This window comes from Python bivittatus, unplaced genomic scaffold, assembly GCF_059951505.1.
Source record: "Python bivittatus isolate LINGU-HERP-01145 unplaced genomic scaffold, Pbiv_v1 ctg000590_np1212, whole genome shotgun sequence".
NCBI classification, from domain to species: domain Eukaryota; kingdom Metazoa; phylum Chordata; class Lepidosauria; order Squamata; family Pythonidae; genus Python; species Python bivittatus.
Window position 1 is genome coordinate 9,680,804 of NW_028277086.1, and position 144,179 is coordinate 9,824,982.

Sequence of the window (144,179 nt, forward strand, 5' to 3'; positions counted from 1 at the left end):
TACATTTGAAGGGTAGCCCTTGATATGCTGAAGACAATGTCCAGAGTTGATGGAAATTGTATCTCTACAGGTAGTCCTTGTTTAACAACCACAATTTGGACTGGCAACTTGGTTGTTAAGTAAAGTGGTCACTAACTGAAACCATGTCTGTGCTTACGATCTTACTTCAGCTTTCTTTAGCTTCACAGATCTGTGAAAGTCGTAAATGCAAGGATTGGTTGCAAAGTTATTTTTCATCACCGTCGTAACTGCGAATGGTCGCAAAACAAGGCAGCTGCTAAATGAGGACTACCTGTATTGCTTAAAACTTTGTGACCCTGATTATTGTGTTAACTTCTGTTCACGGGCACATATCTGGGAGTGTGAATGAATTGTCATATATTTCATTATTAGCCAGCTTGAATGCCATTTTCTTCAGTGCAAAAACAGGAGCAAAATCTAATAAAGAACGAAAGAGTTAAGGATGTCTATCATGTAGCTTTCGTGAGGCAGAAAGCAGCCCGTCCATTGCATACGCTTTCACAATTGCTCTGCTGGTTTTTATTTTATTTTTTGGGTGAGGAAGGAGGGCGATTTGGAATGATTTGGAAAGCAATTTACCAGAAAAAAAGTTTTATGAAAAGCAAAAATGCTCAATCTGGCACTGGAGAAGTCCTGCTGCTATTAATCAGTACCTCACTCTTATTCCAGGATCTTATTCTGTGCATCTATTATTCACCCACTGGAAATCTTAATGATGCCACTTCCCACTTGTACATTTCAGCTCACCTCCTACATCCCAGCATGAAATGCCATGGCCAGAATGAAATATGGCTACTTTCTGTCAAAGTCTGAAGCTTGTTGGATGCACCGGGGAGCTATCCTGAGCAAATGATTGTTTTAAATGGGTTAATCAGCACAATCAGCAAGTTCATTTGGAGTTAACTCTCAAGACGGGCCAAAGATGTTTCTCCTGTGCATAACGGCCACAGAGCTGGAGGCAAACCTCCTCGGAAGGCCTGCTTTCTAATCCCTGGCAGTAAAAAGGACATGAATAATAATAAATATCGTCTCCAAATTTGGAGATGAAATGGGTATCCTTTTTACTCAGTGATGGAGCTGGTTGTTCTGAGATAACAAACTCGTGTCTGGTGTAAATTTCAGGTGGGGGCCCATTAGGTTGAATGTTCAGGCATGAGGACAGGGAAGGCTGAATTTGGCAGACTGATGGATAGATAAACTTTGCATTATCCAAGCAGAACCTCCACGTGGAGGGGCAGTACAGAACATCACAGAATAACAGCTGCGGGGAACATACAATGGGGAAAACATCTCACGAGGTGGGTTTCCTGGAGGCATCAGGGGCTGTCATCCCTGCCAGCATCCTGGCCGAGACATTCATCCTTACAGATCAGAGTTTGTATTGTGTCACTGTTGCTTAACAACTGTCAGAGTCGGTTCCAAATATGAATCCCAAACAGGGTTGTGGCAAAGCAGCTTCTCTGAAATTCTGCCATTCTGGTAAGTGAAGAATGAACAACTCTCATCTGAACAATCTGTCATAGCGACCAAACAGAAATAATTATGATTCACCACAAAAATCACACAACTAGAAATACGACATCCAAGTCAAAAATGTTAATATGGAAAAAAGATGTTCTGCTTCCTTCCTCCCCTTTCTAATTTTCATCCTTACACGCACGCACACACACACACACACTAAAAGCATGCAGCATTGGAAAGCCTTACCCAGTTTTTCTCTCCGAGTCTCAGATTCAGAAACAACGGGGTAAATTCGTCTCAGCAAACTTTTGTACATAGGGTAACAGTGATTTAATCGCTCCAAATATATTCTCTGTTGCTCTGGGACTGCAGAGGTAGCTGTCATGCAACGTTTAGCCCGATACAGGTAAAAACAATGGTTGATTCTCAGCTGACAGCTTGCTTTCCCCCCCTTTTATCAGTCTGTTTAAAAACAAATGCAGAAACGGTGTGCCAACAGAACAAATGCCTGAACCGAGAATTTAACGGGAATGATCAGCTCAAGGAGGAGAACTCATATTTTGCAACTCTGTGTGTGTGTGTGCGCGCGCGCGCAGGGCAACCCTCCCCCCCCCCCCCGAAAGAAACAAAGAAAATTCAGCAAAGTAGCCAGTGAATGCTGGATTCTTAGTTTGTGTCTTCATTGTGTACGCCGTCCAGAATCACATGCAAGTGAGATGGGTGGCCATATAAATTTAATGGCTAAATAAATAAACCACGGGTTGCAAAAGAAGCAAGGCGGTCAGAAGAAAAGAGAGCCCACCTTGTGGATTTCTTTCCGAGCCTTTAGTAGTCATTCTCCTGGGTCACGTGACCAAGAGAGAATAAAGTTGCTTACAATGAAAGGGTCAGCAACATTCTGAGCGGCTGCCCACCTCTCTCGTCCGCATGGATACTTTGGGGAATATTTCTAGTTTTTTTTTTACTGCAGCCCACAGTCAGATCTGGTCCCTTGTCAAACACCGTCTTCCCATGGTGGGCTTCTCCCCTCACACCAAATTTGCTCTTGTTCTCTTCAGTGTTTAGAAGGTTTCCCTACGGACAGATGCTTTTTCCCAAACCCTCTTCTATAACTGCTTTCCAACATTCCTTTGGGCTGGAAAGAATAAAAAGATAAGGGAAACCTGCAGAGCGTGGCTTCTCCCGTTCTTTAGCAGCGGTGCCCTAAGAGATGCTTGTGTTAAAAAGTCATCTCTTGCCTCTGCATGTGCTTCTGCTTGCCCTTGTGTTACATCGGACTGTTTCTGAACACGTGTGCTGTGGGATGCTCAGATGGGGCTGCATAAACGCTGCCCTGGGTCACACAACCAGGAGATCGGGAGGTTACGAATGGAGCAGCCAGCAGCAATCTGAGCCACTATCCATTTGCCTCTCCCAACAGGAAACCCTGAGGGTATTTTTCTCCACAACCCTTAGCCAGATCCATTCATTTGGAAACTCAAATCTTTCCTGGCCAGCTTTTGCAGACAGACAGAATTCTTTGCAACATTTAAAGGGGTTGGAAAGAGTAAAAAGGAATTCCAAGCCAGAGGAGAAGGGAAGGGAATAGTGTAGAGAAGGTCATGGCCGCCTGGCAGGCTGTAAAGCTGAACCGAAGAATGCCTGTTAGAAGGTGAGGGTTAGATGTGTTTGTTGTATCAGAAGACTCCAATTAATAATTTGGAAGGGCCTTTCAGTTTTTTGGTGGGTGCGGCACCACTGGGAGACTTGAAAGAACAGGTTGGAGATAGATCGTCATGGAGAAAATCTATCTACGTCAGTGTTGTCCAAACTTGGCCACTTTAAGATGAGTGGACTTCAACTCCCAGAATTCCCCAGCCAGCATGGCTGGCTGGGGAATTCTGGGAGTTGAAGTCCACTCATCTTAAAGTGGCCAAGTTTGGACAACACTGATCTATGTGGTCCTTAGGGGTTGAAAATGACTTGATGGCACATAATCAATCAATCAATCAATCAATCAGTCAACATCCATGTAAAAACATTTCATGGTAGCAATTCAATCGTTTTATTTCACAGATCGAGCTACACAAGTCCAAGCAAATTGGTGTCTCGTGTCTTGTCTAGTGCATAGGATGATGCAAATCTTCGTTTTCTGGACAGATCTATTTTAACTTAATGCAACAGGCAACCTATCCCTGTTACATGCATAGAAATACTTCCTTTTGTCTGCCGTGAATCTTCCCCACCCCCTAATCCAGCTTCACGTAATGATTCCTGTTTTATGAGACGGAAAAAAAAATTGTGTATATATTTTCTCCACAAGCATTCCAGAATCAGCTTTTTGCACATATTTGTAAATTTTATAAACATCTATTACGTCTTCTTTTGTTGTTCATAACATTCAAAGTGATACATATCTCTGTTTCTACCTCTATTTATGTCTTGGTCTATTTATCATATTGATTCAGTTTGAGAAATCAATCCAATTCAATTCAGACATCCAAACTGAATTATCAAATTGATCTGAACTGGTCTTCTGAATTGGTTTTTGTTAAAAGTTCCTGCACCTGCCTGTAAGTCAGAAATCTTTTGGAAGCATCTTGTTCAATTCAGCAATTGAAATTGATTTCCCAATTTGACTCAGAGATTTGATCAAACCTCCTTCAAATTGGAGGTCCAAATCAAATATCTGCACACTCCTAATATCTGCATTTTGGTGATATGGCTGTTAAAAAAAAAAAAAATGCAATTTTAGGCTGCATCACCAGAAGCGTAATTTCCAAATGATGGGAAAAAATAATTTCAATTGATCAGATCCCATGGTCCCATCTTAAATCTCTTGTCCAGATTAGACACCCTACTTTGACAAAGATACAGAGTAACTGGAAGAGATGCAGAGACAGGCAACTCTCACGATGGCCATATCCATCCAACAGTAAGAGCGGTTCAACAGTAGAACCAGTTATCCAGAGAGGTGATGGGTAGACTCCCTTTTGCTGGGCATATTCAAGTAGAAACTAGACTGCTATCTTGTGTAAATGCTGTATTTGGGTTCTTCTGCTAAGCAGCACGTTGCAGGCAAGGGTCTAAATAGTGCCTTGATCAGCTATCCTTGATCAACTCAGGACAACAGGGTGGAAAGCTTCTTCCACCTAAATAGATAGGGTTCAGAGTTCATTTGGGAAGGGGGGAGAATGTTATCTTGCAATGTCCCCCCTTTTCTTTGGGCCAGATTCATGGCTTAGTAGCAGAGATGTGCCTTCTGTACAGTTGTGAAGGGTAAGCTGCGTCCCCTAATCCTAGGGGGAACCTTTGTCTTGTCGCGCTTTGAAGGATGTCACTGCTCATATGTTGGCCAAGAGGACAAGCTCAGGCCAAAGTGATCCTCTGCTCCAAGCAGCAGAATAAAATTGGGTATGCTTTTAACATACTGTCATTGATTCTATCGCTCTGCTTTGTTTTTAATCTGTAATATGCGCACTTCGTTTGCAGAGTTTACATTTGCGCCCACCGTCTTTCTGAAACAGCTCTGTTAATGGTAGAACATAATTTTGGAATTGCTGGAGATCCACAGTTTCTGGTGGCACTTTCACAAATGACAACCAAATGAAGCTGCTGCTTTAATGCTGGAGATATATTGCTTGTGAATATGCAGGTTAGAAGCAGGAGAGAGCCATGGCTAAGTCACTTCCGATCCATGGGTTTTATTTGCACATTATGCAGAGGGCTAATGCTCTTTAAGCACCGTTTGTGGAAAACCAATCCTTGCCTCACTTGAAAAGGTGGGTATGAAGCTAAAAGAAGCGGCTTATTCTGAAATGAGATATCTGAAGGAAGTATTTTTACTCTGCCAAGCCAATAGCAACCTGGGAGCTGAGACCAGCTTCGCTTTAGCTAAAATTCTTTATATTGGAGGGAGTAGAGAGGGAGTTAATCTGGTCTGATGTTTTTAAAGAGATTCTGGTGGTCAACATTGGCTATAATCAGTTTGTAAATCATTTTGCTAAGCAACTTTGTCTGATCTCAGAAGGCAAAGCAGAGTCAGACCTGGTTAATACTGGGAAGAGAAACCACCATGATATCCCAAGGCTGTAGTATATTCTAGGAAGAGAGCAGCAGCAGACCCTTTCCATTCTGTTGGCTATAAACCTACACGGCCGGATGAGACTACTTAAAACCATTTTGGAAAAGTCTGAAGCTGGAAAACTAAATTAACTCCTAAACAAACAGCCCCATCTCTCTCTCTCTGAACCAATCTCTCCCCACCCCTCATGAAAGTCAAAGGCAAGGAGGGGCAGAGGAGAGGCAGGGCTTGATCTAGAACCTGCTGGGTTTTACCTTGGTGAGCAGAACTTCTGCCAGCTGAACTCTTCCTTCTCCAGTGGGGAGAAGCACAGCCGATGGTTGTCCCCGTGTTAAGCAACTGCCAAGCTACTTCCCTGGGGGCAATCATCATTCTACTTCACTTTCCAACCTGAGAGAGGACAACTGAGGAGAGATTTGCAGAGGGAGAGTCTGGAACTCTGTAATTAGAATCCCCAATGACTCCTACTCCCAATCGGTATTCACCCAGCTCTCTCTAGGGTTTTCTTCTTTTCTTTTGGTGCCTTCAAGTCAGTGTTGACTCCTGGCGTCTGCCTGGACTAGTCAAATTTTGCAGTTTTCTTGGCAAAATCTAGGAAGTGGTTTGCCATTGCTCTCTTCCTAGGGCTGAAAGAGAGCGACTGACCGAAGGTCACCCAGCTGGCTTTGTGCCTAAGGTGGGACTAGAACTCATGGTTTCTAGCCTGACGCCTTAACCATTACATCGAAGTTGCTCTCTCTCCAGAGTTACTCGTTAGATTTATATCCCTCCTTTATTTTGTATTGCTCACATAATATTCCCCACCTCCTCTTTTCCCCCAACAACAACCCTGTGAGGTGGGTTGGAGTGAGAGACAGTGACTGGCCCAGGGTCAGCCAGCTTTCATGGCGAAGGGAGGACCAGAACTCACAGTGACTTAGCCACTACACCAAACTGGCTCTCAATTAGGGGACTGAAGGCCATCTGTTGGGGGACTAGAGGGCTTCCTTGTGTAGTTGAGTGGCCAGTGAAGAACAGACTGCTGGACTAGATGGGCCACGGGTCCAGTCCAGCAGGGCATGGCTTGTGTTCTTGTGATCTAAGGCCCGCCATCGAGAAGAAAATGAGCCCACTCATTGGCTACCTTTATGGTTCTCCCAAAGCCACCCACTTTACTTGCTTGCATCTTAGAAGACTGGATTATGGCTTAGGTGCCTTGCAAACGCAAGCAAATGTGCCTCAATCAGCACGATAAACCAAACTTGGTTTATCGAAATGTATTCTTCATTGTTCGTGTCTGCATTTTCAAAACAGCTATAAAATTCTCCTGGCTGTTGCTTTGGGGGTGTGCACTGGCCATAAAGATGGAAACTCTAAAAACCCAGTTTCCTAGAGCTCTGAGGGGCATTTAGGCCATAAAGTCCAAGACCTGCTCAGTGCAAGGCGGCAAATTAAAGCATCCTGGACCGGTGGCCAGCCAGCCAGCCTGAACCCAACCCAGGAAGGAGAGCCCACCATCTCTCGGAAACTGGTCCCAGTGTCAAACTGCGCTTCCTGTTGGGAAGAATCTTCTAACCCTCACCCAGAACTGGCTTCCCTGTCATTTAGGCCCCGATTCTGCATCCTCTGGGGTGACTGAGGTCTTGGCTGTCTTTTGTGTGAACGCACCTTCGGGTACCAGAAAAATTGCGGCCTTGGTCACCTTTACTCAGGGCTAAACCTACCCGGTTCCTCACTCTCTGTCCGGAGCGCATCGTTTCCAGGCTTTCGGCCGTCTTGATCGGAACCGGTTCCAGCTCATGCTCGACTTTTCTTTTCCCCCCCTCGCTGTAGTTCCGCCAGCCGTTCGCTTCTGCAGCCTCTAAAATCCGAAGGACGAAGTTTGCGCGCCTGCGCGTTTGGCAGCCTCCTCGCGGGCAGAGCCTCCGAGCGAGTTTCGGCCAGCAGCAGGTGTGAGGCGCGGCGAACGGAATCCCGCAGGCGCCGCTGGGCTCGGGCAAGCCCGGCTTCTTTGCCGGGGGGCGGGGTGGGGGGAAGGAGGCTGGTACTTCTTTAAGTGGGCGCCCGGGGGAGCCGAGCCGAGAGCCTGACGTCACCGGGCCATCAGCTGACCGCGCTGGGTTCTGCCCTTCCCAGGCGAAGCCCGGCCGAATCGCCCTCGCGCCGGCTCGGATTCGCCAGCGAGGGAGCGCCGCCCGGAAGGGGCTGCAGGGGCTGCGGGCGCGGGCGCGGCCGGCCGGCGAGCGGACGCGGCCGGCGGACGGAGCGGCGAGGACGGAGCGCGCAGCAACTTTGGGGAGCGGGGGAATTGGCGGCGGCAGCGGCGAAGTCCTGCCTTAGCGAGGCAAGTGTTCCGGGGGCGAGCCTGGCTCGGCCGTCCCGCCCGCCTTGCCCGGCGCTCCCTCGGCTTCCCTCCAGCCCTCGGCAGAGCAGCAGCCCGGCGCCGAGGCTCCCCGGCGTCTCGGGAGGCGTGCGTGGCGGCGTGTGACGGGGGAGCCCGCTCGCCGGCGGCGCGGGGCGCGCAGGGAGGACGGCCGTCGGAGCGCCGGGCGGCGGGCTGCCGCAGCCGGCGAGGCACCCCCCCGCCGGCGGCTCCCCGGCTGCGGAGAAGGCGGCCAAGTAGCCCGGAGCGGATCCGCTCCCCTCGCCCGGCTCTGCCCGTCCCCGGCCATGTCTCGCTTCAAGTCCCCGCTCTCCCGCGAGGGAAGGGAAACTCCGGCTCGCTTTCTGCCCGCCTCGTGGAGCGGTTGCCTTGCGGGGCGTGCGCGGCAGGGCGGTCGCGGCGCGCGTCCAGAGAGGATGCTCCGGGCCCGGGAGAGTCAGCCCTGGAGCCGCCTTCCTTGAGCGGCTGGCCTTCGCCCTCCTTCTCCTCCTCCTCCTCCTCCTCCTCCTCCTCCTCCTCCGTGGCGGGAAGGCGCCCAGCTCCGCGAGCCTCGCTTGGGCTTCTTGCCTCCGGTTCCCGCGGCCGTTTCTCTCGCCCGTGGTCCCCAGCGCCGCCCCTCCAGTGCCCACTCCGTTCTCCCGGCTGGAGCGATGCGCCGCTCGAGGAGTGACAGAGAGCCAGCGGCAGCCGCCCGCAGCCTTTCCAGCTGCGCCTGCAGCGATCCGGAGGTATCTCCTCTGCCCACCTCTCTCCTAACCCAGTAACTTCCTGCTCTGGAGAAGTTGCATGTGCTTCCTGTAACCGTTCTCTCTCCGCGTGTGCTTACAGAATACTCTCCATCGCATATATATGGGATTGCACTTTCTCTTCTCTTCAAGGGGCCACTTGTCTTGGATCCCGTCGCCTCAGTCGAAGCACCTCCGGCTTCAAGGGACTTAAGGGACTGGACATCCTTCTGCCTGAGACCTGGAGAGCTGCCAAGAAAACCGTAGACCTGAGGTGGTTCAGAATGTAGGATGGGAACTGCCAAGCTGTCCTCCTCTGGGATTTTTGCCCCCCAACAACCCCAAGGGTGCCCAGGTGGCTGTGGCCTCCTTTTACGTTGCATGTAGACTCCATGGAGGCTATCAGTGAGGACCTGGGGGCACGTGGCTTTGATTCCACCTAACCAGACTTCCAACCATTTGCAAGACGCCTCCCTGCTCCCTCTTCATCCTGCCCCGCTGACCTGGAAGCCGACGGGGATGCAGCAAATGAAGCCCCGCATTGCTGCCAAGGTATATCCAGGGCCAAAGGAGGCATGGGGAGACCCTTGTCTTCTGCCATCACTGACTGACCTTTGATCCCCCTGCCAAGGAGGTGGGGGGGAACAGCTGCCTTTCAATGTGACCTGACCGTCCTCCTCCTGCCCCAACCCCCGCAATGGAGCTGTCCGAGGTACGTTGCTTGAGTGACAGCGATGAGTTGTACACCATCAACCAGACGCCCCCTAGTGGCGGTGCGCGCTCCCAACGCCTGCTGTGGCAGACCGCCGTGCGCCACATCACGGAGCAGCGCTTCATCCAAGAGCACGGCAGTGGCAAAGCCCTGAGCTCAGAAGAGTCCTGCTGCCCCAACCACACCCATCCTTCCCGGCGCCAGTCGGCAGGCAAGAGCCTCGGTGGCCACAACAATGGGGGCACCAAAGTCTTCCCCGAGCGCAGCAGCAGCAGTGGAGATCTGGGCTTCCTGCACCTGGATTGCGCTCCCAGCAACTCCGATTTCTTCCTTAACTGGGGCTACACTTACCGGGGTGTGATCTTCCCCACCTTACGCAACTCCTTCAAGTCTCGGGACTTGGAGCGCCTCTACCAGCGCTACTTCCTGGGCCAGAGGCGGAAGTCAGAGGTGGTGGTGAACATCTTGGATGTGCTCACCAAGCTGACTCTCCTGCTGCTCCACCTCACCCTGGCCTCGGCCCCCATGGACCCCATCAAGGGCATTCTCTTGGGCTTCTTCACAGGCATTGAAGTGGTCATCTGTGCCTTAGTGGTGGTCAGGAAGGACACAACCTCTTACACCTACTTGCAGTACAGCGGTGTGGTCACCTGGGTGGCCATGGCCACCCAAATCTTGGCTGCAGGCTTGGGTTGTGGTCTCCTGGGCGATGGCATTGGCTACGTGCTCTTCACTCTCTTTGCCACCTACAGCATGCTGCCTCTGCCCCTCACCTGGGCTATTCTGGCTGGCTTAGTTACCTCCCTCTTGCAGCTCGTCATGCAGACATTCATCCCCAGGCAGGCGGTGACCTCCATCAACCAGGTATTTCTTGTGGGTTCATTCTCCCCCCCCCCCACCACCACCTTGGGCAAAGTTACCAGTAGTTTGTTCATCTCCTACTCGGGGTTAGTCAGGGTTAGTCGGAAGCAGTAGCAGTTCATTGCTAGGGCAGAACTAACCAGGACCCACTGCTGCGTGTCCTGCCCAAGATAGGCAGGGCTCTGAGATCTTTATCTGTGGTTATGGTGGGGAGAGGAAGAGATCTTTTTGCAGAACACGACAGAAACATGGTCTTTCCCCTATGGCATGGGTGGTTACTCCTGAAAACAACGTCCTTTATAAAAACAAGTGTGGTTGGTAGCACTAGTTAAGCCGGGAGGAAGAGGTCATTTGGGATAGCATTCCTCATGGTCTCATTTTTCCTAGCTTTGTGCTCTCCAGCTATGATGGGAGTTGAAGTCCGGGACTGCCACAAAATACATTGCTATCCCATTCTTCTTTTACAAATGTCCGAGAAAATATATACAAGGTCACCCCATTTTGTGCCTGCTGCTTCTGTATGGGCAGATCTTTGGGGAGAGAATCCCTCTAGTTTCCTTGCTGAGCACAGTATTCCTAGCTTCTTGAATCTGTGGCCCCAGATGTCGTGGGTATCCAAATCTCCCTATACTTTCCCTCTCCAACTATTCTTCAATGCAGCCGTGGCCAGGAGGGATCTGTAATTGCATCTGAACATGTACAAATCCAGACTTCTAGAAAGGAGGGAGGTTATTTCAGCATCCCTGGATAATGTCACATAATTCCCTCTCCTCTAAGTTCTCACCCAGTGCTGCATTTGGTCCCTGAAGCTATTTGATCAATTATTCAGCAAAGTTCATCAAGTAGAAGAACTGTTTGAAGGGTAGCTTTATAGTACATTATACTTTTATATGACAAGTACAGTCATCCCCGTTCAATTGATAGGACTTTTCCCCATGTGTTCGCCTGCTGTGTTGTACTTCATCCCCCATGTTCTCTTGCCAGGGCTGGAGTTAGGCGTTATGGGGCTTGAACACATTTAGAATCTCCCAGGCTGGGAGAAGTTGGCGTATAGGACTGCTACCTTTGTAACATTCTCCTTATACTTCCTAATTTTTGTTGGTTGGCTATTGTGTTTGGTTAGTTGGGATCACTGGCCAGTTATTTTTTGTAGTGAGAGGTCATGAAAGTTCAAACACGCATATATTTACCTGTGGGATCCATAGGACTTTCCAATCTGTACCCCAGCCCTTGAGTGAGGTTCTGATGTTTATAAAATGACAAATTGAATGTGGTTAGGTGGCCAAAGACATCTGCTAAATCTGTGGCTGAGTGTCCCAGGATTATATGGATTCATCTGTCCATTAAACCAGGCTAGCTGAATTCAGTGTTGTTCTGCTATTATTCATGTTGTTGTTCTCAATGTCCTGAAACATTATTTAATACAAATGAAATAGAGTTTGACACAATCGTTTTGGCTGGTGGTCTGGTTCTCCCTGTTGTGATTAACTATGGGGAAACAGGAAGAGATCATAGCTCAGTCATTTATTTGGCAAATTGGTGACCCATGGATTGATTATGCTGACTGCTTTGTGTTTTGGTGGTTTGAAGCTGAAAAAAATACTGGGGACTGAAACAATACAATACAATACAATACAATACAATACAATACAATCATTAATTTTGATTTCCAGAAGGTATGGAGTATTTGTTTATTGATATAGTCATTTATTTTATGTGAATACTTATTCTGGGAAAGAAATAATACCTAGATTAAAAACTTCCTACGGATTATCATCTTGTGACAGAATTAAATAGAATCAGTTACAACAATGTCAGGTCCAAAAATGGGAAGGCTCTAATCCAGTTTAGAAATTGTTTTTGCCAGGAGGGTTAAAGGTTAGATTGACATGTATTAGTTGCATCCACGCAAAATCCTTAAACAGGTCAGTAAATGTCTTAGCAGCTGCATTTTACAGGGAAGGGAAAAGCCACCATTCTAGATCTATTTCCTGTTCCAAAACATTTACTTCCAGAAAAGGAAATTCTCCCAGGGGGACCAGAGCAGGAAGAAAACAGAATGTTCTGTCCTTGGAACTATGAGATTTGCACACACCTATTGCATAATAGGGTAAGCTTGGTTAGTTTAAAGCTTGAATATTTTATTTTATTGTGGTTTTAGTATGTTATGCAAGCCCAGATGACTTATTTAGTTTATGGCTTAACATATGTTGTTACAAACCCAGAAGAGATGAATTGGGTAACCCAGCTAGCAGGTCATTAAACACAGTCATAGCGTGCTTGACAGTGAGGTGGAACGATCCCTCACGTGTATAGACTTTGTTGCTTGTTAAATGCATTGGATTCTTTTAGGAACAAAGTTCTCAACTCTTCAGCTGATTCATTAACCATCTAGAAGGTTGTGATCTGAAAAATTGCTGCAGATACCGATCAGGTCTGAAGTCTTTAGCTGAGGTCTTCAACTGAATGCCTTCTTCAATGGGTGACATCCAGTGTTGCATGGTGAGCATGGACCTGCTTTGGGAAGGCATCCAACCCTCTGGAGCAGATTTTGAAGCCACACACAGACAACTGTCCCTTCTCTGCCAATGGGAGGGATGAAGGCAGCCAAATCGAGCTACAAGGGAAGTTCTGCTAGAAAGTGCCTTCTAACACTGCAAGATGTGACATGCCTTCTCTGAATAATGTTCTCCCTTGGGTCTTCTGCTCCCCTTCCCAAGCTTTTTAAAATGCTTTCTAAAACTGGCTTAAAGTTTTGAAACATTTTAATCTTCATAGCTTATTGGAGCCACATCCTGTCCTGAGTCCAGTGAAGGTACAGCTCCCAGTCATTTTGCTTTTGGTTGAATGAGTTTATCTCTGCTCTGTTCTGCTGCAGGATTTTAGAGTGATGCTGTGATCTGATTGCTGTTTTACTGGATTCCTGTATTTTTGAACTACTTTAATTTGTTTGTCACTCAGTGAAACTTGGTTATGGGGTAGGGAATAAGTAGAAGAAGGAAATCAGTAATCTCTAATAGGAATTGACTAGGAAACCTATTTCCAGGCTGGAGAGAACAGTTAATATTCACAAACTCTGCATGTGCAAGGATTCTGTGAAAAGTAAGCATTTCTGTCATTGAAAAGTAAAGGAAATAAAAAGAAATCAGGCAGAATGAGAAAGACCACACAACATTCTTTCCCTTCTTGGTAGGGATGGCATCTTCTGAATATTCTCCAGGGCAGGCCTGCACAGCCTGTAGAGGGAAAGAGGCCACATTAAGGAATTAATAATCCTTTTGGGCTGCAGATTAATACTGGGCACACCGATCACTTGTCTGATGGCTAGCAGAGCAGCAACGAAGCTGGTGGTGGCAGTGAGGCCTGGAGGCATTGGAGGTGCTTGGCAGCACGTCTTTTGGGGTGGCAGTGGTGGCAGTGAATTTATTGACTTCTTGAAAAATGCCTCCAAGGCTGATTGGCGGGCCACATGTTGTACAGGCCTGGTTTAGGGCAGTAGGGGATTCTTCAACAATTTTGGGGATGAAGCAAGAAGAGTCTCTTCTAGGAAGTATGGGGTAGTCAGTGTAACTAGGCCACCAATGGATAAAAAGAAGAAGTGGCTAAATTTACAAATGAAGCCACACTTTTTCAAGTTTCCACAGTGCGGCCTCTACATCTCCTTTCTCACTATGTATGAGCAATCCATATTTACTTTATCTTCCCTTGCTGGCCGTAAAAGCGGTCAGTGGTGGGCGGTTGTCAAATGACCAGTTACAAGAGCAGATAAGCTAATGGGGATCAATCAGACCTCCTCAATCTGATGCTTGGAAGGTCATTGGCTTAGACCCTCCCTCTTCCACAGGCTACATAGCCATTTGTCATGGTGCAATGTGCAAAGGAGGTTATTGTTTGATATCTGCACAGAGCACATGATTGGGGAACGATTATCCTCCTGCCTTACCTTGGTTTGGTAAAGAGTAGCTGGGCTCACACATAACATGCTAGTCTAGATTGAAGTGGGATTGGGGAGTTTGTGTTCGGCATATTATATGAACCTAGCCATTGCAGTAAGCCATCATATGTACCCAACAATTGTGTTTTGTAAGGTGTTGGGTGAATCAGTGATTCCCAGCTTTTGTGCCATGGCTCTCCTTTATTAGAAATAGTGTATATATTTTATTGTGTGTGTGTGTGTGTTTTATTTATATATATATTTATTTCATGGAGAAAATCTATGTTGTTGATAAAAGTCGAAAATGACTTGATAGCTATATATGTAGCTATCAAGTTGTTTTTGACTCCTAGTGACCAATATATACCTTGCTATTCGCAAGATTTGTAGATGGAGCCAGAGAATTCAGCTTGGTGACCTCAGAGCGTCCTCCCAACTGAATTTCCATGAGGCTGAAGTTTCAGAAGATTTAGGGCAGAGCATTGTAACCCAAAGACATCATCTCTTTGGAATCATTTATGTATTAACTTGCACACTTTGTGCCCTAACTTTCTGCCCAGCTGCTATCGCCATTAGGGGTACTGGGAGAAAATGACTGAGTTGTCATCCAAAGCATCTGGATTGCCCTGCATTAAATTAGACCCAGAAACCAATTGGAAGCCAGTGCAGATGGCATAGACGGTACAGAGCAGAGTTATCTCTGCCGAGGGGCCTGCCCCCATCAATCAGTGTCCATTCTGAACCAGTTAAAATGTTCAAATGATCATCAAAGGCAGCCTCGCATAGAGCACATTTTGCAATAAATCTAACTGAGGTGTCTCCAGATCATGAGTAATGAATTCAGAGTAGGAACAGACTTCTTGGTTACTGCATGTGTAACAAGCACAAGCATTTTCTGTCTTCTGATGCTAAATGGAACGAGGGAGCTTCTGTTTGGCATAGGAGTAGGGAGACTGTTTGAAGAAGTTACAGGGGTAAAAGAAAAAAAAATCTCGCAGTAATTTGGATTGGCAGGTAGATTTCCCTGAGCAGAGGTCTCCATTCATTTGGAGAAAAGTCTCTTCTGCTAATGGAAGATCGATGAATAGGGGGTTTTTTGCTGATTCCTTCTGGAAGTCCTGAGCTATTTTGGAACAAAGGCAAATACAACAGAAAACTGTTTATTTGGCCTCAGTGCCCCCTCCCCTTTAAGGAAGAACTTGAATATTAATCCAAAATATACTATTATTTCTATTTAATTTAACACAGGGCACGGCTCACTCACAGAGCTATACAATTTGCCTAAATATAGATTACGCTATTCAAGGATAGTAGGATTAAGGAATGTTCACTGCAATTGTGTCTGTGGGAACAGCTCCTTATTTGCATAAGGGTTTCATGGGATATAAGATCTTACTAGCTCATGGAGTCCCATTTTCCATCCTCTCTCTTATACAGACACACAAGAATACAATCAATACCTTTAATATTTTTCACTCCCCCCCCCCATTGCTACACTTGATGCTGCTGCTAAAGTCACACTTAAGTCTTTTTCAAGTCAAAGTTGATTCTGTTAAATGTTCGTGTGTGTGTCATTTTTCAGCAGGATGCTTTTCAATCTCTTACTCTAGCCTACGGCTCTGGGATTCCCAAGTGGACTCCCATCCAAGTACTAACCAGGCTGGATCCTTCTTAGCTTCCAAAGACAGATAAGGTCAGTGAGATGCTGCCACTGGATAAGCCATGAAAATAAATTCGATTGAATACAGTAGGAGTTTCATTTGAGGAAGGGCTGTACTGTTTATATTTCATCTCTCTTTTATGAAAAGATTCAAAGTGCTATTCATAAATTTCTCAAGCAGCGCCACTTTGAACTGACTAGACCGGCCTTCTTAAGATTTCCAAGGCTAACCTTTCACTTTCCTTCAGTTCTGAACTGTGCTGTTGAAGCATGGAACCCAGTCAGGGAGTAATAAATAGGATGTTGGTAACATAGGGTGACTTTGAATTTTGAAAAAATGCTGATTGAATTTCATAGCCCGGTTTGAATTAATGGACAGTTCAACAAATTCAGACAAATTCAAATTCAAACAAAAATAGCAGACAGAAAGATTGGAATACAGGTTTTGGTCCTGAGAGTTCCCAGCCAATATTCTAATATGGCAAATTCAGTCTTAATTTCTAAAATAATATGGCCAAGAATAGATGATGAAAACTTTATATTCAGTGAAAGAAAGATAAGAAGTGTCAGTATTTGCCTACTGTCAAGTACTCATAATTGTGCTTGTAACTCATGGTTGACCACAGACTCTGGAGCTGTCCCCCACTTTGGGTGCTGAAATTTTATCTGCTCTAGTTAAGTTATGTTAGAATCGCAGCATTTTCATCTGGCTCCCCCTAGTGGTTTGTAGTTTTATTATTTTATTTTTTAAAAATACCACTTAAGAGTACCGTTTTTAAATTGTTTAGCTTTGGTACAATCTTTTGTCGGTTAATCCAAAGATGCCTCCCAGAAGGTTAATTTCATTTCAAGTCAAACCTCTCCAGGAACAAGCCTGATTTTCAAATTTCACAGGAGAGACCAACATGAGAATTATTTGCGGGGGGGGGGGGGTGTTGCTGCTTCTCAGAATATTACTAAAGAAAAGAATGAACAATATTTACTATATGCATGAAGTTCTTGTTTGGATGATTTTCTCCAATGCAATAATACATACACTTTCTATGCATAAAATAAACACTAATGTTGTATCTATTACAAGTGTTCTAATCAACCAAAATTAGGTTTTCCAGCAATTGCTTAAAACTGTATCACTATTGGGATTGAAAATTTTATATTCTGATTTTATATTACCTCTACTTCTTTCCAACCAGGAAAACAGAAATATGAGATATTGATGAGAGACGTATCAGGAACAGTGTTTGGAAAACATTGGTGAATAGAGTTGTTTTTCAAAAAAGAGAACTCCTTCTAATAATATTTTGTGAACCGTTTTTCAAAAACAAAACAAAACACACCTACCCACCCACCCAAAAAAGTACATCAACCCTTCTGCAGCTCCTCTTAAAAGTTTTCTAGGTCAAAGCTACGGACTTCCCTACACAAATCTAGACAAGTAAGTGAGAGCGCCTGGAGGCCAGAATGCAGCAGGAAAAAGAGTAGAGAATTAGGAAGAGCTGCAGTTCATTGATCCAACTAATCCTTCATATGCAGAAAGTCCCCATGGTCTGACTTGTAGAAACCTTGGCTGCTCTGTATTCTCTGTTGACCAGCAAGTTGGGCAATTTGAGCTTCTACAATTTATGTGGTGGTGTACTGCATACCTCTCACAGGGGTCAACGTTACATAGCTCCATTCTTAGATATGCTGTGTGGTTTGAGTGGATGTAGTCCCAAGATATTCACTAAACCATCAGATTTTTTATTCATTAGGGCAGCTTTTGGAAGACCAAGTTTAGTAGGCTTTCAATTACAGAAGCTAAACAAAGCTGAGTTTTTTGTTCTATCCTCCATTGTTTCCAATTAAACACATTATAAGAAAGATAGAAGGCAATTGCTCTTGCTAATGAGAAGCCACGCTTCTCAAAAAACGCTCAGGGAATTTCTCCTCTCCTACAGCAACTCAGTGAAAAGGTTCACCTCAAATTCTCTACCCACAAATAGGATGGACAATTCTGCAGGGTTATTGGTATCCACTTCTAACAAGTTGCCTAAAGGTTTAAGAATTTGTTCCCTCCCCTTTATGGGTAGATTCCCATATTTCATGAAGGCATGCATTGTTCATTCCTCTTTCTGACAAACTTGATGGACTTCATCAAGAGAATGGTATTTATATCAGGGACCTCTAGATCAAAATTAGCTCACATTTGTATGTGTTGACTTGTGACTTCAGCATTAACTGAAGATTTTCCTTTAGGAAAAACAAAATGCAGGGCTGTGTTTCAGGGACAGCTGGTTGTGCTTTATCATCCAAGGACTACAAAGCCTAAAATCATAGCAAGCCTTTCAGTTACATTTTTCTTAGTATTGCACTGATAAGAAGAAAATTGCAATAAATTGCAACCAAACTGTACTTCTTAATGCTGTAGGAAGAGAAGAATGGTAAACAGATGGGACCAATTACAGTCATCAAATTACATTAATTTGATTTTAACTTTAATTGAAATAAAAATGACAGTGAGTTTGGTGTAGTGATTAAAGGCACCAGGCTAGAAACTAGAAGACGGTGAGTTCTAGTCCCACCTTAGGCACAAAGCCAGCTGGGTGACCTTGGGCCAGTCACTTTCTCTCAGCCTTTCAGAAACTACTTCAGAAAATGCCGCTAAGGAAATTCCTTGAAATTGTCCATGTAATCATCAGGAGTCAGAAATGATTCAAAGTCAGCGCATTTTTTTTTCAGGAGGGGGGGTGGGGGAAATATACCTCTCAGCTTGCCATCTAAAGGGTAACTAAGACCTTTGAATCAAGAAAAGTTGTACAAATCTTGTTTACTGTTTATTTGAAGGAGTCCCATTTTAGTGTCATTTTGGCCAACAAAGATTGCCTCTGGCTTCTTTAGAGTTCTAGTATTCACTCTTATTCATCCTGAAGAATCCCAGATGTGTATAGATTCCACAAGATAGGAATAATGATCCAAAGAGAAATAGGACAATTCACTAGGTATGCATTTTATTTGTTTCTTTATTAAATTTTGATGCCGCCCAACACAATCCATCTCTGGGTGGCTCACAGAAGAATGATAAAAACAAAGAAACACAAATAAATTAAACCAGAACAAATAACAAAATAACTACAAAATAATCATAAAATGATTATACAACGGCAATCCATACAGCATATCAAAAAAAAAAAATCACAAATCCAGGAGACTCATCCGGCCTATCCCAAGCCCTGGGAGATCAGCCAGGTTTTCAAGGCCTTCCAGAGCATTATAAGGGTGGGACCCATCTGGATCTCAAGGGGGACCTCATTGCAGAGGGCAGGTGCCACTTCAGAAAAGGACACTTCTCAAGTCCAGAAAGAGCACACTGCTTAATCAAGGGGATCTGGAGTGCATCTGTTCTGCTGGATTGTACTGGCCAAGCAGAAACTCTGGTCCTTCAGATATTTGGGCTACATGCCATGTAGGGCTTTACAGCTCATAACCAGCATCTTGAATGACTTCCTGCAGCACACTGGGAGCCAGTGGAGCTTGTGAAGTAGAGGAGTCACATGGGCGTGCTGAAGAAAGCCCATCACTGCTCACAGTACTGCATTCTGGACAAGGTTCCAAGTGGTCTTCAAGGGGAGCCCATGTAAAATGTGTTACAGTAGTTGAGTTGTGAGGTGACAAAGGCGTAAGTGACTGCCTGGAGGGCTGTCCAGTCCAGGAAAGAGTGCAACTGATGCAGCAGATGGAGCTGTGCAAAGGCCCTCTTGGCCACAGCTGCTACTTGCTCTTTGAGTTTGTGATTCAGGAACTATGAGGTTAAGAGAACTACCAAGTTGCACCCAAGTGCAGCCCTATCCAGGAGTAAAGATGGAAAATCCCCAGAGCTAGGTGGTCCCAACAGCCACAGACACTCAGTCTTGGTAGGATTGAGCTAGAGTCAGTTTCTCAATAGATAAAATTGGGTATCATCAGCATACTGATTATACTGGGCCCCAACTGGTGGATGACCTCACCCAGTGATTTCATATACATGTTAAAAATGAGAGGAGAGAGAGTAGAACCTTGTGGCACTCCACACAAGAGAGGCCTAGGGAGCCATCTCTCTCCCCACCACCAACACCAACTGGAACCGGCCCTGGAGAAAGGAAGAGAACCACCATAAAATGGTGCCCCCAATCTCCAACCTATGGAGCTGGATCAGAGGGATACCATAGTTGATGGTATCAAAAGCCACTGAGAGATCAAGGAGCACAAGGATGGATACACCACCTCCATCCCGCCTCCCCCATAGGTCATCAACAAGTGCAACTGGTCCTGCCTCTGTACTGAATCACAGATTGAACCCCAACTGAAATCGGTCTAGATGATCTACTTCCTCAAAAGGGAAGATTGGCGACAGGATGATAGTTTTCTAAAATAGTTATGTCCAGGGTGGCCTCTTGAAAAGTGGGTGTGCCACAGCCTCCTTCACCCACCACAGCCTCCAGCAGCACCACCACTCCCTCAAAGAGGTCCGCAACTCTTTGCATTTTACATGAGAACAATTGCCATTCACTAGCATTTTAATGAAAAGGACTGAAGTTATAGTTAACGAAAGAGACTCTTCTCTTGGCAAGATGATGCCAGCCAGCAGAGATGATGCTGCCCTGATGGTTAATTAGTCTAATGTGGTATAAAACAGCTTCTTACATTCCTATAGATTTCCAAGAAAATATTCATTTGAAATAGCTGAGTTTCTGGAACATCACTACTACTTTTTATCCATTATGAAGGGAAATAAAAGTTTCTTTTGGTGCCATTATGGATGGGAGTTAATCCTGATTTAAAAACACCAATTATCCTTTGCTTCCATTAATATTGGTGAAGATGTGAAGTTGAATTTTCTTTTGGATTATGCTTTTTAAATTTGCTAGAAAATTAGACTTTTACAGAATAGGAATTGAAATGGCTAGAAGATTGGTTTTGCATCTGAGAAGATATTAGGAGTTAAAACTAAGTTCACTGCTGAATAATTCACACACTGGGAGCCTCAAGATCTAGGACTTTGTCATCTTTGGTTCTTGACGGGGTTGCACTGCCCCAGACAGACCCGGTGCGTAATATGGGGGTTCTCCTGGACTCACGACTCCTGCTCAAAGAGCAGGTGGCAGTCGTGGCCAGGAGGGCCTTTGCACGACTTTGTGTTGTGCGGCAGTTACGCCCCTTCCTGGATCAGGGGGACCTCCGCACGGTCACTCATGCCCTGGTCACCTCTGGGTTAGACTACTGTAATGCGCTCTACATGGGGCTACCCTTGAAGAGTATCCAGAAGCTACAGCTGGTGCAGAATGCGGCGGCGCGGACAGTTCTTAATGCCCCTACGAGGGCACATATAACACCACTGTTGCGCAAGCTGCATTGGTTGCCAGTCTGCTTCTGGGTCCAATTCAAGGTGTTGGTCATCACCTTTAAAGCCCTTCATGGCACGGGACCAGGTTATCTGAGGAACCGGCTCACCCTGATCACTTCAGCCCATCCCACTTGGTCCAGCAGAAGGGGCAGGTTGCAGACCCCACCCGTCAAGGAATTTCGATTGGTGGAGTCTAGGCAGAGAGCCTTTTCTGCTGCAGCGCCCGCCCTATGGAACATCCTGCCTCCTGAGGTCCGGTGTGCCCCCTCCCTCATGGCCTTCAGGAAAGGGATTAAATCCTGGCTCTGCCAGAAGGCCTGGGGGCAGGAGGGGGGCCCGCACCTGTGGAGATGGCTGGTGGGATGATGGGTTGCGCCCCCCCCAGCATCTTACAGATTTTTATAGGGCCAAAATTAGAGGAGGTTTTTTAGGGTATTTTTAATATGTTTTTTAATTATTTATAGTTTTTAGCCATCTTGGAGAGAATTGTATTTCTTCTTTTTTATTGTGAGCCGCCCAGAGTCACCCGTGGGGGAGATGGGTGGCATACAAGCCGAATAAATAAATAAATAAAATAAATAAATAAACTAAAGGCCTATGTTTGAGACTATTTCTAGCCTATATTAGCTTACACATATTTCAGTTTTAAGTCTCTGTGGCCCAATTTCTGAATCTCTCTGTTAAACAATACATCTGAACCTTAAGATTTATTTTTATATGTAACTTTCCGTGAGATGTGTATTTTTGAATGCAACCTTTTGAACCAAGAGCTGCATTTCAAAATTTGGAGATCCCTACGGTCCAAATGAGGCTGTATTTAGTGATCCTTGTTATTGTGTTGGATATTCAATTAAGATTGATTCAGTTTAAAAAAGTAAAACAAAAGAAAGTTGATATTATCTCTTTGATTGACTGATTGACTATGTGCCATCAACTCACTGTGAACTCCTAGCAACCACATAGATAGATTTTCCCCATGATGATCTGTTCCTAATCTGCTCTTTCAGGTCTTCCGATGGTACGTTCACAGCCACTGTAAATTTGCCCATCCATCTTGTTGTTGGCCATCCTCTTCTTCTCTTTCCTTCCAATATCTTGGAAGATATTCTCCCAGTTATCTCTTTGGGGAGACATAAATTGCTATATCTTAAATCAGATAATTCATTTCTCTAACAGCAACTTTCCAAGTGTTTCCCCAGAGGCCTTCCTGAAGATATCAGAAATTCAGTTTTTTTGCATGCAAGGCTGGTGCCATTAAAAATTAAAAGCACACACACTAGCTATAGCAGAACCTGAAATCACAACAATTTGGGTTCAAAGCAGAGCTTATTAATTCTCAGTTGGACATAGCTATCATATTGTAACCAGCAGACATTGTTTCTGCTGGTTACAATAAGATAGGCAATGACCATTAACAACATATTTTTAAGGTCTTACATTCCATTGCTAGAATAAAGCCTTTTACCAGTTACATTTTCAGACTGCACCAACTGAATACTAGATAAAATAAAATGCCAGTAGATTTATTTATGAACTGATGCAACGATAAGGAAATTGAATTCATTGCAATTCATTATATTCTGTTGCAGTACATGTTATTCTATATCCTTTTTTTGTAAAAAGAAAAAGAAAACAGAGTGGAATTCCAGTGAAGTTTTACTGTGGTTTACTGTGTCCTTACATAAAGCCTGTTAAGAATTATTTCTGGCTGGCCAATTAAAGATAAACATGTAACTCATAAAATAGAGTAGGTTGCTGTTATGGCTGAACAAATTAGAAGCAAAAATGTATGATCAACTGTATCATTTCCTCACAGCGATCATCTATTTGCAACTGACAGCTACTTAAATGGATTCCTTCATCCTTGTTGCAACTTATCTTGCTTGGCCATTTGACGTTTCCTTTATTTCTTGGTAGTCGAACGGTGTTTCCATATGGCTTTTCATAATTGCCAAGGTCCATTGTAAATTGCCATGGCTCTTGTTTTGTAACACCTTCAGTTTACAGCTGAATGCAACAAATTACTTCCTGATACGTCGTTCAGTTGATGCAATTAATTTCAGAAGCAACAAGAAATGTAGAACTGGTCATGATAAATGGCTTTTCTCAATATAAACACCAAGAGATGTGTGTGCACGTGCACACGCAGGGGAAGAAAAGCTACCATGTTAAGAAAGTTTCCTAACACATAACACCTTTGTACAGACCAAGGGTATCCACATAGTATGATAAGAAAAGTCATTATGGCGGCCATGATAGTGTGATTGAAGTCCTACCTATTCTTTATGTGTGTTGCATGCACAACACTTACAAAGTATGATTACATCATTACAGCCGCCACCTTGACTTTTTTGACCCTAGCCTCTGCACAGTGCTGGTGTAGGCTGAGGTTTTAAAACAGGGTCCCAACACTCAAGTATATGCAAACTAGTAATTATTTTCCTCTCTTATTATCTGGAAGAAAATCCAATGCCGGCAACTAGAAAAATCTCCTAAAATATCCAACAAGAACAATTAACATCAGATATCATGGAAAAAATATGAAAAGCAAAAGGACCCATAGCTTGCTTTGGAGTAGAACCATTAACCTCCCTCCATCCCTTCCTTTTCCTCCCTCCCTCCCTCCCTCCTTCCCTTCCTTCCTTCCTTTTCCTCCTTCCCTCCCTCCCTCCCTTCTGTCCTTCCTTTTCCTCCTTCCCTCCCCCTCTTTCATCCTCCTTTCTCTCCCCCTCCCTCCCTTCCTCCTTCCCTTCCTTCCTTCTTTTTCCTCCTTCCCTCCCTCCCTCCCTCCCTCCCTTCTGTCCTTCCTTTTCCTCCTTTCCTCCCTCTCTTTCATCCTTCCTTCTCTCCCCTCCCCTCCCCTTCCTCTTTCCCTTCCTTCCTTCCTTTTCCTCCTTCCCTCCCTCCCTCTGGTAGGTCCCATGCGCTATGGGAAAGTAAAGTGACAGCTCAATGAGGCCACTATTGTTGCCATTAAAAGGGTGTGTAGCAGGGCTGGTTTGGTGAAAATAAGAGATAGGAGTCCTTCTTGCATATGGACATCTTCTCAAGTTTCTATTTAAACCTGGATCCAATCTTGAATTGATCAGTGAAGTATTGTTCCAGTCAATAGGGACTGCCAAACTATGTTGACAAATCTATCTTACCAAGAATTATTGATTGGAAATCACTTTTTAAAAATGTATAGAAATAGCCAGTGGACATTGAAAACAGATAAGCATTTCATTTACAGGACGTGGGCATTTCTGGCTTAACGTCAAGATGACTAATGGCATGTAAATGCCTCCTTAGGTTATGGAGACACGGTAAGGCAGTTATGAATAGTTTGTAACAGAGTATGTAAGAGTGATAGCACAGTATATTATGGCAGAAAATGGATCCAGGTAATGATGAAATAAATTCCATCCCCAGCCAAGCAAGGACTCATGTGTACATAGAAGTAAGTAGCTGTATTTCTCAAGAGGCTACAACTCTTCTTATGGTTGGAAGAGCAACCTTCATTTGGACAAGGATTTCACACAGTTGGGGTCCTATGGCCCTTTCAATGTGGCTGAAGTACAACTTTCATCATCCCTGAGCACCATCTGGAATTTGGAAACATCTGGAACACCACAGGATCTGTATCCTTTCTTTGAATACAAACCCAATGTTTGTAAAATTGTGGATCCTGATCATTTAATGGGGAAGATATTTTTTTTTTGCACTGCCCCCCAAAAGAAGCAATGCATCCTCAAAAGTGTAGCCAAAAGAGGACACAGATTTGACTGAAATGTGTATGTTTATGGATAGATGCAAATTTGGAAATAACTGCTTTCGGTTAAATGAAAATATAACCCATCTTGGCACGGTGAAAGAAAGCTGCTACTGGTAGGTAGATGAGTCAAAACTCTATCCTTCTTTCTTTTTCCTTTTCATCCATCATTCATGGATTGGACCAAGTGCCTTCAAATAAAGGATTGTCCTCTGTAAAGCAAGCTTCGTGGCCATCCTAGCAGAGGGTTTCTTCAGCCCATCCTTGGTGACAATAGATCATGCTTCTTGGAGGCATGGCAAGAAATCCTTTGAATTTCTCTAACAGAAGGAGGAATTCTTCCACAGTTGCTCAAAACAGGGTTTCCACCCACCAGCCTTGCCCCCACCAGGACCAGCAGCACTGAAAAAGACTAATGGGTAAGAATTCTTGTGAGGTCTTCTGTTCAGATTTAAGGGAAACTTGGAAGCTTGTGCAATACTGGAGAGAGTCATTGTAAAGACAGGTGTTTGTACACATAACCCTTTGCAAAATAAATAAGCCTAAAGCAAATAAATAAGCTATTTTTAACTTGCTCAGATTATTTAAAAATATTTAATATACTGTGCAAGTTTAGCCTGTTAAGTTGGTTTAGTTGGTCCCCTGTATTGTATGAACCCAGAAACTGGGTCAATTCAGAAGCCACATTAAGAGACTTAATGGCCATTGGCTGGCCCATAGCTTTCTAGTAATAGCTGAATGGGGTTTTGAACTCATATGTCCAAGTTTCATGTCTGTTAAATTCTGTATAGAGGTTAAACAGTAAGCAAGGAATCTGGGTGATGTATATATTCATAAGCACTGTCTGCTATTTCAGTGATCTCATTGTTTTGGACATCTATCTTAACCCCCCCCCCCTTTTTTTTTTTATGATAAGCTATCAGGCCAGTGGTTTCTATGTAATTATATTGCTCTTTGTCTGATAATAAGCAATAGGTTTCATTGTGAGAGCCAGTTTGGCATAGAGGTTAAGGCACCAGGCTAGAAAATGGGACGCTGAGTTCTAGTCCTGCCTTGGGCACGAAGCCAGCTGGGTGACCTTGGGCCAGTCACTCTCTCTCAGCCCTAGGAAGAAGGAGGCAATGTTGCATACCACTTCTGAAAACCTTGCCAAGAAAACTGCAGGGACTAGTTCAGGCAGTCTTCAGGAGTCTTCCCCCCCCGCCCCCAAAACCCCCCACAATTCATTGTGCTCCTCTAAGTACTCATGTTAATAATATCTGTACAGCCAAGTACAAGAAGAAATGAGTGAAACGATCCCCTGATCTCCAGGATTTCAGACAAAAGGTAGAGGTGCCCATCTGTAATGACTGTATTCCCACACCAAACCAGGGTTGGGCTAAGACATTTTGAGGCAAAGGATACAACAGCACCCTTCTACTCTGTGTAGAAAAAAAAACATATGGACTGGCAGTTGTATCATTTTCAACATCCTGCACCATTCCTGGTCAGCCTAGAGGGGACGTAGTCTATCTCAGACACCTAATTCTCTTCCAGTACATTCTGGTCACTTCCTAGTATCTACTACCTGAGACACAGGATTCATTTAAGAACGGCAGGGATGGCCCTGTATTAATGGTCACTTCCTTGACCTGCATCCATCTCTCATCATGCCTGGTTTAAGATGTTCTTTCTGAAGTAGTACAGCCCTTCCAGTAGCCTCTCCTGCGTAACATCTTCCATTCATCCTGCAGCAGTCGGTCCAGTCTTCTCTGTCTGCCCAGCCAATAAGGAGGGGTTCTCTCCCTGCTTTTTGGCTAAAGATATACTGGAATAATAAAATTTGTCCTATAGGCTGTTCCCCAGAGTTGACCATAAAGCTCACCACCATTCAGAAAAGCAAGCTTGGCATTCATCATACATCAGCGTTGGCCTTCTTGTGTGGTACACATGTCAGACAAACCCCACTCAAATCAGTAGCTAAAATAAAGTCCCTTTAATTTGAATGAATTACACTAACTATGATTTTGCTTAGATATGCTAGACCACCACTTCATCCATATAATATTGTGGAACGACTTTTTTTTCTTCACTTTATTCCAGTACATACAAAGTAAAGGCAAAAAGTGTAGCCAGCCACATCCATGTGCACGCATGCACACCCACACAAAAATACAAATTGAATAGTGAAATATTAATGGATACAAATTTTGAATCTATATAATAAGTTGCTTCCACTCTGAGAATTTAGAAACATTATACCAGTTCCAGATAGTCGAAGGAGATTTAGGGAAGGTACCTCCACGCTTAGAATAATCTACTGATTCTGTTAGGAAGCATTTAAGTTTGCTGGTTTACCTTCTCTTTTCAGCCAAGGTCCATAATTTGATTGAAGATTTTTGGGCAGCAATGAATCACAAATGCCCAGACTTAAATGGAGAGGTTTCTCTTGCAAACACCTCATTTAGCCTATGAACATTTGGATTCTGACATCTGAATATTTTTCCTCTCTCTTAATGGCTGACGTACGAGAGGAAAATTGCTGTCTATTATTTAATGCAATGTGGATGTCTCTCATCCACCGACACATTCCACATCAGGAGGAAACTTTTTGAACTATGCAAGTTGTTCTGAGGAAGGAAGGGAGTTAAGTTTAATTTAACAAAACTTCACGGTCTCAGTTCTCTGAGCTTTTTTTCAATGTTTCTGAAATAGCAGTGGGTGCGCGGAAGGCTAAATATAAATGTTTATTTCTGTTATATTACAGACACCTCTGCATTTCATTTGAGAGAGATCATCTCTGCTGGATGTTCTAGCCCCATTCTGATGCTGAAAACTCTGATTTTGCACCTGTGATCATACTGAAACAAATTTCTGTAAATCCAGCTGCAAAAGCATTAGCTTCCAAACTAGCCTGAAACCCGTGCTCACATGGAAACCAAGGAGCATTAAATGTTCGATTTGGTCTATATTCATTCAGCATCCGTTTAATTTGGATTCTCTCCTTGTTGTACTGTCTATATTTCTTAAGTAACACACTCCCGATATAGTTTTGTTTCTGCTGACATACCTATTTCTAATTGTCGTATACAAAACGGGCAAAAGAATGTACCTCCACGTTTGCTTCTTTCAACAAACACGGAGTCCTCAGAACACTCCTTACTCCTTTCCTGTAGCACTTGCTCAGTGTAACATTTCTCCATCCATCCCCCCATTTTTAGTAAACATTCCACCAAGTAACCTAAATTCAGCCCCTTGCTCTCAGTTTTCACCATTTATATGTAACTTGCAATTGTTCACTCCATTTTCCCTGCTGTTGGCCTTTGATACACTAATTTTCAAGTCTATCTGTCTAATATCCATTGCCCTACGAGGAACAATTCAAGTATCTGGGTATATTTAGCCTACAGAAGAGACAACTTAGGGCAGTATAATAGCAATCTTTAGATATCTGAAGGGTTGTCACACAAGAGGCAGTTAATTTATTCTCTATTGTCCCAGAGGGCAGAATTAGACCCAATAAGTTAAAACTATAAGGAAGGAGAAAGCTAAACATCAGAAGAAACTTTTCAACTGGCAGAGTTGTCAGACAATGAAACATACTGGCCTTTGAAGTGGTGAGTTCTCCTTTATTGGACATCTTCAATCAGAGTTTGGATGTCATCTGTTAGGGACCTACTAGCAGATCCAGTGTTAAGCATCTAAGGCCCTTTCCAACTCCATGATTCTATTATTATTCTGAACTAAAAATACAGCGTTATCTGCATATAAAAGTATATATATGCCCACTTTCCTAATAATATACCTCTAATATCACCATTAGCATTTCTTATGCATTTACCTATACATCTGAGCGATTTGATAATATTCCAGAAGATGCTCCGGATCTAACTGTTGATATTTATTTTTCTCCAGCTCCTCATACCTTATGAGAAGCTAGACATTTATATTTTGCTTAACATTAAGGATTTACAGCTCTACCCTATGATCAAAAAAGACTTATAGCTATACCATGTTTTCATTATTAACCCGTATAAGTAGAGTAACGTCTGATTAGATGAATTATGAGCTAAGCATAGCTTGCATTGTTGTTAAAGGAATAGCCTAAGCGAAGCATTCATTTTTCCCCAAATCTAATGGAAAACAAAAACAGTATTTGCTGGACTGTTCACTAAATAAAATACCTGCTATTTTAACTGAGGTGTTAATGGGCAGCACGTCTTGAATATGTTGCAAAGAGAAAAAAACACAACTTCCCAAGACTCCCCACTTTGAACCAAAGCCTGTTGCAAAAACAGAAGAAATAAAGACCAAGGAGAATCAGCATAGTGAAAGAAAATTAGTTCTAAATCTTCTCTGCTTTGGCACTGGGGAAAAAGTGTTCCTGGCTCCTTTTCCTTACTAAATGAATTATCTTCTGTTACATTCCACTTGTAATCTTATTTAAAGAGTATATAGTTCTGATTTTTTTTTTAAAAAAAAGCTTTTTATTTTCCTATTGGTGTATACAGTAAGAAAGGAGAGTTAGGGATCCTGCCTGCATGCCAGCCATCCTGTTACCCAGCAACATCTCTAACCCAGCTCCTAAGTGTAATCTTGGGGATGGTCTTGGAATCCCCTCACCTGTTGGTATTGATGGACTTCAGCCTTCATACTTGTGAGGCTGGGAGGGCTCAGGAGTTCCTGGCCTCTATGAGAGCCATGGGCTTGTCCCATATACTCTGTCCCAACGTGTAAAGGGTGGAATACCCTAGATCTCATCTTCATCTCGGAGCAGATGATTAATGATCTGGATATGCAGGGCATTAAGTTGAGGCATTTGCCATGGTCAGATCATTTCCTTGTCCAGAGACTGATTGTCACCTGTGACCCTTATGGGCCTATTAGAATGATCTGCCCCAGGCACCTTATAGATCTGGGGTAATGGTAGCGGATACTTGGGGAGCTTCGCAGCAATCTGGCAAGACTTTCCATGGATTGCCTAATGAACTGCTGACAACATGATTTGACCCAGGCTCTTGATGTGATTGTTCCTGATCTGCCTTTTTCTGTTTATCCTGGTTGAACTGCAGAAGATAAAGCAGCAGAAGAAATGTCTAGAGTACTTGGTAGAGGAAAACCAGAAGTAAGTCTAACTGACCAAGGGTATGAACTCAAGGTTGAGCCTACACTGTGATGATAACAGTTGCAAAGCCAAGCAAGGCAGAGTTGCTGGTTATTTATCACAGCTTTCTGATCGATTGCATAGATTCATCTTGTGTGCCAGGTGCACCCATTCCTGGAATGGGAGTCCCTGTTCAACTATCGCTCATGGCTTATGCACTTCCCAACTGTATGACTGTTCTATACGGGGCTGCCTTTGAAGAACACTCAGAAACTTCAGTTGGTCCAGAATGCAGCAATGCATGTATTTTGGGGCACACCAAAGTTTGCCCGGCCGACACCACTGCTGCATGAACTGTACTGCTTTCAATATGCTTCTGGGTGCAATTCAAGATGTTGGTTATCACCTTTAAGGCTCTACATGGCAAGGGCCAGGTTACTTATAGGACTGCCAATCTCCAAAGGTTTCTGCCTGTCCTACCATATCCAACAGGGTGGGCATGTCCAGGTCCTCTCTAATAATCAGTGCCATCTCATGGGACCAGGGAGACATGCTTTCTCTGTCTTGAAACCTGCCCTATGGTACAGCGTCCCCCCTGAGATTTGGAGGACCCCAATCCTCTTGGCTGTGAAGACCTGGCTTTCCCCCCCAGGCGTTATGTTAGATGGATGTTGAACAGCCCAGCATACATGTTGGTGCTGTGCGTTTGTTAGATGGTGTCTTGTTTTCCTATTGTATTGGATTAACTCCTGTATATCTTTGCTTATAGGTTTTTAATTTTTTTTTTTTTTTTGTGAACTGTTTTTTAGCTGCCCAGAATCATGTATTTAAGATGGGTGTCTATAATATCTTCTAAATAAATAAATACATAAATACAGCTGTTTTTATTTTCTAAAAAAACTGATGGTGCTTACGTGGCCCTCAGATACTAGTTGATGGCACTTGCTTTGTAGCCTCCCAGCTTCTTGATTTTTTAAAATTAATTGAAAGCACTTTTAAAAAGTCAGATGGGATAAGAATACTGGCAGATGCCAAGTAAGATGTCTGCAGATAATACGGTGGGGACTCCAGCTGGAGACAATTGCCTACTGAATGTCTGATTGACTTATGCCTTGTAATAGTGCTGCTTAATTTAGCTTCCCAGATAGAGATATATCATCTTACATTCACCCTGTAAGCTGCTCTGGCTTAGACAAATCATTGTGCATTTTGATTTCAGTTGTGCAGTGGAGGCCGTGATCTTTTTAATGGATAAGTAGTGCGTAGCCAATATTGTGTCACAATATCCAGCAAATTACATTAACATACTACTAAAATCAGTGATGAGAGAGATCTCAGACTACTTCATTCACTTTGATAGAGGGGGCATAAACAGCAGTATCTCCATTTAGTTCAATAAGAATGATTTCACAGAAGAGAGGTATTTTGCATCGAGTACTAAGTATTCAGTATTCCACTATGATATATTTTAAGGGAGTTGGTGGGATTTAACAAGTACGAACAATCCTTCCTTCCTTCCTTCCTTCCTTCCTTCCTTCCTTCCTTCCTTCCTTCCTTCCTTCCTTCCTTCCTTCCTTCCTTCCGAGAAAGGCCAGAAGGAAGTATTGTGCCTGTCTGATATGGGTTGTTGCTTTTCAGCTGGGAGAAGTATTGTTGAAAGAAATGTTTAAAACAGTAGCTGCTTTGTTCTGTTAATGAATGGGCTCAATGCTTTAGGGCTTATTAAATAACTGAAAAAATATTTCGTTTAAGTAAGAAGAGGTAGTCTCTGGGAATATTGCAATTTAAACTAATGGATTTTTCAGTGATTGAGACCATAGCTCTGTTCCCCTAATTTCCATCTGGAGTTTAGTTTTCAAAAATATTTTTTAAATCATCCCATTGGCAAATTTTTCTGCAACTTGGTAGGGGAGGAGCAATCGGTATGGACTACAACTCTCTTGTGATCCGCAGCTGAAAAATGAGCGAGCAAGGCACTTGTTCTGAATTCCCATTGTTTTCAGTGGGACCACCCCAAGCATTTCCAGTTTTGTCTTATCCAGACCAAGGAGCACACATGCTATTTTTAAATATTTTCAAATCAAAATGCACAATGAATTGGCTAAGCCAAACATACTATTTTCAAATATTGTTCTGTTGGAATGCAACCATGGAACATTTTGATGGATTACTTTGAACTGGGGCTGTTTTGTTCCAAGCTTGAAACAATGCATGTGTTCTATTACATGTATATTCTTAATTGGCTGTCATATTTTTCTGTCCAGAGGACTATCACAAAAAAGCTGCTTTGAGTGATGGTAAATCTTTAAATGAATAATGAAAATAAAAACAATACAATTTCACCCACATTGCATCACACACATACACACACAAAATACTAGTTCAGGTTTATATTTTCAACAACAGATAGCTGAGTGTCCTTAGAAGGGAAAAAAAGGGGGGGGGGCTAGAGACCTACATGTTTATTTGATTTTTTTATTCGGAATATTCCTATAAAACGGGTTTGCTTGGCATTATTTTAAAATAAAACAATAATACATTTTGAAATATGACAAAATACAGTTTGAAAAAGGCAATTAAACTATAGGTGCAAAAGAAAAAGAAAATCCAGTATATAACCATCCATAGTGATGGAATAAAGTAAAATGTTGAGGACATAAAACCAGCAAGAAACAAACAAGAGTGAAAAATCATAAGTATCTCATAGGAATTATAATAGACAAAACAATAATAAAAAAAATAAGGGTTTGGGAGGAATAACGAAGGCTTAAAACTGATGACTGGGGAGGCAGGGAAACCAGCAATATTTGGTGCAAAAATTGTACCACACACACAACTTAACAACTGAAGACCACCTGTCTGCATTTGCACAATATGCTAAGGCTTGGTTAGCTTTAACTTTATTTAGATGTTGTGTCTCTGTGTGTGGCAAACTCAGTCTCAATAAACGTGATTCAGTTTATTGTGTAACCACCACAACCACCCCTTCAATGGGTTAATTTGGCAACATAGTCAATATTCTGCTCTGAGTAATTTTGCATATTGCAAGGAAGCCATCCCATACAGAACCATGAATGGTGGCTGGCAGTGTTAGCTCCTTGTTATGAAAGCCAAGCAAGACTGATGAGATGTTCAGCTTTCATAGGCCATGCCTCAATTCCCCTTCATCAGAGACATCAAGTATTAGAATCTATTGGCAGAAAGATAGATTAGGTTGGTAGCTTGGTAGATAGATAGATGGTTGGTTGGTAGGTAGGTAGGTAGATGATATAAATAGATAGATGATAATGATAGATAGATAGATAGATAGATAGATAGATAGATAGATAGATAGATAGATAGATAGATAGACAGACAGACAGACAGACAGACAGACAGACAGACAGATGATAATGATAGATAGATAGATAGATAGATAGATAGATAGATAGATAGATAGACAGACAGACAGACAGACAGACAGACAGACAGACAGACAGACAGACAGACAGATGATAATGATAGATAGATAGATAGATAGATAGATAGATAGATAGATAGATAGATAGATAGATGGATGGATGGATGGATGGATGGATGGATGGATGGATGGATGGATGGATGGATGGATCATAGATAGACACACACATACATACATACACATTAACACATACATACATGCACATACATAGATGACACAGGATAAAAAAGAAATTCAGTGAACTGGGAAATTTACTGTAACTTTGAGTTTACTTGGCACCCAGCATACTTCCAATATCCAGATCACAGCAAGCGCACACAGCACTCGTTCAGCTAGCAAAAAATATGGTGTATTTATGAAAATCAGCAAACATCAAACACAGTTAACTGGCAAAAATGGGATAGCAAGCAGGCAGACACAAGGAGAAAAGAATAACAGGCAAAAGGTAAAGGGGGAGAGGATTTTATAACAAAAATCTGCATTCTGAATCTCTATCTAGCATCTATCTATCTATCTATCTATCTATCTATCTATCTATCTATCTATCTATCTATCTATCTAAAGGACGAAGACTTTTCCAGGGCCACTATGGAGTAATTAGCATGGACTATTCCAAAGGCTGTGCCCATGGCTTATTTCAGCTTTAACTCTTTTATGTACAGAGCAGGAGCTAAGGAAAGGAGGACACCAGGTGATCCCTCTATTCTGTACTGCTCTATTTTGTACGCTCTATTCTGAATGAAACAATTTGGTGAATGGGGATGATGGATCCAACAGTAAGGAAATACAGATTACATATACACATGCTACTTGGGGAGGGATCATGGATTTTCCTCTAATGAATGTGTACATCTGATGACATTACAGAAAACCTGTTGGTATATTTTATGATACCAACAGGTTTTCTGCAAAGTCATCAGATGTACAAATTCATAAAATACTTAGTTGTCGAAAATGTTTGCAGAAAATGATAATAGATGTATTTGAGCTATGTCAGCTCGATAATTTTTGTTTTGGTTTTTGTGGGTCTTCAAGTCAGTCTTCACTCCTGGCAATTTTGGGGATAGCATTTTCACAGGTGATTTACCATTGCCACCTTCTTCCTGGGGCTGAGAAAGAGTGACTGACCCAAAGTCACTCACCTGGCTTCATGGCTAAGGTAGGACTAGAACTCATGGTCTCCTGGTTTCTAGCTGGTGCCTTTACAGCAATCATTGCAGCAAACTAGCTCTTAACAATGTTACTTTGGTGCAATTAGTGAGATTTCTACATCAGTAACTGAAATAATATGATGGGGCACTCATATCATCTCAGATGAAGGTCTTCATATCCTCCTTCACTGATCCCTGAATTTTAGCATGAAATTCCTCGTTTAACAACACTTGGCTTAACACCTTAGGACATGTGGGCATTGCACATTTGAATGATAGGATCAGAAAGACAGCAGAAGTACATTTTACAATGCTGTGATGTATAATAAGAACTAAAAATTGGCACTCAGAATGTTTTTTTTTAATAAATTGAAATCTTAGAATTATTGAACACAATGGAAACACTATGGAGATATCCTGTTTGTATTATTAATCAAGGTTGTGGAACTCTCTATTCTGGACATGAAATGTTCCCTGGAACAGTCTGTCTTCTTCACTGGTCTCCTCCACTGCTCCAGGGGTGGTTTGTCATTTCTGGAAGTAAATCTTTTAAAGAAAAAAGTGGCTTACAGTGTTCCAGAGAAAAAGAATATCTTATCAGGATCATCAAAATTTTCCATACTCCCAAGTTTTGTATACAACTATTCTCAGAGGAGGAGGAGGAAGGGGAGGAGGAGGAGGAGGAAGAGGAGGAGGGGAAGAGGAAGAAGAGGAAGAAGAAATAATTTATCACGAGATCCTATATCACTTACATTAGCTTCCAGATAATTTCCAAGACTGGTTCAGAATTTTGGTCTTACAAAAATGACCAAGTTTTTTCTAAAACTTCAAGAAATACCAGGATACCTTACATTAGATAGGGCTCCATGAATACCAGTCGAATAAAACATAGTAGATACAACTTCCAGTACTGTCTAAAGCATTAGGTATGAAATTATAGCTCATTGCTGGAAGTCTGTTGCTTATGCAAACTCTCATTCGTGTTTCTTGAACGCTGGTTGCCTGATAAACCTTCCTTGATCTTCACTTTCTTCCTTTGCCCTTCTAGAACCTTGATAGGATGGACTGTTCTAGCTTTGGCTTCTGATTGACTCCTCTTCTATCTATCTTTCTCACTGTGCATACTCCTTTTTTACAATTTAACCTTGTGATGTGCAACTATGCCATTACCTCCCTCTACACCTAATCCTGATCCAGAATGGATCATATATTCCCTCAGAAATAATTTACATGTGTCCATATGATAGGTATAACCAGAGCCAAAAAATGGGTGAAGCTAACACCCCCTTCCTCCCCCACTTTCAGACATCCCATTTCTTTCCTTCTCTTTCCCAAACAACAGTATGCAGGGAAGGGGCAAATATTGTTTATCCCTTGAAATCTGTTACTTCTGTTTTGTACTTGCTTTTGAAATTAGGCCAAGGATGTACAAAGCCACATTTTTCCACTTCTTGTGCCTCTTGTGGCTTATAAAGACTTCCTCAACCTTTCTTGACTCCACCTTGCATGGAGATGTTTAGTCTCCCACTCAGATTTGGCTCAGTCACTTCCTTCCTCTTTCTTCTTCCATGTAGGGAAAAGGCACTTTAGAGAATAAATATAACTCAGGGTTGAACTCTTGGGTTCTTCTTAGCAGCTTGTTTTGCAAGATAGAGGTTGGATAGTCCTCTGTCAGGTATGCAGTAGAAGTGGATTCTTGCACTGGGCAGGACTGTCAGGGCAAGCTACCATATATAAACAAACAGCAAACTCTACTCTCCCATGTACTGATGATATGACCTATCCTGGTAATAAAACATCTGCAGGAAGACAACCAGGCTCAAAGGATACCAAGAACCCAAGGGCATTTGAACTTGCTGCTGTCCATTGACAGGACTAATGCTGAGTTTTTCATCTGTGCTGATGGTGAGAGTCAAGAGGGGAGTGCTCTTTTATTTCTGTGTCTCAGTGATTATAATCCAAGTTTGAAATTACTTCCTCTGCAATATGAACATCTCTAGCTTGAAGTGTCAATCAATTAACAGCCACTCCCAGCCAAGAAAGCTAGATTTTCAGAGACTTATTAACTGGATTTATTGAAGGGGAGTGGGGGGAAGAATGAAGTTATAGAAATCTTGGCCACTAGATCATTTGCTTTAGCACCCCATTTATCTCTAAGATTATTAGAAGCAGAATTTTCTTGATCTAGTTGGTAATCAGTGTTGATGCACTGGGGAGGTGGCTACCCATTTTCTTAATAAAGGAAGAGTAATTCTGGCCCTGCAATACTTTGTAAATTGCCATCTCCTTTCGTAGACTCTGAGAACTCCATTACATGAAGTTGTCAACAGCATTACAAACCTGAGTGCTCTGTTTCTAAGGAAATCTGCAGCCTGAAAAATCAACCAAGTTTCTGCTTCATAAGAAGCCTTGAGAAATGTACCAAGACTGTTCCTGGATATGCTATCCTAGCTAACCTTAAGAATGGAGTCTTGAAGTTTCAAGAGAACCAAACATGGAAAAAGCTCTATCAGGGAAGGCAGGCTGTGGCATTCCAGATGTTCTTCAGCTGCAATGTTGTTCAGCATCCCTCACTATTGGCTTCTCAAGAAGGCAGGGAGTAACAGTTCAGCACAAGCTGGAGGGTCATAGGTTGCTCATAAGAGAATGGGAAGAATTATACCAACAAAATGTAGAGGATGGAGAGGTAGTGAGTAGCAAGTGGAAACTGAGAAAACAACAGGTGGCTTTTAGAACTGAGGGAGATTTTCAGGCTTGTTGGGGTAACCAAGAATATAGGAGAGCTTATCTAGGCTCAAGAAAGGAAGGCTAATTTCATGGCACATACATACATACATACATACATACATATATACAGATTATATCCATCATGTTGTTCTCTTTGGGAGTCAGCAACATTATACAGAATGCAGAAAGGGAATAAGAAAGAGTAAGGCAAGAGAGAGAGAGATTAAAGGCATGAGATTAATAAAAGGAAAAATAGCTAAGACTAATTTACACCAAAACCATTTAGTAGATCTCTAGACCTTTCTATGCTTGCAAACCATTCTCATTTCCACCATGACCGAGGGGATGTGCAGGGGACACTCAGAGGCCAAGATGGTGGCCACAGCTGTGCAATTGAAGCCCTGCTCTGCTTCAATCACATGGTCATGGCCCCATCTTGACTTCTTTCACTCCTCCTGCAGATGCGCTGAATGTCCATGCACAGCATTATACATTGCCATTTGTTCTTTCAACTTCTTACCCCTCTCTTTTGAGGATCTCATCAATCCATCTACTCTCAAGGTTTTTTTCTTGCCCTATTTCTTTCTTTCTTTTCATAGGTGTTTTGCATATGGATTTTTATTCATTCTTTCTCTACGACTAACCATCTCAACATACCTCTTTTGTACTGCTCACTCAGTTTAGTTCATTCATTCTTGACCCTTTGTTTTCTTGGTTCACCACACCCACTTCTTAAGTATCCCATTCCCACTGCATTTATATTACTTTTATGTTTCTCCCAACATACCCAACTTTCACTTCTGTATAACAAAGTGGCAGAAGTGTGCTCCCATACACACTATTTTGGCTTCTTCTAGACCAGGGTTCCCCAAAGTGGTCAGTATTGACCCACAAGGGTCGATGGGTCTATCCGAGGGGCCGATAAATAGCTGGAGGTCAAAAGGGGGTCAGTAAATGTCTGGGGGTCAATAGGTGGTTGATAAATGGTGGAAGGTTGATTGGGGTCAATTAATCTTTTGGGGTTTCTGTACAGCTCCATGCCAGTCCTGAAGGTAAGGTGGATAGTGATGAGACAGTGTTGCCCAGGGTTGGATGGTCAGCTGCCAGTGAGAGCAGCCTTGAGGTGTCACCGTCATCATCATCATCATCATCATCATCATCATCATCATCATTATTTAAAATAGTATTTATTAAAGTATTTTTATATCGTAAATGTTTGAGGCTCATGAACAATCTGAAACTTCATATAGGGGTTGATAAGCTGAAGAGTTTTGGGACCCCTGGTTTAGGCCAATGTTCGTTCTTCATATAACAGATCCCGTGCCACCTGTTACCTTTCTACGAGGGTTGAACCTGTCAAGGAAACCCAGAGCCTAAGGCCACCCAGGCATGCTATCAAATCACAGCTGATATGCCACCCACATGTAAAACTGAGAAAGAAAAGCAAAAATAATTAAGATTTAAATACAAGGGCTATTATAAAGGAGGGAGGGAGTTGCTTGCTTGAGTCTACAGTCGTTGATTTTCTTTATCAGAGTGTCTTATATCAGCAGTAAAATCCCTAATAAAGAAGATCAGTATTGCTCCAAGACTTATCCTTGATTCTGCTAACAGTGCTGAGTGCTGGCTGAGTTGTGAGAAAAATTACTGCTGTCCCCTGGGTGAAGCTCTGATAGTTTCCACCAGCATGTCCTAAAATTTCTCCATCCATTTCCTCCTCTTTAATAATAAACGATCTACAAGTTTTGTTCCAGCTTTTTACCATTTTATATAACTTGCAATCGTTCACTCCATTTTCTCTGTCAAGCAAAACTGCCTTGATTATCTGGACTCGCTACAGGGGGTTGGGAGTAGAAGGGACTGTTTTTCGGTTGTTCTCCTCTGAGCCCTCCTTTGTGCAGTTGGTGTTGTTGGGGCTTGGGGGGTGGGGGGAGAGGTCCAGCCCTAGGGCCCAGCTTTGCGGGGTGCCACAAGGCTCAGCTCTCTTCCCCTCCAGTTTAACATGAAACTGCAGGGTGAGGTCATCTGTTGGCACTTGCTTAAGTACCATCCATATGCTGATGGTACTCAGCTGTACTTCTCTGCCCCAGGGTGCTGAGATGATGCTGTCAGGGTGCTTTCTCAGTGTCTGGAGCCTGTACAGGCCTGGATGGGGAAGAATCAGCTTCGGATCAACCCTGGCAAAACTGAGTGGCTGCGGGCTTTAGAGTCCCCTGTATCTACTGATTTGTCATCTTTAACTCTGGCTGGGGTGACACTCCCCCAGGCAGAGCTGGTGAGCAATATGGGAGTTCTCCTGGAGTCCTGTCTCCTGCTCAAAGAGCTGGTGGCAGCCGTGGCCAGGAGGGCCTTTGCACAATACATCTGGGGTGCCAATTGTTTCTTTTTCTAGTCACCATCCAAGTGGATTGCTGCAATGTGCTCTACATGGGGCTGCCCTTGAAGAGCTTTTGGAAACTGTAGCTGGTCCAGAATGCAGTGGTATGGGCAGTAATGGATGCCCCTTGGGGGGCCCATGTAATACCACTGCTATGTGAACTGCACTGGTTCCCAGTAGGCTTCCTGGTGCAAGTCACGGTGCTGGTTGTCACCTTTCAGGCCCTTCATGGCATGAGGCCAGGTTACTTCTGGGCACACCTATTCCTGATGGTTTCTGCCCATCTTACTAGTTCTGGTAAGGTAGGCATGATTCAGGTCCCCTTGGTGACGCAGTATGGCCTGGCGGGGCCTCAGAAACATGCCTTCTCTGTCATGGCACCTGCCTTGTTGAACAGCCTTCCCTCAGAGACACAGATGATCCCAATCCTGTTGAGCGTTAGGAAAGCAGTGAAGACCTGGCTTTTCCTTCAGGCACTGGGGCCAGGATGTTAATAGAGTTGTCATGGGGTTGTTGGTAGATGGGTGTGAGTCTTTTTCAGGGCCTCAACGTAGCTTGTTGTTTTAAATGGCTGTTGTATTGTGTGGTGTTTTGTTCACCACCCAAGGTTCCTTTTGGTAGATGGGTAGTTACATAAATTTGCTTAATAAAATAAATACATATATAAAAAACACCTCTGGTACATTATTTTTAAGGTCCATATTCCTTGTTCGTTGCATCGTATAATGTACCTAACATTTGCTGTGAATCATGCATGTCCTCAGCCAACGGTACGATAATATCCGCGTACAAAAGGACGTGTATGTTCACATCCTCAGTCAGCGCACCTCTAACATCACAAGTATTTCTTATACATTTATCCAAAATACATTAAATAACCAAAGGGACACCATATATCCTTCTCTTCCTCCATGCATAGTGGTGAACCCATTTGCTAAATACTCCATTTGTTCTCATGGATGTTCTTGTTCCACCATTTATTATTTTATCCACTCAGAAACCACGATTCAATTCCACATTTGCTCAAAACCTGCATAAGTCAAGCCTATTCCCTTGATCAAATGTTTTCTTTCAATCAGGAAAGACTTTCTTTTTCACATTCTTAAGTTTGTTGGTGACCTACTGAAAAGGAAAAATCTTTGTTTCGGGGGGGGGGGGGAAGGGGCTGTGAAAGAAAGTTCTCACATCCCTGTTTTTAATCTTGTTCTTTTTGTGAATAGCATATGAATAGCCTATCTCCCTTTTGCCAGAAACTTACTGCTTTCTGACTGATTAAAATACATATTGTAATGCCATCTAGCAAAACTCTTGCCATATACTGCATGACAGGTTGCAGATAAAAAATGAATTACACTGAATTAAATTCCATTTCCAAATATGAAATTATCTTACCCCATTTGACTTTGGTTTTTTGTGTTGACTACTTTTTGTAGTCAACACAAAAAGACTTTGTAGTCTTTTTGTGTTGACTACAATGGTGGTGGATTTTGTTTAATATTGACTTTGTTAAGTGCTTCAAGGTCCCCATATGAAGGATATCTTGTAAATATAAATTTGATTGACTCCGTCATTGAGTTTCTTTGTGGATTCAAAACAGATAAGTGCTCTTAGCCTCTAGAAAATTGATAATGTGACTTAATGTAATCGATCTGTTTAGTTTCTGTTGGTTCTCTGTAGAGAGGAAGACAAGTGTTCGCAAACTGATTACATCTCCTCAAGATTATGATAAAATATGATTAGGTATCTGGATTTAGCTAAAAGGGGTTAAATTGGTCAGAGAGACCTTGAGCGAATATGACATGTGTTGTGTTGAGATGACTTGGTGAACAAGACACAAAGAAACACAAAACCTGGCTGGTCAGCATCTCAGAACTGCAAATAACAAGAATATAATGTTTTGAGTGATTAATATTCAAGCAATCTTTAAATGTTTTTTTAGAGAGCCAGTTGGTATAGTGGTTGGGCACTGGGTTAGAACACCAGGAGACCATGAGTTCTCATCCTACCTTGGGCACAAAGCCAGCTGGGTGATTTGGGCCAGTTCCTTTCTCTCCACCCTAGCAAGGAGACAATGGCAAACAACTTCCAAAAATGCTACCCCAAAAATTTCTCCAGTAGAAAGGGGTAGTACATAAAACCATTAATAGATAGATAAATACCCATGGTCGAGACTGTGGAGGCAGTATGAGGAATGCAGACAAACAGAATTCAGAATCTCCCTTGAGGAAAAGCTAGCTTTATGGGTTTTTCAATCTGCTTTGTCTCTTTCTGCCTTTCTTCTCTTCCCATTATGTGTGCAGAGCAGAATCTCAGACATGTTGTAATAAAGAACTATTTATAACTTCTGTATCTCCATACATGTGTCAGAGCACTAAATTAGGGGGAAAGGAACAAGTTAATATTTATTTGAACAGTTTAGTGGTGGGGGTGGCAGAAGAAGCATTCAGCAAAGATGTCAGAGAGATTACAGTTGATGAACCCATTTTAGATTTAACAAGGAGTGCATAAACCTGGAACATGATAAAACAGAATAACCCCAAGAGTGGAAAAGCTGATGCCACACTTTCAACCTGTTCTACCCAATCTATTAAAGTTTTTTTTTTTTCAGTGTGTGTTTTTCAGTCTCCCAAATCTCTAAAGCACTTCACCAAATTATTTCATACTCTCATCTGGAATTATGGATTTCTATACATATGGGAGCAAATCCCACATGGGAAACATTAAGCTAATGAATTTGGTGCTTGCTAAACTTGGGAAAATGGAGAAAGCCCCTGTGAAGGCAAAAGCAGGACAGGATTGGGTAGGCTTGCTATAATAAAATGGGAATGAATTCAAATTGAAATTGCTTGCAGGCATGTAATGGGAATGCATTTTTGTACACCAGCCTGTCCTAGCCTGGGGTTCCACAGATGTGTTGGGATTGCAATTCCCTAAATTCAGGGTCTACGGCCGTACAGTACTGGTTACAAATTCTCAATGTGATTGTCTTCAAATCTGTAAGGAACAACAGGTTAGGCATGGCTGATAACATCCATCTGACATCCTCCTTTGGCTGGACTGTCCCAGTTTTCATTCTTTTCAGTTGATGTGTAAATAACAAATCAAAAACCAAATATCCATTGCCAAAATTGTGGCAGGGATAAGGGGTACCAGCTGTGTAGTACAGAAAAATTTGGGGTATATTTATACTTGGTGGGAACCATGTAAGATGCTGTTGTGAGAGCTCAGATTGAGCAGACAAAATATAGCATGCGAAGGGTAAAAAGAGCTTAGAGCCTACACTAACTTCATCAATCAATCAAGGGTAAAAGGCATCAGTTGCTTTGAAAGCCTGGCTTTTCCTGTCAGATACCTAAGCAAGTGAGATTCAGCTAATGCATATAAATAAACTCACAGTTCTCCCCTCTTACTTGGCATCTGGCTTCAAAGGAGATTGGAATGTAGAAAATTACTTTATGACCTAACAGCTCTACAATTCAGAGACTAATTATCGGTCAACAGTTATACTGCTTCTGCTAAACTGACGGAGTGCCTATCCTGAAATGTAATTGCTATTAAATTCCCATAGGAGTTAATCAAGGACACCATTTAAAACTTGGCTGGCAACTTTTTGAGGCTAGCAAAACCTAGATTTTCTTTCTTCTGTCTTTGAATCGTTTTCTGTCTCTGGGTATCCTGCACAGAGTAGATAGTTTCCACACTGTGTTGTTCTCCTTGCTGACTCTTTTTTGGTGATCTTGAGTCACCTTGAAGCCTGCATCGGTTCAGAATCCAAGAGAGCTTAATTCTCATGTTGCTTGCTAGCTAGCCATCTTCATTTTTCCTCCCCTCTCCAACATCCACACCTCTCCAACTTTCTGCCAGGTTTTCACCCATTTTCATGTCTTCCCCTGCTATGAGAGACTGTTGCTACCTGAAGGTGCTTATCTGTTCTTCTCTCAGCTCTTTCCCAAACTCAGGTTATCATGCACAAGTAATTTGTATGTCTAGTGCTTACTTGACAGAATGGCAGACAGTGTTTACCTTCTGTATTCTGCCATAGATACATTATTAATTGTGACTGTGAAGTTTGTCCCCAAAGAACACTGGGGGGAGGTGTGCTTTTTTTTTTAATTTGCTCAATCATATCTGATTCTCAGAGACTGTGTGGACAGGATTTCTTGGCAAGGTTTTCTTGACAAGGTTTTTTTTGGCAAGGTTTTTCAGAAGTGGTTTTCCATTGCCTCCTTCCTAGGGCTGAGAGAAAGTGACTGGACCAAGGTCACCCAGCTGGCTTTGTGCCTAGGTGGGACTAGAACTCACGCTCTCCTGGCTTCTAGCCTGATGCCTTCACCACTACACCAAACTGGCTCTGGAGGTGTGCTATACAATATTAAATTTGATAAGTGAGTACTGTATGCTTATTTTGCTTCACTGGAGTCAGCAGTGTGGTATACCTGAACACCAGCACCACTATTTGAACTTCAAATGGTATCCTGAATGCTCCAAAAGGGTCAAATGTCTGCCAAAAATCTCACACAACCTTGAGTGAGAAGACCAATGTTTGTAAGATGTGGTGGTCTTGCATGTGGCATTGTTATAGTTTGGCCATTTCTGCTGAGATGGTGAATGTGTGCAGGCAACAATATGAGGGGGCTCAGTGCTAGGAAAGATTGCTAACTTATGCAGGTCTCCAGTCATTTTTGCATTCCGGGACCCCCCTTTATATTTTTGCTTCATCTTCCAATGAAGATAGTAAAGGAACTGGGAGTAAAGAACTGCATTCCAGTCTCTGCATACCACAATTTGACAGCTTAATGAGATCAGTGATCTGAGTAGCCATAAGAGCACGGTGCTCTTTGATAATTGCTCCTTTCAGGATGAGGGGTGTCCTCCATGACAGAGGATGTCAAAAAAAGTCACGATGGCAGCTGTGCAGCCAAAGCCCTGTCCCTTTTTAAGGCATGTTGTGCATTTTACATACGTAAAAGAGGGGTGGGACTTTGTATGGTCATCATTGTACCTTTTTTGGACTTCTGAAGACACCCTTCTTTAAGACAATTCTTTAGGGCAATTTATCCATCAGAGAATTTGTTTCATGTTTTCATTTGGCTTCCTGGCTCTAGAGGTTTTAGTTTTAGTTTTTAGTCATCCTCTAAAAGCAGGATGTGACTGCATTCAGAGCCAGTTTGGTGTAGTGGTTAGAAAGCAGGAGGCCATGAGTTCTACTCCTGCCTTAGGCCCAAAGCCAGTCACTCTCTCTCAGCCCTAGGAAGCAGGCAATGGCAAACCACTTCCGAGATCTTGCCAAGAAAACTGCAAGGACTTCTCCAGTCAGTTGCCAGGAGTCAGCAAGGACTTCACGGCACAAAATAGGCCTGCTTTCAGAGTTTCCGTTGCTGATTTTTTAAATTCATTCTTGTTTTGGATGACATCACTCTTCCGGGAAAGAAATTATACTTTATAATTTTATTTGATCTCTGAGCATTGGGAATCATGATATCCATGAAAGGGGAAATGTGCTTCAATGTCTGTTGTGACATTCCGATGCAAACTCTGCCTGTTGAGTGCTGGCATGTACCCCAGTTACAAAACAGAAGAGTTTGCAATCTGCTACCATGATCTCGTTGCCATATCCTGCAAAATCCCCTTCCTCTTGTATTTACAGTTCTGAGAAGACCTCAGTCCATGTACTTTAAAGCATACCTTTGCAACAATGCTGTTTAGAAACTGGCATTATTTTACAAAGCAAAAGGCAAAATGTCCAAAAATGCTAAATCCGGTGGCCAAGATCTACTGCTACGACTCTGGGGCACTTTTGTGTAACCAAGGAGAACCCAACCCTTATTACGTCCTACCCCCCCAAAAAAAAAGACTACTGAAAAGAACCCCATAAGAGAGGTGGTTTGAACAACAAAACCTAAGTATGAACTAGCCCAATGATTTCATTCTGTGTTCATTATTCCCCAAAATAAACTGACAGCAATAACAACAGTGGCATGCTGAGCGTGATGTATGTTTTCCCTGATCCCTCTTCTCTTATATTACACCAAACTGCAAAACGAGTCACAAGATGTTCTGTGAAAATAAATAAAATAAAAATATATTAAAAATGGCTAATTATGTTTGCAATCAGTCCTGACTCTGACACGGTGACTCATCCCTTGCAAACATCGTTTGTGGTTCAGTGAGAGTTTAATGCTCCCCAGTGCTGCATATCTTTTTTTTTGGCCTCCGCGCAGAGTCAGCACCCTATGTTTTAGTGGCTTTCATCAAAATCCAGCAGATGATTTGCTTTCATTTCAACTGCTGCTCTTTCCAGCCAGTCCTAATTCTTTGTAGCCCAAATGTTGACTTGGTTTTTGATTTTGCCCCATCGTGGAAGGGGAGGGATCAAAGCACAGCAATTTTAGAGTGGAGAGAGAATCTGGGATTTGAGGTCAAGGGGACTGGATTGATTATCTTGCTCACCAATGATTTTTTTCTATATATTTTAAACACTTTAAACTAGTCCGTATCAGTTGCAGCAAAGCAATTCTTCCTCCAACTTCCTTATGTGGACAACGCCTGCCTTGCCACCAGGCTCAAAGCTCTCCATACCATTCAGGGGACAGTTGGCCAAATAAGGAAGATGGAGGAAAGGGGTATTTAATTTTTTTTTTTTAAATAAGACTACCACCCAGCCAGCAACTAAGGGAGAGAAGCTGTCATTCTCTTTTCCTTCCTAATTTTAAAAAGGCCTCACTCATGCCTGAACAGCAAGAAGAAACTCCTTCCTTTATCCATATTCTGACATTCATCAACTGTTTGTGTAATATTACACAGTTGCCTGATGGTTGCAGGGTTATCTGATCATTGTAGGGGGGAAAAAGGATTGAAACAAGGGGAGCAATCTCACCACTGTGCTGTATGGGGGACATTTTAAAGATTAAAGAAAGAAACAAAAAAAAAGTGATTGGTTATCTCCTGACAGAGTTGGGGTGATCTCTCTTCCCCCTTAAATTATCCTTGGAATTTTACTTTCTCGTGGAGTTAGGAATCCTGCAAATATCTGGCCCAGCATTAGTTTCCTGACTAAATATCTGTGGGATATCCGTGAACAAGTAGCTATAGCTACTAGGGTTCAGGATATGGAGGTGTCATAACTAGGTTATGCAGCACTATTGAAGGCAAACAGTGCTTTAGACCAGTGTTTCTCATCCTCAGCAACTTTAAGAGGTGTGGACTTCAACTCCCAGAATTCCCCAGAATTCCATGCCAGCTGGGGATTTCTGGGAGTTGAAGTCCACACCTCTTAAAGCTGCTGAGGTAGAAACACTGCTTTAGACTGTGTGTGGATCTATAAGCAGCAGCTCTCGGCAGCTACCTCTTTTCCCGTCCTCATGTGAGTATCCTCTCCTGCTGCAGCATGATGCAAGAAAATGTGCATTTGATTTAAGGAGTTGCAGGTCTTAAGGAGGGTATGATCCCACACACTCGGTCTTCTTCCCTGTGAAAGAGAGCTCTGTTTTATTATGCTATTAATTACTATGTTTTATTACTTCACTGTTGGGCTGCTGGAGAATTTATTTCAAGTTTCTTTATGAGGTTACTTCAATGTGGCAAAATCATGGCGGTTCCAATGGTTGATCATTGTTGCTCCCCTCTCCATCCTCCAGCCTCCCTGGCTGCCCCTCCTTCCTTCTCTGAAAAAGCTTCACAGGAGGAGTTTTTTTATGGTCTCTCCCCTAATGATTGGGCTGAAGGGTAGAAGCAATGGAGGTGGCAGATTGTGGCAAGAATGATTGTGCTGTGAAAAGCAGTCTCTTCACATCCACTCTACTGCCAGTCACCTCCTAAGGAAATAATTGCAAGAACCTTGCACCCCGCCAATGAGGACCTCACCATTTCTTTGCCATCAGATTGAATGAGGTGAAAAGATAGGCAGAAGCAGAGAGGTCCAGAAGGGGAGACTGCAAAGGAAAAAATGCCAGAAGCTTCACCCGCCTCTGGACATCCCCCTTTTCTGCCTGCGCCACGATGTCCCATGGGTGCACAAAAGAGGTAGAACTTGCATTGCCACAGGGTGACCCTGGCATCGCCTCTGAGCAGAAAAACTGCTACGAGAAGAGCACTAATAATAACTTTCCTTTCAAGCTTGAGATGGTTATTGCATCTTATCTTGTTCTGTTCCATGTTTTCAGGCCCTACACAAGCGAACCATTTTTAACAGAGAGACAGATATAGGGCCTGGGTTCAAATTTATTCAGGAACCTCACTGGCTAGGTCCACCCAACATGCTTACTAAACATGGTTAATGAATTAATTCTGCTTCTCGACGTACATGATTGACTGAGCTGTAATTAACCAAATCGTCTAGGTTCAAATAGCATGCTAAGCCACAAAGCAAAACGAGCTTAGCAATTTTGGTGAATAGAGCTGCAGTGGGCACCTTTGCAATGCAAGCCTCTAGAGATTTGTGTTAGGTCAGAATGCACCCACGATTGACCATCGACCAATGCCTTCTATATCTAGAAGGGTAAGTCTATGGAGGCTAGTTGGCCAGATCCATGAGCAAGGATAGCTCCCGATTCCTTGAGTTTAAATAGCAAAGAAAGAGTTTTGCTGGACGTACATTTTCTCATTACAGTACAACTTTACCTACGAGCAGTAGCTAGCTAAGGGGAAGAAAAAAAATTAATCTAAGCCCAGCCCTTTGTTGTGGGCTGAAATCTTCCAGGGTGCAGAAAGAAATCTAATTTGTCTGGACTTCTAAATGCAAAGAGTAACTAGATAGAGTTGTATTAGGGTCTGTTTTATTTTGAATGTGCTCAAGTCATGGCAGCTGGGTTTATGTTAAAAGCTAGCATTTCCTTGAGACCTAATCATCATCTTAGTTGGACCTATTCATTGTTTCGTTGATCATACTCTCTCTTTGAAGACCTAATCCTTTTCTTCTGGCTGAACACATCGGCTGCGCTGTATTCTTTTCTTGGAGGATTTGCAATCTGGTCACACACTTCAGAATGCCTAGATTTCTCCTGATTGACTACCAGACCCTGAGCTTACATACATGTGTTTCTCTATTAGCAGAAAGGGGAAGGCATTTTCCTTCTTTTGGCCTTGCTCCTATGAACCTTGCTGAAAGGAGGGAAACAAGGTGATGGCAGCAAATACCGGCTGAAGGCAGTCACTGCTGAATCACCCTGGGCTTTCCTGCTTGGATGGGGAAGACTTGGCAGTAGAAAGAGCTTTACAAAAACTATATGGACTTTAACTGACCTAATTAAGTATAATTTGCCAGGTCTATGACTTTGATTCATCACTGCCTCATATTCAGACCTGACAATGATCCAAAGAGAGTTGGTATGTTCATATCTCATTTACGGAAGGCTTCTTCAAGTCACTCCATTGATTGCCAGTTTTGATAACAGCAAGCAGTTGTCCCCTTCCTTCCCCATCCCTCCATCTGTATCCCTCCTGAAGTTGCATGCCGGGTAGAAGAGGATGACCATCTCAAATAGGAGGAGCATATTCAAAGTCAAAGTCCTCTGCTAGAACTTCCAGACAAACATAGATTAATATGCAAGATGTATTTCTTAAGTAGATTAATTAACTCCATCCTCAGTTGATTCATCTGTGGGTGTTAGTGGAATCAATTAAAAGCATGTGTGTCTGCAATTCCTTAATTATTTGGGATTCTGGTATGTAAGCATGAAATGAGTGGAAACTAATTACTCGAACTGTGAGGGGTAGTTTTCATTTATGGAAGTGCTACATCTTACACTTCAATATCTCAAAAAGATGCCCATAGTGTAGTTTGGGGAATGTCCAAATTGATTTCAGTTCATTGGTTAAAAGACAGATGGTTGATCCCCTGAGTATTATTTTAGATATCCATAGCCTGAATTTATAGATGATGGAGAATGTTTGTGCTGAAGTTTAACACAGGCATCTCATTTATGATCACTTCCTTTGCCTCCTACAGACAGCAGCTCAGGCGGTTTTATTTATGTGCATGAATACCGCTGGGATCTTCATTAGCTACCTATCCGATCGAGCTCAACGCCAAGCCTTCTTAGAGACCCGAAGGTGCGTAGAAGCTCGACTGCGGCTGGAAACCGAAAACCAGCGGCAGGTAAGGCAAGAGAGCACACCTGGAGAACTTTCCCTATGCGCCCCCCACCCTGCCCTTGACTTTGCAACATCTGAAGACTTCTGGTGGTGTATTGGTTCTGGCAGAAAATTATGGAGGCCTAGTCTATGTTCCATTAGGATGCAAAGCTTTCCATCAGATCCCCAGGTCTAGGATTATCCCTTCAGTTCTTAGTGAAAAGCACTTGTTAGAATCTTAGTTTTTCTTGCCCTAAGGTAAGTTCCATGCCTTATAAGAACCTAGCAATAACACATAATATTCATTTGGACTGAAGACAAAAAGTGTTATTACTGCTGTGATAAATGACTTTTTTTAAAAAGGAACAAACTCTTGAACACAAAGCGTTTTGAGAAGATAGGTGCTTTCTCTTGAATATCCTTTTATGAGCTTATCCGTGGCCACAGCCATTCACTCAGCTGAAGACCTCCAGATGCAAAGGTATGATTCATATTGCTTTAAGCTAAAAATGCAGGACCATATATAACTATTTATATTCTAACATTCAGGCACAGAACAGGAAGATTCCCTCAATGGAATGAGATATATAATAAGCACTGGTCCAAAGGAACAGCAAAAACTGAGTCTGTACTACCCCAGGCAAAGTTTTGTGATGAGAGAATGGATCTTGATATAATGTCTTTGATGTGTGAAGTGACTTCTCTCTCTGGAGCCTCTCCTCCAAAGTGATGTGTACTTCAGCTTTTTTAAGCCAGAAGGCAAGGCAGTACAAATACGAAAGAGCAGAGGAAAATCTGCTAAAATGCACTGATCATACTCATTTATCTATTATTAATATCCCACTGTTCCTATTAAGAGCTCAACTTCAGAAAAGCAATCCTTCTACGCTGCATTAAGAGAAATACAGTTTTCTAATTATAGCAAGTAAAAGGTGTACGCAATTCTGCATTCATCAACTACTGAGTCCAGTTCTGAGTGCTACGTGAGGATTCAGACAGTCTGAAACAGGGTTATGAAAGGCTGTTATGAAGAGAGACTGTGGAAATACAGCACCAAAACTAGAGTTCAAAGTGGGTCTGGTACACTGAAACCAACATATCTTTTCACTAATAATTGGCCTGCAGACCAAGCAGTGCTTGTGGCTAAGTATCAGACTCAAACAGGAGGAGCTCAAAATGGTGGACTTCTCCCATTCAAGAGTCTAGCACAATGTTTCTCAACCTCGGCAACTTGAAGAGGTGTGGACTTCAATGCCCAGAATTCTGGGAGTTGAAGTCCACACATCTTCAAGTTGCCGAGGTTGAGAAACACTGGTCTAGCACCATTTTGAGTCATATCAGTTAGGTCTGATGAATATGGAGATCCGTAACTGCCTCAACCATTCCCCATTTCTCTTTGCCAGGCTTTCCTTTCTCCAACCCAAAAGCAACAAAGAAAACCTTACTTTGAAGAAAAAGATGGAGGAACAGACAACGAAGAGGGCTCACAGCTTTGGAGAGCCTCTACTTAAATTCTTAGAAATCTACTGAGATTCCACTTAGATTCTACCTGTATTTTTCAGATTAAAAGCTCATGATCCCTTACAGGAAATGATTACTCAAGTCTAGAGTAGCATATTGTGGAACACGCCTACAAAACTGTTGGCATGTTAGGTTGGATAATTATCAAACGTCCACTTACTAGAAGGTTTAAGGATAAAATTGATCCCTATCAGCTATTCTGGACCACAGTGATACCATGTGCATCAGTAAAATGCTTTCCATAATCTGTTTCCTGACTTTTGAACACACTTCCAAGCATAGCAGCCAACCCCATTTTTATTTTCTAGAATATCTGCAAAGTCTGGAAGCATTCTTGAAAATAAAAGTAATGCTGGTCCTTCATCTTGCAATCATCACCTTCCTCTTCCATTTATTTTCATAACAAGAATGTTTCTAACAACAGAGTGGTAATGTTAGTTTCAGACAAGGAGAAATTCTGCAAGACTTCATGGCTCTCTTTCCCAATCATTTTACCTCTTTCACTTCTCCAAAGGAAAGGGTGAAGGGCAGGATGGGTTCGAGAGGGTCAGTGCATATTGGGCCCCAGAAAAGGGAAGGGGATTGGCAAAATGTCTGGCTGAAATCGGCTATGGGTTTGAAGCAAGAGAAGAGGCTATAGATTCCATCGCCCTACCTGTTCCTAAGGCGGGTAGATGCTCCTAGATGCTAACGTAGCTAATGGAGTCATTTTAATAAGCAGTTTTAATTCACAATGATGTTTCTACCCAATATGTTTTTTCTGGAGACATATTTAATTTTTAGTTCAGATTCTGTGGTTACTCCATTTTAAATACAAAGTATTAACATCTTGTTTTGCAGAAATCCATCTGCAAGGTTAATCGGTGGTCCAATCTGGTGGACCCCCAGAAATAGGGACCCAGAAATCCAACATGGAAGGAAACATGCTGGAATGTGAAAAGCTATGTTTCATCCATTAATATTTTTCAGGAGTCCCTGGCAAAAGTTTTAAGTGCATCTTGAGGGATCATAACTTCATGCCTTTCTCTAAAATGCTTGAAGAATCCAAATTGTTTTCTGGGCTAATCTGACATGAAGGAGGGATTTTATATTTCTTTCCACTGCAAGTTGATCTGGAAAATCCAAAGTCTTCCATATCTCCTTTTAAACGATGTTCCATGCACATTGTTTTTAGAAAAAAAAAAGAGAAAATAATCCAACACATTTCAAAAGAATAAACAAACTGCATTACAAATGGAAGATTCAATTATTGTATCATTATTTTCCACCTTAATCAACAGATAGGCTTTCCCCAGCCTTAAAACATCTGGTGAGGGTTGGTTTTTGCTTTTGATTTGGTTTGTTGCAAATTTTATTGGTTCATTAAATCCAGAGACCATTCATTGCTCTCTCTGTTCTTGTTTGTTGTTTCAGGAACGGCTGGTTCTGTCTGTGTTACCTCGATTTGTTGTGCTGGAAATGATTAATGACATGAGCAACGTGGAGGATGAGCATTTACAACACCAGTTCCATAAGATCTATATTCACCGTTACGAAAATGTCAGGTGCTTCTCTTTTTTCAGCATTAACCATCTCTTCTTCTGCCGAATACCATTTGGGGTCTTGCATGCTCATCTTTCATGATTGATTTGGAAGGTTGGGAGATGTTCCTGGGTTGTTGGGTTTCTCTTCTCATCGTTGTTTTTCTCTCATTCTTCCTTTCTGAAAACTGAGATGTTCCTGTCTCATTTCTCAGAATATCTCAGCTCTCTTTTGCTCACCTCACATTCTGATACAAATGAGAGGATTTTATTTTGTTTTGTTTAATTTTTATTTGATTTCATTTTATATGTCTTATATTTTATTTATTTTAAGTGCTCCAGTTTTCCATTGCAGTCCACTGAGCCTGCCATCTCAAGCATGATAACTTCAAAGGATGTATTACCAGAATTGATGGGACTTGCTTCCCTGTAAACACGATTAAGCTTCAGCTGTAATCTTTTCAGTTACTCCTGTACACGCAGGCAGTTGCACCAATCACACAGGAGTGCACAATTCAGGAGGTGGAAGGCTGATTTATCCCTCGCTGGGCAGCTGCCAGGAAACTGGGAGAAAAGCAGGGAGAGAAGACCATGGATGGGGAAGGAACAATCCTCTTGAGTACAGCAGGGTATCCTGAAACCCAGTTTAGCCTGTCCTGCTAGCTAGAAATCCTGCCAGTTGAAATCATGCCTTTTTAACTATTCAGTTAAAATAACTATTCAGGCCTGCATAGTTTATTAAACATAAACACAATTCTCCAGTTATCTGGGCCATCCCGTTACAGGCTTAGTAAATCAATCCCTCTCGCTCTCTCTCCTTCCCCCTCCCTCTCCCTGGTTAGTAAAGGGCCATTGAGTTAGGTTGACTTTGGGTGATTGCAAAGTCAAATGCTTGCCAGCTGAACTATCCCCAGTATTAACTCCTGTTCATCCACCTTATCTGCTCTCTTTTCCCTCTTCTGTTTCCCTCAACCTTGCCTCCGCCAAGGTTTCTGGTCTACATCGTTGGAAAACTGAAGGATCAGGTTGGGGACCGATCCTTCTGGAGAAAATCTATGTAGTCACTAAGACTTGATGTCACGATCAATCAACCATGAATGTCCCTGTATGCAGCATTGCTCCTTCACTTACTTGCTCTGAAAAGCCATCCTGTAGCCATACTAATCTGATTGTTCATCTCCTTTCTGTGTTCAGCATTCTTTTTGCAGATGTAAAAGGATTCACCAATCTCTCTACAACGTTATCAGCTCAAGAGCTGGTTCGGATGCTGAATGAACTCTTTGCCAGATTCGATCGCTTAGCCCACGTGAGTCCAGCTGCTGATTCCTTTTTTCTGAACTTTAATAGAGAAGCATGATAGAGAAACACATACACGCACACACAACACAACACACACACACACAATCTTTTTTTGTCTTGAATCAGATTTGCACAATTGGCAACTCACTATGCCAAATGCAAAAATGTTGGTTTGTTTAGCTCCTTGACTTTACAGTCTTGGGGAGGCAAAACTAACATGTGCTTGGCAGGCTGTTGCATAGTTTTGAAATATACCTGATTTAATCTTGCTGTATTAATCATTTCTTCCACTTGTTTGCCCAGCCAAATTGCCTTTTTGTTCTTCTTAAGCAAATGTTTCATTCCCATTCCATATTTCATGAAATGAGCTAATGATCCTTAAGAAACCTACTCATTTTCTCAGGGAAGGTGGCAAGTTGTATTTTCCATTCCTGCTGATGCACCCAAATCTCTGGAATCATTAGTAGGAAATAAATGCTCTTAAAGTTGCTGTCTATTTGCATAGTCTTTAAAAAAGGAACTGAGTTTGATTGGAGGAAAGTCTTTCCCGCAATCAGGACAACTAGATGTGAGGGTTGAATCTGGTGAAGAGGTTGAGACTAGACAGGTTGTTATCAACAGATGGTGCAGGAAACCTCCATGTCTAAGGTGGAGAAATGAGCAACAGGAAATCTGTTACTACTAAAGGGCAGAAGAAGGAGTCACAATGTTTAAGCCCTGGGACTATTAGAGGACTTGATTGCTTGATTCTGCTGTAGCTGATGTTCATTATTAGGGCTTCTTGCATATGTTAGCCCCTCTTGCTGGTTGGGTTTCTGGAGGAAGCAATATTACCTTGCCCTGGGTAAAGCTTTGACAGTATCGTTAGCTTCATAGGAGGAGGACACAGCCCCAAGACTCCAGGATTAAACATGGCTACTAATCCCTTAACCATGGATCAGGTCACCAGCATCTTACTCCAGAATTAAAACTGCATGGCAGTTCAGATGGATGAGTTAACTCAGATGATGAATCAATTAGCCTAGTAAATGGAGCAGAATCTATCCCCACTAGTGGCTTCTGCATACACATCCCCCCACCCACCCACCACACCAGGAACCAGCTTCTGGAGCAGCAGCAGTGCTGAGTGACACTTTGACACTAAATCTTGATATATCTTTTCCAAATTCTGACATTTTTTCTTGCTAAATAAGAAGCTGGTAGGAGTCAGAAAAGTTGGGTTCTCTTCTGTTTGGGTAGAAGAGAAACACTGTTTATTTCCTTTTTCCTTGTTAACTGACTATGAAGACACTCCTGAACCAAAATCATCATCATCATCTTCATCATCATCATAGCCAGTACCTGCCAAATGCATTAAAAAAAAAAAAAGAATCCAGTGCTTAATAACATGGGACAGCACAGGTTATGGAGGAATAAAAATGCAAATTCTCTTCCTGTTTTCTAAAATTGATTATGTTTTCTTCTTCCTTTAGCCTTGTGCTGGCAACTCCAAGAGTTTCTGTCACCTTACAAAATATGGCTGAACTGATCTGAATTTCCGCTTGTTTATTTAAAGAAATGCAATACCAAGTCTGATATAAACTATCCTGAAATGGTTTACAAAATATCATGAATTCATTGCAGAATAAAACAAAACAAAAGCGGGGGCGGGGGGGAACAAAGTACAAAACAATTCACTAAAAGGAAATGTTGGGGGGAGTTTGTAATTGGGGAAGGCCAACATAAAAAGGTTGTGTTTTGAAGAGAAGTTTGAATGAGGGCAGCATGGTGGCCTCAGAAAGGAAGTCATTCCATAACACAGAGGTCACCAAGAGAAGAAAGCCTATTTGCCTCCAAGTCAGAACTGTCACACCCGTATATTAGTCACTGCATCAGTGTATCATGATCTCCATTCTGAAGTACAGACAGTGCTCTACATCTGAAGGATAATTGCAAAGGGTAGATACAATCACCATATGTATGGCTTAATTCAGAAACTCAGCAGTATACATGGATGCATAATGAAGCAGCAGGAGAAGGGGCCACTGCCGGGTGTCTTCATCTGGTGAAATGTGCCAGTGATATGCAGTTAGGCAAGGCTCTGATGCAAGTATTTGCAAACATGTTGCCTAGTCAGGATAATGCATCTTTCAGGTACTTGGGGGAGAGGCAACTTGTAGCTATTTGCAAGAATATCCCTTTGGCCAGTTCTGTATTTAGATGTATCTCCCTCAGTATCTCAAGGGTTTGTCAAACAGGCCTTCCCCAACCAGTCTTGCCATCACATCTGGGAGACTTTCACAGACTGTCACAACCCACATGGCAGCTGGGAAGGGAAGCCAAACCAATTTCCCCCATTAAGTAGACAAATGAGCTTCTCCAATGTCAGTCCAGAAGCTTGCTTGCTTATTTATTTTTTTATGTCCTGCCTGACGGTGAATCTTTGTGAGAGAGAAGAAAGATTAAATACCTTGACCAAGGAAATAAATGTTTTAGTGTAATCTAGTTCTTCCAAAATCGTTCCCTTGCCCATCATTTTCCTCCCACCTATCCCATCCTTAAAGCAAATACTGGCCATGATATTGCAGCCTTTTCTTGTTCTATTCTCTCTTTGTAGAGTAGATGATTGGCATGCAGGAATTCTGTGAGAGGCATAGAAGCCCAAAGAGATGTTCAGGTTGTGAGGACAATCTTGAAAGGCAGTTACAGCCCCAGCTGGAACAGGGGTGTAAGCGGAGCTCTCTGGGGCTCAAGGCAAACCTCAGTCCCAACATCAGTTAAAGAACTAGTGGCTACATTCAAGGAACCAGGCTTGTTCTGGTGCCCTGGGGCTACTTACTCATAAGTTGCTCTTGGGGAAGAACAGCAGCAATGATGTCTCAGGGCAATCTCTCAGAGATGGAGCACCAGCAGGCTGCATTAGTCATAGAACAAGCATACCTGAGCTGCAATACTTCAGGTGAACATTAGATGTCAGCAGAGGATAATATTTGCTGTGTTTCTTTGCTACCATCTAGTGGTTGCCATAGTCAGTAAGCCAGTGTTGTCCAAACTTGGCCACTTTAAGATGAGTGGACTTCGACTCCCAGAATTCCCCAGCCAGCATGAGTCGAAGTCCACTCATCTTAAAGTGGCCAAGTTGGACAACATTGCAGTAAGCCCTGGGGCTGTCAGTCATGCTCACCTGCAGCCGAAGTCCACCGGCTCCTCCGTCCCTTGTCAGCTTGCCTCCCTAGAGAAATACCTAGATTTCTGAACGGGACTGTGGCATCTCTACAGAAGACTATGGCCAGATTTAAGTTGTCTAAAGACTGAAGGCTCAGTCAGGATCTTCTAACCCTTCAAGCTCCCAAAGGCATCTGCCTTCCCTATCTTGACTTCAAAATTTGCTTCCTCATCCTTATCTAACCATACCAAGAAATATTCTCATAAGACCCTGGCTATGCCCCCAAAGATGCAGAGAGTAAGGCATGAAGCATTCCCCTGCCTGGATGAATCCCACAGTCTGAATTTACCCGCTGCCTTCACTTCCAGTCTTGTGATAGTGTTTACCTAACTCAATTTGGAATTAACCCATTTTCTCGGTTTACTCAAGACATTGAGTTACCCATAAATGAACCAAATGGATGAGATGGCAAACATGGTAGGGTACAAAGCAGAACAACACAAAAACCTTAACCAGGCTTGGCACATAGAAATATTGCCAAGAAGTCTTGAGCAAAGCTCGTTCTGCAGAGTGCATGAATACAGCCATTGTCTGTATGACTCGGCTTTGTTGCTTAATATTTCCTATATTTAGTGGATATATCAGGCCTCTTTATGCATAACTAAGGATCTGAGCCTGTATATATATATATTCTACCTAAGTGCCCAAGTTTGCAGCATCCTTGTTCTGTTCTTACATATGGATTGAAGAGAACCATGACATAGAAAGAAACGGCTCAGACCTTATCAATTTGGAGAAGACCAGGCTGACAAGTAAGTTGTCCTGTTCTCCAGTTCCTTTGGAGATGAGGTATCCACCTTTCTCCATTTGTCTTCAGAGCCGAGTTTCCAAACTGAGATTAATAGCTTGCTCTTAGCTTCTGCCAAGCACTTGGCATATCAGTCCTGGTTGAGAGACTTTGCAAAATTGATAACATGGCATAGAATATAGGAAAAATAATCCATTATTTCCTAGCCTGGGGAAAGAGAAAGAGAAAGAAAAAAAACCCTTTCTGATAGGTGTCTTGGAATGAATAAATGCTGCAGAAGCTCATCTCTTTGGCTTTATTCAATGTCAATTTTTCTTGCTTACTTTCTGCTAGACCATGCTCTATTTTTGCTATATTTATAAAACAAGGTTAAGCTTGCTTTAAATCATGCCTGGGAATTTTGTCATAGGTTAAAAGAACTTGAGAAAAACCCTCCTAGATTAAACCAAAACTTATCTAGTCCTTTAATCTGTCTGTTAAAGCAAAGCTCAAAAATAGGACATGAATTCAACTATATCTTACCTGCATTCATGTATTCTGAATCATCAATGATTATCAAGACTAATACTGTTAAAAGATTATTCTTCATAAATTTGTCGCATGCTCCTTTGAAACTATTAAAATTCTCTAACACAAGATGTGTAGCACATCTTGTATTAGAAAATTCCACAATTTAATTATATGGTGCTCTGTGTAAATAAGCCTTCTTTTCATCTGACATGTCATCTTCTAGCATTCAGGACTGTTGAACTGCTCTTACCGGCAAAATGTACACTAAATGTCTGTCTCAAAGCAGCTCCCCAGCAAGGTGGCACCTTCTCCTTGCTGAAACTTTTCATGCAGAGATGAGATGTCCTATTTTGCATTTTCTCTGTCAAGAATAGGCTTCGACTAAATGGCCCTCAAGAACCCCTCCACTGATTCACGTTTCATCCTCATTCATGAAGTAATGACATGAGTGAGCTATCACTAATCGGTCACATTAATTGAGTAAATGTTCGATGAATGAAAAACATCTTGCTGAGTCATCAAGGAATGTATCCGCCATAGATGAACTGGTTTCAGTGGGTTCAATGTGGCATGTTCTCCCATGGTTAGCAGCCTACTTCACTGGCTGCAAGAGAACATGATATTCCCTCCCCATGTTCTGCTTACATAAGGGAAGCCAGAAGTGCATAAAACTGTATCATCAAAAAAAGGGCACATTTAACCCCTACCGTTTTCAATAGGAACGTCAAACAAATGCTCTCTTCTCTTTTTACAGGCTTTGGTGGTGGTGGGATTTAGTATTTTATTTCAAACAATGTGATTTTACCATTTATATCTGGCGGCCCTTCTAGTTTTTTGCACTTCTATTATTTTACACTGAGCACATCTTTGAGTTTCATACTCTGAACTTGTTCCTATTGTGCTTGGATGGCATTTTAGTACTGTATGAAAGTACATATGTCCAGGGTATCTGGATTCTATACTAGTCGAAAGTTTTCTTTGGGAATGATAAAACCAAAACACGTGAAAACTGGAGGACAATCAAGTTAACAAGAGAGAAGAATTTCTAATTTCTTGGGCCGTACTCTGATAGAGATGGATATTTTTTTAATTCATCCCCATTTTTATGAACTGTGCCTTCATGATGTAATTCTTATGGCCCTTTTTCAAGCTGCCGTGACTACACATGGTGCTGAGACCATCTGGAGAAACATCAGATCACAGATGGAAATCTGTCAGCATCTTTTCACCCTGCTAGGCAGCCAAATTTCCAGGGATCGTAACCTATTCTAGGGCAGGCTCATAGACACACACACTTACATTCTCTTTCTCTGGAAGATATCCATTACACTTAGACTAATTCAACTTCTATTATGGTCTAGTAGGGGATCAAGAGAACTGTTCTAATTCTTCCCAGGTCACCACTCTTTCCATATTATGAAACACACATCACGCTTTGAAATTAACAGGGTCATGGAGACATGACACAAAATACGATTACTACTTTTGGGGCCTCTTTCAAAGCTTTTAAAATTTCTTATAATGTTGTGGGGGGGAAAGCATTTTTTTTTTTTTTGGTCCTATGTTTCTAGACTGCCAAGGAACCACTGTTTACAGTACAGTGAGTGCACTGTAGGGAATTTAAATGGCAATTCCCAGATGACCTTGACTAATTTACGTCATCATGGATCATCTTCATTATCACCTTTAGATAAACCAGTCAGAGCCAGTTTGCCAAAAGCTTGCTCCAACCAAGAACTGCCGTCCAGTGGGATAACTATAGCAGCTCTTCACTGCCCAAGAAGATCACCAGTTCCTTGTAATCTGGGAACTCTAGTCTGCATTCAGATCGCCATCTCCTTTCTTGTCCAACCACTGCATTCCTCTTATTATAGTCTAAACATGGGGAATTTCTCACTTTGAGTTCTGATGTGACTAATTTGGCAAGAGTCTCAGATCTCGGAAGTCATTCAGATGCTGTTCTTTGTGGGAAACAGCGGGGCTTATTTCTTTCTGGATACATCCTGCAGAACTTGACATCGTCTCCCCAGTGTTCATCATATCCACCTTCTTTTTGTATAAAGAATTCAAAGCTGCTATTCTTTTTTGTTTTTGTTTTTCTTCTCATCTATAGGAACATCATTGCCTTAGAATTAAGATCCTGGGAGACTGCTACTATTGTGTCTCTGGGCTTCCAGAGCCTCGGCAGGATCATGCTCACTGTTGTGTCGAAATGGGACTCAGCATGATCAAAACCATCAGGTAATTGGTGTTTGGTTTTATTGCTGCCCTCATACTGTGCTACAGTCTGTGGTTTTCCAGCTCTTACCTTGGCCCTGTAGAATATTTTGTAGGAACCTTCTCTTCCCCACTTGTACCCCCTTTAAAAAACAAAACCAAACCTAGATCCATTGCTCATTGCAAAAGACATCTGGGCAGAACTGAAAAAATTTGGATTCAGGAATTTGTTCTGAATTCCAGAATTGACTGGAGTTTAACATTCAGCCACACACACACACACACACACACACACACACACACAAATATTTCTGGTTACCATCAAGCTTTCTTTGCTGCTGGAATGTAGTTTAAAACAGGAACAGAGACAAATTTTGTTCCTAGAACAGGGAGCCCATAATCCTTGCTGATCCATGGGATGAAAGTGGGGGGAGTATTTGGATCCATGTTAGGAGCAGAACAGCCTGACTTGGAACATTCCATCACATCATGCTTTAATTAAAAAAAGATACCTATTAAAAATGGAAGCGACAACCATTTGCTTCTGCCTATCTGCTGTAGGGATGTTTTTAGTATTGTTGCTGTTGTTTACGCATGATCTACCATATAGCTCTGTCTGAATTTAGTACTTTTGACTATCAGATCCTTCCCAAGATTCTAGGATATCTAAAGACACTGTCGTAATATACGTGTTGTTCAACATAATGCAGCTTTTTGTAACTGATGTGTTAGGGTTCTGTCCATTCCTATTGTGCCGTCTTGGGGTGGTGCCCAGTACACCAACCACTATTAGCATCACTACAACTTTCTTTTTCCACATTTGCTAAATATCTATTTGAAGGTCTTTATATTTCCCTGTTTTTTTCTAGTTCTGTCTTATTAACCCTTCTATCTCCAGTGTCAGTTATCCGTACTTGTTCCTTTGTAACTGCAGCTGATGTTGTTGTTGTTGTTGTTGTTAATTTATTTTAATAAACTACAGAATATAAGCAAAATACCAAGATACACAACAATAACATGTTTCCAAAAGCCAATCATTAATATCTGGAATCATATCACTTTTCCAATTTCTCACTAATATTCTTTTTACCACTTCCCATGCACAGTACAACTATACAGTAATTCCTCACAGACAGTCAGATTCCTGAGCTTTGGTATATAATTCAGCATCACATTAACATCTTCAACATTTAAAGAGTTTCCCACAGATCGACTTATATTCATTAAAATACTATGCCAGAAACGTGTCAAGAATTCTTAGGACCATATCATATAGGTCTCCATCATTTCAAGTACATTCTTCAAGGAATCCAGTACACTTTAAAGATTTCTTGCAGACTACACTCCTCAAAATAAAGCACCTTTTCTCCTATACAAGAACAAGTTCTTTGTTCTAAGAACTTGCTATGATCGCAAAGGGAATAAATAATAACTTTCCAGCATAGGCTATAAAAGACATTCCAGTAAATTGTCATTCCACATAATTATGGCTGATAAAATAAGCCCAAGGATATTTTCACAAATCAGATAACTTAAATTCGCCCTCCTCAAATGATAATCCCAATTTAGCTAATGAAAGTCTCAGTAGCCTAGTATCTCAAGTAAATTTCCTAAATAACCTAGCAATGTGAAGAAAATATGTATTAGGTATTAACATTAGACTACCTCTAAGGACATAGATCAAATGAGGGACAATATTCATTTTAATAATATTAATTTAACCCCATAGGTATAATGGGATCTTAATGCCTTTATTTATATCCAATTCAATCATTTCCAATTCAATTCAGACATATTTTCACATATTTAGAAATGTTTTGGGGAATATAACGTATTTAATATAATCAGTTTAGAATTGACAATGAAGATATCAAAGTGGTGGATAGCTTCTGCCTTTTAAGATCAGCCATCAACAGTAAAGGAAGAAGCAGTGAAGAACTATACCACAGACTAGCACTTGGTAGAGCAGCCATGAAGGCCCTGGAAAAGAGATTCAGATGCCGTGATGTGTCTATACCTACAAAGATCAGAATCGTGCAAGCCATGGAATTCCCTGTGACTTTCCATGAAAGCGAAAGTTGGACTTTGAAGAAGCAGGATAGGAAGAGTATTGACGCCTTTGAATGTTGGAGAAGACTCCTGAGAATACTATGGATAAGAAAACAAAGTGATGGATCATCAAACAAATCATCTCAGAGTTCTCACTCAAGGAACAAATGATCAGGCTCAAATTATCCTACTTCAGACACATTATGTGAAGACCCAGCTCTCTGGAAAAGGCTCTAATGCTGGGAAAGGTGGAAGGAAAGAGAAGAAGAGGATGACCAGCAGCTAAGTGGATAGACTCAGTTACACAGGCAATGAGTGTACAGTTGAAGACTTGAAAGATGAGGTTAGGGACAATTTGTCATGGAGAAAATCTATCTATGTAATCACTAAGAGTTGACAATGACTTGATGGCACATAATCGATATAACCAATGGAAATCACAAAATTCAACTCTTTACTTAACTGTGTGGATAAGTTAGAACCTAAGGAAAGTAAGCAAGAATTATTGCAGTTAATAGCCAGAGCTCTTTCCAAAATACTGTACTACCTGTATGAAATTAGGAAGAGAAGTAGAATACATATCCAAAAGTGCTAAAATAGCATTGACATACAAAAATAATTTGTACTTACACCCTGCCAAAGGTTCAAGGATCAAATTGAAGAGCAACAGTCAAAGTGGGCAGTCTTGCCAAGGGCCACATTGTAACTCAACAGAGTCTGAAATTATTTGGTTTGTGATGACTGTAGTGTAGACTTGCAAATACTAAACTCAATCCGAAGAACAAAATCGCTCAGAGAGCCATATCTAATGATCACCTGCTTTAAAAACTTAATCCAAACCAAATCAAAGGCTTTTTCTGCATTTCAAGACATTAATCTATCCTTTCTACCCTTATATCAATTAATAAACATACATTGGCTGCTGCTTGTAGATTTTTGGTAACCCCCTGACTGGGAGGGGTGGGTTTTGTGTAATAAAACCTTCTGCAACCACAAAATCAACCTCATATATGCCTCATAAAATAACAGAGGAAGTTTACCTACAACGCCTCAACCATCTCTTCCTCTTTTTTAATGGGAGGGCTGGCCTTCCCTTGACCAAACCCTTCACTTGTTGGTTTTTGAAGAGGAAAGCAACAACAGAATAATGAGTTGCTTGGAATGGGGTGAAATGAGAAGGCTTCTTCATTAAGCCAGGGTTATGACTTTTGTGGCAAAAACTCAACTTTTCGGAGAGTTTCACTCCACCTTTGATTCACTCAACCTTTTGGTGCTTCCATTTAAGAATCTCTGCCAGGTATTTTTCTTTAAGCTCCTACTTAATAGCAGCGGTGTCCATGTCACTGAACCATGCAATGCAATTAAGTCTCCTGAGGATGATTCACTCTGCTGAACTATTTTATGGTCACCTGCATTTCCCCCCCCACAAATAATGCTATTACAAATAATATCTATTTTCTATTTTTAATTAAATTTTAAAACGTTAATTTAATACAAATATCTATATACTTATAAGATAATAATTAAAAAAAAACTCCTGTCATTAATAGTCACTGTTCCAGGCTATTGCTTTTCACTTGTGTTTGAAACTGCACTTCTACACTTCTCAAAAAAACAAAACAAAACCAAACCAGAAATTAGACTGGAAACTTTAAGAAAATCCCAGAAAAAGAAAATGGTAAACAAGAAAGAAGGAAAACAAGAAAACGACATGAAAGTGTCCCTGTATGAAAGAAATGCCCTTGAATGAAAGAAAACAAGGAAACAACATGAGACGGTCTCTGAATTCACCAGGAATCAGGTCTGACTTGAAGAGACTTGACTTTACTGACTTGGCTGAACTCAGAAAGCTAAGCAAGATAGGACTGATTAGTATTTGGAGACCTGGAAACCTCAAGGCTGAAAATGGAGAAGACATCCCAGGAGGAGACTGTGGCAAGCCGAATCTGTATCGTTAACCAGAAAGCAAAGTGGACACACTGATGACGTCACCAGAAGTTGAGTTCAACTCAAGGGAGTTTTTAATCTTTTTATTTATTATTTATTTATTTTACTTACACATCACATTTATATACATTATGTATTTTAATGTAATCTACTGTATTTCAAAATGATATATTAAATATATGTATGCACAAAACGAAGGCCAGCCCCACCTGTCTTTCAGTGTAAGAACTGACTTGGAGTGGTGTGTTCCCAGAAAAGGATTCCAGGGTTACAAACAGAATAGAACAGAACAGAACAGAACAGAACAGAACAGAACAGAACAGAACAGAACAGAACAGAATACTTTATTGGCCAAGTATGTAAACATACAAGGAATGTGACTTTGGTGCAAAGAGCTCTCAGTGTGTTTCCATAGCATCAAGAATAAGAATAATAAAATAAAAATAACATTATACTAAAACGATGCAGTCAGAAGAGGAGAATTAGAGGAAAGATAGTACTGTGGCTATTAACTAACATATATTCATTTTTTAAAAAGGAGAAGCTATTATCTAACATACCGTATTTTTCCGACTATAAGACGATACTTTTTTCTAAAATCCTTACCCTAAAAACTGAAGGGCGTCTTATTCAAGGAAGACAGCCGAGAATCGCGGTTGCAAAACTGCCAAACTTTGTTTCTGCAGAGAGGCTTCTTCCTATTCCTAGCCTCCAATCACAAGTGAAATAGCTTGTCTCCCAAACAGACTTCCTCCAATCACGAGCCTGATGTAACTGACGTCAGCTGATGCTGAACAAACCAGTTAGAGGAAGGCTGTTTGCAGAGACAAGCTATCTGCAGTTTCACTCGTGCTTGAATGTAATCAGTTATGCAAAAGAGCGTGGAAACAGAGCTGCAGAGAGACCGTTTGGACCTCCTCCCACCGAGTGTATCAGGTAAATATTAACTAATTACTAAATAAAAATGTGTTCTGCACTATCTTTAAAATATTGATTTTTTAATTTTGGGTTGGAAAAGTGGGGGTCGTCTTGTACATGGGGGCGTCTTATTGTCGGAAAAATACGGTATATTCACATTTACAGAGCATTATCTTTGTCTTTGTAACCCACCCAGAGTCCCCTATTGTAGGGGAGATGGGCAGGAGAGAAATCTAATAAATAAACAAACAAACAAACAAACAAACAAATAAATAAATAATTATCAGTCACGTCTTAGCAGTCATATCTTCATGCAATGTCAACCAGTATATCATACTGCATTAATTAGGTGTTCAGCAGAGCAATGGCACGAGGAAAAAAACTGTTCTGGTGTCTAGATGTTTTAACATATGGTGCTGTATAGCGCCGTCCTGAGGGGAGAAGGTGAAACTATTTATGTCCAGGATGAGAAGGATCTGCAGATATCTTCTCCACCCTCCTTTTGACCCTCACAGTATACGGATCTTCTATAGAAGGCAGGTGGATTGCAATTATTCTTTCTGCAGACTTAACTATCCGTTGGAGTCTGTATCTATCCTGTTTGGTTGCGGAGTTGAACCAGACAGTTATAGAGGAACAGATAACAGACTCTATGGTTCCTCTGTAAAACTGTACCAAAAGCTCCTGAGATAATTTAAACTTCCTGACGCAGGAAGAACATCCTTTGTCGTGCCTTTTTGATGATGGCTCTGATGTTAAGCATCCATTTCAGGTTTTGAGAGATTATAGAACCCAAGAACTTGAAGGACTCTACTACTGATACTGGGCTGTTGAGTACAGTAAGGAGAGGGGAATTAGAAGAGTTCTTCCTAAAATCCACAATCATCTCCACAGTTTTAAGTGTATTCAGTTTCAAGTTGTTATGACTGCACCACAAGGCCAGTTGTTGAACCTCCCGTCTGCATGCTGACTCATCATCATTTCGAATGAGACCAATGACAGTTGTATCATCTGCGAATTTCAGAACTTTAACAGAAGAGTCTTTTGAGGTGCAATCATTGGTGTAGAGGGAGAAAAGCAACGGGGAGAGCACACATCCCTGAGGGGCGCCTGTACTGATTAACCGAGTACTGGATATAGTTTTGCCTAACCTCACATGTTGTTTCCTGTCTGTCAGAAAGTTGATTATCCACGTCAGGGGTGATCATGAGGGCTGTTGCAGCATATACAACTGTACTGGACCCCGGAAAAGTGTTCTCCCAAGCAGAGTAGCACAGGGAAGCAGATTATGGGATGACAATGAAAGCAAAACGTCTATGGCTGACTGCATCCAGTTCTTCATCCCATTTTGAGACCACCTCATGTCTGCTTTGGGCCAAGAATGTTCAGATGGCCACATCCCCCCATAGGTTAATACCATTCCATGTTCGCCAAGGGCCATTCTCCTAAGCAGAATGTTCCTGTATAGTGTTGCTTTTCTGTGGACTGACAAAATGATCTGGGAATATTTCCTCTAAAGCACCCCATCTCTTCTTGCTCCTCATCCTCTACCTCATTTTGAGGAATCCATCTGCAATAATAGTCTAGGCTACTGGGGTGGGGCTTCAAACCTGACATTGTGTTGGAGCCACAGGTTCCTTAAAGTAGTCCTGATGGACAGGAAATCCTCTCTATATATGTCTGAATCCCAGCTGGTCACATCAATAGCCATCTCAAAAACTTATGAAATGTACATGTCAGCCAACTCCCAATGGCTCTGAGCTTGTATCAGTCTTAAACAAAGACTGTAGGTCTTTACCAAGGTTATAGGTATCTCACAAAAGTCTACCATGTGGTCCTGGAAACATTCCAAAGTGCTTACCAAATTTTAATTTTTAAAATGATGGGAAAAATTATTATATACATGACTGTAATCATATTTGAATTCATTTTTTAATACTGACATTTGATTAAAATTAAACGTAATTTTTATCTTGACACCAGCCACTTCTCTTTACAGGTATATCGGTGGGTGGGTTTGGGGGTGGGAAGGAGGTAAAGAAGTCAAGATGGCATCTGTGACTGTGTGATTGAAGCCACACCCCCTTTTTATGGGCATCACCTATGTGACACATGTAAAAACGTTGTGGGCCTGCAATCACATGGCCACAGCCACCATCTGTCTTTTTGGAAGACAGCTTCAGCATGCTGCCCAAACAATCCATGTGGTCCTTGGTCCACAAATGTTGTCTACTCATGATCTTAAATATCATGGTGGAACTGCAATTTTAGACTGGATTCTCTCTCCTCCCTCTCCTTATCTCATATAACTTAATTGAATCCTTTTTTTAGGTATGTTCGGTCAAGGACAAAGCATGATGTGGACATGAGGATTGGCATACACTCTGGATCTGTGCTATGTGGGGTCCTGGGTCTGCGAAAATGGCAATTCGATGTGTGGTCATGGGATGTCGACATTGCAAACAAACTTGAGTCAGGTGGAATACCCGGGTAAGTGGAATCTGGTCAAATGGTGCCATTGTGTTCTAGATTTTGAGTCTTATCCTTACAGCAGGAATACTAAAGTTTGGGCTTTTCCAATGCCCTGTCTGTGTGGAATAAAAACTACTGCCTCTCTTAAACCTCTCAGTTACAAGCACTGTTTTCTTGGATCTGCTCATCATTCTGATAAAGGAGTTTCTCAATCAGGCTTTATATCAACAATGGTATACCGGGAAGGTGTTGGACTCATCCTGGGAAGATCCAAATTCAAGTCCACTCTCATCCCTGGAAAGTCACTGGGTGGCTTGGGGGGCAGTCATTATGTTTCATTCAGCCCACATCACAGGCCTCTAGTTGCCGAGATAACATTGAAGGAAGGCGTGCTATGTACACGGCTTGAAGTTCCTGAGATCTAGCCTCTTCCTGGCTCCTCTTGTTGAACTTTAATGACTTTGGGTATCTGTATATCACAGAGAGCCGTGGATTTATTAGACCTCTTTGCTCATCAGGGAAGTCAGGGGTTGTAGAAGACTACTAAATAATCAGTAGTGAGGAATTTGCAGAATCCTCTTTAAAATCCCATGCTGCAGAATCAAAAACATGACTCTGGTCTAAAATTCATCTGAGTTTGCAGTGCAGAAACAACCTTTGCTGCAAGGGTAAACATACAATTTTATACTTATGCTCTGAAGTATAATAGCGCCAAGACATTTGACTGCTTGATCTTCTGTTCAGAGAGATATCCATTTTTCTTTCTGGCATTTCATAATTCTGGACAAAGCCCTTTATCTCTCTGCTGGCCAGACTCAGCTGCATGTCACTGATCTCTGCATATCAGAAATTCTGCAGTCATTGGAACAAGGATGCCTCTCTGCAAAAGATCCTGATAGCTTAATAACAATGCTTTCTACCCAGGGTGGAAGTTCCCACATGCACAAAACTTCATAGACCTCAGGCCCATTTCAACATTACTGCTAGTCATGCAGGCATAGGTAAAAAGGAGTTCTTTTCTACCTAGTGTTATAATATCAGAAGATCAACACCAAATGGGAGGATCCCACATTACGATATCTTTTCATGCCAATTTTTATCTAGTTTCTCAGAGCCACATTTAGATCACCTTACACATAGGTAGAAAATGGTAGCGATTCTGGAAAGGAGCATCACTCTGAGAAACCTACAGGTCTGTTCTATAGAAATTCCCCATATGACCCACAAGTGTTTCAGGAAGGACTTCATAATCTACTCTTAAACGGCTTTTTCTTTAATAGTTTAGCCCTCTATCACCAGGGAAAAGTTTTGTTTTTTTCTGAAAATCTGACGTCTATCTGCAAGACCATTGTACCAATGGAGTCTGTTTGGAAGTTGGCTTTTTTTATTCCCCCTATGGGAGAGGGTCCTTTTGGGGTGACATTGCCGGAGACTGAAAGGCATAGTCATCCCTAGTGTTATAATCATTTTGAAAAATTGTATTGCCTTCTCATATTTTTTTTCTCAAGAAGTCCCAATTTGCTCTCCCTTGGGATGGGGTGAGGATTGTGTTGAGAACGTTCACAGTGTCCACCTCTGAAATTTCAGAATATGGGGACAGCCTACCCAAATGTTTTCTCCTATGTATCTCTGATAACATCAAGACACAAATAAGGTTCTAGTACAGTGTTTCTCAACCATGGCAACTTTAAGGTATGTGGACTTCGGCGCCCAGAATTCCCTAGCCAGCCATGCTGGCTGGGGAATTCTGGGCGTTGAAGTCCACATATTTTAAACTTGCTAAGGTTGAGAAATACTGTTCTAGCAGCTTCCTTTTTCTATCATTCTTCAGACTGAACCCAGGCACATTTCAGCACCACAGCTTATCCAACCCATGGATTGCCTTCTACATGTGCATTTTAATGGAAATCAATGTCTCTTTTTTCCCTGTCTCTGTTTAATCAAATGAATAGGCCAATTAAAGTGCTGGTTTGATTTTCACCAACATGCAAGCTTATATGAGCTCTCCAAGTCAGGGCAACATTCTTCTGAGTTAAAATGGACTCAGGTTTCACTTCTTTTGAATTATGAGGGTAGATTGAACTCAGGGCAGAAAATTCTGGACAAAAGTAGCATAGAAGCAACTTAATTATCTTTTCTGATCTTGCCTATCTCTCCATGCATCTGGAATGAGCCTAGACTCTCCTACCCACTCAAAAGGAGTGATTCCTTGGTCAGTCCAGGAAGTGCTGTCACCCTTAGTACGAGAGGCATTTTTGCTGTTAAAAGGAAGAAAGCTTCCAAGAGTCCCCACCTTACCCCACCCTAAGCACTTTATATACTTGCAAAAGAAAGTTTGCTTGTTTGTTTTTTTAGAGAAAGATTCATGCTAGCTGGATTTTGTTCTGCCTAGTATTGCTCTCAGGCTAGAAACCGGGAGATGGTGAGTTCTAGTCCGGCCTGAGGCCTGAAGCCAGCTGGGGGACCTTGGGCCGGTCCCTCTCTCTCAGCCCTAGGAAGGAGGAGGCCAGGGCCAACCACTTCTGAAGAAAAACCTTGCCAGGAAAACTGCAGGGACTAGTCCAGGCAGTCGCCAGGAGTCAACATTGACCTGAAGGCACGTTCACACAGTATTGCTCTAGCCACGGATTCGCTGAGAGCTAAACATGGGAGCAAATCTACTCCCAACAGAAACTGCCGCAGAGCCTTTTCCAGCTTCAGAAAGCTTTTGCAACATTTTACCTTGGTGTCACTCAGAATTTTACACTTGCGTCTCATTTCCGTCCATTCCATTCCTTCTTTACATCTCTTTAGGCGAATCCACATATCGAGGGCTACTTTAGACTGCCTAAATGGGGATTACAATGTCGAGGAAGGACACGGCAAAGAACGCAATGAATTTTTGAGGAAGCACAACATTGAGACGTACTTGATCAAACAGCCTGAGGAAAGCCTGCTGTCTCTACCTGAAGATATTGTCAAAGAAGCTGTCACTTCTTCAGACAGGAGGAACAGCGGAGCAACGTTCACTGAAGGATCCTGGAGCCCTGAACTGCCTTTTGATAACATCGTGGGAAAGCAGCATGTAAGTTCAACATTCCTCCTTAATATCACCTGCCACATAGCTTTGACTTCACTTCCATATCTAAAGCCTGCTTAGCCTTTCTTCTAACTGGCAACAGCTAATTAAAGAATCTGCCGCTGGGCAGAATTAACCTTTGTATCAGAAACTGTCAGGGCTCCTCTTCTCTGAGCGTTAGCTGAATTGGAACCATACCAGAGTTCATTGCTCTGTCCCACAGAGAGACCAAAAATGGTGCCCGAAGACTTGTAATTCAAGACTGTGAGGTGGGTTGTCCTGTAGATTTTGGGCATTTTCGAAGGTTAATAATTTTTTAATCTGAGGGTTCCATGGACACCAAGTAGAATCATGCCTGACCGTTCTTCACTGAGAGAGAGAAAGAGAGAGATGATGGATGGATGGATGGATGGATGGATGGATGGATGGAGAGAGATGATAGATGGGTAGGCAGGTAGACAGGCAGACAGATAGATGGATATAGGATGGATGGATGGATGGATGGATGGACGGACGGACAGACAGACAGATAGATGGATGGATGGATAGACAGAGATGGATGAAGACAGAGAGAGAGAGTTAGATACTGTAATTAGATACTGTAGATACTGTAGATGATGATGGATGGATGAATGGACAGATACTGTAGCTATATGATAGAGGATGGATGGATGGATGGATGGATGGACGGCAGAGAGAGATGGTTAGGTAGATAAATAGATGAACAGATAGATACCAGTTGCAACTGCCTATTAAATGTCCTAAAGCCAGCCTTAATATTCCTAAACATCTGATGAGGTGGGCAAGTGGTAATTGCCCTTGAAGGCTCTTCACATTGCTGGTGGGAAATTCCAATCCTGAATGCTTCTGTGTACAGGTAGACCTCACTTAATGACTGTTTGTTTAACGATGGTTCAAAGTTACAATGGCCTTGGAAAAAGTGCTTTATGACCTATACCCACACTTACAACTATTGCAAACCATTGCATCACCCCCCACAGTCATGTGATCGTGATTTGCGACCATTTTTACAATGGTTGTAAAGCAAATCACCATGGTCATTAAGCAAATCACATGGTAATTAAGTGAATTCCAGCAAAAAAAGTCCATTGGGGAAGCTGGATTCACTTAACGACCACATGATTTGCTTAACAACCACTGTGATTCACTTTACAACCACTGTAAAAATGGTCATAAAATTGGGTCTGATCATGTGGTGACTCGCTTAATGACCACCCCACTTAATGACCAATTTTCCAGTCCTTATTGTGGTCTTTAAGTGAGGATTACCTGTAATGCAATATCATGAGTGTCCACAGAAGGAGCACAAGTGGAGTGGGGGGAGACAATTGATGAAATGTGCATCAGGATATTGCCTTGCAAACTCCACCCTTTTCGTGTTTGTGTCGTGATGTCACATGCAAGTAGTAAGGGGTGAAGGCTGCAGCAGGCAGCATAGCACATTTTCTCATTTGATTTATTCATCAAATTAATACCCATTGCAATGAACCAAGATTCTCAACTGTTTCTACTAATTAAGAATGGTTCTGTTCTGTTAAAATATTTATAGTAAGACTAAAAACAAGCCACCGCCCCCATTAAATATAAAAGTAAATGTCAGTTCATCCTGGGTGTCCTGGCCCTCACATCAGGCCCTTCAGAACAACTTGGCTTTCCTCGTTTCTGTAGGCCCAGCCTGATTTCTCAGAAGGGTCACCTCTGCGCAATATATGGGTTATTTACATTGTCTCTACATACAGAAAATTGGGGGGGGGGAAATTAGATTCTGTTTCTCCCCCTCATGTAGAGATTTATTTATTCATCCCTTCTGCAAAGAGAGGGGTTCATTTCTATTCAGTCACCTGTGAACACTTCCTGTCCTTTGATTTTGCCAAGTCATGACACAATCAATTGCTTCACCTGATTTATGTGACAAACAAAACCATAATCCGACAGGGAAAATACGGGCCGGGTTTGTGCAATATGCTAGAGACGCCTTTTCCGTCGCTCCGCTGCCCTTTGGGACAACATTCCCCCTGAGATTAGGTTGGCACTAACGTTGCTGGTCTTTCAGAAGACCTTAAGACCTGGCTTTTCTCCCAGGCATGAGGGTTGGAGGTTAGGTGAGGCTGTGAGTTATGGTTATTACTGTCAGTGGTTATTCTCAGGTGCCGTTCTTTTTATTTTTCCTGTGTATTGTTATTTATGATAATATTGGTATTTTTATCTCTGTTTGCCACCCAAGGTTGCTTGGGCAAGATGGGCAGACACATAAATTGATATTATTATTATTATTATTATTATTATTATTATTATTATTATTATTTAAAATGGGACTGGATAGTTTGTGTTTGGTCATGTTGTGGAGATCCAGACTCACCTTAGAATTTGGAGTGAACTCCAAAATATGGTTTCATTGTTTGGGCATAGCTTATTCTGTGAATATAGCATTGGTGTTTTGTGAATCCAGATTTAGAGTTTAGTGTTCTGTGTGACCCCAGTAGTTGTGTGCACAAGAGTCTGTTAACCACACTGTTCCAGATAGTTTACTTTCAAACTGGATGAAGGATTCTGGAATATTTAGACTGGGTGGGAAAATTTCTCTGGAATGTTTTGGGAAGAGGCTGTGCTCTTTTGAACATCCCAGCTATCTACTGTGCTGGTATCTCAAAGTGCTTATTACAAATCAAAATTAGGGAAGAAACTTAGAAATTATATTTCAGCAGTAATTATTCCTCCGTTATATACCTCAGTGGAAAATGTATGCATGCCTACTTGATAAAAACAAAAAATATTAATAATACTATTTTACTTAATGGAAATTCTGCTCCCCTTGAGGCCAAAAATGTCTTTCAAGATAACTTATCAATAAAATATCAATAAAAACAGAATTATAATTAAACATAATCATAGAACGTAAACATAGAAATACAGAAGATTGACTCTAAAGATAGAAACAAAGAACAATGATGCTGAAGCAAAGGATGGCTCCTCCTTCCTATTTAAGTCTAGACAGCAGGATTCTAAAAGTTATTTGGAAAATGAAGGATAGAAAATGGCATTTTCAGGATCACATCACAGAGCATTGCTTGCAAACTGACCTTCTAAAGCTTTTGCCCATGGATTTATCACCCCCTGAAAGTAAAACCATTGCCGTTTCTTTTTCAACTCTCTATTTTTGTCCAGAATCTGTCATTGAGTGGGTTAGGGGGGTTGGATAGAGTAGAGCAATGAATTGAATGCTGATGGTCCTAGTTGGTTCCTCGCTATCTTTTGGGAAAGTTTTTGGATTCCATGTAGGATGAGATTTTTGCAGAACGGCAGCCATGCATATGAAAACAAATATGGACTGTTGTTTAACTCAGCAGAAAATAGCTTCCTTTGGTATAAAAAGTGCTAAAGCTCACCCCAAGGTCCTCACAGAGGTATTTTTGCTCCCCAAGAATAACTAAGTGGCATATTTGGGACACAATTTACATTCCTGCCCCCTCCCGCCCCACCTCAAAGAACTCCAATCTGTATTCGGGCCTTGCTTAGACCAAACTAAAATGGAGGTGAGTAATTTGTGGTTCAGTGTGCTTTAGCGACCAGTTTTTGCTTAGTAAGTTGTATGAATCAAGCCATTACATTAAGTCAATATCATTTATTTGTTTGGCCTAACATATGAAACCCAGGAACTGAGTTTTGTTCATCTGGGTTAGGGTTTAGCACAGTGTTTTTCAACCTTAGCAACTTTAAGATGTGTGGACTTGAATTACCAGAATTCCCCAGCCAGCATAGGTGGCTGGGGAATTCTGGGAATTGAAGTCCACACATCTTAAAGTTGCTAAGGTTGAAAAACACTGGTTTAGAATGTTGTACAAACCCAGCCATTTGTCCCATAAATTTGCCATATAAACTGAAGTCTTCAAGCTTTCTCCGGATGAAAGTTGCATTTTGCTCAGTCGTTGAATGGTCCTGGGTCATGGCAGTAGGAAAGAAAGATGATTTTCCAGCTATGTGGTGAACAGACAGATTGAATGAACACACCTGCCTTCTATGTACAGAAAACTCCTCTGCTGTAAAATTAATTTCAGGTTCCTCCACCTTGCTCATCTTCATTTATGTGCACCTGATAGAGATAAAAATGTTGTTTATTGCTATGGTTGGGTAGATCTTTGTCTCTATTTTTTACCCAGACTGAAGACATCTTCATTTGTCTTCACTCTGATTTGTCTTCAAACCTAGTTGCATATCTAAATTTCACTGGCTAAGCAACCATAGAACAATATCAGGAAGCATAGGTTCGCTAGATCGGGCAGACAGTTTCCTCTGTTCCCAGAGAGAGAGCTTTGTTTATATAAGTGCTGGCTGAAAGACTTTTTGATTCGGCTTTGAAGCCGATCATTGTGATGAGCAGGGAATCTATGGAAGAACTTCTTACATGGACGTGTTTCTACAGGGCAGGGATCAGGAATCACGTATGTGCTGAAATGCGCATCGTTACATCATAACATCATCTTTGCTCCTTTTGTATATGTTCTTCATCCATTGCATGGACACACCTAAAGGGTGGATCTTGCCTCATAACATCATGACACGTTTTCTCATTTTGAAGGAACCTTTGGGTTCGGTAGATGATAACCGAAAAGAAACAGATATCTCAGAAGACAGCAACATTTAGGGTGATTGAAACAGAAGCACAGTACTTTGAAATTCCACAGGGAGGGAGAGAGATAGTAGGTCTGTTCAAGGCAGCTTTTCATCTCTTTGCTCAGACCTCTCCAACACTGCCTGTAGCTCACTGGAGGTGTGGGTTGTGTTTCTTCATGAAGCATCTTCAATGATTTGTACAGCCCAGATAGAGAAATGATTTCTGAACTCATAACTAGAAACTTTGGCAGCTTAAAAGATGTGTAGGATGTGACTCTCTGTCTCTCTGTCTATATATGAGCTTTGTCATCAAAATCACTTGTGAAGGCTGTCTAGAGAAATTAAAGCAGAAAAGGTTAAAATGCCCTAAGACACCAGTCTTTCTGCCACACTTGTAGGACTGATGAGTCAGTCTGGAAGAAAGTCAACCTACCACCTCCTCCTCTTTTGCTAGGGCAAATCCAAAATCACACAAAATCAGTTTTCCTTCTCTACATGAACTTAGTCCTACTTTTTTGAAATGTCCCCATGCCTTAACATTAAAGCTTTGTCATGTAAGCTATCTTGCTTTGCTCGTTTGGATCCCATGCCTTGGCTCTAGAGTAAGAAACTTTCACAATTCCCTGAAGAAGAAAGAAGAGTGTCTCCCTAGAGCTGGTGCTAATGTTCTCTTAATCTGTAAGATCTTTATTTATTAGATCTCTATCCCACCTTTCCTTGAGGAGCTCAAGGTGGCACGCCTAGCATTTCCTCTCCTACTTTTCCCTACAAAAACAACCCTGTGAGATAGGTCTCAGCTAAGAGGGAAGAACTGGTCCCAAATCATCCAGGAAACTTCCATAGCTGAGAGCGGACTTGAACCTGGGTTTATCCCAGCTCCATTTATCCATTCCAGGGATCCATTTGGATTCATTTTCATTCTATGCATGACCAGTTCTCCTTACTCGCTTCCTGCATTTAGCATGGTTTACTGCAATTAGATGTTATAAAAGTGGACAAAATTGAGAACAGATTGCTGGGCAATTTTGTCTGCAGAGATGCAGACACCTTCATTTGCAAGGCGTCAGATGAAATATAAATGCTTTGTGTTAATTCTTCCTGCTACTGGTAATCCTACCTCTGCCTGACCTATTTATTTTGTCTCATGGTTTTCCTTTTAAGACTTCAGGCTGATAAAATGGGGTCTCCTCTTTTTATCACAACAGCCCTGGGTGTTAGATCAGGCTGAGTTCTTCTTAGGCATTATGTTGTTGGGTAGCAATGGGATCATGGTATTATCCCTGCCTCTGTTTACGTGCGTTCATTTGAACATCAGAATAGAAGAAATGCATGTGCACGGGATGTGCGTCGCTTTTGCTCTCCATGTGATTAGCAACACAACAAATGCTTTTCCAGAGGCATAAAAATGCACTCATGCATCTGTGATGTAGCCACTGCCTAAATCACAACCCATAGCCTGCAGGACATGTGTGGCCCTTAGCAAAAAATCAGCTGCGACGTCTAGTCACCACTCAGCTTCTCTCCCCATTTCTAAACCCTACTCACCTCCAATCTTTCCCTACCTAAAAATCAGGCAACCAATTTTTATCTTCCCTATCCAAGGACCCTGTTCCTTGGAGCAAAACTACTCTTTACTTCTTTTCCCTGTCTGCTGAGATGGTCCCCAGACCACCTACCTGCTATGACTCTGTCACATGACACCCTCCCATGAGGATTGCTATTATTTTAAAAAGTATTCCCAGGCCACCCACTTTTGGAATTCAGCCCTCTACAGCTTGCTAGAAGACTGATGCAACTCAAGCTGATAGAGGGTGTGAATTCCTGGCTTAAGTTCAATTAGCAGATTTCTGAGGCTGCTCAATGCAAACTCAGTGGTAGAGCCATTTCCCCAGAATAGCTCTTGTCATACTAAGCCCATGTCCCATGTGGTAAAGACTCCAGGTGCTGAAGACTAACTTTAAGAAGAGGCAGAGTTTAGGAAGACCACAGTGATGGGGAACTGTAATAGTATGTGGGAATGACCTTGGGAGACAGGGGGAGGAGCCACAGCCAGGAGAATGGTCGGATAAGAGGCAGCTGAGCCTGCAGAAGGAATGTGGGTGTGGCAAACATCTCAGAAAGGACCCTCCCTGATTTCTTGGGCTGCAAAGGTGACGGGAAGAAATGTACTTCCAGACTTGCAAGATTCTGTTAATGTAACCTTACAATAAAATAGAATTAGTCCATCTGGTTGTGCTTCTTGTCTGGCTATCTCGCAAGGCTGACATCAATCTTGCAAGTCAGAAAGTATATTTCTTCCCCATGCCTTTACAGTCCGGGAAACTAGGAGGGTCCCTTCTGAGACATTTGCCCTGCCTACATTCCTTCTGTGGGCTACTCTGCTTCATATCTGACTGTTCCCTTGGCTGTGGCTCTTCCCCCTGTCTCCCAAGGCCATTTCCACATACCATTACAGGAACAGAGTTAGGATGCAAGCCACAGTAAAAAGGGTTCCCCTTTTTCTGCAAGGGGGAAAAATCCACTTTGTAAAAGTAGATGGATGCTGTTATAGGTGCTCCCAGGTTCAGCTTATGGTCACTTGCTCACACACTCACAGCCTGTTGAGGCACACGGATCTTGTAAGCCCCCCTTGCTTTCTACCTGGGTTTTCCAGATAGGTGCGGCTACAGCAGACAAGACACACACCCTGGTCAACAGCCAGAAACTAATTAGGGACACACACAAGTCATTTTCAACCAAACACTGAGGCTCCACAGGTTCTTGGAATATACAGAGACCCAGTGAATTTAAAATAACACAAATGGGTACAATGTACATTTACTTTCTCTCACACACACACGCACGCTCATCCACACTTATCCTCATCCTCAACTAGGCTGCCAGGCATTAGCTAGAGGGACAGAAGCCACCAAGTCTGGATCCAAAGATGACTCAAGGAGTGGGCGGGCTTCAGGACCCCTTTTTATCCCCAAAAGTCCTTGCTGGGATTGGGTTTTTTTCCCATGTGGTCAGGCCCAGCTTACTTTGTCTGGTTTAAGTGACATTTTTTTCCCTTTGTTTCATCAACTTGTTTCCTTCTTATCTGCCTCCCTGAAGGGATTTTTGGACAAGATTCCTAGCTTTTTGTCCTCTCTGCTTACGTGCCTGCTTCATCTTTTAGTTATGGCAGCCTCAGGCTAGTCTCACGATACCCAGCTGAAAGCAGGAATATCTTCAGCCATTCTGATAAGATACCTGCATGAAAGAATCATCTGTGTTTGAATATGATGTTCATATCGAGTTCATTGTTATTCATTATTCTGCTTTAAATGTTCATGCTTGTGTCCTTTATGAAGCATAAACTCCTCGGGGTGACCTGCTGGTAGTGTAGCAAATTTGATTGAAATCAGGGTTAACGGTTAGTGGCAAATGGAGCTGTAAGAGTAGTAGTGATAGCTTGCTCCAGTAGTTGTTCAAGGACATCCCTTTATAGCAGGTCTCATTTTCACATGTGATACATGAAATCTGTAGGGTGTGTGTGAATATGTAGAGGGGCACAGTCTTTGTTGCTATGAAGCATAACTTTTTAAGGTTGGGAGTGAAAAAAGCAAGGAACTAGGCCCTGTGGAGCACAATGAAATATTCCAAGGAAGTATTGCATTGAAATTACAACACTGGAATGGTGTGATTTTAGGGTGATTGTTGTTGTTCCTGTGGTTTGAATGTCAGATCTCATCATTTAATACTTTTGGTCATGCTGGCGAAAACTGTTGTGGGTTGGAGTTCTACAATGTTTGAAAGGCCATGGGTTTTACAACCTTCATTTTGAATGAAGACAGTTAAGGCTTATGTTGGAAGATGATATAATGAGGACTGATAAAGAGAAAGAAGGGAGAGGAAGTGGACGGGAAGGAATTCCATGATGGAGACATTACCAAGTATTGCCTTCAGCCTCTGCACCCAACACAGAAATGGGGGAAGAGCCTCTGTTCCTCTTCTGCCATCCCTGAGCAGGCTTCTCAGTTTTGTGGACTTGTTTACAAGCCTGAGATATGGAGTGACTTCCCCCTCATCTAACACTAGGGCTTGAGGTCTCTCAAGTGAAAGTACCATGCAAGGGATTCGCCACAAAATAAATATTTATTTTGTTTCTCCATATAACATACTGGTGGAATTATTGATGGAATTCATTGCCAAGTGATGTGCTGATGATCATTAGATTAATGAGTCACAAGATGCTTAGAGAGTAGATCTACTAGAGGTTTTAGCTAGGATGATAAATAGCTCCTCCATATTCAAGGACACTCTTTCTCTGAAGGACAGTTGCTGGAGGGCAGGCAATTAAGGAAAGCTTTCAACCTGCTTATAGAATTTCAAGGGACCATTTGTGGAATCAGGATGCTGTTGGATACTTCAGCCGATCCAACAGTACTCTTCTGACATAGTTATGGCCAAGATGCATTTGAAATCTGCTTCTCTGGGAACCAGTATTAGTTTTGTATCGCCAAAATTTGTGGAAGCAAACATATTTTAAGGTGGGATTCTTATACACCCTTATTTGGAAGTAGGACCTGCTGAACCCATGAAGCAGCTCTGGAAAAGGTTAATCTGTGAAGTATTAAAGATGGTGTCAGAGCAGAACTATTTTCCTACCTTGTGAAGTCTCTCATTCAGAGTATCTTCAAATGGATGTCACCACAAGGAACAAGGAATATATTAGTTTCTGCAACATCCTGCCTTCAAAAGATAGATATTAATGAATGTGGGAAGGAAATATGTGCCCCCTTCATACCATTCCTCCAAGTCACCACTGGGTAGCTGTCATGCCCTGCTGTTTAAACATTTTGAAGCGACAAAATCATGCTGTATGGAGCTTTTTGAAACACTAAATGTGATAGCTCTCTCATTTTGTAAGGCTATAATGCTGTTCTAGGTTTTTTTACAAGCTTCTTTCCTCTCCTCTCCTCTCCTCTCCTCCCCCTCCCCCTCCCTTTTACTTTTACTTTTTAATTTATTTATTTGCAGTTACATAGAAGTCAAATGAACAAAAAAAAATAGTTATGTATAGTATAAGGCTTGATGCAGAAGAGAGCAGTGCACTTTTAATAATTGTGTAGAATGGGGAATTTCAGCAGGCATGACTTTGCATAATTAGTGGAGAAGTGCAAATCAGCCCTCATCTAGTTTGAAGAGTTCATCTGATTCATAAAATCAATATGATTCAATTCAACACTTCAAACCGATTCAGAAAATTGGTCTGATTTGGACGTCCAAGTCAAACCATCAAATTGGATGGATTTGATTTTGATTTCTGAATAGATTTTGTATATTTATATGTATATATACTGTATATATATCAGTAGATATGCAGCCCAGCATCTAATTCTTTGAATCTAACCAAAAGGGATCCCATTTAATTTGATGACGCAGTTCAGCTTTCCAATTCAATTTGATTTAGGGATTAGGCTGAATTGCTTTCAAACTAAACTCTCTGAAGTTCTACATATCCCCAAGGGTTCCCCCACAAGCTTCCATCTGCAAAAAAAGACTTTTGGAATGCAAGTATTGAAAAGTGCAGGGGCTGTGACTACTTTTATAATTGTCCTCTCCCCCATTAAGTATAACTCTGGTTATTCACATAAGAACATGAAGAAGCTGTCAGGTCCCAGCGTCTCCAGTTACAAAAAAAATCAGGAAGCAGATGATACAAAAAACCCTCTGCTTGAAATCTTGGATAAATGCCACATGAGGTTTAAAAACATGGTTGTAGCAAAAACATGCGTGCTTCCAATGCACAGACACCCACCCACACATGCACAGAAGGTCCCTGCATAGATCTTTGTGCACAAGTGTGAAGTTCTGGATAAGGTTTCACGGTGCATTCAGTAGAAGGTGTTGAGACATTTCTACAGGTCGGGGACTTCAGGAAGGTGCCCCAGTACGGAATATTTGTAAGCACTTTTCCTTGATCATGCTATAACCCCTCTAGAGACCTAAGCAAGCCATGCCCAAAGATGCATTAGGTCCAGGGGCATGTGCCCACCCATACACACTTCTGATACATGCTCCCAGAGAGCAATAGAAGAGGCACCATTAACCGGATGGGTAAATCAACTAAAATGGTCGAAAGCAGCCCATGATTCACAGCCCTGGAAAGCACTGGCTTGATGTGCAATGAACATGTGCTCAGACATATTTCTTGTCAAAGCTAAAGGGCGTGTTTGTCTTTGCCTTGTTTCAAGGCTGGGGTGCACAGAAACAGCTTCTCTGCTTGGGATGGGCTCTTCTTATGCCCAGCACAGGGCACAGCTGCCTGCAGACGCATCAGCTTGGATCCCTCCAAATGCCTGAGCACACAGGCGTGGTTCTGATTTGGGGTGGAATAGCCAGTTCTAATGTGAAAAATAGTCCTTTTCCTGCTGGGGCCATGTGTTCTTTTATAATTGGATAAGAAAAAGCATGTGTTGGGTCTCCTGCTTTGGACAATATTTTAGTGAGTTTCATAGGTTACCCAACTCCATTCTACCTTTTAAAGTGATGAATGGCAAGATCCGCGTTAAGCAGACAAACCAAGAGGCTCAAAGCCTCTTGAAAACACACCATCCAGACAGTTTGCTTGTTCTTCTTGGATGCCCTTTGCTAGCTGAGGCTTCTCCTAAAACGTTCAGACGGCTGGATGAATGAACTGCATGGGACGCTGTTTAACAGTTTGCAATGCGACGTGATCATTGAAAAGAACAGAACATTTGCATTTTTTAACCCACAAGGGGACTAGCAGGTTTATTCTTTTTGCATGTGCTTTCCCCTAGACTCTGGCTGCCCTAACAAGAAATTCAATAAATCTGCTTCCAAACCATCTTGCACAAGCTTTGCATGTCCAGTCTGGGCCTGAGGAAATTAACAAGCGAATAGAACACACCATCGACTTGCGGAGTGGCGATAAGTTGCGAAGAGAGCATATCAAGCCTTTTTCCCTGATGTTTAAAGACTCTGGCCTGGAACATAAGGTAGCTGGGTCTTGATAGATGACTTTTGCCAACTTAGATTGACTTGCAATGACCGTTGATTGGCAAAGACAAAGTTGCGGTGGGTTTCATTTTCGAATGTCCCTCCCTTTCTTCCCACCCCATCCTTCAAAGATGGAGCTACTAAGATACCCTCAGATACAAAGGGTGCATATCCTGAGATCTGAGGTCCATGTGCAACTCCTGAAAGCTTTGCTTATGCCACCCCTGAACTCCCACAAGTTGCCCCCAGTCATCTTGAATGGGATCAGAGAAGGAAAACTGAAATATATGGAGGGTGTTGCAGTCATAATGTTTAATTAACTACAGTATAATTAAAGTTTAGTTAAATCAGATTTAGGGTTTTCTTTCTTTGTCACCCATTTTTTGGGAGCGTAGCCACTGGGACATCATCCAGAGGCTAAATGTGGCTCTGGAAAAAGTTGCATACACTTAACTAGGTCAGGTACAGATTTAGGAGATGCCTTTACACAACAGGCTAAGATAGATAGATAGATAGATAGATAGATAGATAGATAGATAGATAGATAGATAGATAGATAGATAGATAGATAGAGATAGAGAGACAGATAGATGATAGATTGATCGATAGATTATTGATTGATAAATTAGATAGATAGATAGACAGACAGAGACCTATTGTGCAACAGTATAACTTATTTAGTTACTTTATAGTTTAATCTATGGTGTGAACCCCCAAAATGGAATAATTTGATAACTGAGTTGTGTGTTGTGAGAACTCAGTCATTCCATGTCTATTAGAGTAGTGTAGGTAGGATTATATCTTGAAGAGTCAGACAATTCCTTCTAAAAATGGCAGTAAAGCAGTAAAGGCAGTACTGTAAAAGCATAAGAAAGAGAGGGAAAGAGAAAGAGAGATTTATTTTTTAAAAATCTTCTCTGCTTTGCTACATATTGCCTTACAATACACTAATGTGCTACATTCTGCTATACTGTCCTGGGCTGAAGTTTTCAAATGTTCGTAAAAATTCACAAGGCAAACTATGCATTAGATACACCAATGCATAAAGTTGCAGCTTGATGCCCTGTTTTGAAGAGGACAACCTATTTCTTAAGGAAGCAGTATAGGAAAAAGCAAGATGGGGATGAAAAAGGAAGGGCAATGAACATTGGGGGAATAATAGGCAAGGGAATAGTTCAGGACCCCCTCCATACTTGTTGCTTTCTCACTGCAGATTTGGGGGGAAATTGCAACTCTGTGGTAGGTGGAAAGGTTGCTGGTTCAATCCCAATTTGAAACCCCCCATCTGGAATTTTGGAGAGCCACTCCTAGTCCTGCCTTCCTCAATCCAAGGGGTACTGGAACCCCAAACTCAGCCATTAGGATGGCTGGGGATGTTGGAATCCACTGCATCTGGGAACCCCAGGAGAAGACAGGATTCCTCCTACATTTGCATCCTTTATAACTTTAGCAATAAATTCTAAGAGAATGAAACTGGCAGTGTGCTATGCTTGAAGGCACCATCAACAGACCAAGAGCAATTCATTTAGATGAGGCACCGAAGCTCATCCTGGCTCTAAGGTAAAATGGCCAGGTGTGACTCCAGGACTCCTGAGTCTTTGGTGGTTGTTAGAAGAGGGAATTTCACTGGGTGTAATCTGCCCTGCAAACTAAAATGGTCTCTTCTATGCCATTATTAAAGGTCTGAGAGTAGTCTCACTTTTTGACACCTGGCCATCCCTTTCTGGTGACTGGAGGAGCTATATGGACATGGTAGGGCAGGTTGGAGGATCAACTAGAAATAAGGGAAATTTTAGAACAAGGCTAAATGAGAGGGAATGAGCTTCAGGGAACCAAAGGCACACCAAATGAGTCCAAGAAGTAAAGAAGAAATGAGGAAAGCATAAACTTGTATGTTTGGGGTCAGGGAATGATACGACAGAGAAACTGTAATAGTGGCAAGGAGAGGGAAGAACAATGTAGTGTGTCAGATGTTTAAGGATGCTACGAGTTCAGATAGTTGAATGACAAAGAATCGGTTGGCCTGAAAAGAAGACACCAAAGGATTATATGAGTGGGAAAAACTGGTTGGGTTTGCATCATGTGCTAGGTTAGGCTAAATATATGGACCAGCTTATTATGGGAAGCCAGCCATTGCTTAGAACATGGGGAGAACCAGGCTATCATATGAAGTTGTAATGTAATTTATTTCTTTGGGCATAGCATGCTGTGTGAACCCAGGATGTATGTTTTGTTTACCAGGGCATGGGGTTTAGCAAGTTGTGTAAATCCAACTGCAGAGTGATGAATAAGGGAACAGCATTCTGGGTACCACTTATATAGAGCTTATGAATTATTGGGATAATGAATAGTAAGAAACCAGCAACCCGAAGCTATGGGGTTCATCTCCTGATCTCTTTAATATGGGATGAGTCACCTGGGGCTCAGGGACACAGGTAGCCCCCTCCCCAGCATTGATTCTGTGACACCCAACACCCTAAGAATGCTGCTGAAATACAGTGCTGAATGGCCCATTTTCAGCTTTTTTTTTTTTTCTTTTTCCCAAAATAAGGATGAAAATGGGAGGACATTATCTCTTTCTGGTTCAGGCATTAAAGAAGGTTCTGTGGACACCATCTTTTTGCTATAGGACCCTGAATTATTTTCTAACTGTTGTACAAATGAATTATATTCCTGGTGGTTGACTTTGTCTGTCTTGTTATTAAAAGTTGCTGAGATCTTAAATCCACTTAGATCAGGGGAATTATTCCATAAAAAGGTCTTTACTGGAATATATTCTTTTCAAATACAACCCACAACATTTTTATTAACAAGCAGATTTTCTTTCAAGATCTATATCCTTGAGAGATATGTTCACTGACCACCTCTCCATTGAGGTAGGGGAAAAAGGGACAAGGGACTATTTTAGTGCCCCTTCTTAGGTGACCAGACAGGAGTTGAATTCAGGAAAGAAGTTAGAACCTACCTAAAGGAATTGGGTTCTGTTTCTTCTGGGAAGGAAGAGTTTAAACACTTGGCTAGGAATTATTTAGAGGAAAATTTTGCCTATCTCACTGTTGGATTCCATCAATCCCTAGTTCGGTCAATGGCCAGGAAGGGTCAAAGCTAAGCCAACCAATTTCCAAGAATCAAGGCCTTTCCCCTTGTCTGAGCTGAGATGCTCTTCATCCATCCTTGAGTGAGTTAAAAACCAGACCAACATGAAATTTCCTGCCCCCATTACTGTACTGATTTCTACCCTGCCTTTGTTGTTCTTCTCCAATCACTGTATACCTTGACTGTCCTTCACCTACTGGGTGCCAAAGCTTAACAGATTTTACACTCTGGCTGCCCTTGGATGGCATTGATATAAGGGGGGAGGCGGGAATTACATTAACTACCAGTATAGCTAAGGATGATTAAGCCTAGCTCACTCATGAGTTGAGATGAAGGCATTGTCCCAGAGACATGGCAGAAAAAAAAGATGCTGCTAGGAAGCACATGTACCATGGTTAGGTGCAAGTGTGGGAAGGTGCTAAAGATTCCCCAACTCTGACTTAGATTTATGAAACTATTCCCCGGGAAGCTTCTATGCCCAGGTTCCCTGATTGCTGGTCCATGAAGACCTGAGACCAGCTTGCCAAGACCCTGGGATATAGAACAGAGTCAGCTCCTGGTCAGGAGACTCAGGCAAAATTCACTCCACAAGAGCTTTCTTGCTGCTGTCATCTTACCCTTTGCTTAGGCTTTCTTTCCTAAGGAGAGTAAAGTGTTAGTGGGGGTGAGGGCCAAATCTCCTTCTGGACAGGTGGACAGGTAGTGATATCAAGGAGTTAGAAAAACAGGGGACCCTCAGGGTTGCCATTGGATTCTTTTATAAGTCATGGGCCTTGGTATTTACCAATAATGCCAACCTTTGCTTCTACAGTATATCTCAAAAATCTGCTTCTGGTCCTAATTCAAAGGATTTCTGCTCCATGGTTCTCCACATCAGCAGCAGACATATCTAATTTAAAGCTTTTGAAATGGATGGGTAATTTATCCCACCAAGAACTGGCATCTGCCTCTTGTGGCCAAGAGCCTGTTATTTCCAGGTACTCACAGCATCCTCTTTTGAAAGCACCTTCCAGCATCGCAGGCTATATTTATGACAGCTGAGCGCCCTCCAAGGGCATCCGAACCACTTAAATTCCATCAATTTGTGAAGTACTGTACTAAAAACAGAGTAGGCGAAGCCATCTTGATGGAAATCAACTAACTCCTTTTCGGGGAACAGCAAATGATTTCAGACCCATAAACATGTCAGCTCCTCTAATTTCTTCTTTCTTCTTTCTTTTTTAAGGCAAAAAGTATCAGCTAAACGGCTGACGGGGTGAACTTTCTGTCACAACAGCTTTCGTCGATGCTTATTTTTAGATCAAAACACAATTTGCATATCAGAGGCAGTACACCCAGATTTTATAACATTGTAATCTTTACTGTGTGTACCAGTCACGTTAAGTGTTCAGTGTGTGGAAGTGGTCCCAGCCCATCCTGACTCCCCCCCCATGCCCCTTTAGCCTCTTTTTTGAAGAGCTAAATACATAGAAGGGGGAAGCATTTCTAATATGGAGATCAGTTCATTCCTCATGCACACATCCACAAATTGCCCTTGTTCTGTTCTGTTCTGTTCTGTTCTGTTCTGTTCTGTTCTGTCATCCATCCATCCATCCATCCATCCATCCATCCATCCAACCATCTAACCATCTAACCATATATCATATCATATCATATCATATCATATCATATCATATCATATCATATCATATCTATCTATCTATCTATCTATCTATCTATCTATCTATCTATCTATCCGTCCATATCTATCTATCTATCTATCTATCTATCTATCTATCTATCTATCTATCTATCTATCATATCATCTTATCATCATATCATATCAATCTATCTATCTATCTGTCCGTCCATCTCTCTCTCTCTCTCTCTCTCTCATCCATCCATCCATCCATCCATCCATCTATCATATCATATCAATCTATCTATCCGTCCATCTATATCTATCTATCTTTCTATCTCTCTCTCTCTCTCTCTCATCCATCCATCCATCATATCATATCATATCATATCATATCATATCATATCATATATCACATCATATCATATCATATCATATATCATATCATATCATACCACGCCACGCCACGCCACGCCACGCCACGCCACGCCACGCCACGCCACACCACACCATACCATACCATACCATACCATACCATACCATACCATACCATACCATACCATACCATACCAATCCATACCTACCTACCTACCTACCTACCTACCTACTATACCTATTTGGCACTGCATCTTCTAAAAATGCCCTGGGTCCACCTAACACTTCATCGTCTACTCTGATTATAGTGGCTGTCCAGAGTTTTCCTTTCTGAAACTCTGTTTCTTTCCCTGTCCTATTTGGAGATGCCAGGGGAAACTATTATTTTCTTTCAAGCTGGGGTCCTTTAGGATGAGATGGGTCTCTAAGCTGGAGGTGTGTGTTAAAGTGCAAAATATGTGTTTTAAGTCCCAAAGAGGTTTGATGTCAACATTGCAGCTGGGAGGCAAAGTAAGAGTAAAACATTTACAGTGCAGAAACCCTACAGTACGATCTGGTGGTATCATGAAGGCTGCAACACCAGTGCTGGTAATTGGATGATCAATCCCTGCTTAAAAAGAACAGTGGATAGATAAATGTTACATTAAGCTAAAGTTGGTTTCTAAGCAGTGAAAGTAACAACTAAATGAATTACATGAACCATGTTGTTTTCTTGGCAACAGTACAGTATAGAAGGTGTTTGCCCTTGCCTTCTTCCAGAATGGTTTTCCAACACACCAGTCTAGCCCAGAATGTCTCCCAAAAAGTACTAATCAGGCTCAAACCTGCATAGCTTCAGAGCTCAGACAAGGTTGGGTCAGATGCTACTACTTGCTGCAAAAGATATTACACAGCATCACATAGGAATAAATGTGCAAATTAGGTCATAACAACTTGTACTAATTTAGGAAAGGTCTCCATTAAGCTTGTGCTGATTTGGCCTATCATGTCCATCACCCTTCCATTTTCTATGTAGCAAAGTGTCCCTTGGAAGATCTGATAGCTTTAGACTCCATATATATGTCTAACATGGAGCTTTCAGCAAAGGTGAAAGACAAGAGTATAGGGTCCATCACTGAGTAGGATTCATCACTCAGATCAATGACAGGATATGTTGTTCCTGCAGAAGCTCCTCTCACCCTAGTTCAATACTTTGCATCTCCAGTTCAAAAGATCAAGGGGACAATGGGGTGATGAACCCTTGCCAAGAAGGTGGAAATTTCACACAATCAGAATTTTGGACCAGAAGGATAAATAGTCTCAATGGATGCAAATTAGATTCTAGTGTTTTCTACTAAAGCTTATGGTGGTATCATCACATTTTTTCCCCCTGCCAATGGTTACTAACAAGGAGGGGGGATGGATCCTACACATTGCAAAGGAAGGAGGACAATTTGACTTGAGAAGTTATGTTCAGCACCTGCCCTATATCAAGCATTATTTTATAATTTGGCTTTGGGGAAAATAGGGTTGTCTAAAGGCAGCTATATTCAGCTTCTGTCAGCTTGAGAGCACAACTGAGTGTGGTGGGGTAAGAGCAACACTTGAAAAGTGCCAGGAATTCATGTGGGGCCCATTTCTTTCAGCAATGTTAAGGAGTGAAATAAAAGTCTAAAACACCTACAAAGTTTAGGGCCCTCATATTAGCCTTTATAACCAACAACCTACCCCCAAATACAATACAAGGGGGCTGTAGTTTGTTCCAACCCTCAATGGGGGACTTTAAAAAAGGGATGCTAGTAGACTCTACTGGACTTATCGCACCCCTGACTGAAGGAAGGTCTGAGTTCTCAAGGTCAACAAGGCTTCCAGTATAGCTATGGACATACTGACCACTCCCCAACTGGTACTGGTTAGGCACCCTCCTCCTCCTGGCTTGTAATTTTTTTTTTGGGGGGGGGGAAATCTTTAAAAAAGAAAAAGAGAAGTTGACATGCAGTAAAGCAAAGTATTAGCCTCCAAGATCTTCTGCTCATTTCTCTAGGCTCCAGCTAGGCTGAACAGGCTTTCTTGAAAAATAAAACATTTTGTAAGCCACAGCTAGGGGCATCTATAGGGAAGCGTCAAAAAAGTCAATAGGGCAGCCGTGAGAGTGCACATCAAAAGGGGCTATTGCTGACTTTAGTGTTAGGGTCAGATACCGAAGAAGGAAGACACGAGGGAAGACACCAGGATGATTGCAATTATTAAAGATTTATTAAGTCCAGATATTTGCTATGTTGGAGAGATCCCGCCTTGATCATCTGCACAGAGCATATGGAGTAGCAAGCGTACAGAGTGACAGACCACTCACAAAAGGGTGGCTTTTGTTCAGCAGGTTTTATAGCCCTTCAACTTCTCTGCCCCCACTCCCACCCCCAAGTTGCTTAGTTTAAGCATCAGCAAGGGAAGGTTACGGATTAGTGAGGATTAACTACATTGTTAAGTGTTTAGGACAGTGTTTCTCAACCTTGGCAACTTTAAGAGGTGTGGACTTCAACTCCCAGAATTCCCCCAGGCAGCATGCCTGGGGGAATTCTGGGAGTTGAAGTCCACACCTCTTAAAGTTGCCAAGGTTGAGAAACAGTGGTCTAGCAGGTACTGATAACCTAGTTAAGGCCAAAGTGGTAAATACTTATCTTACTGGGGTCAGAGCAGGGAATTTGTTGTCTTGCAGCTTGCACAAAGTGAAGAAGTAGCTTGCTGGTTTGGGAGTCGATTCAACGAGATGGGTGGTGACCAAATTTATATATCGCAGTCTCTCTTCCTGATGTAAATTAAAAATGTGGGTCAATCACAGGATGGGGTGGGGCTTCAATCATGTATTCCTGGCCACCATTTGGACTTTTTTGACCCCGTCCCCCCACAAATGCCCCTACCTATTATGCTTTCCTGCCCACCAAAGGAGAAATATATGCAAGGATAATAAAGTGAGGGATATTTGCAATAAGGGGGTGATAGGTAGTATTCTGAGAAATCAGTGCTATGTAACCAGTTACGTCCCCCATATCTTCTCAGCAGTCTGACTAGGTTCAGCACCTGAAAAAGATTGGCCCCCCTACCTTAATGAGGGTGGTGGTGATTCAGTGGCTAACCAAGCTTGATGAGCCCAGATGATCCTGATTTCTCAAGACACATTTGCCACCTATCGGACCTGTGCATAATAATCACAATCGACAGGGTTACTGCTGTAATTGTGTAATAAGAAAAAATGCTGCTGTCTTAATCAGCTGTTACAGAAGATCTCTGGACAAGGACCAGGCAGCCCTTTGGAAATGATTCTGAAGAAGTGAAAGAGAGTCAACGTAGTCCCTGTGTGTGACTCTTTAAAGCAGCTGTGTCTTTTCTTGGAATGGCGCAGCTCCTGGGAAAAGACACTGTTGTTTTCAAGTGCTACAAATGTACCAAAGAACCTTTTGGCAATCAAAGCTGAACTGTTGCAAAGCCTGACTGTGGGCATTACCCATCCACCCTCAGGAACCACAGAAGTTCAGCCTTTATAACCAGAATGCTTTGCGCATTTGTATTTCAAATGTCCAAGTCACTCACTTCAATGGAATACCTTTCATAGCTTTTATTTCACTTTTTTTTTTAAACTAAAAATTGAACAGAATTTTTCTGGGGTTCGGCTGAGACTTTTTCATATTTAGAGCAGACCTATTAAAATCAGTAGGAATTAAAGCAGTCGTTAGTGAAGAATATTCCTCCCCAATGTTGGGAAAGTTCAGAGGTTCAGACAGAGTTCAGACAGAGCCTTGGGGCCAAGTGTTAGGGATCAGGAGAAGGAGGAGGTAAGGTTCTGCAGAAAGCAAAGAAACTATCACCCATATAGTAGAAGAGGTTTAGTTCACTCTATCTTCTCAATAGTTGCATAATTTTTCCCCTCTGACATCTGTAATAAGGCCCCACCCACTTTTCAAAATGTCCCCTCCTCTGTGGACCTTCCCCTCCCATAGAAAAGCATATGGGGTGACCTTGAAAAGGATAACCTATCTGTTTCACATCTAAAGGGCTGCAAATATTCATTATTATTATTATTATGGTTGGTCGCACAGTCAGCCAGATGTTTAGACTAGATCTGGCATTTTTATCCACCTATTGAGTCCTTGCCAAGGACCTGGGATAGGCAGATATATTGTTGTTACTGTTATCATTTAATATGAGACTCTGTAGAATCCAAGCAAGACATAGCCTCCTTCTAAATATATTCACATTAGATGTACTTCTTCCGATTTAGCTATCCATGTTTTTGGAGCAACATCTCCCTTCAATGGTGCCATCTATCCTTTAAAAAATTGGACATGTGATTAGGTGACCAAGCAAGCTTAGTAAAGCTGAGCTCAAAGATGGAATGACTGCTGTCCTTGGGGTGGAAGCAGACCATTCTTTAATGGCTCTTGCACAGCCTGTGTCTTTGGATATGTATTTCTTTGTATGGATTTTAAACAATATCTGAATACATATCATCCCAGGAATATACTTCATATACTGAGCTGTGTGGCTCATTTCCCAGAAGTCTCATGAACCTGCCTTGCTCTCTTTCAAGAGTTGCTCCAGAGACGTCACTTACTTGATTCCCTTTTCTCTACTGTTTTCTATTTCAGTATTCCCAAATGAGGGATGAGGTGTTCAAGTCGAACTTGGTGTGTGCATTCATCGTCCTGGTGTTTATCACTGCAGTCCAAAGTTTACTTCCTTCTTCAAGGTAAGTTCATGACTTCTGGTTTGGAAAGAGCTGATTTCTTGGAGTCAGAGGAAAGGTTCTGTCTGCCCGGCATTTTCCAAAGAATAGGCGAAGTGGGTTCCTGCCCACAGTTAGTTATAATTTAGCACCACATTGTAGCGATTGCAGTACGGGCCAGTTTGATGTAGCACAGTAAAGCACTGCGCTGGAAACTGGAAAATGAAGCTAGTTGGGTGACTTTGGTCCAGTCACTCTCCCTCAGCCCTAGGAAGAAGGCAGTGGCAAACCACGTCTGGACATGCTGCTGAGAAAATGCCATGGATGGTCCTTGGGGTCATGAGGAGTCAAGACTGACTCAGAGGTACAAAGCAGAACAAAGGTGGTTTCATTAAGCTACAAAAGGATTGCCAGGAGTGGGAGCTATTGGCTAGCCCCCCGAAGATCATCAACCCATGATTCTTAGTCTCAAAGCAGCATTATGTCTATTTTTGTAATGTTCCTCTATGGGCATATAGTGCATTTTATTTTAGAGAGAACACCCTGTCACATAAGAACAGGTTATATTTGCACAGGTCCTCTACAAGTGTGTTGTGTGCACACGCACAAGAGAAAAATTGATTAAGTGCCATCAAATCAGTGTCAACTCCTAATTATCACATAGGTAGACATTTTCCAGGATGATCTGTCCTGAGAAGATGAGATTAGAAGATTGAATGAAACATTTGATTATACTGTCCCTATAAATGTAGGAGAAGGCTGTTTTCCCTCTCTTAAGCGTGTGTTTCTGTCTTCCTTCTCCAGAATGATCCCAATGGTTGTTCAGTTTTCAATTCTAATTCTATTACATTCCGCTCTCGTGCTGATAACCACTGCAGAGGATTATAAATGTTTACCCCTGGTGCTCCGGAAAACTTGCTGCTGGATTAATGAGACCTACCTGGCCCGAAATGTCATCATCTTTGCCTCAATTATGATTAATTTCCTGGGAGCCATCATCAATATTGTAAGTATCTTTTTTTAAATGAAAAGAATAAAAGCCAATGCAAAGTACAAAAAATACAAACAGAAAAGTACAAAAGAAAAAAAGGGGGGTGGAAAAAAAAAGAGAAAAGAGAAAAAGAGAAAGAGAAAAGAAAAAGTGCCAGCAAGTAAAAAGAATTTTTATAACTAAGTGCAACATAAACTCTCAAAATCCAAATGCTTCGTCAATCGTTCTTTGTCCGCAAAAGTCCAGTAAGGGCTACCAGATATAACTATTTTCCTCTTTGAGCCCTGATCAAAGAAATCAGCCTTGTAATCCTTCCAGAGTTTTTAAAAATATTCTTTAACCCCTTCAAAGAGAGTCCCAGAGATAGTTTGCTGGTCCTCTGTATCTCAAGGCACAAATCTTTCAAAACTTTAACAAATTTCTTTTGTATATCCAGTAAGTAAAGTTGATCCTTTTGCTTGTCACTTGTAATAAAGTCCTTCAAAACCCAAACAGAGCTCTTTTGTATTTCCAGTAAGAAAAAATTATCCAGTTCAGTTTCCTGGTTCGATATCTGTATGTCTCTTTTAGGGGATAAGTCATCCATGAGGTCCATTTGTGTTACATTTAAGTCTCCCTTCAAAGTAATTTCATAGACATCCATTGCAACCTGTTCTTGTTCCATAACTTCATTGCAAGATGCCCTGTCCATCTTATCAAGCAATCATCCATTCTATCAAGAAGCTTGGTAGAGAGATATTCAAAAATTTGCAATATAGATTTCTGCTCCATATTCTTTATCCTCTAGCTCCCTCTAGTGTCCAACCCGCAAGGTCTCCTTATTGTGAAAATGCCAAAACAATCAAAAGCAATCGACATTTTCTCACGAGAAAAAAATCTTCCAATTAATTCAAACCTATAATTCCAAATTCTCTGGCCCCTTAATCTTTTGTTAGCTTTCCCAAATCCATATACTAAGTACCCTTTTGCTGCACAGTCCCCAAAATCATAGATTTTCAAAGCTTTTAAAATCAAATTTACACCATTGGCCTCTGAGGAGGAGGAAACTCACCTGATGAATAGAATAAAACCTTGCTGATCCGAACAGTCTTAATCTCTCCAGTAAACAAGGGAAAAAAAAATAATAATAATCCAAAAAGTTGATTAAGAAATGAGGTTCGGTCAAGCTTAGTGTCCATGAAAGGCTGCTTTGGGAGTGTGAGTTTGATGAAATCCCAACTCCCAGCCTCTCCACTCATAAGCCGACCACAAAATGGCAGTTTCCACAGTCTACTCATGAGCAGTGGGCTGTCTGGAGTCACGTGGATAATCTCAACAACCTTTCCTTCTTCTGGAGAGATTTCACCAGTCCAGATCCAGCATCCAGTCACCATTCCCCTCACAAACGCTGTCCTGCTAAGGAGCAGGATGTTAGCTCACTGGAAGGGCAATATTGTAAGTATCTAAGGGGGACAGAGTGGGGAAGGGAGAAGAAAAAGCATAAACTAGTGATTAAAACCAACTTTACTCAACCTGATGCCTTCCAGATATGCTAGACTACAAACCCGTCATAATACTCTTTCATGCTGGCTGGCTATTATGAGAGCTGTGGTTCCAAACTTCTGCAAGGCAAAAGATTGGGAAAAACTGACTTCCCAGTAGCTTCTGACATGTATTTTGCACCTGGAAGTATTTAAATACAGGTCCTCTATCCCCCTGAAAAAATGAGGGTAATCAAACCCCAGAGAATTCAGTCTGCCCTTTCAGGGGACATCAGATGACATACTGGCCACTTTGTCCTTTGGGAAGATTTTATTTTCCTAATTGTGGTTTTGTTCTGTAGAATATGTTGAAATTTCCAGCTACACATTGGTCAGCCATGATAGTACTTCTCAAGGACTAGTATAAATATAACCCAAATCAGCTGAAATTGGCAGAGGGCCCTAATTCTCTGTTGCTCTACACACACCTAGTATTTCAGAATGTGGTTCATATGGAGGCAACCAAATTACGCATTACGAAAACCAGGAGTATGAAACGTGTTCTAGGGCCTCAAAGTGCTTCCACACACCTTCTGTGGTGCCTACCAGCCTCCTGTTTCAACTTACTTAAAACAAAACACTCTTTTAATATGGTGGGGCATTTTTTTTGTTGTTTTTCTGTTTTGTTTTTGAAATATTAAAATAGAAAGCTGGCATATTGCAAGGGAAAATCCCAGCCTTAGAACCATACAAGCTGGTAAGGATGGCTTTGGGCCCCTCAAAAGTCCCACAGGGATAAAAGAAACTAGGAACTGTGATATAGGCTTATTTTTCTACTTTCCTTGAGTGGTTCTTTATTCTAGACTATTGTCACAGAGTTGGAGACATTAACACTATTGTCGTCTTCTTCTTCCTCCTATCAAGAATTCTTCTTCCTCCCTTTCTCAACACAGACAAAGACTATGCAAAACAATTGGATTATTTGTCTTCTTTTTTCTTTGTCCACAGCTCTGGTGTGACTTGGACAAACCACTGCCTTTTAAGAATCAGACTTTCAACTCTTCAGAATATTTTACAGACATTTGCTCCTACCCAGAGGTAATTCTAAGTATATCATTTTGCATAGAGGAAAGTCAACACAATATATTAGGCTATGCAGTGCTGTGTGATACCAAATTATAGGGCCACGTGAAACTTCAAAGCCAAGCTTTGTTTCAGTGATGCCGCGCTTCACTTCAAGTGGGCTTGAATGATTCCTTCCAAACTTCCTCTAACTCAACCATTTGCATCCTGGTATCCTCCAGATGTTCTGGACTACAAATGGTCTATTGTCAGGGTATATGGGGAGTGTAGTCCAAAACAGCTGGAGGGCAAGAGCATGGATATTCCTGCCTTAAAATGCAGGAATTCTCCTATATAATTCTCCTATATAATTCTCCTATATAAGAGACAAAATCTAGAAATCTGATTGCTGGTGATCAATGATTCCATTGTAGTAGAAGACCTATTGGGCTTTGACCTTTAGAGCTGATCCAGTAACCTCAGCACATTCTCAAGAGCGTTCAAAAGGTATCCAAAAGGTATGTTGTATATAGTAATGCTAGGCAGAGAAATTCCCCTGCATTTTTTCCTGCAAATTCTCATCCAGCCTGATGTTATTGCTTTCAACACTCTTCTGAAAAAAATAAATTGGTGGAATTCTCCTGAATGGATGTGAAGCTCTTGCAATTCTTAAGTTTCAAGGTAGCACAGAAATGTGCGTGAATATCCTGTTTTTCACTATATTGTTCTCTCTTTAGTGATGTGTAGTCTCACTGGTTTCCCATCTTTGTATTAAAACCCAAGGGGAGACATCAGGAGAAATCTTCCATAGACCTTTTTTGTCCAGTAGCAGCAACATTGTTCCTGCTAAGGCAGTGTTGTCCAAACTTGGCCACTTTAAGATGAGTGGACTTCAACTCCCAGAATTCCCCAGCCAGCCATGCTGGCTGGGGAATTCTGGGAGTTGAAGTCCACTCATCTTAAAGTGGCCAAGTTTGGACAACACTGTGCTAAAGGATAGTCCTGCTCTTGAAAAATAGTAGAGAAGTTCTCCTTGCCTTTGGCAAATTCAGAGAATATATCTGCCCGATTTGTCTAGCTACAAATTCCATGGGGAATGGTAAAAGACCATTGATGTTTAGCCATCTCCAGTGTTCAGTATGATGGGGCCTGTTTTGCCTTGTGATCATCCTTGTGGGGTTTTCCAGTCATATTCTACATACGATCTTCTAGATAACAAAGCTAAAGCTCAGATTCTAGCATTTGGGTAGATATTTGTGCATTGGAACGCTTAAAGGAACTGGGTGTATTTAGCTTGCAAAAAGAAGTTAAAGGAGATATGACTGTTTTGGAAAAGGCAATATTTTCGACTAATCAAAGGATACAGCAATGTATGTTACTATGGCAGATATTTTGTGTTATTTTGTGAATGAAACCATCTTCCTAGAATGGTGGTAGTCTCCAAGGGTGTCCTCAACAGGGGGTCACATTAGTCAAGATGGCAGCTGCAACTGTGCCATTGAAACCCTGCTGGTTTTTTTACGAGAACAATTTTCTATTGAATATATTGATTTAGGTTACTCGGCTGAATGCTGGTTTTTCTCCCAATTTTCTTTATAAAGTATTTCGTCTTTACTGGCATCCTGGCTATGGTGACCTGTGCTGTGTTCCTCCGTCTCAATTCCGTCCTCAAGTTGGCCGTGCTCCTCATCATGATTGCTGTCTACTGCTTCCTGACTGAGACCATTTATGCTTCCCTGTTTCTCCAGTACGATGACATCAATCATAATGGAGAGTAAGTCCTTACTGCAGCTGAAGGGCTTGCTGTTTTCAATCAGAACTCTTGAAGAACACTGAACAGACGCTGCTCTGCTCTGCATCGTATTCCTTATATGAAATAGTTCCCCAAAGTGAACTTATAACTTTCAAAAATGGGGTAATGACAACTTCCCAAATCCCCCAGGCTGTCAGTCATTTTCATGACAGTTGCCTGCAGCAAAATTCCCTCCACATACAGCTATTATACATGTAGTCCCTGACTTATGACCATTCATTTAGCAATCTTTTGAAGTTACAACACTGCTAAAAAAAGTGACTTACGACTGGTCCTTGCACTTACGATTGTCGCAGCATCCCTGCAGTCACGTGATTAAAATTCAGGCACTTGGCAACTGACCTGTACTTACGATGGTTGCAGCATCCCAGGGTCATGTGATCACTATTTGCAACCTTTCCAGCTGTCTTCCCACAAGCAAAATCAATGGAGAACCATGTGATTCATTTAACGTCTATGTGGTTCACTTAACAACTGTGTGATTCACTTAACAACTGTGTGATTCACTTAACAACCACATGATTCACTTAACAACTGTGATTTGCTTAATGACCATCTCAAAAAAGGTCATAAAATTGGGTGTGGTCACTTGATGCCTCACTTAACAACTGCACTGCTTAATGACAAATTTTCTGGTCCCTTTTGTGGATGTAAGTTGAGGACTACCTGTAGTAACCTTCCAGGGAGAGGTGGTGTCTGACATGCTAGGTTTCTATATGTGGGGAAGTAATCTATAAAAAATGTTGCAACTTGTGGTAAGATGCTGCTACTGTATATATCAGTATGCAGCTCCTTCTTATTTCTTCAAAACAATGGAATAAAAATTGCCTCGACAAATAGAGAGCCTTACCTGAATCATCTCATATCTAGACAAGATAATTCTGTAGCAATGCTAGAAATATCTCATCAGCTGGAAAAGGGCTGGCAGAAACGAAAGAGGGAAACCTTATTATGGATCCCCAAAGAGGAAAGCAATATCACGGCTGGTTTGATGTGTCAATCTTTTACTGTCAGAGGCTTTCTATTGACTGCCATCTCAGCAGGATCATGGAAATGAAGACAGTTTTTAGCATTGAGTGCAAAACGTGCACAGGAACCACAGCCTGGGCAGGGTGTTATCATAGAACAAATGCAGAAAAGGGTTTGACTTAATCCCATGTAGAATATTTTGAAGTGAAAAATAGTTGAATGCTGGAATTTTGTGAGATTTGTTCATGGAATGACAGAGTTTGATAGGGAATAATTACCTCCACTTTCTGTTATCTTCTCCACATATACTCTAAACCCTGTTCTTAACCCCTTCCTTCCTCCGTTCACACATAACCAGACAGGAGCAGTTTTCCTCCTGCCTATCACCTAACAATGTTAGGTACAATGTCAATGAACTAGGGAATGGAGGAAATTTAATTCCTGAGGGCCCCTTTCCCTAGGCCCAGAGACATTTGGGAGAGCAGAAATGTTGGGAAGGAAAGCTGGCTGGCATTAGGAACAGGGGCGCACCCTAGAACAAGTGAAGCTAGATTCAGAAGGGGTTACGTTTGCCAATCATATTGGCAAGACAGAATTCATATTCACCCCTTTATCTCAGAGATTTTACTAATCTCTATGAGGTTAGCAAATATTGTCTGTTGATTGCTTCATAATGGACACCGCTAGTTTACTGCAAAAACAACTTTTAAAATGAATCCACACGTAGAATCTAAGCCAGATGCAAAAGAGGTTTTACACTCTAAAGCAGTGTTTCTCAACCTGGGTAACTTTAAGATGTGTGGACTTCAACTTCCCATGCTGTCTGGGGAATTCTGGGAGTTGAAGTCCACACATCTTAAAGTTACCCAGGTTGAGAAACACTGCTGTAAAGACTTGAACAGAAGAAGGAAAAAATGGAAAAGCTGTGATGTAATTTCTGAAACGCGAACCATAATAAAAATCCTGCGCTCATTTGCTTGAGACTGGCTGGATTCAGAAGACACGGTTGATCCAATCAGCCAGTAATTTGGGGAAAATATTCATTTCCCTGCACCACAGTTAAACATCTCAGTCAACCAGAACTGGGATGGGAGCAAGGCTTTATACAAGGCACAGCTACAAAACAATTTCCATGTTCCTGAGCAGACAAAAGAAGGTCAGAGAAGTAACTGAGAAGAAGCCATGTTAACCAAGTTCTGCATTCAACAGGACACAGGAGACTGGTCAGTCCTACATAGGTCAGTCTCGAGGTTCATACCTGGGACGCCTTCCTTCCAGGCTTTTGAGTTAATAGGCCATTAGCTGCCCTTTTCCTGGCCTTGAAGGTCTCTGCCATTTATCCCTGGTTTAGAAAAGAGCTTTCTCTGGCATGAGAATCGGGAGCTCTCAACTTAGCAGGTTCAACTCTGACAGATGGTCTCCTAGCTGCTGCAAAGGTGACTAGAATTATAAAAAAACTTGTGGTTGTTAAATAATAATATCATTATTATTTAAATTACTTTAAAAAGCATGGGGGCCCAATGAGGTTGGTGCCACCATGAACTGAATTGGAGAAGGTTTATCTCCTATTTCCCTCCCCCTTGTTTTGGGCACAGGAGTGTGAAAAATACTATAACATTAAAAGTGAGAGACAAAGGCCTCATTTTGGAGGAGACACTCTAGGACAGCGTTTTTCAAACTTGCTGGGGAATTCTGGGAGTTGAAGTCCACACATCTAAAAGTTACCAAGTTTGAAAAACACTGCTCTAGGAGATTATCTCTGAGTTGACAGTAAAGGAAAGGACCTGTCTGGGTGATGTAGCTGCATCCAAGTTGTTTAATTAAGCACTAACCCATATCAGGCCTATTTGAGGATAAAACTAGCCCCAGCGGGGACTGGATTATGGGGTTTGCACACATTGCGATCCTTCCCGTGACCCTGTTATGCACGTCGTGCCCAGAGAGCCACTGACTGAAGCACACCTCAAGTAAAGCCAAGAGCCTGGTAGTTTTCTGGACACAAGATGCAACTTTCTTGGGAATGGCATAGCAGCGGCTTGTTTTTCACCTTCCAATCTGGCCTTGAGCATTAGCGTTTCTTGGTGCTCTCTCATCCCAAGCATTCTTTGGCTCTTTGCGTGGTGACCCCGAGCATTGACATTGATGAATAGAGAAACAAAACAATGGGGGGGGAAATCATGTTTTATTTTAACCTCTGACGTTCTTTTCTCCTCCTTCTTTTCATCGCCTCCTCCTCCTCTTCCTTTCCTCTTTATAGCACAGATTTCCTGGGGACTAAAGAAGCCTCGTTGCTCCTCATGGCCATGTTCCTGTTAGCTGTGTTTTATCACGGCCAACAGGTAAGGCAGATGTTTATTTCCCATTTATCGCACCTTCTCCCCTCAAAGCAGAAAATATCCACAGTTGCTCCCCTAGAGCCTGCCAGTCACAGCTCCCATTTGGAGCAAATAATTAAATATCAAACGAGAGTATTATGTGGCCTTCAATAATGGGAGGCCTAATTAACCTTAGAGAAAGGCCAATTAAAGTGAGCACACGGCCAGGTCCGTGCAGCCTTTTTTTTTTATTGCGGTGAAAATATTATAGATAGAAAGCTGTTGCAGAAAATCTTGTCTCTCCTTCCAGCCCATTCTAGCACAACCAAAATCCAAACCAAGGTACATAGCTGCTGTGAAAATGTCATGATGGGGATTTGTAGGAAAAGAATAAAAAAATAAAACTGTCAGGAAAGTAACACCTTATCCCATATGGGATTGGGGTGTCTACAGGGAGTAGGTCAAAAAAGTCAAGATGGCAGCCACAATCATGCAATTAAAGCTCTGCCCCCTTTTTAATTTGCGTTGCATGGACTCCCCCACAGATATCCCTGCATGAGATGATCTGTACACCATAGATTTGCTTCAAAACTCTTGGAAAGCTAGAGAAGATGCAGAGTTTCAAGAATGAATTGTTTGGAGCAACTCTTTTTTGAGCAAATGTGGCAATGCTTGGGGCTTTTTGACTTAGAAAATGTTAGGTCATGAATATAGAAGGGGTTAGATTTACCCACCCTATTTAGAAATGGGACATATAGATGTCCAGTACAATCTGCTGATGCCCACATTTACAAGCCCAACATCAAGCCAACCTTGGTTGACCTCAAAAAGGATCTGACCTGGCATTGGATGGGAAACCATCATGAAATCCTCAGGCTGTGGGCTAGACCAGGAAGGGAGAAAATTTCCCAGGAGAGAGAGAGAGAGAGAGAGCAAGGACAAATGATTTCCATAACACTGTCCAGAAAAATCAGAGGACAAATCTATGTTGCTGCTTGACTTGAGGGAGTCATTGTACAAAGGAGATGTTTACCTGTATCTTTTCCCCCTCTTGTGGAAAAAGACCTGGACGAAATGAGTTTCTCACTGGAGAAACAGCCAGAGGGCAAGAGTCTCTTAGAGTGTAATCCATCCTGAGATTTCTTTGAGATTATCTGAACTTTTAACTACTGAACTTTATTGTATGCTTTCAAAGCATTCTTAAATGGAACAAGCAAGTCCTTTGGGGAAGAAAAGCCATACCCGTAATTCACAATAGTGGTTAATAGCAAACAACTGTCAGACTTCCCACTCAAGCTGCAGTCTTCCTGTGGTACTTTATACAGTCCAGTATTTTTATTTCTGCTTTGGTTTCAAGTTCATCCTTAATGAGAAACTTGTAGGCTTTTAACTTAATTTGTCATCAGAAAATCCCTAGACTGGGACTTTTTTTCCTAGATATGTCTCCCCTCCCATAGTCGATAGGTCTGGATGATATGTTCTGCAATGTCCCCAATTTATATTTTTTAAAAAATTCTAATAAAGAGTCCATTAGACATCTTGAGCATTATGGTAAATCAGATACTCTTTGAACAGTCATTGAGAAATAGAACCAATGACTTCTGAATTTAAATATGATATGCTCCTAAAATCATTTTGTTGGGTGTTCAGGGGCATAATGAAGTTACAGTAAAAGAAGAAGGAACTCATAAACGTACAACGTTGTTTCCATGCCAAAAGATAAGAAGGAAGCTTGTTTAGTGCAGCTGGCTGGCAGCATCTAGCAGACCTTAATGGATCTCAAAAACCTAAGAAGCTTTTGATGTGGTCAGCACTTGGATGGACCCAGGCTTGTAGACTAGATGAAGTAAAAAAAGAAAAAAAAACAGAAAAGGGCAACTTCCATGTTGCCAAAAACAAATAACATGGACAGGCCTATGAAAGACACCAGAAGTCAAGCTCAGCTTGAAAGAGAGTTTGTTTTGTTTAAACTTTGTTTAAAGAGCAGATTATGATCTGAAATAGCGTCTGCTAAAATTTCCATTGCTCTTTAAAGAAAAAAAAATTCCTTCCATTTACTAGAAAATAGCATACTTGGATAAAAAGCCTGGTTACTAAAAATCCAAAGTCTGGACAAAGAATGAGGTGCTATTCAATCCTATTAACCTATCTGCAAACATATCTTAGGTCAACAGTATAAACTTTTTGTACATCTGTGTGTGCCTTCAAATCAATCTTGACTCGTGGTGACTACATGGACCACATGAAGTTTTCTTGGCAGTGTTTTTGTAAGTCGTTTGCTCTTGCTTTTTTCCTAGGGCTGAGAGAGAGTAACTGGCCCGAAGTCACCTACCTGGCTTCATGCCTAAGACAGGATGACAACTCGGATTTCTCCACTCCTTGTCCAACACCTTAACCACTAGACCAGTGTTTCTCAACCTTGGGAACTTTAAGATGGGTAGACTTCAACTCCCAGAATTCCCCAGCCAGCATGGCCGGCTGGGGAATTCTAGGAGTTGAAGTCTACCCATCTTAAAATTCCCAAGGTTGAAAAGTGCTGCATTAGACCTTTATTTTTGCAGCTGTATAGTGAGATACATTCATTAAGCTGTAGCTGTAATTTAACTCTGCTTAGGGATCAGAAATATAACATATGAAAAGGGATGGTATCCAACATAAAAGAGGAAAAGACAACCCCAAATAGTCCTGACAATATGTCGATGGAACTTAATAATATACCCAGAAACTCCAGATAACTTTAGGATGAAGTGTCTTCACGTTTGGTGGTATACGCTCTGAGCATCTACCCGCTTCCCCCAATAACCCTTGTTTATCTTCAGCTAATTTTGTCCAGCCGACACCTAAGATGAGACTCCAGTACAAAAGGTTAGTTTAACATGGAATGCAGCAACAGTGTAATGATGCCCACGGGGATTTTGTCAAATTACACATCCAGAAATTCAAAGGACACATTGCTGGTGCAATGACATTTATAATTCTTTACACTGGAATTGATTTAATTTATTTTTAAACTTTGACTTAGATGGCTATTCTTAAGGACAAACTACACATTACGTTAATTACATATTGTGCAACCCCTTCTCTATTTTTTATTTACTTCAAAGTAGACATGCAGCAGTGCTGATCCAGATCAGGAGCTTTTCAGACAGGGAGAGGGGTTTTAATCTTTTCCTCTCCAGCTCACCCCCAGGTAACATTTTAAAAGAATACAAACATTGTCTCCATTGATTCCAATGGAGGACTTTTATTTTAGAAAGAAGAAAAAAATCCATATGGGAATGGCTAATTTTTGGAGGAAAGAATTAACACATCCTTTCCTGTTCTCCAAGATCCCAAATGTTTATTGTTAAGTAAATAATAAACAGGAAGTTATTCTCACTGCATAATTAACATTAACATGTTGTTTCACTATTAAACAGGGGAATAAGTATGTCTTTCTGAGTTCAGTGATGGAAGGCTGGAATAAAAACTAAATGAATGACTGTTCTCAAGTGTAAGGACATTCCTAAATCTAATCCACCATTTTCCAGCTTGATATCCCCCAGATATGTTGGACTTCAAGTCACACCATCATCAACCAACATATATGGGCGGACAGTGCTGTTAGAATGGCCAAAGGCCATATTGTTTAGTGTTGAGATTCAACCCATCTAGAGGTTGCTTGGCTGGGCATGCTACCCTACTGGAAAGTTCTCTCAAATATCCAATTTTAGTCTGTTTGTTGTACTCTTTTTGAAGAGGCTTTTGCTAGAGGCATCTACATAAATATTCCCATTAGATTTATAGTTGGCTTTTCTCTCTTGGGCTATTTACAGGGTGAAAATCCATAGTTAGTATTGACAGTGTTGACAAACCTGTCAAAATCTATTGTTGATTGTGATGGTATGTCTAACAGATTTTGGGAACACAGAGGAAGCAGCAAGACAGTTAAGAGAGGAAATGGGACTATCACAGAAGTGATTATTGAGTTGGAGTTGTGGTGGAGAAAGGAGGCATGAGAAAGCATAATTCCATCTTAATTACATTAGGCATTCTGAGTTGTGCAGAATAATTACTTTGGTAGGTTTGGGTAGGTTCTGTTAAAGTTCTTTCCAGAAACCCAAGTGGTTCTTGTTTCTTGGATTTGCCAACCTCACAGGGCTTAACATAGACTAAGTCTTTACATTTGCTACAGGCATAAAAATGAAAGGATCTCTCTTCCCATGGGGAGGCTAATTTCACTTGACTTTCAGAACAGTCTGACAAGGTCACCGAAATACTATGAAATGCCACGACAAAGCTTTCCTTAATTTTTAGCCAGTTATACCCTGGAAGCATCCTATTTTGTTTGCCATCCTGCAATGTACTAGACATGTGTTTGTCCTTGAAGATAGCCCACAAACCACCACCCAACAGTCTAGTATTGTTAGGCCCAGCCCAAGAACAATGGTGAAACAGTCTAGGAGAGTATAGTTCCTTTATTGCTTACATCTTATAGACAGAATCTTGCCAAACTAAATCTATACTACAGCAACAAGTGGATATACCCTGGGAGATTCCAGGGAGTGGCTATCCTGAACGTCTTACTCTTCTCATGCTCCCCCTGCGGACTATATTGTCTCTTGTCTCCTTTCCCCTGCTGGAATGCACCCCCTCCTTCCTGATAGCCTTGATCCCCCACATCACTCTCCTCCTCGTAGATACATTCCATCACAAGTTTGAACATCTCTGGACAGAGTTTCATTAACTGCCAGACTATTTCTAAGCCCAAATTTGGAGGCTGATGCTTCTCCCTTTCTACTGGGTCCCCCTAGAATTGATTTAATATCTACCCACTCTTCTCTCAGGTGCCTATTCTTAGGGATGGACTACATGTTCAATTAAAAAGAAACTAAGAGACTTCTCTGTCATTGCAGCTTGAATACACAGCAAGGCTAGACTTTTTGTGGCGTGGCCAGGCCAAAGAAGAAATCAACGAGATGAAGGAGCTAAGAGAACACAATGAAAATATGCTACGCAATATTCTGCCAAGCCACGTGGCCCGTCACTTCCTGGAAAAGGACCGAGATAATGAAGTATGTAAGAATTGGGTTCTGTTTCACCTAGTAACGGTGACTGCAAAAAGGAAAGGTTCATTTTAGAGTTTTCCTTGTGATTTTTAATAAAAGTTGGACAGCTGTAGAGAAGAAAGGATATAGCCTTGAAGAATGTACATAGCACCTCTTACAAAAACATCATCGTAGCCCAGAAAGACAGGAAGGGGTGAGGAAGAAATGCAAGGTTGCCCTTTCTTGATACAGGGGCGGAAAATAGAAACTCTGTCAGGCTTTCAACATTCTGTTATTATTCCCTAAAAGCAGATCCACATTCAAAAAAAGGAGGAATCCTCTGACACTGTTAAGTATTGGAATGGCCCATCTTCTGGAGTTGTGAGGACTCCATCACTGGAGGTTTTCAGGCAAAGGTTGGACAGTGGAGTCCTTGGTGCTCTCTGAGCTTAGTTGTTTGCTTGCAGACATTTCATGACCCGACTAGGTAACATCATCAGTGGTAGTGAGTGTGGGGTTTGCTGCCTGTTTATACTCAGTAGCTTGCCCTGTCAGTGTTGGTGGGGGTCTGGTTTCCTCCTTGGAAACCAAGGAGAACTACCAAGAACTACTAAAAGGTTGGACAGCTGTTTGTCTGGGATGGTCTCAGGATTCCTGCCCCAGGCAGGGGATTGGATTAGATTTCCAAGGTCTGTGATATTAAGAGCTAACATGTTCCTGCCCTCTGAAATAGATATATAATGCAAAGAATATCACCCGCTTCCTAATGCTAAGCCACATCTGTTCTCTGCAGAGAAAGCGCACTTGCCATTTGCGAGAGTAATTCTGTAATGCTGTCTCTGATCTGCCTCCCCCCACCCCCAACCTCCCAGACTCTCTTCTCTCCTGCTATTACATTGAATAATCATACCTGCAGAGGGTTTCTGCATCAGCTGCCTGGATCATTCAAGGTTCAATACAGTAAACGCTTATTTACGTAATATGCTAACCTCCCCCTTCTCCAGGGAAGGGAATAGGGAGATGAACGCTTTTCTTCGTGCACAGATTGTCTTAAGGGTTGCCGTATGAAAGCTTCCAAATGAAGAAAACAAGCAACTGAAAACAGATTGCATTACAGCCTTTCCCAACCTGGAGCTCTCCAGATGTTTAGCAGCTCCAGTTTGATCCGCAATAATGTAAGGGAGTCACGTGTTTGCGTGTGGGTAGGGTGTTAATTCTTGGACTCTGCCTTTCTGGGAACTAAAATTAGATTTGCAGTTAATTATTTTGTTATAATGCTGGAAAAAAATAACACTCCTCAATAGGGGAGCGTTTCAAATGCAGGTGTATGTATGTATGTATGCATTTTTATATTTGACCAGAACGTTTGATCTTGGGAGGAGTAGAGGCTGCATAAGATATACGGAGCAGTCCTGCCCAGGCTTCTGGTTAGCCAGTTTGGTTCACAAAGCAGAGATTAGGGTCTGGGCCTTCTTGAAGGGGGTGCCGATTCTAGGATTTTTCTACCGGATCAACCTGCAGCTGGCCCAGTCTGAAATGACGGCTGAAGACGTGCTTCTTCACTGAAGCATTTGCAGGCTAATAACCATTCCAGGATCGGTCTGCCTTTCAAAGGAATTGCATTTTTTAAAAAAAAAAATTTGCACAGCTTTAACTTATGTTTTTATTGGCTTTGTGATCTCTATCAGTTTGTTTTATTGTTGCTTGTTTGATTGATTGGGCTTTGATTTACTAACAAGCAACTGTTTTATTAGAAATCATTTTGTATTTTATTTCCTTTGGGCTTGTATTGAAGGAAGAGTGGCATATAAATGATTGTTTGGGGTGGGTGTCTTTGAGTCAGTTTTTTATTCCTGGTGACTGCCTGGACAAGTCCCTGCAGTTTTCTTGGCAAGGTTTTTCAGAAGTGGTTTGCCCTGGCCTCCTTCCTAGGGCTGAGAGAGAGGGACCGGCCCAAGGTCACCCAGCTGGCTTCATGCCTAAGGCAGGACTAGAACTCACAGCCTCCTGGTTTCTAGCCTGATGCCTTAACCACTACACCAAACTGGCTTTCTAATGAATGAATAATAATAGATAGGTATCCTGCATACTCCATTTTCTTCCTTCTCTCAACTTTTCCTCCCCAGTTCTTTTCTCCCATTCTCCAACAGTGCATGCCCACACAACATTCAATAGTCATTGTGCCCACTCATTGGTGTGTTTGTGACCTTCTCCTCTTTAAGTTATTTGCTGCTGGTGGTATGGGATACAACCTCAGGTCTCCAGCATGGGTTGTTTCCTTTGTTGTTGTTTAGTCATTAAGTCGTGTCCGACTCTTCGTGACCCCATGAACCATATTGCGCCAGGCCTTCCTGTCCTTCACTGCCTCCCTGAGTTTGCTCAGTTTCATGCTCATTGCTTCAGTGATGCTATCTAACCATCTCATCCTCTGCCGTCCTCTTCTCCTTTTGCCTTCAATCTTTCCCAGCATCAGGGTCTTCTCCAAAGAGATCTCTCTTCGCATTAGGTGACCAAAATATCTGAGCTTGAGCTTCATTATTGATCCTTCCAATGAGCAATCAGGGTTGATTTCCTTTAAGATTGACTGGTTTGACCTCCTAGCAGTCCAGGGGACTCTCAAGAGTCTTCTCCAGCACCACAGTTCAAAGGCATCAATTCTTCGGCGCTCGGCCTTTTTTATGGTCCAGCTCTCACAGCCATACATTACTACTGGAAAAACCATAGCTTTGACTATGCGGATCTTTGTCGGCAAGGTGACGTCTCTGCTTTTTAATATGCTATCTAGGCTTGCCATAGCTTTCCTCCCAAGGAGCAAGCGTCTTTTAATTTCATGGCTTCAGTCTCCATCTGCGGTGATCTTGGAGCCCAAATAAATGAAGTCTGTTACTGCTTCCATTTCTACCCCTTCTATTTGCCAGGAATTGATGGGTCCAGATGCCATGATCTTAGTTTTTTTAATGTTGAGTTTCAAGCCAGCTTTTGCACTCTCCTCTTTCACCCTCATCAAGAGGCTCTTTAGTTCTTCTTCACTTTCTGCCATGAGGGTGGTATCGTCCGCATATCTGAGGTTGTTGATGATTCTCCCTGCAATCTTAATTCCGGCTTGTGATTCTTCCAGCCTGGCATTTCTCATGATGTACTCTGCATATAGGTTAAATAAGCAGGGTGACAGTATACAGCCTTGTCGTACACCTTTCCCTATTTTGAACCAATCGGTTGTTCCATGACCGGTTCTAACTGTTGCTTCTTGGCCCGCATACAGATTTCTCAGGAGACAGGTAAGGTGGTCTGGTATTCCCATCTCTTTAAGAATTTGCCACAGTTTGTTGTGATCCACACAATCAAAGGCTTTTGCATAGTCAATGAAGCAGAAGTAGATATTTTTCTGGAACTCTCGTGCTTTCTCCATGATCCAGCGAATGTTGGCGATTTGATCTCTAGTTCCTCTGCCTCTTCGAAACCCAGCTTGTACATCCGGTAGTTCTCGGTTCATGTATTGCTGAAGCCTAGCTTGTAGGATTTTGAGCATAACCTTGCTAGCATGTGAAATGAGTGCAATTGTGCGATAGTTTGAGCATTCTTTGGCGTTGCCCTTCTTTGGAATTGGAACGTAAACTGACCTTTTCCAATCCCGTGGCCACTGTTGCGTTTTCCAAACTTGCTGGCATATTGAGTGCAGCACTTTAACACCATCATCTTTTAGTATTTTAAATAACTCAGCTGGAATACTGTCATCTCCACTAGCTTTGTTGTTAGCAATACTTCCTAAGGCCCACTTGACTTCACTCTCTAGGATGTCTGGCTCAAGGTCAGTGATCACACCAGCGTGGACATCAGGGACATTAAGATCTTTCTTGTATAGTTCTTCTGTGTATTCTTGCCACCTCTTCTTAATCTCTTCTGCTTCTGTTAGGTCCCTGCCTTTTTTGTCCTTTATCATGCCCATCTTTGCACTAAAGGTTCCTTTCATATCTCCAATTTTCTTGTAGAGATCTCTAGTCTTCCCCATTCTATTGTTTTCCTCAATTTCTTTGCATTGTTCATTTAAGAAGGCCTTCTTATCTCTCCTGGCTATTCTCTGGAAATCTGCATTCAGTTGCTTATATCTTTCCCTTTCACCCTTGCTTTTCGCATTCCTTCTTTCCACAGCTATTTGTAAAGCCTCATCAGACAGCCATTTTGCTTTCTTGCATTTCTTTTTCTTTGGGATGGTTTTAGTTGCTGCCTCCTGTACAATGTTACGGACCTCCGTCCATAGTTCTTCAGGCACTCTGTCTACCAAATCTAATCCTCTAAATCTATTCATCACCTTCACTGTGTACTCACAAGGAATATGATCTAAGTCATACCTGAGTGGTCTAGTGGTTTTCCCTACATTCTTCAATTTAAGCCTAAATTTTGCAGTAAGAAGCTCATGATCTGAGCCACAGTCAGCTCCTGGTCTTGTTTTTGCTGTCTGTATAGAGCTTCTCCATCTTTGGCTGCAAAGTATATAATCAATCTGGTTTCGGTATTGACCATCTGGTGATGTCCATGTGTAGAGTCGTCTCTTGTTTCCTTAGAGGGTTTAATTGATGAGCAATTTAAATTAATGGCCTCTCTTCTGCAAGAGACGTGGTGCCATATTTTTCTTGGTTCCTGAGTCTGCCCTGTGGAACACCTTCTCCTGGAGATCTGGATGACTCCAACTGTTGGCCTTTTGTAAAGTGTTAAAACCTGGATGTCCCCATAGGAATTTGGGCTGAGAGGTTGAGGAAGCACTGCTGGTTAGCTGCTTAATTATTGTTGTACCCTCATCCATATGCCTGGTTGATGCCATTTTGTTTACATAAGGATCAGCACACCGAGTACAAGCTTACTATCGATAGGATATAAATATAGATGCATTTGCACTGGAAGCTAGCAGCAAGTTCCCAAAGTGATCTTGGTCAAGAAACGGGAGTGCAAGAAACAAACTGTTCTCCAGCAGCACACCTCCAGACAAGCTCCAGATTCCTCCTGAATGCTTTAAACATGTGTTGAGAGATTCAACCTCAGGTCTCCAGCATGGTTTTTTTCCTTAGAGGGTTTAATTGATGAACAATTTAAATTAATGGCCTCTCCTCTGCAAGAGACGTGGTGCCATATCTTTCTTGTTTCCTGAGTCTGCCGTGTGGAAGACCTTCTCCTGGAGATCTGGACGGCTCCAACTGTTGGCCTTTTGTAAAGTGTTAAAACCTGGATGTCCCCACAGGAATTTGGGCTGGGAGGTTGAGGAAGCACCGCTGGTTGGCTGTTTAATTATTGTTGTAATGATGACATGATTTCTTTTAGCCCCTGACTATATTTTGGTTTTTTAGTATATTATTTTATAAACAGTACTATTGTTCATTTGGTTTTCATCTTTGTACACCACCTAGCGTCACCTTAGTGAGACGGGCAGCTATGTAAATCAAATAAATAAACACATATTAAGGGCAAGAAAAGAAGTGCCAGTTTTATCACCGGCAAAATGTCACTTCCTTGCATATTTTTTTCCTCTGCCCTTCACTGCATCCCTAGGATCTCTACTCTCAGTCCTATGATGCTGTTGGCGTCATGTTCGCGTCTATCCCTGGCTTTGCTGACTTCTATTCCCAGACCGAAATGAACAACCAGGGGGTGGAATGCCTGCGACTGCTGAATGAAATCATTGCTGACTTTGACGAGGTAATTTTGGAATCCCGGGACCCAGAGATGGCGTGAGATTTAAGGAACAGGTGGCCAAGCCAACAGGCCTGGCATTTTGTACCTACTCAGCCAATCTATTACTTTAACCTCTGCATTTGTGCCATTTTTATTTCAGACTTGTGGTTATCTGCAAAAGATTTTGGAAGGTAGAGAGATCATTGACAATAGTTGATGTAGCAGCCCATTCCTTTTTTTGCTTGAGGGTATGTAGGTGCTTTGTGATTGGCTTAATCAACCATGACAACCATTTTGTGAGAATGCCTACGGTCTGCTGTTAACACTCTGAACATGCCCACTGAACCATAATGCTTGCAGACTTCTGACTTAGATTCTTCAGAAGAGGCACAAGACGAGGAAGGCAGCTGTAGGAGACAAACAGGCAAAGGAAGGGCAGCTAGTTAACAGAGTAGAATATCAAGAAAAAACAGGGAGGCATAGGATGGGATGGTTAAGAAAGAAACTGATAGGGAGGACTCGGCCAGAAGAACAATGGTGGAAAAGAACAGAGCAAAGGGTTTGGGAGAGTCAACCTATGTGTGGCCATCTTGTGATATAGATTGACATAGTTATTATAATACAACAGAACGACCCTGAGCTAGAAGATACAGAGGGGAAGAAAACCCAAATATTGATAAAATTAGAAAAAAACTAACATAGATCAGTGATCAGTGTATGCTTTTGTGTGTATCTGTGTGTGTCTGTCTGGCCAAATGCAATGATTGTCTCCATTAACTGAATTTGCTAGCCTGCATTGTACTTGGTCTAAAGGAATGTTTCTTTAGAATGAACATTACTGTAAATGAACGTCTGCTCCGTGACTACACTGGATTTATTTCTGTGACATTTTGTTATATCCATTATTGCTTTTCTTTGCTTCTGAGCTGCTGTGTCTCGGCAGAGATGCACCAAACCTGGCAAGGGAACAGGTCAAGGAGTAAAGATGTCTTTCAGAACAGTAGCCAGGATCACTTATTTGAGGACAGATTTACTCACAAGGAGGCATCCAAGCAAATTTGTTCTTCAGCATAGACCAAGCTTGACCAAGCTTCTCTCAGCCAGAACCCTCCAGGTGTGATGGAATACAAGTCCAATTCCATTATGCTTGTTGGGAATTTATTTATTTATTTATTTAATTTGTAGGCCACCTATTGTTATTGTTATTTCAATATGCATGTTGCTGCTAAATCATTCCAATTCCTGGCAGCTTGCCACAAATACAATAAAAATATCCACTGTAAGAAAGAAAAATACATATATTTGAAGAAAAGGGGAAAAATATAATCCACTCTGGTTCACAATGCCAGAGCTCCCAAAACAACAGTAAGAATAATAAATGAAAACTACAATAAAAAAATAACTGATGATGGTAAAGGATTACTTCTCACATGACCTCCAGAAGAGCCGTCAGTAGCTTCTGGAAGGCCATTACTGGGGGAGGGAGGTCTGCTTGTACAGAGAGGCTGCTCCAAATTATAAGCTCCATAGTTGAAAAATAATACTTTCTAGCCTCAGCCTCTTTCACTGTAAGCTGATTCTAAGTGGTTTACAGGGAATAAAGCTAAAAAATACCCATAAAAATGGTCATAAAACCAGTAAGCAATTAAAACCATTAAATATTGTTAATAAAAACTACATCCTACAACTCTGGAAGATCTTCCTACTTGAATGCCCTCCAGAAGAGGTCTATCTTCACCATTTTACAAAACAACAATTGAGTAGAGGCATATCTGACCTCAGGGGCAAGCTGTTCCAGAGAAAGGTCAAGCCATGGCCCTCAGCCTGAGAAAAGCAATTCATCCCAGAGGCAAAGATAATACTGCTAAAATTCTCCCATGACATTAAGTGAGAAAGAACTGACCTCACTGAGAATGTTATGGAACCTCATTGAGAACCTTCTCCTGTCCTGTTCTTCTTGATTAACAAAGGATCTAGTTAGGGATTGGCTTTGTGACTCTGACATCTTTAGGGACATTTGGAGCCAAGATGTAGCTGAAGTGATACAGGTCTTTTTGCTAGCAGCTAATCTCTTCTAAATTCTGAGGCACAGTAGATTGATTTCAGCGTGGAGGTGTGTCAAGCTTGAATAGATGAAAGAAAGCAACTGGGACAATCTAATTAAGAACAGTGATATTGGGGAGAGCCCAGAAAACAATGCAAGGAGGACTGTATTGAGAACTGGAAGCAGAGGGATTTGGACATGTGAGAGAATTTGTTGGAATTATTCTGAAGAGCATTGCACATAGATTTCTGCTTTGATTTTCCCCACTGCCTGCCAGTTACCATTCAAATACCATTTCTGGATAGAAAAAAAGCCTAGATTGAAAGATAAGACACAAGTGGTGGAGACAATTTTCTCAAGGTTAGGAAGGATATGATAGGTCTCTCATCCTTCACCAAATACTATCAAAAAGTTACAAAGTTACAATGGTGTCATAATTTAATGAAGCTACCGTGGTTAGATGTCCCCCAGGGTCATGGAAAAGCCCTCTGCCATCTCTGTTCCTTTTCCCAATGGCTATTTATTTCTCTTGCAACCCACATGGGTTTATGAAAGGTAAAAGCATAAAAACTGCAGCTCAGTTAAAACCAGGCAGTAAAACCAGCCAGCAGAATAATTAAACTATATATATATATATATATATATATATATATATATATATATATAAACTATATATAGTAGCCACAAGCACCCATTGTAACCATGAGCAACATTAATATTCAAAAGCCTCATGAAAATCTTCGTTGTAACGTCTTTGTGGAAAGATGGTTGCTATACAAGTATGCACACACACACACACGTTGATTGTTATTACTTTTTTCATGATCAGCCTGAATCGGTCAACCCTAGCTTGAAGGCTTCTTCATTGAAGGTTGTGGTCCATGATCTATCATTCTGGTCTAGTGTGAGTTGGTAGAACTGGAACACATGATATCCAATCTACATCAAACTGACTTTCACACCTTCACTGGGAAAAGAGAAATCTCCACTATTGCTTTCAGATGGAGTGGGGATACTGGGCACTGTGTAGCAGTTTGTGTTAATAATTATTTTTAGCTATTCTTCCTTTCATGAAGGAGGTGGGGAATTATTCAGGATCACTGATCATCTTCCTTTTGAGTAAATGCAGTATTATCTATTACTCAAAGCCTTCCACAGTGAATAATCCATAGGGTGAAAAATGTAAAATGAAATAACTTTGGCAAGCGCATACAGTATCAGATCAGCACGACTCAGAAATCCTTTTTAGTGAGGAAGCTGGAGTTAACCAGCTCCCTTGTTTTCAGTTACTAGGTGAAGAACGATTTCAGGACATTGAAAAAATTAAAACCATTGGAAGCACATATATGGCAGTATCAGGATTATCCCCTGAAAAACAGGTAAGGAGTTCATCTGACTTTCTAATACATATTTGTCTGTTTTAAGAGAAAGACATGGGAATCTGATTTTGTGGTGAATTTAACTCCCAGTAAGTCTAATTTTCTCAAGACAAGGCAACTTTTCACAATTTCTGCCTCGTAGGTTGAAAACTATTAACTTTGAGCCCATGGCTTAGGTGCCAACTGAATGAAGAAGCAGAACTGTTGTGGTTAGTATAACATAAATACAAGCCAACTTATACTACAGCTATTGTAGATAGTATAACATAAATGTAAAGCAACTTTTTTCTGCATCTCCACCATCCCAAACTCCTTGGGATCCAGAGGTCAAGAACTGGCTATTTTCTCCTTATCTCTGTTCTAAAACCTTCCTGCCAGTTAGATAATTAAATTCAGGACAAGGTGAACCAATGTTCTAGCTCCAGATAAGGGAGGGATTTTTTTTTAATGTTCTACATTTCTACAGTGATCGTTCAGTGACGGAGAATATGATTTGCATGCAGGAGATCTCACATTCAGTCCTTGGCATCTCTAGATCAGGCTGAAAAAATACCATGTTTTTTGGTGTGGACCGTAAGGGACCAGATGGACCAGTGGTCTGTCTCCAGTTAAGTCAGCTTTCTTTGCTTCTTCAGAAATCTCAGAACAGTTAACACTGAGGTTCAAGCAGACTCCAACCAGGGTGGGATCTGTTCAGCTATAACTAAGCAACAGTCCTGAGTGACTTTGGATTGTTGGGTTCTTGGTGTTCTCTGAGCTTGGTTGTTTTCCTGCAGATGTTTTGTTACTAGGCTAAATAAGGTCCTCAGTGCATGGAAGAACTATGTGTTCTGGTTATTTATATATAGTAGCTAGCCCTGCCATACCATTTAAAGGACATAACCACAAATGAAGGTTAAACAAACAGCCCAGAGCACCTCTTCCTTAGCAACCAACACCCAGAGAAGCAGGAAGGAACACCAGACACACCATCAGGGAAGAAACAATAACCTAATGAAGGAACCATCAAGAAGGAAGCCACACCCAACCAAGACTGGCAGGGCAAGGTACTATGTATAAACAACCAGCAAATTCCACTCTCCCTTGCACTGATGAGGTTACCTAGCCTGGTAATGAAACACCTACAGGAAAACAAGAAGCTTAGGGAACCCCAAGAACCCAACAGTTCAACTCTGAGCTACATATATTTTCAACTATTGATTTCAGATAGTTTTCTATAGGGTGCATTTTTTCCTTTTTTCATTTCTTACTTCTTCATCACCAATATAGACAGAGAAGAATGAAGATGTATAAGGAGATGTGGGGTAGAGCTGCACATTTTATTCCCCTGTCCCATCTCCACTGTTTACCATCTTGGGATCCTAATAAAGTCAAGTCACAATGTGCAGAGGGTTGGTGTGTTTCAATAACCCTTCAAAATGTCATTCTCAGTGAGGATGGGAGAGTGAAGCCAGGATGGGTAAGACATGAACTGAACAGGGCTAGAATCTTCCTATATTTCAAAGAAAGCTCTCTTTGTTGTGATGTGTTCAAGTGGTATTCCCAAAACAGAAACACTTATCTCCTTGCTAATATTCTGCAATCTTTAAGTTCAGCTCTCATCTGTTGCAGAATTTTATTTATTTAACAGCTGACCAGCCAACATACACCATTGATTCTGTCTTTCATTCCTCAGCAGTGTGAAGATAAGTGGGGCCATTTATGCGCCCTGGCAGATTTCTCTATTGCACTGAATGAAAGCATTCAAGAGATTAACAAGCATTCTTTTAACAACTTTGAGCTCCGCATTGGTACGTATCTGCTGATCATTTTAAGTGACCTTCACAGTGTCCCAGATGCGCAGGCTTCCCACCAACCGAAAGGAAAACCTTTATTTATTTAATCATTTCAGTGCTGCTTGCCATAGGTAGAGAAGTTGCCAAGCATTGCACGTGTGTTCCTTTGAAAGGCTAAAGTCACTTCTTCCCTGAAGTGAGCGACCAAGTCTTCACAATGTGGTGATATTATTTCTCCAATATTTGAACAACTTGATGAAGGCTGAACCATATGTTAATAAAGCCATGCTTCCATTTGCAGCCTCTGCTGGCATTCTTTCCAACCCTTTAAACATTCTAGATATATCACACCACTTTTTCCATGGCTACATCAACTTCTTTTAAGTTATTAACAGTTAGCGGTACCTTGGAATTCTCTTACTATTCTAGTTCCATTGTGTGCATACATGTATTAACTATATGCCCATTGTATGTTAAACATAGGAAATATACAGTATGTTCCTTCTCTTAGTTGAGTTATGGACAACATGTGGTCTCTAAGATGTTGTTGGACTTGCACCTCTTATATTTCACCATTATCTTTGCAATATCTATGGGATCACACCTTGTGCTCCCATAGTGGCAAGGCTCTCTCTCAGTATGTGAGAACTGGGGAAATTTGGAGAGGAAGTGGATCTAGTTAGATTCACTGGAGCCCTCAGATTTAGTAGGATTGCTCTGTTCTGTGATTGCAATTTGCTTTTCTCTCTTCTTAGGTATCAGTCACGGCTCGGTTGTAGCTGGGGTCATCGGTGCTAAGAAACCACAGTATGATATCTGGGGCAAAACTGTTAATTTAGCTAGTCGAATGGACAGTACTGGTATTAGTGGCCGAATGCAAGTGCCTGAGGAAACATATCTTATCTTGAAGGACCGGGGGTTTGCCTTTGACTATCGGGGAGAGATTTATGTCAAGGGCATCAGTGAGCAAGAAGGAAAAATCAAAACCTACTTTCTTCTGGGAAGAGTCCAGCCCAACCCTTTGACCTTGCAACCAAGAAAACTCACAGGACAGTATTCCTTAGCTGCTGTTGTGTTAGGGCTTGTACAATCTCTGAACAGGCAAAAGCAGAAACAAATTTTGAATGAGAACAATAATTCTGGCATCATTAAGGGTCATTACAACCGGCGGACTTTACTAACTTCGGGCGGACCTGAGTCAGTTGCCCAGGTGGAAGCCGCGGACAAGACGGATTTGCCATAAGCCTGCATCTTCCTTGTGATTTCTTTTCTTTTTTTTTAATTTCTTTTATATATGAAATAAATATATAAATAAATATGTTTTAATTTTTTTTAGAACCAGCTCTTTTTTTAATTGATTCACTATACCCACATGTCCACGTCCTCCACTGTTTCCCAGTTGCAAATCACGGGATGTTGCTTTAGCAATGCTTCGAAGGTCCTCCTCCAATTTGGAATCCAGGTTCTGATCTTGGAGATGGGACATCTGATATTTCATTCCCTCCCTCATAGTTCCATGCTAAAAAAGAGGTGTGGTAGGGATTAGGCATAAACTGAGTGGACTAAGCTTTGAATCCAAAAGATCCTAACTCCTTTTTAACTTTTCACCAAGCCTTGATTGGAGAGGTTAGATGTTTTTCCAGCCTCTGAGGTTTCAACATACATAAATACATCATGCTATTCCTTTCTGGAGTAAGACATACTATGCAGAGCTTAGAACATGAGTCTTGAGTGTGTGTCAGCATACTGCATAGATCTCCTAATTGTTGGGATGCAAACAACAGTATGTTGGCTTGTAAGGTAGTCTTTAGATGAAAGATCCTAGCTTGGACAGAACAACACGAGTATCTTGGGATAAATCTGGATTTAGCTGCTCTTGTATACTGGCCAGAATGTGCCAAAACTAACCAGTACTGTTTTTATCATAAATGAATACATGTGGTATGAGCACAGCTAAGGCTAGTAACCAAATCCAGTTTTTTTTCAGTTTTTGAGTTCCATGGGACTAAGGGGAAAAAAATCTCAAGGACTAAGACTCAAGTGAAAAGGGTGGGGCTGATTTTCAGAAACCCCACCTCTTTGACCAGGGTTCTGGGACTATTATTATTGCTGTTGTTGTTTTGCAAACAGATTCCACTGCCTAAAAAATCCTGATAAAGCAATAGATCAGTGTTTTTCAAACTTGGCAATGTTAAGATGCATGGACTTCAACTCCCATGTGTGGACTTCATGTGTGGACTTCAACTCCCAGAATTCCTGGCTGGGGAATTCTGGGAGTTGAAGTCCACACATCTTAAATTTGCCAAGTTTGAAAAACACTGCAACAGATGTCTCTTTCTGTACCATCCACCTGAATTTAGATCGCTGTCCCTTGGAGGCAGATGGACTCACAGACTGAAAGGCAGAAATAAATCCATGAGATGTTGTAGTGCTTGAGTCCACCTTACCGATACCACTGATTCTGGACAAGCTACCAAAGCCGTATTTCTTCCATCAGAGCCAATGAGTGAGCAAAACAGGGCTCTACATGGATATCTTGCATTTAGCTGGTATCATGATCTTTAGCCAAGTCAGTAATAAAAAAAAATAATCAAAGCTCAATTTAGTGGAAGTGAGATGAAACCAAATGTTCTCAACTGGCTGTGTTCATACAGCAGTAGTGACCTGGAAAGTGACTCATCTGGGTGGGCCAGCAGCGAAATAGATCGTCATGGAGCAGCCATTTTTTTACTCTTCCCCAACTGGTTGTCATTTCCTTCCCCAACTTCCTGCCACTTTACCTTAAAATTACATTTTAAAATGTGGTGGGATTGGAGATATTGGACTGTAGACAGACTTGGGGAGCCTAACCCAGCCGTACTCTTTTCTGCCCCTATTTTTAAATCCTCCCTCCTCCAACAGCCTAGGAGAGGCTCTTTTTTATATGTGAAATGGGAGTTGTTTGAGAGGTCTCCTTTGTTTCCTTCTGCTTACTCTCCCCTTAATAGCTCCCCCCCCCCCCGCTTTTTGTGCCTTTGAGGCACTGTTGACTCCTGGTGACTGCCTGGACAAGCCCCTGCAGTTCTCTTGGCAAGATTTCAGAAGTGATTTGCCCTGGCCTTCTTCCTAGGGCTGAGAGAGTGACTGGCTCAAGGTCAGCCAGCTGGCTTTGTGGTGAAGGCAGGACTAGAGCTCACAGTCTTCTGGTTTCTAGCCTGTAACCTTAACCACTACATCAAACTAGCTCTCTAATAACTATTTATTTATTGTTAATCATTATATAGGACACATGCAACTTGTTCTGCCATAGCATAAACCTTCACATAGCTTTTTGCCATGCTTCAATGGATTGGTGTCCTCCTTCACATACATGTTGCCATTTAGTTTGCTACTGCAACTCCCACCATTCCTCTCAGGAGCAGATCAGAGAGGGTGCTAGGAGAGATTATATGGACTGCCCGAGCAGTTTCTTCATTCCAGGTCCTAAGCAAGTCATCAACACATCACTGATGAGACCTACCACAGACCCTTTCAAAGCCAACTTGATCCTATAACCTTTCCAGCTAAGCCATTCTAATAAAACTTTTTTCTCTACAGCAGCAAGACATATCTACTAATTCAGTCATAATGAGGTGATGCTCCTTTAGTTACAATGGGGAAGAACTGAGGTGATCCCACTCACAAACACTTTTCTGATTAAAACAGTTGAATGGATCTAGTTTTGATCTAGCTAAACTGTATTTCTAGTTATGGGTCTATCCCACTTAGTCACAGGAGATGATTCACAGTTTCATATCTGGTGTGGATTCTAGAACTGTGCTAGAGAAACCAGCCCCATAGTTGTATGGAAGTCACCCAACACCATTAGCCTGAGGAATTCCAAAACCAGTTCCATCAACTGATAGAAAGGGGAATTGTTCTTAAATTGCTAATCTGCTCTCCCTTGTAATAAACCACTGGCCTATCAGCTTCTTCTTCTACTACAACTGTAGTAGATCCAGATGTGCCCACCCCCATCACTGAACCTGAGTCCTTAAAAGGATATATCTTCAAATATATTGGTGAATCTGTTTTCAGAATCACAGCAGGATGGCTGTCAGGTGTAGCTGCACGGAAAACTCACCATTATAAGGACTGAATGTACTGGTGTTCTCCAGAAGTTACACTTCAGAATGCATCAATCTGGCCATACCTGGAAGTGGTCCAGTAATTTTCCGAAAGTAACTCTTCCAGATCAGGAAGCAATTGGCAGGGTCCATCACTGTCTGCATACCCAAAGCACCCGTTGTGTTATCAGCCACTAAACAGAAGTGGAGTGTATTTCCTAAAATGGCAACCAAACTACCACCCCACATCCCACCAGCAGTCCCACCAGAGTTTAGATTCCCCCTCCCAGATATTCCTGGATTTCATCCAAGAATAGCCTTCATCTCTACAGTACACAAAGTACTGTACATGTAATAAAGCTGTGTCCGCTAGACTGAGGGAATGATGGGGAAGACAAACTATATTCACCCATGTCTTCCATGAATAGTAGTCCACGGTATTTCTGAGAACAGGGAACTTTCTTTGGAAACACTTGATTCACACTTGCCATCCCCAGTTTACCTAATCTGTTGAGGTAGAAGGCTAACAAATATATTATCAGAGGGATGAATTCAGCCTATAGATCCTTTGAAGAACTTCCAGACATACCTGCCTTTGGCTTAAGAAACAAAATAATCTCACACCGAGAGAAAGGATGAAGACTGCAGAAGGGGAGACATTTGATTTTTTTTTAATAAAAGCTGCTTCAGGAAAGGAAAAGACTAACAAACATAAATGGTCCTATGGGACATTTTCTACAAAAGAAAATCTGTGGCACTTCTAAAGATATTGAATCATGTCAACATTTCTCAGAAGACCATTTTTTTCCTGACCTCTGTTCTTTTTTTCCTCACTCTACACCACAGAAGAGTAGAAGGACACTTATTCTTGTGGAGTTCATAAAATATCAGACTGTCTTTCAGAAGATTTGGGACAATGGGTATCCATGGGGGGAGGGGCAGGTAAGGGGAAACCAAGGGATGTCCACATATAATGACATTACCCAGTTATATGCTGGGCATCATATGTATCATGACTGAACTGACACACATTTATGTGTGTATGTATGTATTAGGAGCATTTATATAACTGCCCAACTCAGACAGCATGACTCTAGGGAGCATACGAATCTTCATCATCACCATCAAAACAAAAATACAAGAAAAAATAACACAGACATTAGAACCAAGTAAAACAACGAGATGGCAATCAGAACTAAGCTATACTATGTCTCACCAATTGGGAACTCTTCTCATCCAGACCCAAATGCCAGGGGAAAAAGCCAGGCCTTAACTGCTTTTCTAAAGCCTTGCAGATTATTTTGTCTAACTATATATGGCTGACCATATATGGGGGGCTAGAGAGAGATTGTTCCGAAGGGTAGTTGCTTTAAGGGAGGGACCCGAGTATGTCCTCCCTATTGGAGCATGTGTGATGGGCAAATACTCTTAAATAACTCATGATGTCTATGCCCCTGACGCCATCATGGCTTCTATCAAATCTATGGCTAGGACTATAAGTTGCAGAATTCCAACACAATAACAGAGTGACGTAGTCCTCAAATTCCTTCTTTGTGGTCTTTGGCCACAGTTCCTGACAATGGTTGGTGATGTCTCCCACCATTCTGAGACAAGAAATATATCAAAATAAATAATGAGATGAAATGAAACCCTACATCATAAGCTTAAAAAATAATCTTAACATAGTTTGAGGTTAAGAATAACCCCTTCAAAAATCATATCTTCTAAAATAGTAAACCCCCTCCCCAAAAAAAACCTTGAACCCTGCCTATATTATAAAGTATTCTATTAAAGCAGAATATTTTTTCAAATTAGGATTGGACAGCATCTGTCAAAATTCCTTTCCTGGAATGAACTAAAAAAACAAAAGGAGAAAAATAGAATCAGTTATTTTATCTAACTAGATATAACTCTTATAAAAAGCCTCTTACAAATAAAATATTTAAATAGCAATTAAAAAAGAGCATTCATCATCTCATCCTGCAGCAGCCTTCATCCACCCATTCTGATATCAGGATTCATATGCACAAAGAAACAAGTGTACAGAAATCAAATGTATGTATTGAAAGACAGGAAAATTACAGTTCAGTTCCCTACCTGAAAACTGTATAATGCCCCCCCCCCACTGCCCCCAATCTCTGAAACAGGAAGACCACTGAGATACCTTCAGACTCTTTCATTTGGATTCCTGCACTGTGCCTGGGGTGGGGGTGGGGGTGGGGTGGGGAATTGGACAGCTCTGGAATTCTGTGGTTCCATGTTGTAAAATTTGGTGGTATCCCATGAATATTTCTTTAGAGTAAGTTTCCCTGAGTTCAGGAAAGTGGGTATGTGATTCCAAAAATATTACTCAAAGCCATGATAAAGATGACCTGACAGTGTCTACAGGGAGGTTATAAGGGTATGTGGGAATGACCTTGGGGGACAGGAGGAAGAGCTGCAGCCTAGACAACAGTTATGCAAAAGGTATCTCAGCCCACAGAAGGAAAGGGGGCGTGGGAAGCATCTCAGAAGGGGCCCTCCCTTGTTCTCTGGAAAGTCAAGGGGAGGAAGGGGAGAAGTGCTTTCAGGCTTGCAAGATTCTCTTACTGTAACCTTACAATAAAGGTAGTGTTAGTATCCATGGTGTGTGCTTCTTGTCTGGACTACCTCGAAGGGCTCACGTCAATCTTGCAAGTCTGAAAGCTCTTCTCCTCTCCTTTATGTCCCTTCTGAAACATGTCCCATGCCTCTTTTTCTTTTGTGGGCTGAGATATGTTTTACAGGCCAGTTGTCCAGTCTGCAGCTCTTCTTCCTCTCTCCCAAGGTCAGTCCCACAGACCATCACAGGGGAGGTGGTCAAAAAACAGTGACAGCCGCAATAGCACATTGGAGGTGCTGCCCTTTTTGTACAGGCATCAACTGGGATCCATTAGACTGCCAGAGCTGCCATCTTGACTTTTTTACCTTTTCCTGCAGACACCGCTATGCTAATCTATAGACTACAAGGAAGGAACAGCCATTCAAACATCTGGGGGATGCTATTGCAGAGGAAGGGGGACAGCAACTGCAAAACTATGTTTCCATGGCCCCTGATGATAGCAATGTCTGGTTGAGGGAACACGTAGAGAGTCTGCCCTATTAGATCTTATCAGGCTGGCAGAGGTTCCTGGCATAAGGGAATCTGACAGCCATCCAGACCCTAACCTTGATATGTCTGCTGCATAGGTAAATTCTGGAGATTGTTTCTAGCATCTCATCTTTCCCCATTACAATGAAACAATGGAGACCACCTGGTTGGAGAACATTGATTTAATCTCTGAAAGCAGATATCTAACTTTTTCCAGCTTCCTGAATCAAGGTACAGAACAGGAGGGCCATTTAGACTCTATGTTCATAAACCAACATTTCCCAGCCTTGGCAAATGCTAGATGTATGGACTTCAATCCCAGAATTCCTCTGCCAGTATGGCCATCCTCAGTGATGAGACCTACACATCTGGAAGTTGCTGAAGTTGTCAAACCCTGTCTTGAACAGGAGAACTTTCCAGTTCACCTTGTGTTGCCACCAGATTCTTCTCTGAATCTTCTCCTACACTAGAGAAGTTGTCAAACTTTCCAGTATAATTTCACATGTTCAACACACTGGACCGAAATAGCATCGCTTCCAGTGACTTCTCTTCTTTCATTCCTCTCCTTGACACCCTAAGTAGCACTTGCCATTCTTATATTGATGCGCAGGAAGCTAAACTGCTACGTGCTGGCTTTATCAGCTGAATGTAGAACTTGTCGCAAGCAATTTTTCACAGCTAAGGATCACCAACAGTTGTTTCTCACCTAAAATTATATTAGAGTGAGAAAAAAAAAAGAGGGGTGGGGAGATGCAATTTGTTTTTAGATTAACAACCTATAGCATTTACTGGGATTCAGCCTCATTAAATTCAGCAGGACTAACTTTTGAATAGATGTCACAGTTAGGGTCCCACCAAGAAGGAGTGTTTCATTCCCTTTGTCTACCTAAAGTTTTAATTTATACCTTGATGTTAGTTGAGTGCTTCCTGGCTCCTAATCTTGGGTGTATTAGCACAATAGCCATGACAAATTCATTAAAAAAAAAATGGGGCAGAAGGTGAGGAACTAATAAGGTTGAAAAGGACCTTGGAGCTAATGGTACACCTGGTTGCGTTACTGTAGAATTGATGTATTATTTCAGTGGAAACCTTATATTTTATTTACAACAGCTAACAGTCATAAATAAAATATAAAGCAATTAAAATCCAGTGAAAAGGAATGGCTCAAACATGATTATTATTCATCCAGTTCAAATAGCTCTTTGAAAAGGGAAGCTTTGACTCTTCCAAAGAAAGGGACTAAAAGCAATTTGCAAGGGAATGCATTGTATGGCACGGGCGAAACGTAGCAGAAAGTCCTCTGTTTCCTGTCTGTCAGACAGATGCTGAACTAGCTGCAGTGTAAACATTTGCTCTCTGCTAAGGCAGTTACTGGAACAGGAAAGAAGAATTCATATTATGTGCCTCTTTATTGGGTGATAACTCCCATTATTCCAGACCTCTTCTACCCAGGTAGAAGGGAGAAATTCTGGGGTGTTTTTCATTCATGGTTTTTCACAGAATGGCTGTATAGAACCATCTTTCTTCATGTATTCTCTTTCCACACCGAGAAAATTACTATCCTGTGAGCCGTTCCTTCCCATACCTCAGCCACAGCAGTTAAGCACTCATCCCTGAAGACAAGGACTGTCCATTTTTTAGATAAACTGGCAAATTTCAAGCAATTAAATGATTCTGGAATTGTTTGGAAATCTGCCATCTCTGTGATCATGAGCCTTAACCTGGAGCCCTTCTGCTGAAAATCACTTTTCCTAGACCTTATCTCATAAGCTTAGGCAGTTAGTTGTAGCTTCAAATAACAGCTAACCCATCTCTAAGGGTTCATCTTCACAGACCCCTAACTCTAACACAAACATGTTCTGGTAACCATTTTCAGATGCCATGTCTTCATGATGCTGCCTTTATCTCATCCCCTCTTCCTTAGCCATTGCAGGGTTTTCCCTCTTACACCAACACAGTTTTTTCCATGGACCTGATCTAGCAATGTTGTCCAAAATGTGCCTCATGAAACTGTCAGGGCCTGGATCCACCCAGCTCCCAATGGCCGTATTGAGAACTGCCTTTCATGGGATTTTGGCTTGGACTGCAGGAGACCCCACCCTTTTCCAGCCAGGAGTTCCTCCTATACCCCCCAACTCTGTCAGCCAATTCCTGGTCCAGGGATCTGGATCTTTGCCATTTCAGGCCATAATCCCCAACACATTTGTCAGCTGTTAATAGAAATGTGGAGTGTTACTCAATATTAATCAGAGACCTGGCAGGTGAAGTTGGCTGCCCCATCTCGCTGCTTCTTCTGTGATCAAAGGCCTGGAAGGTAAAGCATGGTCACGTCCTGTTTCTCTTGCCCCACATGGCAAGAAGCAGGAAGGACAACAGACAGCTAGGGAGCTGATCCATAGGAACTTCCACCTTTAATTTAAAGTTATGGTTTTAACCTATAGAGACCTTTATGGCTTGGTGCCTGGTTACCTGCAGGACCACTTCTCCCCAGTAGAGCCAGCCCAACCTCTTTGATCATGCCAGGAGAAGCAGCTGGTTGTACCCTGTTGAAAGTGTTGTTTTTCCATCATGGAGAATGGAATCCTCCATTTCTTTGGAGATTCATTTGTCTCTAACTTTATCTACCTTTTGGAAAAAGGTGAAGACAGAGTTTTTCTGGAGGGTTTGGGGGTCTAACACCATGTATTATTTGGGGGGTTTAATTGTATTTATCTACTTATATGTCATCAGTGTGTGTGCTTATTTTTGCAAGCTGCCAAACAAGCAAACAAACAGATGCATAAATATCTCTCCTGCTTCCTCTCGCATTCCTGCAGTAAACTCCAGCACTAAACCCTTGTTTAAAAATAGCTTGAACACCAGCTTGAAGGTATGGGGGAAGTGGCCATTGCGAGATGGAACAGGAAAACCCTCTCTCTCACACACACACATACACACACGCATTGTGAATCCTGTCAGGCTATTTTGAAGCATAGGTTCAATGTTCTTCTGAAAGAAAGTGTTAAAGTCATATTCAGAAGCAACCAGAACACTGGTTAAATGATCTTCCAGAACACTGCTAAAACTTGGTTTAAAAGTAGCCTGAAAAACAGCTGACTGGAGATGAGGAGCATCTCTGAGGTTTGGTGGGAGTAGGAACCTTGGTAACCTCACTCCACTGATCAGAGATCTCAGCACCAGGTTCTGACAGACAGCTAAACCGAGGGCTTAGCCATCCATCAAAACTCACCTCCTGCCCCAGCCTTTCCCAGTTAAGAAAAGTGATGGGTGGCTGTTTTTCCTCCTGCAGGTGATGCTCAGTAGGAAGGGAAAGAAAGTTAGCAAACTCCACCAACTGCTTCCTGGACTTGGCCTTCATCAAAATGTTAAGGGCAGCAGTAGTGGGGAGCCTCCTTCCAGAAAGAGAGAAGAGCTCATCAGCAGTCAGGCAGCAAATTCAGTGCTGGCATATTTTCCTGTTGTTCAAGGTGGTTTGCTCTTTAGTGCGGCTGTCTAGTGCTGCCCTGAGACCAAAATAGATTCATTACATGAAAAATAGGTCTTCCACTCAAAAGATTTGTGATGAGCAACGGCATGTTCAAAGAACCTCTAGTTTGTGGGCTTAACCCAGCCTGTGTAGCTGTCTAATCCACTTTATTAATCCTTCTCTCTCTCTCTCTCTCAGACACGCACACACACAAACACACCCTTTGGTTGACCTTCTACTCCCACTTCTCTTCCATACACAGTTGAATGTGCTTTTGGGAGCGGGGGCCTTTTTGCTCCAGCCTGCTATTATCTGAGACATTATCTGAGTCATTTCAGATTCCCCCAAGAAACGCAGGGATCTTCGTTTGATTTCATGACTGGGAAAGGAAGTAAACCTACCAAACTACCTTTCTTTCAGTCCATACCTTGCCCTTCTAAAGCAAGCCTGTGCTTGTGTGAAAGAGGATGCTGAGCCAGGCCATTCCAGACCAATCAAAGAAATGGATTTTGGCTTGTCATCTAAACATTATGGGAAAAGAGATTCTAGAGTTTCAAGCAGACCCCACCTTAATGAGCTCATGCATAAAGAAGGCATGGAGGGTTCCTATCTCAAGCTGTCAAGAGTTTGGGCTCTAACCTCCTACCTCTTGGCTTGAAAATTCATTAAACAAAGTCCATGTGAATCCTGCTTTCTTGATCATGCTCTGCAGTTAATCAGCTGGACAATCCACAACACACTTAAGCTGTTTGAACAATACAAGTAGTCCTTGTTTAGTAACCACAACTGAGACCAGCAACTCGGTTGTTAAGCAAAGCAGTCACTAAGTGAAACCGCAACTGTGCTTATGATCTTACTTCAGCTTTCCTCTGCTTTACAGACCTGTGAAGGTTGTAAATGTGAGGATTGGTCCTAAAGTTACTTTTTCATCACCATCGTAACTGTGAACAGTTGCTAAAGCAGGCAGTCGCTAAATGGGGACTACCTGTATACTGAACTATATACAGTACTAATCATATGGCAAGCCACCCCAAAACTAACTGAGGTTCAGACTAACCAAGCTGTGCATATTGTGAAAATGCAGCTGCTAGATTTGAAACAAGTTGTTATGTAAACACAGCCAACAAACATTCAAGGAAGTTAAAACTTAAAAGGCTGTAGTGTGTATGGGTTTACAGGTCTTTTGAAAAAGTTAGTGTTTGCAAAGGCAAAACATAAGCCTTGCTTTATGAGGGTTACCCTAACTATAAATATGACCATTTGGAACTACATGCTAATATATGCATGTCAGTAAATAGTGTCTAAATGATATCCTAATCCTGTTAAAATGCAGTTTCTCCCCCTTATTTGGTGGGGGGACAGCATTTCTCTGGACAAGATAAATAGGTAAATCTGAGGATACACATTTTAATGAGAACTGAGCCCATGTGCACAAGAAGCAGAAATCATGTGTTCACATTTTTCCAAATTTCACAAGGCAGTTCTCTTTTTAAAAAATGTACATCAACCGATAATAACAAAAACAGTTAACTGTGTGTGTTTGTGGAAGAATGGAAAGACAAGAGAGAGTATGTGTATACATTAGAACAGTGTTTCTCAACCTTGGCCACTTTAAGATGTGTGGACTTCAACTCCCAGAATTCCCCAGCCAGCATGGCTGGCTGGGGAATTCTGGGAGTTGAAGTCCACACATCTTAAAGTGGCCAAGGTTGAGAAACACTGCATTAGAAATAAAGCAGGAAGGTTGGGAAAAGAATCTGAGCTATGCTACACCTGATAAATCTGCCTGCCTGATGCAGGCATATTTTACACCGAAAATGCCACGTTGCCACTTTACAGGTGCATTCTAGCATTTTCCTTTTTTCTGCTTACGTGCTGCTGGTCTTGTGCTGAATCACCTGCCTTCCTTAAAAAGAATAATAAGAAGCAACCCAGCACCTTGGTTCAGATCCAACCGCTTCCGCCCAGCTGGACACATCACCCTGCTACATATCCGCTCCCTTAAGTGACTTTGGAGTCCAGGAAAAAGGGAGGTTATTTCTGGATGGCATGCCGGCTAAAAAAATGTGGATTCCCCAGCCACAAACACTCCCTGCATATAGAAAACTAGCACGCTAGGATGGAAGCGAGGCTAGAAAAGGATCTAGATTTCTGTGAGAAGGAAGCACAGATCAGGAGTTATGCTATCTCAGAGATACCATCCAGGATGTGTTTTTTCTCTTCAACAGTGGCTTGCAGAGGAGAAATACTCAGTCCAGAAAACCAGAAGTTTTGCCTCCCCTGCCTCCCCTCTTTATTGACTTTAAGGTCAATAAAAAAAAAATCTTTACTGACTTTAAGGTCAATAAAAAAAAAATCTTTACTGACTTTAAGGTCAATAAAAAAAAAAAAATCTTTATTGACTTTAAGGTCAATAAAAAAAAATCAGAAGATGAAATGTAAATTTCCATTTGCAGACATGGCAAATGTACCAGGCCATAAGATCTGACTCTGCAAGTTAATATCAATAGGCAAAACGTATGATACAGAAGAAAGAAAAGACGAACATGTTTGCTTTTAAAATCCGTAAGAGCCGCTGGGAAGAAATTGACATTTTGTGAAGCCATTGCAGGAGCTAAAGTTGCAACCTGTAATTTGCCTGAAGAGTTTCTAACAGTATTGTTCTCTCTGGCTTCTCAACATGAAGAACCATAAACTCTGGTTAACAAAGCAGAAAACACAATACTTACTTGGCCCAGTTTCTGTGTTCATTTGGGGTGGAATTCTAATTTATTTTCATTTTATCGAACATGAGGTACACATGACTTCAAGCCAATTTATCATCAATCCTCCTCCTCCTCTTTCTCCTCCTTATTTTCTCTGTGTACACGTAACATGCTGTGCCCAAGCAAATCAACCATATTATGGCTTAATGTGAGGTCCTGGCTCACACAGCATAGCTGTTAGGACAATATAATCAAATTTCCACTCCACAGTCCCCAAATAAAGGGACTTTAAGAGGAATTGTGTAAAGAAAAGTTGCTAAGAGCTATAACACGAGGAAGCATTTTCAGACAAATCTGAAGTTGTGCTACATGGGCCTTGTTGAGAACTGTTGCCAGAACTTGCTAGAAGAGCTATAAATCTATATCCACCATGTATCTATTTTGAAAACAGTAAGGGAGAATTTTAAATCTTTCCAGCATCTGCTGACCTTAACCTGCCACTTAAAATGCTCTCACCATCCTTAATCAATTGTAAATCATGATTCCCAACAAGTCTCAGCATGTGGCAGCTCTTGGCTGATCTTATCTAGGCTCAGAAACTGAACAGACTCGAATCTGGTTAGCACTTGGATGGGAGGCCACCAGGTAATCTTACAGGTGTAGTTTAGATCGGGAATTTGGGGAAAAAAATCTCAGCCACCAGCATACTCCTTCACTGCCCTCGCCAAGAAAACTACATAGCTATGTCCATGAAGACATCACAATTTGAAATCAGCTTTATCTTTTAAATCTCCACAGTACTGAGGATTAATCTGGAGATTAGATAATTTGTGATTCAGCGTGTTATGTGTCTCAGAACCAGGCCATATGGCTAAACTGATAGATGTGGAGAAGGTGTTGTTTCCAGTAGGTTTATGGAATTCAGCATTTTTACCTGAAAAGGTAGCAGAACATTGTCCCCCACAATTTTTTTGTCCTATTGCATCAGGCTTCTCCAGATATGTGTGATTTTTTGTTCCTTGATTGATGCAATGCAATGAGGGATTTGGTGTTTCAGGCTATTTGGCCCTATTTCAGATAGTTCTGGGTGCTAAGGGGTCAATGAGAGTATAATTGAATGAATGAATGAATGAATGAATGAATGAATGAATGAATGAATGAATGAATGAATGAACATTCCAGCTATTCTACTCTATGCCATTGTTCCACAACAGCTAGTATTTAAGGTAGCAGAGAATAATTTGCATCTAGAAAAACTACTATTTTGGTAACAGAATCCTCCAGAAATGCCTCCTTTTCTCAAAATGATTGCCTACTACTACATCTGGTAGCCGCTAACCCCCTAGTTTAAATAGGAATTGTATTGTATCTGTATGTAATGCTATCGTGGCATTCTTTACAATGCACAGTAGAATCAGAGGAATTCAAATTTTGCTTAAATGCTTCATAATCCAAGACATGTGGTGGGATTGTGGTGGTCTAAAACTAAAGGAATATAAAATTTTCTTCAGGGGAATCTGTGGGGCTGGGAGGATGGGGTGTGTGTCAAAGAACAAAGATGATAGCTGTGACTGTAGGATCAAGAGATCAATAAATACCCTTTTAATGTATAATGTGACACATGTACAAGTAGCAATCACATAGTCGCAGCTACCGTATCCCCTGCAGGTGCCCCCCAATCTCTTTCTCCTTGTCACTTACACACACACACAACCCAAACACACGTTTCTTCACTGCTTAACTTCTATTTGTTTCCTTAAGGGACAGTAGGTGACATTTCCATCTCTACCTCATCCTTCTACCCAGGTGCTAACCTGTGAATACAACTGATAAAATTAAGTAATTGCGGTTGGGGAAAAGCTTTCAACACGGCAGCACTTTCAAGAGAGTATATTAAAGTTCACACCACTGTTCCTCCCACTTTCATGTTGTGTCCCCTAACACATGTCGGGCACAATCCCATCTTTTTAATGGAAAACCTTCTTGGTTAAACAGAACACGATCCCTATGGTCTAGAGAAGAATGCAACCAACGGAAGGATGAATTGGTTACAACTAAAAATGACAACGCTGTCACAGGGAAGACATATTTAGCTGCAGGCAAATAGTTATTAAAAAGAACTAATAAAAGATGCTCCACCAGATAAAAAAAATAAACCCAGAATCTTTCATCCGGGAATTCAAGTAGGAAAATAGATCTGCATCAAATCCATTTTTCCTCTCGCTTTAAGTGAACAGATGGATAGAGGCATGGTGTCCTAGCACCTTAAATTATAGGAATTATCAAAATATTTAGAGAATAATTCATAGGATGTCACAAAAATCAAGGCACCCTAAACTTCATTGAAAGATGCCATAAAACAAGTTAAAATGACATGGCAATAAATAAGCACAACAATGCCATCATTATTAGCACAATAATATAATGCAGCATTAGCACATTATTCATGTCATTAACCATTCCAGGATCCATTTTTAGCAGTGAGTAATAGCAGTAAACCAAGAAATAAATAAACATTTATTTATTTCTTGGTTTATTCTATTAGCCATATTCTATGCCACCATAATCCAGAGACTCTCAGCAACTTCCAAAGAATGGATACAGTCTAAAATATCCACAACAGGAGTAAAACAACAATTAGAGCAGTTGAGACTTCCCTACAGTATTCTATTTTTAAATAATAAATATCTTCCTCCCTCTTGGTTTGATTTTATTATCTGGCTCTTCTTGGAAATCCTTGGATTTCTCCCTTTTAACTATCATCTGAATCTGCAATAGCCTGTCTATGTTTTATTGTGGATTTGGTAAACTGTACAAAATTTCATTTTGGGTTCCCCCCTTTATCTTTCATTTTCTCTTTGGGCTATACTGTTATATAACTGAAATGTGTAAGTTCTGTCAAAAAGCAACAATAACTCGTTTTAACAGATAATTCTGGAAAAATGCAGTCATTATTCTTGAATCTGTTAAATATGAAAGTTTGGCATTGTGGTGATTTACATCATTGAGTGATGATGTCATTATGCAAAAGATGCACATTAAGTTGTTTGTATAATTACAGCATTACAGAAAAGATTTGATAGAAATTTAAAAAAACATGTTCTAATGGGCTTCAACTAAAACTTGGGTTGCTCACTTTGATTCATGCCTCTGTTTCTTTGATTCTGAAGGAAGATCAAGGCCTCTTGTTAATTAGCATGGAAAGAAACACAAATATCTGTATCTTCTTGCTGTTCCTACTGTTGATCAACAGATTGGGATGACATTTGCAGAAACAATGCAGAATCTTGATCAGGTTTTAGAGAAATAGTAGCAGATGCAAAGCCTGTAGAGCCAGTGACTTTTACATTAAAAAAAAAAAAAAATAGAAACATGCCTGTAATTTTACAGGGGAGGGGAGGAGGAGGTAGATCAGCTGAGAAATTTTGTGCAAAAGGAGTTTTTACAAACTGCAAGGAGGGGAGGAGGAGGGGAGAAAATATTCATTAATCCCAGGCAATAGGCAATTTTAGTTACCGGGAGGAAATTAATTAGCGTTTCTACCACCCTCCATGGAGCCATATCAAAAATGCTGGATCTTTGCACCAAGAAAAGGGGCCTGATGGGGCTTGCATTGTTGAAGTTGGCTGGTGGGGTAATCGATTCTGCCCCCTCCCCCTGTCATCTTGAATTGTATACAGTCATTTTATATACTTTTCTCCTTTTTTTAGCTAATTTAACATGGATATTTATATTTTTACTGTTTTTAACATCTGGATTTTAATTGTGAACTGCCCACAATTGTGGGGCGATGGGCGGCATAGACATTTAATACATAAATAAATAAGAACGTAATGATTTGCATCCATGGAATCTTTTGTGGAGGTGGGGGGTTGCTACTTTATTCTTCCTTCCTGCAAAGATGACTTAGGATGGCTGGAAAGGAAAGGAATTTGGGGGTTGGGGGTTGGTAAACCAGTACAAGACTCTTTCATCAGCCATTCAGAACTTGGAAAGATAGAAGAGTAAGAGTTGGAATTGGAATTCTCCCTCTCTTCGTCTTCATCCTGGCATTCTAGTTTTGCAAATACTGGTGCCTGCCCTTCTGTAGTTCCAGTGACACACTAACTCACTCCAGAGCATCCTCTTCCGGTTAAGGTCTCTTCCTGGAGATTCCATTTTGCTTTGCCTGGTGATTAACACCCAGAAAGATCTAGGTTGCAGAAATTCCAAATGAAAGGGACTCTGGTGGTGGAGAAGGGAAGGGAAGGCATAGGGATGAATGTGATGGGAGAAGGCATTTGCTCTGAGAAACCCTCTGCAAGTTGGAATGCACAAACAGAGATGAACCAAGGCCAGATTCAGAATGCAACAGCTTTGTAACTTTAATTATATTACACTTCCAATAAACTCAGGATGAGATGAAAATACTTTTCAATACATTCCTTTCTCACCAGGTTGCTTTTTCTAAGTGTGCCAGGTTCAAACACATCACTATTTTCAGCAACTTAATCACAGTTGGAAAACTCCTTATCCTTGAATGCCCTTAATGTTGGCATTTTCAGTTTTCCTCTCCTGCCATCTCGTGGCAACTCTAACCAAAAGCTTCTGTCAGATACTTCCTCCCAAATACAGACTAATTCCAGATACATAGGTTGGGGGTATCTCAGAAACACGCTTAAAACTTCAGATGTAGCTATGAAAACCCTCCCAAGCACTGACACCTCAGTACAATTTGTGATGCGATAGGAGGGGGAAAGTATTAAATTCATGAATATAAATCTATTAAATGAATTATGTCAATGTTATGTCATTTTAATTGCTTATACTTTTCATCCCGGCCACCCTTACTTTTTGAAGTCTGGATCACAATAGGTCATATGCGTCACTACGGCCTGAACAGAAGTTCTGCAAGATATAATTTTATTGGTACGTTGTGCCTGTTTCTGGATCATACTTAACTATATTCATCAATTCACTGATTAAGACCCTGGAATCACAAATGTCGAAAAAGTTAACCCTGTGTTTCAACAGATTTCTTTCACAGAACAAAGCAGTGCAAATGAAAACCAGGAGTCAGAAAACAGTTGACTTTAAGTGTAGGAAGAAAGAAATCTGCCATTGCACATCTTTATTTTGTACGCGTTCAATATCTCTCCACCTGTAGGTGCTCAAAAATAGCTAAACGTGCTGGGTGGGGGGTCATCGTAGGCACACCACATGACTTAAACTCACCTTAAGTCATTTGGAGATTATTAACGTATAACACCCATGCCTACTTTCTGCAGGGCCGGCATTCAATGGGGGAAAACCCATCACCTTCCTTCCCATTTGATCAAGATAATTGCAAATGCTATTGCGGTTCTTCTAAATGGGATTGGTTAAGTTCTTTCCTATGGTTAATTTCTGAAGACCATTCTGCACTCTCTTGTGTTTTATTGCCAATTTCTACAATCACATTCCCCATGAAGTAGATGCTGAAGACATCCATGCCTCTGAATTAAAAGATTTCCCCTCCCAAAGCTTCATTTGTGTAAAGAGAGGCTCTTGTGGGGTTCACAGTCAGCAGTTAATGTTAAGAGCTTTTATTACAGGCAGTCCCCAATTCGTTTAACAATTGTTCGAAGTTACGACAGCCTTGGAAAAAGTGCTCTATGACCTGTACTCGCAAAGCATAGCACCCTCCCGTGGTCACATGATCGTAATTTCCAACCTTTTTACAATGATCATTAAGTGAATCACCATGGTTGTTAAGCAAATCACATGGTTGTTAAGCGAATTCTGGCAAAAAATGTCCATTGGGTAAGCTGGATTCACTTAACAACCATGTGATTCACTTAACAACCATGATGATTTGCTTTATGACCATCGTAAAATTGTCATAAAATTAGGTCCAGTCATGTGGTGACCTGCTTAATGACTGCTCCATTTAACGACCAATTTTCTGGTCCCTATTGTGGTCATTAAGGAAGCACTACATGTAATCTTTGGAAGATGTTAATTTCAGTTTCTTAGTGGACACTGTGGTACATGATCAGAAGCATTCTTACTATCACCATTCCTTGAGATGAGCTATGTCACTGCAGGCAAATTGTGGGGCTAAAGAAGCAGCCAGACCAATCTGGTGTAGCCTTTAAGGCATCAGACTAGAAACTGGGAGATCGTGAGTTCTAGTCACACCTTAGGCACAAACCTGGCTGGGTGACCTTGGGCCAGTCCCTCTCTCTCAGCCCTAGAAAGAAGCAGGCAAGGACAAACCTCTTCTGAAATCCTGCCAAGAAAACTGTAGGGACTAGTCCAGGCAGTTGCCAGGAGTCAACACTGACTTGAAGGGAAGGAGGAGGAGGAGGAGGAAGAGATCAAAATGATTAGTTGCATATTACAGCAAATATTTTTAAACAGCAAAGGTCTATGGATTTTATATTTCTATGGTATCTCTGCTTCATTTTGTCTTGGTGCATTGCCTATTATGCACGTGAATAGGTAGATGTTGAATTAATGTTTCCTTTCTTTATTAATATTTTCTATAAAAAATAAGTACATGGTCAAAAGTGAGTTATGCCCCAGATGCAGTTAAGACCTGCACCTGTGGATAACCACATCAGTATGGTTAGGGCAGGAACCTCAATAAACAAACAAATAAATAAAGCCAAGACCAGGCCACGTTTGGCAGATCTCTGAGTGCCCAGGTCAAGCTTGGCACTGTGGGCTTCACCCACCCCTTATTTAATAATTGGGTTGCAAAAGCAACAATGCCAGTCTAGGATCATAGAATCGTAGAGTTAAGAAGGATGTCATCCAACCCCCTGCTCAGAGCAGGATCTGATCAGAAACTGATCCACTATTTTAACTGTTCCACGCTGTTCTCCATGAGACTCAAGCGTTGCCACCTGGAATGAAGTCCTGGATGGACTCCTTTGTCTAGTGCTAAGAAAACCATCCTTTGTGGTACGGTAGGTTGCCACAATAGGGATATTTGGGGTTCATGGCAGGTTTGATGGCAGGGTCCCTTGGGAACTTGGGCCATTGCAGATGTTTGGACATCTGGCTTAATGAAAAAAAAAAGAAAAGAAATTGTAACGGATGTAAAAAAAGGGCAGAGCTTCAACCGCAGTCATGACCAACATCTTGATTTTTTTTACCCCCACCCCCCACTGCTATCCCTTTCTTTGTGGCTCATGCCTTCCTTTGACTTCTGTTGCCACTCACTTTATATTGATACTCTTGAATGACTTATTCCAAAGATTTGGATTTTGGCTGCTAAACTCTCTTACGCCTGGCCACCAGTTGTCACTGTTGCTTTTATAAGGATCCCAAAATATAAAATGCAGACATAGCACATAGGGGAGGGAAGAGATCTGAAAGGTGGAAATTCAAAAGAAGTGTTTTTATGCATGCCAGATTTTCCTCGCTGAGTCCTGTTCACTCTTGGGCACAGCCCCTTTCACCCCACTTACATGGACTGCTTAGCTGCTGTTCTTAAAAGGCAGGTGAACAGTTCATCAAACTCTTGGCTATTTTCATTTTCTCTCCTTTCTTCTCCACCAAAACCCTTCTAATCAGCAGCTGAAAGTCTCCAATAGAAGAGAAGTGAAAGCCTCCACAGATTTTAGGCCTCGTCTGCCGAGAATTCCCAGAACATCCTGAGCTTCTTAAGACTTTGTACGATCTGTAGCCCACTGATTCAAGAGAGCATGTTTCAATCAAGAGCGAGTACTTTCAGAGCTTTTAAAAAATAGGGAATGATGGTGTTTACTTGAAGCTCTCTCCTTGTTCTCTTGTTTTATTTTTAGAGTTCAAGCTGACAAGTATCTTTTCCTCCCCTGCAATCAGTTCTCATCAAATAAGCTGTCCAGGTTTTTGAAATAATACATGAACCTTCAATGCTTTGCTGTCAGAGATAAAATTAGAATGAGCGTGTACATCGGCATGTGTCAGGCAGGGCCTTTCCAGATATGATGCGCAAACTGTTAAATGTTGTCTCTGCATCAGTAGAGACTTTGCTACTTGCCAGCAGCTGGCTTGTTTAAGGTATGCTGTCGGCAATGTCCTCAGACAGTCAAAAAAGTCAAGATGACAGGTTCAACTGTGCCAATGAAACTCCTCTCCTTTTTTTTTTTTTTTACAAGCTTGCAAACCAGGAGAGCTTGATTCATATGGTTGCACCTCTCATGACTTTTTGACACACACACACACCCATGATATGCCTCTTATGCTGCCCATGATTCAGGAACTAGACTTGCAGCTAATGGTCATCCCATCCTCCATGAATTTGTCCATCCCCTTTTTAAAAACCATATAAATTGGTGGCCATCATCACATCTGATGAAAGTAAATTCCATCATTCAATGTGTTGTGTAAAAAACATCCTTTTCTTCCAAACTGGCCTCAGGACAGCACTTCAGGCCCTTGCCCAACTCAGTGCAGTTGGTAAAACAAGAGATGGCCTTCTCCAGTAGCACCCAATTTCACAGGTGATATATAGATTATCTGGCCATAGAACTATCAAAAGTTGTTCAAGCCCTGGCGTTCTCAAGAAAGAAAATAGGACACTTTCTTCAGCCCCCAAGAAAGAAAATAATGCAATCTTCTTATGCCTATTTCTAAGCCAGAAAAAAGGTGGCAGTTTGTTTATTTATTATTTTATTTTAATTTGTATTATCTTGTAAATGTATATGGCCACCCATTTACTAAAGAACGCTGGGCAGTGAGCAAAGATAAGAAGATTGCTGTATGTGAGGCAGGATTTTATCCTTGCTGCTATTAAACTATTTGCTATAAATCAGTTGCACAGCTTCTATATGGAGCACAGTTAGGTTTTTCTTCAACTTTAGTCCTTATGAAATGTTAAGATTTTTTAAAGAGCCTTATTCGTGATGCTGGAAAGCATCTCTAATGAAGCTAGTCTTTTAAGATCAGAAGTTCAAATCTGGCAAGGAACTTTATGTGCTTCACTAAAGTTCAATTCTAAAGGGGCTGCTTCCATTGATAGAATCTGATGGGTATACTGTATATTTGGTAGGAGAACATCACAAGGAAATTGCTCTCCTATGGCCTCTCCTAGGAACTGTTGTTACTTTCTGACTTCAAAATACAAGGTTATTAAGTTGCAGTTTGAAGACATAGAAACCCAAAATGACCTACAAGGATTTACCAGTCCTTAAGAGATCACCAGAGGTTTTGTCCTGAAAATCATCTGTGCTTACATATTTCATCAGATCCCATGTCAGTGCCTTTCCCATGGCAATTTTAGAAGGAAGGTACAATAATGCTCCAGATCCCCAACTATACCTTTTACAGTGTAAGTTTTATTTGGAGTTTGAACAAGACTAATTTAGCTCGCTCCTTCCTTCCTTCCTTCCTTCCTTCCTTCCTTCCTTCCTTCCTTCCTTCCTTCCTTCCTTCCTTCCTTCCTTCCTTCCTTCCTTCCTTCCTTCCTTCCTTCTAACAGCAGATTACTCTGGTGAATTTTGTAAAAGCTGTCTACTGGTGGGAAGAGTCATCAAAGTGACATAAACAGTTGTAAAATTCTGCAATTTGGTAGTAAGAATCTCTTGGAACACATTAGACCTGAGATGGTTTATAAAAAGAGTTAAGGTTTAGTTTACTTTACTTTTGGTTGGTTGGTTGGCTTAATTTGATCTAAGACCATATGAAGAACTTTAATTTACTTTTTTATCATCCTTTAATCTCTCCACCATTAAGCCCTACTCCTCAGACACAATCAACTTCATCATTCTGTTCCCTGGTTGGTAATCATACCATCATGCTCAAAAATGGCTAGATTTGGAGTACCTAGAGAGCCCTGGTTTCATGGGACTGTGGCAGAGTGAGTTGTCCTGACTGACGGGATGATGCAATCATCAAAAGTTTAAAGGTTACAAATCTATGTAGACAGTGAGAAGCTTCATGCCTAGTTAAAACTCCTGCCTTCTAGCATATAAAAGAGCAGAAGCATTAAGTAATGGAGGAGGACGCTGTTGGGCATCCCTGGAGTTGTTTTTGTGCAAGGTGGACCAGTGATACTGCATCAATCAAGAAGGAGAAGCCTGAAGTTGAAGAACCAGCTGGAGCAAGCAGGATCCCAGGGAGTGATCCACTAAGTAAAGGACTGCAGTTTCAGAGTACAGGCCAGATACCAGCCAGGACAGCTTGGCAAAAGTGCTGGAATCCAAGAAGCACAGAAAAGGGTTATTTTTCCTTCCTCCTCTTCTCCTCCTCAAACAGAACTGAGCCCAGATGTGGGAGCACAGAGGGAAGCTGCATAAGAAGGAGCAAAACAGACAAGGCATTGTAACAGCCTCCATTTGAAACTGTCTATATAGAATTGGGTATGTATAGTACGTTAAGCTGTAGAGAGTCGGACACGACTTAACGACTAAACAACAACAAAGTATTAAATATTACTATAAATGGAGCAGAACTGTGTATTCTTCTCTAGAAAGTTCCCATCCCTTTCTTCCACCCTCTAGCAGGGACATCTCTGGTAATTTGTTTCAATCTCAAGAGAGACAAAACCTTGTTAACCCCTCTGAGGGATGGGGGGGTGCCTTCAAAAAAGGCAAGATGGCAGAAGTGATGTCATGATCTACGCTGGTCCATGACCATCATAAAGATTTGATTGATGCCACGATCAAGCCCCACCCTTTTTTATGTACATCGACATCACATGCAAAAGGAGTGGGCCTTGCACCGTAGTGCCGATTCTGTCATATGGCTTTTTTTTTAACCCCCTCCAACACTTCACAAACAATCACTGCCTTGTGTTTGTAACTTCATATGTCCCACACTTTCATCTGTTGCCCATAATCCAAAATACTTTGCCATCTGTCTGAATGCTGCCCTCATCCATTTGGTAATAGCAAGCTCTCGTCTACTGATTTGAAAGCCAACTGGGTGATTGTTCTCTTGGACACGGAGATCTTGGGAAATAGTCCTGGGTTGTGCCTTCAACCAGCTGGGGAAAAAAAAAAATCTAAGCAGGTGCAGTGCGTGAAGGGGCAGGCTGTGATGCATTGTTTGCCAGGATGAGTTTGAAAGCTTGGACCCAGAGCTAGATGGATGGGGTTCATCCAACAGCTGGGCAAAGCATTTGAGAGAAGTGTGTGTATGTGTGTGTGCACGCATGTGTGAGAGAATGCAGATAAAGTACTTGTCTTCAAAGTGCTTCGGAGACTCATCATTGACAGGTAAGTGTGCATACTCCATGGTAGTCCAGGGGAAATATTGTCTGCGCAAGCAAACACAAATAACTAGGGACAGATTTTGAAGCAGCTCCATAAGTTTTACAAAAGACGCAGCTGCTTTGAAACTTCCGAAAGAGGAGCTTTGTTTATTTGCCCCAGTATCCTTTGCACAGTACTTCATTCAATTTAATTTTCAAATTGGACTTCTAGATACCATAGGAAGAATGATTACGCTAATCATTTTATTTTTTGAAAAGAAAAACGTGAGAATAGCCATCTTTGGAGATGGTCCAGAAACAAAATAAAACTTCAAAGGCAAATCAGGACCATTCTAGAGTGTATTAATTTCTATTTTGAAAACTGAATTTAATTTTCTATCTAGCAAAGGAAGGGAAACAGGGACATTGTGAAGGGAAGGGTCCATTTGGGCCAGAATAGTGAACCGTGTCATTGATAGACTCTGTGTTCTTAATATGGGGAACTAAGGTATGAATTTCTCTCCATGTCAGTTGATTTACATGTAATGCTAAACTATCAACAAAACACTGTGGCTCATAGAATCATAGAACAGAAGGGTTGGGAGTGACCTTGGAGAACAACTAATATCATCTTCATTGTTGTTCCCATGACACAGATCTCAAAGTAGTCAGGTTCTCACCAGAGATGAAATGACTTCTTTCTGTTCTTAACACTTTTTTTTTTTTTAGCTGTACAGTGATCAAGGGTGAAAAGAGGACCAATTTTACCCACCCAATATTTATTTTTTTTTCCTTAAGGGTGCACTAGAACAAATGCATTTTATAGATATTCAAGGGTAATTCATAGTCTGTAAAGATCACTCATCCCTTTTTAACTGATTAGTGAATCAAAAATTAATGACCACACCCCTGCAAATCAATACATGTGCACCTCAAAACAAATTTTACATTTTGGATGTCTTCATTTAGCGTTGAATTCATTTAAAAATATAATCCTGTATTGCTGGAAGGAAAAGAATTTCAGTATCATCAAACATGTTTCATTCTTCAGAGCAGTGGGAAGTCCAGAGACAGTGCTAGGAGGCTTAATTTGTTTTAGATGAGAGAGCAGTCAAATTGGAGAATGACTCTGTAAGAATGTTTCTTTTAGAAGGGAGAACAAAGACAGTGTAGAAATAAGTACATGTCAACAAAACTTTTTATTTCACATCAGTGAGCATCACTGTATGCAACCCCAGTGGGAAGTTTGGGGGACGAGGAGGCATAGTGATAGAGGAGGAAGTATTATGGGTTGTTTCTTTTTCCTCTCCAGACAAGATCTCTGTAAAAATCGCATCCTACCCAACATGCAGCAGTTGGAAATAGGGAAGGGGAAAATACTGTTTTTCTAATGATCTGCCTCCAGATCCATGACCATACATGACAAGTTAAAACAAGGTTACCAAAACAGAAGACCTGTGCTCAGATAATCTTCTATGGCCAAACCAATAAATCGTATTATGTCTTAATGCAATGCCTTTGTTCATTCAATCTGTTAAGACAATGGCTCAGTTCCCCAAATGTAACCACAAACTACCTAATTTCATTTTAATCTACTCTATCTTGAATTGCACAAAGCCAGCTTCTAAGATAAATCCTGCACCCCAGCCTGCAGTGTCCAGGTTCCCACAAACAACAGGGACCGTGGATTGCACCTCCTTTGGGTGTGCCTTCTCCTGTGCCTCTTTCATAAAAAGATTTTGCCATTGGGCAGTTAGGAGCAGACTCAAAATCCTAAGTGTAGTAGACATCTTGTTTCCTTCAAAATTTCTTCCAAAGGAGAAAAGGATATTGGTGTTCTTGCAAGTCTTCAGTTGCAAGATGGTCAAAGATGTGTGTGGATATTCTGCATTTCATGGGATCCTCCTTTCTCCATCAGTCTGCAACTTGGCTTGACACACATGAAATTCCATGGAAAGATAGATTGAAGGAAGTCATCTCGTGGGGTTTTTTCCCCCCACACTGGTGTTTCTTGTTATTGTTAAGGAGGAATCCAGCCCTTGAGAAATTATTGCAGGCTTTCTCCTTCTGGAGAAATGCAAAGAAATTGTCTCATCAATTTCTCCATCTACAGCAGGCCTTGCTTTTGGCTTGGTAGGGCCATTAATTGTATGGTTTGCATGGAGCAATCATTCTTTCTCAACCTGCCCTTCTTCACAGGATAGGTAGACCTCTTCTCTATCCTCTCAGCATGCAGGATGTGGGAAAATGGACACAGGTGACAGGATGGCAGATTTGGACTGATTATTAAAAAAGAGCAATATCCAGACTTCAGACGGTGGCTGGGCTCTCATTGGTGAGAGGTGCTTTAATTTAGATCTGTGCACTGAGCAACAAGTTTGAACCAATGGCGAAATTATTCCCTTCCAGCTTCAGGGTTCTGTAGTTAACATATTGCTGAATATTGGACATTTCTGGTATACAAAGTTGGGGGAGTGGAAAGAAAGAGATGGAATGATGTGGCAATAGCATAGATTTGCACTC

The 144,179-nt window shown here is 41.6% G+C and overlaps 1 protein-coding gene across 1 annotated transcript; it reads left to right on the plus strand.

Moving 5' to 3' along the window:
* The first annotated feature begins 7,832 nt into the window (after window positions 1-7,832).
* ADCY8 (adenylate cyclase 8) lies at window positions 7,833-118,391 on the plus strand. Its single transcript, XM_088148960.1, has 18 exons — window positions 7,833-10,208; window positions 49,654-49,803; window positions 52,713-52,843; window positions 54,014-54,125; window positions 60,695-60,822; window positions 68,044-68,202; window positions 70,978-71,248; window positions 82,663-82,860; window positions 92,573-92,673; window positions 93,454-93,655; window positions 96,109-96,198; window positions 97,764-97,936; window positions 101,202-101,283; window positions 106,155-106,313; window positions 111,828-111,974; window positions 115,281-115,373; window positions 117,049-117,163; window positions 117,904-118,391. Exons 1-18 carry the CDS (start codon window positions 9,330-9,332, stop codon window positions 118,389-118,391), a joined length of 3,678 nt encoding a protein of 1,225 aa, XP_088005086.1. The 5' UTR covers window positions 7,833-9,329.
* Window positions 118,392-144,179: the final 25,788 nt, after the last annotated feature.

What these genes read in the sequence shown, in the direction of transcription:
- ADCY8 (XM_088148960.1), top strand. Translation starts at nt 9,330, where the DNA reads ATGGAGCTGTCCGAGGTACGTTGCTTGAGTGACAGCGATGAGTTGTAC. An exon ending in AGCATGATCAAAACCATCAG is followed by an intron (nt 60,823 to 68,043) that starts GTAATTGGTGTT and finishes TCCTTTTTTTAG; the next exon opens with GTATGTTCGGTCAAGGACAA. An exon ending in TGGGAGCCATCATCAATATT is followed by an intron (nt 93,656 to 96,108) that starts GTAAGTATCTTT and finishes CTTTGTCCACAG; the next exon opens with CTCTGGTGTGACTTGGACAA.